General features: G+C 48.7%; 1 protein-coding gene, 1 non-coding gene and 1 pseudogene across 2 annotated transcripts; 1 reads left to right on the top strand and 2 right to left on the bottom strand.

Annotated features, from left to right (window-relative positions):
- The first annotated feature begins 64,752 nt into the window (after positions 1-64,752).
- Positions 64,753-117,740, top strand: LOC146854126 (interferon-induced protein with tetratricopeptide repeats 5-like). The gene is made up of 2 exons (XM_085651898.1): positions 64,753-65,017; positions 109,334-117,740. The coding sequence occupies exon 2, from the start codon at positions 109,338-109,340 to the stop codon at positions 110,625-110,627; it is 1,290 nt and encodes a 429-aa protein (XP_085508024.1). The 5' UTR covers positions 64,753-65,017; positions 109,334-109,337; the 3' UTR covers positions 110,628-117,740.
- Positions 71,248-71,389, bottom strand: LOC146854128 (U4 spliceosomal RNA). The gene has a single exon (XR_014959041.1). It is a non-coding gene; the product is annotated as a U4 spliceosomal RNA (small nuclear RNA).
- LOC146854127 (deoxycytidine kinase 2 pseudogene) lies at positions 98,509-99,303 on the bottom strand (annotated as a pseudogene).
- Positions 117,741-144,179: the final 26,439 nt, after the last annotated feature.

Raw genomic sequence — 144,179 nt, 5'->3', positions numbered from 1 at the left:
AGTAATAGACTGGATTACACTAGTGTACAGTGGAATGCTATAGAGTGGGGGTATGTATGGTAGAGTGAAGTGGCGCAGTGTGTCGTTCAGTGGAGTAGAGTGTCATAGCGGGGAGTAGAGTGGAGTGGCGTACAGTAAACTGTTCAGTGTAGTAGAGTTTGGTAGAGTGGAGTTGTATAGAGTGGAGTAGAGTGCAGTGGCATACAGTAGAGTGGAGTGGAGCATATGGGAGTAGTGTGTCATAGAGTAGAGTGAAGTAGTGTGTCATAGTGTAGAGTGGAGTAAAGTGGGATGGAGTGACCCAGAGGAAGTTGCGTAGTGTGTCTTAGAGTGTTGTTGATTAGCATAGAGTAGAGATTTGTAAAGTGGAACAGATTGTAGTAGAGTGTTGTACAGTGGAGTGTAGGGCATACAATGGAGTATAGTGTTGTACAGTGGCATAGAGCATAGTACAGTGTTGTAGAGGGGAGATGATTAGAGTATAGTAGAGCATTGTATAGTGAAGCAGCATTGAGTGGAGTGTCCTACAGTGGCACTGAGCGGGGTAAAGTGTTGTACAGTGGAGTCTAGTGGAGTGGCATAGCATAGAGTGAAATAGAGTGTCATAGAGTGGAGTGCCATGCCATACAGTGCAGTGCCATAGAGTACAGTGGAGTGACGTAACATAGAGTGTAGTAAAGTGTCATAGAGTGGAGTGGTGTGGCATGTCATATAGTCTAGGAAACTCATAGAGAGGAGTGGCATAGAGTCTAGTCTTGTAGAGTAAAGTGATGTTGAGTAGAGAACAGTGTGGTAGAGTGTGGTACAATGGAGTTGCATAGAATGTCTTAGAGCTGAGTGGCATAGAGTGGCATGGAGTGGCATTGAGTAGAGTAGTACAGTGGAGTAGTGTGTCATTGAGAAGAATGGAATACATTGGGTCGGAGTGGTGTAGAGGGAGTGAAAGATAGTGGAGTAAAGTGTGGTAGAGTGGCATACAGAGGACTACAGTGATCTACATTGACATACACTGGAGTACAGTATTGTACAGTGGAGTAGCATACAATGGAGTATTCTGTGGTAGAGTGAAGGGGCATAGAGTGTCAGAGTGTAGTAGAGTGGTGTACAGTGACATAGAGTAAACAACTGTGGTGTGCACTAGGATAGACTGTAATACAGTGTTGTACACTGGAGTAGCATAGAGTTGACTTGAGTTTGGACATCAGGTGGCAGACTCCCACATCCTTTAGGCCACTCAAATGAACAGCATGATAAACCAGGATGGTGAATATATGGCTTTGTCAGTTGCAGACTCCATGTACCACTACAGCAGGGATGATGGCTCTCACAGGATGTACCACAAATTGGGCAGCACCTGGACAAGCGGATCAGGCACACTGCAAGACTGCTGGATAGCACACCGTTGGCTGTCTTGAAGTTTCTTGATGCGATTCCACACCAGTCGCACTGGGAAACAGTTGACATCACACAACTTCAGACAGCACAGGCTTGGCTTCCAGTGTCATTCAGCCTCTTTTGGTCACTCTACAGCTGGGAACATAGCTGGCCTTCTCCTCCTGGACAGCCTCTCCTCCAGTATGGCTAGGTCTAGGCTCTCTCCTTCACTCTCTGAGCAGTCATACAGTCTTCCTAGTGCTAGGCGGACCCATGGCTTCTCCAGCTAGTTTTAAAGACTTCTGGTGATACAGACTCACCTCTGGGAGACTGGGTGACATGCAGATACCAGCCCTGCATCATAGCACCTCTGTGAGTACTCTGCAAAACTTTCTCTTTCCTGGTCAAGAGGAACTGGAAACTACATACACGTTTTTAGGACACAACCATTATACTCATTTTCCAGACAGGACGTGGATCTACTACCTAAAGTGTTCCTTTTTTGATGTCTTCTTTGACTGTAGTACAGGCAAAAATGCAGATACCACATAGCCTTTAATGAAGGTAATGTCTCTCACAACACGTAGTTATGATGCTGGATCAAAGCAGCAGTATCCAATACACTGGCATCGTGAAGTCTGAAGTCTCTTCACCTGGCTATCATCCATCATCCTCTTTCCTGAAATAGCAATAAGGACATACAAAAAGGCAGACCCGGCCTTGAAACGTGCTCACCTATAACAATAGAATCTCCGGGCCCACTTCTTCTCCCCTACTAACCATCAAATAGTAGTGTCCAGAATGAGCAACCCCTTGGTAAAAGGTCCTCATAAAATTTTCAAGGGTATCCCAGTCTCCATCCTCCCACGTGTCATTGTGTGGGTCTGCACTCTCCAGCCTCATTAATGCAGGCAATACACTCAAGCAAGTACATTTTGCCCCAAACTTTTCTGTGAACTCCTCTTCCTTTACTCTGTGCCCTATAACCTGGTTGTCCAACTAACTAGTTGCCGTGAATAAGGCCCTAACTAGAGTCACGTTCTATACCAGTATTGGATACTGGTCTGCAGCTGAAAGATGAGTGCAGATTGAAGAGAGAAGAAGGGATTATTGCCCCAGGTTTCTGATAAAACTGGCCCACATGACAAGTCAGGAAAACAATTCCTCACCAGCTCACTTCATATCCGAAACTCTAGTTTAATTTCACCTTCCTCCATACATTCTCAAACATAAAAGAAACTAGGCAGTGTTATGCAATTTTCATCCTGTATTCTGCCAATAGTTTTTCCATTTATGTTATACATTTTGCATGCCATACACTACATTTTTGCTTTATCATTTACAGACATTTTCTTTAAATGACTCTGATGAATCGAATGCAATATAACTTAAATTGAAATTCAGTGAGAGATGCTTCCACTTATGCACCCACAGTTGCCACGTGTACCCATGTCATTGATTAGCAGAAACAAATTATTCCAGGGGCCACATTGTACAAAGTGCCCCAGGGGAGCAACGTGTGTTTGAGCCAGGGCACTTTGGTATTACAGAAGGGGCCACAGACAATTGTGCTGCCCCTTCTGTACTACAGATAGCACAGGTGCACAGATATCGCCAGCGCTATCATCAGAGGGCTATCTCTCATTTGCATTTGATGGGCATCCCCAAATGGGACTAAGGGTCCAACCCTGTGCTATTTTTTGAAACATGGTTGGCGCAAGCAGTGGCACCTGTGAAACTATAAGCTCAATACATTGTGGAGCACGCCGATCGAGTGGCGGAGCGGTGACCGCCACCACAAGCTGCTCCCAGGCCGGTGGTGGCCAGACTTATGAACTACAGTGATATAAAGGCCATTCAAAGAGCAGTAGGGCCACAGAGCGATTATTCTATGACAACATACGTATATTCCTGTTCCCAGATTACACTCTAGCCATCTAGTGACGTAGGGCCTCCTTCCTGGGAGTAAAGAAATGCTTGAAACAGGCGGGACTGGCCTACTCGCAATTCTTCCCAGCAAAATTAAAGATAATGGTGAGCAACGCCAACTATTTCTTCACTGAAACAGCCAATGCTGGGGACTTGGTGGAGCAGATTCTTATATTATTGACTATCACTAAGCTGCAATGGGTCACTGTACCACCTTGATGGTGAGCTGATTTTTGGATGTACTGTATCTGTTCACGGTATGCCAATCGCCCCCTAGACACTCTCCTTAAATATAGGTTTGCATTCCAATATGCCACAAGGATAATTCCAACTGTGGGTCCGTTTGTTGTTTGTTTGGACAGTTGGGGTTGGGATTTAGTGGTTCTAGTTTACTTGTTTGCAAGGTCACATAATGCGTACTGCCTTCCTCACATACTACCAACCACCATAATTATGAGGGGACCCTCCCTCCACTGGTCGGTGCCTCCCCTCCATTTTTATCATTTGACAGAGACGGATAAACAGAGAGGGGAGCAGACGGACACATGCGGGGAGCTTCAAGTAAACTGGGAAGTTGCTTCCCCTTGTAAGCTATTGTTAGAACTCTTGAATTTACCTGGGCCCTTTCATCGTTTTCAATATTTATGATTGATTTCCCTGCATTATGGAGTGATTTACAGCAGGGTGGAACCTTCAAGAATTATATCCAGTGCCATCCTTTCGTTCTCTGACCTTGGAGCTAGTGAGCCCGCCTACCATTTCCACGCCATCCATTTGTGGTTAGCACATCCTCTTTGTCCCCTCGCCCTGACGCCGTTTGGCGTGCCCTGGGGATCTCAGGAGTTGAACTATCGGTGAGTGTCCACCGCCCCCCCTTATTCTTAGGCAGGGCTGCTGAGCCCGGCCATCGCCTCGGCTGCAGTCTGTCTTGGGAGGGTGGGTAAGTCAGCTCCCAGGGCATATGGAACCATGGGCCCTTTCGGGGTAATGGCCAAAGCAACCAGGATCCCCTCTGCCTCCCCGAGGCGATGGCAGCAGAGTAGGGTCCAGGGCTCCGGCCCGCTTGAGCCGGATGTTGCCTGGGTTGGGGAGGGCTAGACACCCCCTCTCCGCTGCCATCGCCTCGGGGATTGCCCTTGGGTTTAGTCGGGGTAGGCCCCATGTCGGGGTGGGGGGCGAGCTGCAGGCTCTGCGAAGCTCCCCCTCACCTGGGACTGCAAACATACACAAGCCTCGCAGCAACGGTGGGAGGGAGCAACGGCGTCGCAAGGCCCCCTCCCTGTACAAATCCCATGCCAGACACGCCGTTGTGTGGGGTCGTCCAGCCTCTCCGTCGTGTGGGGTCATCCAGCCTCTCCATCGCGTGGGGTTGTTGCGCGTCGGCCGGGCCTGAGCCACTCGCAGGGGAATACTGACGGTGAGTCATCTCTGGAAGTGATGGGTATCCCCCCTCGGGCATGCTCCGCTCCCGGGAGTTCCTGGTGAATGTGTGGGCAACGGGGGCATGGGATCGAGATGGCTGTCCAGTGGCACCTGGTAGACTTGGGAGCATGTGATCTCAGGCCTATCCTCTGCTGGTCGGCATGTTTGGCCTGCGAGCTTAGCGGCCCGGTACAGGGGGGGGTGACCCAACCAGAACCCTGCCCCCCTCATGGGTCTACCTGCTCTCAAGCAGCTCAACGGGATCCTATAGTGCTTCATACCCTGTGGGGTGGCTGCAGCAACCTGGGTTCGGACCCCAGTCACGGCATTGTCAAGGGCTATGTCATGGTAGTAGGGCACCTTTCTCGGTCGCACTCTCAACTTTTACATGTGGAGAGCGAGGTTAGTTGCAGTCGTTAGGGCTGGGGCATGTCACGCTGAGGCACGATTGTGGCGTAGGGTTAGCGCTACCGCCTTTCGAGCCTGAGATGCAGGTTCAAGCTCAACATTTGCAATATCAGGGGAATTAAAGAATGTTTGCATCTGGATGTAATGGAAAAGGGGCTCATGTGTGGGATAAATTTAAAAGTCGATTCACTTTGAAGTTACAACAAATGCACGGCGAGTGCTTCTATTTTCCAATCGCCCTCCCCCTTTGTTCTCGGCATAGGTGGCCTTTTGCTCGACGAGGAGCCATGGCTGGTTCACAGTGCACAGTCAATTGATAACATTCAGGAAATAGGGGACGGTTGTTTGAAACAGAGAGGCCGCATCCTGTGTTTGTGCGTGAGTGTAAGCTGTAAACACACGGGTTAAAAGTCCTGGTCTGCTTTCACTCTGACCCCTCCAGCTGGGCTTACACAGCGCGCGTGGCTCCATGGACAGTTACCCTGGATTCTGGCAGACTGCTGTGCTGCACACCGATGGCTATCTCTATTATGTGGACAGTGACTGGAGGCTTGGCTGCGGAAATCCCGCAGAGACTCTTCCCAAAACCAGTTTTATCCCCCGGTCTAGCTCTTTTGTTTTGCTTCTTAGGTTCCCACAACGGGTAGAGGACATGGCGTAATGGCCAGAGCTGCAGTCCTTGAAGCAGAAGAACCGAGTTCAAATCACCCACCCCCATGTGCCCACTAAAAATGAATGTGGGCTAGTGTGAAGTGCTCCAATCCAGTTGGGGCGAGTTAGCGCTGTACATTTTCTTTGTTTAAAAAATTGCCCAGGGTGCAATCGTGTTAGCAGAGTTCACCGCTGCTCCCCTCCTCCCGCCTCTATCGCGAATAAAGTTACCCGGGCGAGGGGGACAATGTGCCGAGTTAGGGGAGCGGGCCGGGTGTTGCCACTAGCGGGGGTCTGAGGCGTCATTGCTGACAAATGCAGGGGTGTCTGGCCCCGCCAGTAGCCAACCGTCTCGGGGGTATTTGCGCCACATGACCCAATTCAGACTATGATCCTCCCGCTTTTCTAGGACCTGCTCTGGGTAGTTCACAGACCTGGCCTCCAACTGGTTGGGCCGTCTCCGTGTCATGGTCCTGGGTCCTGGTACCGCAGGCACCAGGTTACCTTGGTGGGTGCGGCTTTGATGAGAGGGCATCGAAGGGGGGGGCATTGAGCAAGGAGATTCGGCGGCAGTTTTTGCGCCTCCCGGTACGACAGCGGGGGTGCAGGGTCACGGCAGTGGGGGGATTTGGAAGTTCGGTGTGCGTGCTTGGCATCGGAGGCCCGCTCCAGCCGACCCACGCCGCACGAGTTGGGGACCAAGATCCTTTTCTTTGACCGAGTGTGACCCCCGCTGATATCCCCCTCCCAAGCACCTTCTATTACCACGTGGGCAGGGAGCAAGCCCCATTTTCAATGAAATCTTAAGCAAGCAGCCAGGCAGCAGTAATATCGGATGCCGCTGCTGCTGGCGGTGCGTGACTACTGGTGCAGCAGTTACGCTTGTTTTGGAGACAAGATGGGGGCACTAGCACCCAAACAGGTGAGTTTGGAACTGCGAAACCTTTATTGAATCCCGGCTCTACATCTATTGATTCGGTCTAAATTACTTATTTCCCCTAGCAAATTCGAATCGTATCTGGCAGTGCGCCTGATCCGATTTGCATCGCAACCGGGACTTATTATTAAAGTGCTCCAATCGGCTTGACGGCGTTTGTGCTTTTAAACATGCCAATAGTAAGCACTCTGCGGGATCAGACTGATGACCTCTTGATGGACTTTGCCAGGTTATCCCCTTCCATGGCGCCATCAGTAAGGCTGATGCTCCCTGCTGTTCTGAGCTGGCTCAGTGCTCCTAAAAAACAGCAGCACCCAGCTCAGAGGGAAGAATTCATAGTGCCTGTTCCCCCTTTGTCGCACCAAAAGGTGTAACTCTAAGGAATCTTCGCAAAGGTGGCATCACAGGACAATGGGTGTGCACCAGAGCGGGGGTGCTCTGGGTAGGAAAGTTGCGGACGACACAGACCATTAATTTGGGTGCCGCACCAGAGATATTTACATGTTGTTCTCTCCTCCGAAGTAATTCTGCAAGTTTTAGGTCGCACCGGACCTGCCAGGACCAACTCGTGCCGCCGGGGAAAGCGAACGGTAAAAGCAGTAAGTACGGCGGTGCTGTCCATGCCAAAGGGGCAGAGTGTCTAGTTTTGGATAGCAAACCAAGGGTGGGTCTCCCTGGTGCAGTCAGCTTGGTATGCCTTACAGGGGGGCATTAAGGGTCGGATGACTGGGCGAGTAAACGTTGGTCCGTGGTGCGGGCCCGAATAATTAGGCATTGTGTGGCTGTACTAAGTACCTTTAAGCGGTCAGGGGTACATTAGGATAGTTGTGCTCAATATGTAATGTAACTGGTGTTCATGTACAGCGTTTCAATACCTTTGCATTCACATACATGTTACATTTGTATAGCACCAGTGTGCTGGTGGCCGGTCTGAATCGCTCAGATCTGTTGGTGTCTTTTATATTGGCCAGGTCCTTCTGGAACTCTTCACCGCTGTGTCCGGGACCAGGTGGAAGGTGTACACATCGCCTTTATCACCTATGCTAAGCAAAGATTTATGCTTAAGTGTTGAGGGTGATATAATGTTCCCTGGTCTTTCTGAGGGGCTCCAATAGGGTAGGATGACCCAGCGGCAAGGGGCAGCTAGGGTAGGTTATGTGTGCTTTATAGACCATGAAGCCAAGTATGCATCGCTGGGCTCTGCTCACACTAAAGTAGGCCAAGATCACACAAAGCATAGGATGAGAGTGCGGTGTCAGTCATATATGGCTATTTATGAGAATATGCCAGAGGTAGCGACTATGACATCACGGACTTGATCAATGATAAAATCATGGTTCATCTTTTATACGAATATAGACAATAGTTACGGACAGGCTCTCTTTTGCAAAGATTAGTTATTTTGTCTCATTCGAGTGCCGCACGTGCCTTCTTCGCAGTATAACGAGGTCTGACTCTTTAAAAGGATGAGCCCTTCCCCCCTCCTGGGGCATGCATCACCAGAGGAGTCCTCTGTCCTGAGGGAGGCTCTGAGGGAGACCCTGGCGTAAGGATCTAAACAGCCTACTTGATTTGGGGGTCAAAACGTCGACATACATTCCTTTGTGTGCCATTCTAACCAACAATTTGTTCGAATGTCCTACTAAAAACAAATGGCCTTGTATTCATTATTTGTTTAACTGTGGGGCTAAGGAAAGCCCTCTTTTTTACTGTAAATAATGGTTATGATATATTTAATTTCACCGTCTTTCTCTTTGGACTCTATCCTCACTTGATGCACAATACTCTTTCCCCTTCTTCTCCTATTTGGTGGGGCACTTGCGTGATACATATTTGTATTTTTTCCGTTGATATATGAACCTGCGTTCAATGTGATTAAATAAAAGTGAACCTTGAGTTATCCACCGAAAGTAACAAGTTTCTATTTTGTTTTTGACAAGTGTACTAGTTAGAATTGTTTCACTGGGACCAGCTTCCCTATTGTACTATGTTATACCCAGGTCCCAGTGACTTTGTTTGGGTTCACCCTATTTCTATAACCCCCTCCATTGCCTACACATTGTGCTATGGTCAGACTGCGTATCTTAACATGGAATGTCCGAGGTATGGGGACAGCAAGCAAGTATCACATAGTACAAAAATATATTAGAAGGTGTGAAGCCCAGATAGCCTTTTTTTGAAGAAACCCATAATGCAGGAGGCGAAGACGCGCGTATCCAGAAACATTGGTGTGGTGAATGTTACAGCACAACATATTCAGGCTTGATAGGGGTTAGTTCTGCAGTTCCCTTTCTATGCATGGCCATGGAAATAGACCTTGAAGGGCGATATGTTCTGGTGGAGGGACAGGTAGATGGCAGGCCCCTTTTATTAGGCAGTATGTATGTGCTGAACATAGCACAGCAAGCCTTCTTGGCCAACCTCACTGTCATCCATACCAGATTTGAGCATATCCCTTGGATTATTAAGGGTGATTTTAACTGTGTCTTAAACCCACAATTAGATCGCTCCAACCAAAAGTGTAATTCTTTAGTTATAACTGCATACCAAATGTTGCGCTGGAAAATTGGAAGTTGAGGCACGGCCACTGGGACGGCATCCTGTAGCTCCTTATAGCTTCTGAGACTCCTGTGCCTAGCGCAGTAAGTTTCAAATACTATGTACATGAGAGGTGAAAAAGATGTCCAGTTTTAACCACAATGGACATAAGGGATTGAAAGCTTTTGGGTAAAAATAATGCCCTATACGAATATCTAAATTGTTCACGCTATGGTGATTAGGTCTCATGAAATTATGAGCAAGTGCAGTAGGCAGACGCCACCAGACATGTCAGCATGACATTAGGAATTGCCATTACTTCATACCACAAGAGAGATAAATGTTCAATTTACATTTATAGTATTTATTGTGAGATGTCACTCAAAATGGTACGGCATTTGTTTTCTAAATGAAACGCAATGGGAAGCTTGCATTATTTTCATTATGTTATGGCTTAGATCACACTTATGTTAAAATAGTGCCCATACTTGCAGACCCTCATATGCACTGAGTGCTCTTTCGATGTGAATTGTAAATCAATGAAAGGAATAAGTAACAAGCAGAGTGTCTGCTTCCTGACGTGTGAGCAAGGAGACTGATGTCTCAGAAACGTGTTGGGATATTCGTGTATATCCTGAATAAACTGTTGAACAGCAGAGTAGACTTGTGGATTATTGTTGTGTGATGCAGCACTAAGGACTGGTATAATATATATTACCTACTGGCAGTCGCCAATAGGTAGTTATAGTTAGGACCTTGTTTCTATTCAAGATGTGTTTTTTTCTTTTGCCAATATCTTTGGCGCCGTTTGACGAATCTTCGTGAAATTTTCAAAACTAATTGGACGCTCCGGTCAGCTCATGTCTTGAAAGTTTTAGGGTTAATCGTCATGGGGGGCTGAGAAAAAAAAGGGGGGTCCCAAAATGCGTTTTCTCCATGTTGATTTCCATAGGAACCTTTAGACAAGGATACAACCCAAACTGCTGAACGGAATTACACCAAGTTTGGCAAAAAGGTAGCTCTATGTTCAGAAAGCGACCTTTTTTTTAAATGGTGTAAATCCGTTCAACGGTTCCTGAGAAATTCATATATTTAGAAATATTAGTATCTGGTGACCGCGGTGGATCCGCGAATGCTCCCGATCTCGAGCTTGACTCTATATTTCAAACCAGGAAGTGTTGGCAACCATCTTGTGACTCGGTTGAAGAGACTCAACAGAAAGATTGGTAAAAAAGCAAGAAGAGGGGGCAGAGTCGGTACACCCTGACCCCCTAGGCCTGCTCAGGGGATCCCACATGGACCCCGAGGGCCAAAAAAAGCTTTTTTTTTTCTGGCAGGATTCACGTAGTGTCGGCAAATCGTGCCGAATATTTTTTTTAAAAAGAAGTGCGATCTCCCGCACATTGTTCATTAAGCGCCTGTGTGGGCTAGGACCTGGGGACAATGCCAAAGTAGGATGCATGGGCCTGCTGGGCCCCCACAGCCCCAGGGACAACCACCTCCCTGGATCAGTTGTAATGATATGCTGGGGGCAATCGGGCCCCCGCAGCCCTGGGGACTGCCACCTGCCTGGGGCTTTTTATTAAAAAAAGGGCATGGGGCTCCTGCCCGCCCCCACGCTGCCCCGGGGACTGCCACCTCTCCCGGTCTCTCATCGTCAAATGCGGGAGGCCTCTCGCTCCTGCCACCTCCCAAGGGCTTTTTTAAAATAAAGGTTGTGGGGGGCTCCTGTCTCCCCACACTGCCCCGGGGACCACCAAATCCCCGGGACATAGATTATGTAAATGCGGGGGTCCGTTGCGGGCCCCGGGGACCCCCACCTCCCTGGGGCTATGTAAATTCCCCACATGGCCCTAGATGGCCCTGTGGACTGTGACCAACACAGGGCTGGCTCCAGTAATGTCCCAGTGTAGCCACCCCCGGGACATTGCAGTTTGCTATGGCAGGAAACTGCTCTCACTTCCATGAAGCAAAGCAGAATTGCTTTTGGGCAAAGGGAGCTGCATGTTTGCAGCTCCCTTGGCCCAAAAGCAATGTCGGCTTCCGCAGGAGGCGAGGAGCTGGCAGGGACTGCAGGGGCATTGGGGCTCCCCCTGCGGTTCATGATTATGGCCTTGCTCTGGGGGATGGGGTACCCAGGGCCAAAATTGGCCTGAGGCGGAGGGCCACGCTGCCCACCTTCAAAAATTATTATTTTTTTAAAGCACGGCAGGCCCGGGGGATGGGATAACAGGGGCCAAAAGTGGACCAGGGAAGGGGGACCATGCAGCCCCACTTCCATAAAAAAGTTTTTGCTGGGCCCCTAAGGATGGGGTCCCTGGGGCCGAAAACGGCCTGGGGACGGGGGCTGTGACCCCCCTCCCTTTTCAATAATATATATATTTTTTTTAATGGCTCAGGCCACGAGGATGGGGTCCCCGGGGCCCAAAAGGGTCAAGGGAAGGTGGGCCACACAGCCCCCCTTCCTAAAATAAAAATAAATTAAAAAAACCAGCAACTCACTGGAGGCCCCTCCCCGCACCACTCTGCAAATATGCCTCCTGGTGCGCTGTAGGTTGGGGGATGAAGTCGAAGTCCCCTTCGCTGGTGTGGGTGCTTAGGGGTCAACTAACCCACCAGGTACCTCCAATAAGCACCACACAGTGGGATTGCTGAGAGGTGGTCCGAGACCATGTCCCTTTTTCCACCACTCTGCAAACGTGCCTCTTGGCGCCATGCTGGTGGGGCGATGAGGTCCCCTTGTGTCCTGAGGACTTTAGGACTATAGTGGACTTCATCCCCCAGGCAGCAGTGTACCAGGAGGCGTGTTTGCAGGGTGGTGTAAAAAGGGGGCATGGCCTCTGACCACTCTCAGCAAACCAGCTGTGTGGGGCTTACTAGAGGTAACAGGAGGGCTAGTTGACCCCCAGGGACCCTCAGGAGGCAAGGGGACTTCACCCCCCAACCAAGAGAGCACCAGGATGTGCGTTTGCAGAGTAGTGGAGAAAGGGAGAATGGCCTGTGTCCACCTCTCAGCAATCCCACTGTGTGGTGCTTATTGGAGGTAACAGGTAGGCTAGTTGGCCTTAAGGACCCCCAGCAGCGAAGGGGACTTCAATCCCCATCCAAGAGCGCGCCAGGGAGCACATTTGCAGAATGGTGGGAAAAGGGGGAACAGCCTGCTATGAGAACTAAGCAATTCTGTTGTGTGGGACTTACTGGAGGTAATAGAAGGGTTAGTTGGCCCCAAAGGATGTCCTTGGGGGCCAACTACCCCTCCTGTTACCTCCAGTAAATCCCACACAGTGGGATTGCTAAGAGGTCTTTGGAGGCCACGCCCCATTTTCTCCACCACTCTGCAAATGTGCCTCCTGGCACTTTACTGGTTGGAGGATGAAGTCCACTTTTCTCCTGAGTGGCTTAGGGGGCCAAGAAGCCCTCCTGGTACCTCCTGTAAGTCGTACGCATCACAGTATTGATGTCAGCAGTGCATACCTGCCTTTCACCAAGGAACATCCTAATTTTCTAATTCCATTGGTAAATTGTGATCTAGGGCAGCTGATGGCTGTGTTGGGAGATGGGCAGGCTAACAAAGTTCAGGACAAACTTTAGAATGTCGTGGAGTAAATTAAAAGTGCATAGCATAATGTTTTTATCAGTTTTCACTGAACTGAAACCAATAAGTCTGGGCAATGAACTCTGCGGAGTATGCAGATTTTTCTGCAGATTTGTCTGCACTCCGTGTTACGCTAAAAACGGAGTGCAGCAGAGCAGAGTTTTTTCCTTGCTCACGTTCGTCAACGTCAAGTTGCCGAGTGCGAGCGAGGAAAATCCACCTCCTGGCGAGATTTTTCCTCATTTGCGATCGTCAACATCAAGTTGGCGATTGCGAGCGTGGAAAATTAACCTCCCAGCGAGATTTCTCAATGCAGGCGGTCAGATTTTTCATTGCGAGTGGTCGCACATGCTCGTGACGGCTCGCACTGAGAAACTGTCCGTTCACTTTGAGAAAGTTGCCGCACGAGTTAAAAAATATACTCGAGCAGCAGAAAGGAAGCAGGGCCCGTTTTTTTGCACTTTGCGGAGTTCCACGTAGGGAAACTCCGTGAACTCTGCCCAGGCTTAGAAACCAGTTGAAGCTGTCTATAACACTGCCTTTACGTGCATGTGGCCTGGGCCCACCACAAACTGCAGTCACTGTCAAACTCGGTGTACATGTGCTGCTCTGCACTGCCACTGTAGAAAAAACATTAAGATAGTAAAAGGATGGTAGATTTCTACCATTCTGCTATAATCTTGAATACAGGCAAATATATAAAATACATGACAAAAAAAGTGTACTCCTACGATGCAATCCTAACTAGATGTATCTAGGTGTGCCTAGCATGTATGTAGGTGTTAAACCAAGAATCCCTGAATGAATACTCACAGTTAATCAAATAAAATAACTCCATCACAAAAGTAACACCAGTCTCACAAGGAGGTCGGCAATGGTCAATCCTGTCTCCTGCCCTATTCAACCTCTACATGGAACCCCTTGCAATGATCCTGAAACAAGCCAGAATTGCCCACCATCTCTAAGCATATGACACTCAAATCTACAATAAAATCTCATAAATTAAAGACATCCAGCATTTGGACAGCACTCTCTCCACGGTTCAATCCTGGCTGTCCAACAACCATTGTAAGCTTAATCCCAGCAAAACCAAACTACTGTTCATACAGCCAAAAGAAAAGTCATTCTCTGTTGATATCTGGTTCGACAGCCTCACCGCATTAAACTGCAACATATCCATCTCCAACTCTGTATAGTCTCTGGGGATTACACTTGACAAAAACCTGACCAGGAAAGAGCATATTAACGCCTCAGCTAAAAGTTCCTTCTATATGTTAAAACACGTAAAAAAAATAAAAACCTTTCATCCCCATTGAAGACCTAAAGACTGTGGTACAATTCTTAGTCCTCTCCAAACCATACTATGGTAACGCAACGATCACAGATACCTCAAATACACACTTAGCCCCTCTGAAAGCTACACTCCTGTTGGGGGATAGCCGATTAGACCACATCACAGTACCTCAACTGGCTGCCAATTGAGTCAAGATGTACATTCAAAATTGCTTGAATAATGCTCAAAGCTTTCTACACTGAAAAAACGGTTTACCTTGCAAACAATCTATCAAAAGTCAGCCAAAATAGACCTCTTTGAAGCTCCAACAGTTTACTCCTGATTTCGCCCAAATTCAAGAAAGAACAATCATGCACCTGTTTATTCTCTGCTAATGCTCCCAGAATCTAGAACTCGTTGCCTCAGGATTTACATGACAATCACTCATTCCCTCACTTCAAGAAGAAACTTAAACTTCTTCTTATTAATAAATACCTAAATCGTCCCCACTAAATGATCTGATTGGCCTAATGCTCCTACCCCACAACCGCCATTGAAATATTAGTACCAGTGCCTTGGGCAAAAACTGTTTCTCTATTCTCTCCATCTTCGCAACACCATACCATAACTACCTCATAACTATATAATTTGCATATCCTACTGCCTAGTATATACTATTTTTTAATATGGTTACTATGCACTTCTTACTCTTTTTATGTAACTCGGGTAATTGCCGCTATATCATTCACATATTCTACTGTGTATTGTATACCTCTTTTTATACTGTTATCATGTTATTATGTATTGGTATTTACTTTTTATGTAACTTGTGTAATTGCTGCTATGTCATTCACATATCCTGCTGTCTATCGTATGCTACATTTTATATAGTTACTATGTGCTTTTATTTGCCTTTTATGTAACTCATGTAATTGCTGCTGTGCTAAACCTGTAAAGCGTTCAGATGCCTTTGGGTCAGGTTCGTGCTGTACAAAACTCAATACATAAATAAATACATTCTAAAGTTGGACTGGGAGTATTTGACCGCTTAACCGTAGCGCAAATTTGGGCTGGGCCGCGTCGGCCAACGGACATGAGCAGCACTAGCCAGGTAGTGCTTGCGACGGCCGTTGGCCAACGGGAGCACGGAAGGGGTTAACATCCATTTTTAGCACTATACTGTTATACTTGGGTGTCTCTAGTTGGCACAGGTATGCACTTGTGACAAATAGGGACCCTTGCCTCTAGTCAGGGTAAGGGGGTACACTCCTAAAACAACCCCTGCTCATCCCCTTGGTAGCTTGGCACGAGCAGACTGGCATATCTCAGAGGCAGTGTGTAAAGCATTTGTGAACACATACAGTAACCCAGTGACAACACTACAGATGGACACGACACAGGTTTTATATCAAAAATAAGTATTCTTTATATAGATTTACCACAAGACCATAAACGAAAAAAATACACAATACTGATACTTTAGATGGTAGAATTTAGTTTTAGTTCTCCTTAGTTCTTAAATGCGACACTTTAAGTCAATGTACCTTTTAGATGCGACACGCAGGGCAACGAAAGTGTTGCAACGATGTTGATGCGTTGAAGATTTTTGTGCAAAGAAATAAAGACGTGAAGATCTTACAGATGTGGCACGCTTCTCCGATGTTGCGAGAAGACTCGACTCGATGCGTAAGCTACAGCGGCGACATCCCTTTACGTGATGCGACGACAGCGGCCTTGGCGGCGACACTCTTCTCCGACGTTGCGAGACGCTTCCGCTTGATGCGATACTGTAGCGGCGACACCCCTTTACGCGATGCGACGACAACAGCTCCGACGGCGGCATGCTTCTCCATGGATGCGAGGCGCTTTTCTTGATGTGGTGCAATGCGACAGCTACGATGGCTGCGATGGCGACACGCTTCTTCCTCGATGCTAGACTCTTCTCTTGATGCGGTGCAATGTGTCAGCTACGATGGCTGCGATGGTGACACGCTTCTTCGGCATTGCGAGACACTTCTGCGATGATGCGAGACGCTTCCGCTCGATGCGACAACTGCAGCGGCGACACCACTTTACATGATGCGACGACAGCGGCTCCGACGGCGGCATGCTTCTCCTTCTTGGGTCGCGCTTCCAGCTCCTTGCGACACGCAGTCCCTCAGAAAGCCCCAAACCAGCAGCAGGCACTTCTAAAGAACTCTGGGGAGCTGGTGGTTGAAGTCTGTTGTCCCTGAGACTTCAGCAGGAGGCAAGCTCTTTTCCAAGCCCTTGGAGATCCTTCGCAAGTTGAGCAAAAGTACACACAAAGTTCCTTTCTCCTCTCTTTGACAGTAGGCAACCCCTGCAGGCCAATCCCCCAGTTTCCGGGATAGTCTCGTCTCAGTTTCTTCTTGTTTCCTCTCCTCAGCAGAGGTTTCTTCTTGTTTTCCCAAAGTGATCTAAATTCTTGGGATCAGGGTCCCAATACTTACACCCCAAAATCCTTTGTCCTCTGAGGGCAGAGGGACCTATGCCTTGTTCAAACCAGTTCTGGTCAGTCCTGGAGCACTTTGTTTACCTGACTCCTTCTTTCCTTTCAGAGTGCAGGGCAGAGACATCAGACGCACCACAGGGGGTGGAGCCAGCATTGTGGAGGGAAGGCACAGCCCTATTCAGGTCCCAGGTGCAACTCCTCCCACCCATCTAGATGCAGGTCTCTCTATTCACCACTGGGCCACCTCACCCTGTCTCCTGGAATTCCCCCGCCCTGTCACTCAAACTCCAGACAAGGAATACACAGTCTAGCAGAGGCAGGTTTGAATGGTTAGACAAGAAAATACCTACTTTCTAAAAGTGGTATTTTCAAACCCAGAATGTCAAAACCAACTTCACTAAAAGATGTATTTTATCATTCTGAGTTCAAGCATACTGAATTCGAATTTCTACCATGTTCCCTGAGTCAGTTAAGATTATAAGATGGAATAATCAAACTGCCCAGTCTGGCCTATGGAGAACAGGTAGCCTTGCAATAGTGAAAAACGAAAATGGTTGTAATTCACTATTAGAACATGCCACACACACCAGGGCATGTCCTACCTTATCCTCACAATGCACCCTGCCCTTGGGCCTACCATAGGGGTGTCTGATATGAAGAAAAGGGAAGGTTTAGGGACTGGCAAGTGGTGCACTTGCCCAGTCAGCATGACAGTACCAGACTGCACGCAGGCTCTGAAATGGCAGACCTTAGACACACTTTTACAGGCTGCTTCTGTGGGTGGCACAACCAGTGCTGCAAGCCCACCAGCAGCATTTGGATTTACAATCCCTGGGCACTCCTGGTGCACTATACTAGGGTCTGACAGGTAAACCACATCAACCAATCATGGAATCACAAATTCATACATCAATTTACAATAGGGAGCACATGCACTGTGGCACTGGACAGCAGTGGCACAGTGCCCTGAGCAACTAACACCAGCAAAAACACATGAGGCAACAGCAAAAAATGGAAGGGAGACCCACGCCAAGGTGCCAGGTCTAACACATACCATCAAAGTCCCTGCTGTGAATGAAGCGCCACAAAGTCACCTAAGCAAGAATTATTTAGAGCAGCTGGTTCTGGCCAGGGGAAAGGACATGCTGCAGGGAGTTGGCCATTGAATGAGGCTGTGCTGTTGTCGTGTAGTTCCTATACGACCTATATAGGATCTGCACGTTTAGACAACATACACTGTAGGATTGGTGCCAGACTTATTCTGAGCACCCCCACCGGGTATGTTAGCTTGTATACCAGCTAGCTCACAGTGACACAAGAAACTCCTATTACCAAGGAATAGTTCTTGGCAACTCTCGAACATAACTACCCTGATCCCTCAGGACCGTGGAAACAGTGTACTACTTTTTAATCAATCACTTGCGCTCTCTTAGTCTCAGAGGGATACACAGAATAAACGGCAGGGACGTTTTCAATAAGTATTTATTGAACAGTCGTTATTCTACTGTAAAATAGATGTGCTGTAACAATTATTAGACAGCAGATATAAATGACTAGAAGCATTAAGAAATTAAAAGGATGGTAGATTTCTACCATTCTGCTATAATCTTGAATACAGGCAAATATATAAAATACATGACAAAAAAAGTGTACTCCTACGATGCAATCCTAACTAGATGTATCTAGGTGTACCTAGCATGTATGTAGGTGTTAATCCAAGAATCCCTCTAGGATAAAGTCAACCCCCAGTACCTGAAGTGTTAGACTGTGGGACCCCATCCTGGTCTCAGTTTGGACACCCCGCAAAGAATGTCAGACCACTGCAAGCTGAAGTATATGCATGCAGGGAGCTTCAGCGTCTCGCGTCAGTGTAATGGCATGGAAGTCCTGATCTCCTCTCTTTGTCTCAGCAAGATGTGATGTTTTTATACCCAAAGGTCTCCCCGAGGGTTCTACCTTGCTGTGTCAGTGTCGGACTTAGGATGATGTTGGGAATTAACTTTATACATAGTTATTATGCAGGAGATGAGCCCTGCCGAGTTTCCAAGAATCCTCATGCATAATGTATGAGGCTGCAACAAAGGAAACCCCACGTTCTGTGTGCAGGGTCGTATCTAGGTAAAAGGTCAATCCCCCAAGAACCGTTGTGTATGTAATATAGGGGAAAATATAGGTGAAAGTTGAAATGTTACCTGAGCCTATATCTAGGTACCTATATGGAATATAACAATGTGTGTTCGACAATAAATGATTGTGTGCACAGGATCAAACTTTTTAGTAAAGTGAAAAGTCAAACACATATCTAGCTCAGCCAGGGCATATAAACATTGTGCCCTTGGAGACTCAATCAAATACAACCACACAGCCACTACCAACACACCGCTCAGCTGGCACATGGGAATAGGTTTCAAGTTCTATCTGGCTTGGTAGATAACGATTGACAACTGATGGGGAAGTGTGACTTGGCTACTGTTCAGATTAGCGGGGGCTTCGTACGACAATCTTGGACTCCACCTAGAGTCCCCCCTGTTACAAGTCCCCGAACAAGTATTAATAATATAGGGCTATCCCAAGAAGTGCTGACTCTTTCACCTACGGGCGACCTATTCAGAGGCTCTCAATCCTCTGGATGTAAGAGTGATTATGATACAGCTTTGGGCCCCTGCTCATCCATTTTTAGTTTGGATACACAGTTTGATGATTGTTTTGCGCCCTGGTACCATCCATACTAACTGGGTCAGCTTGAATACTCACAACTTATCTACCCACTCCCAAATTGACAATGTTGTCATACCAGTGTTTTTCTGTACTGGTCATGATTCTCCAGTTCTTCAAGTCTCAAATAGCATACTCACTGATTTCGAAGGCACTTTGTCCCTGCCCAAGAGCTCCATTAAAAATCATGACTTACCTTTGATCTCCATGGTTTCTTGGAATGTGGCTGGCCTCAAAGCCAAGATGATGCAGCTATTGTGGGGTAAATTCATCGACAAGTATGACTTATGCCACTTCCCAGAAACTTGGTCAATAGAATCTCTACATAAAGTGGGGTCCTTGTCTATTCAATTTCCAGCTAAGCCTAATAAGTTTGAAAGACCTATGGGTGGTCTAACAATATGGGTGAAGTCCTTCCTAAATTGTAAGATTTGCCAATTAACAATTGATTGTACTGACATATCCGGAATTGAAGTAAGTAGGGCGAGGGACCATAGTGTGATGATCTTCAACATATATGCCAAAGTTATACCACTATATATGAAGGGCGAGAAGACTTTACCTGCCTATTATAGGTTCATTAGCCTCATCGATTGTGTCCAAAAAGTCTATTCTTATTTGGTCTGGTATAAAATCAAACGTGGATGTCAGGTTGGGATATTATAATCCCACGTCAAGCGGGATTTAGAGCCAAAACCTCTACGATAGACCAGGTATTTAGGTTTATCCTAATTTTCTGATCGGCAGGGGCAACTTATTTGTTGCTTCTGAAATCTGCCTTTGACCTGGTTCCATGCTTGAGGCTGTAGCAGGTTTTGAAGGTGATGGGTATGCCTCACAATATTCCGTCACTACTGATTAAGCTACATGAGAATAACTTCCCTTGTGTCAGATGGGGGTAACAGGGCCAACTGATCGACAAGATCCCAGTGCTGAAAGGTGTTCTGCAAGGGTGTGCACTAGTCCCCACTCTCTTCACTTTGTATCTAAATGGATTGGGTAACTATATTTCTGACTGCCCAGTGGATGTCCCAGTTATAGCTAACAGCAAAATCACTATATTGCTATTTGCAGATGACACTCTTTTAATATCGAAATCTCTGAGTGGCCTGAAAATTCTTCCTAACAATTTTGCTGCTTTTTGTCATGTTCGTGGCTTAGAAATCAATGCAGCCAAAACAAATTTATGCTGTTTAGCAACCATAAAAAAGTTAAGGGAAAGATGATGCAAGGGGATAAGGCCCTAGAGCGGGTTGATTTGTTTGATTACCTAGGGATCAAATTGTCAGCCAATATGTCATGGAGTCCACACATCAAACATAACATCAAAAGCACAGACAGACTATTGGCACCATCCTGAAAGAACATCAGGCTTCTTTCACTAAGCCAAAAGTGCCAGCTCCACAGGTGTATGAGCCCAAGGCCTTTGGCTCAGCACTAAATGGTGCTGAGCTGTGGGGCTTTGGTGACATCTCTGTGTTGGAGCAATCGGCGAACAGTTTTTTAAGATCAATGACCTCCCTTTCACAAAGTACACCATTGCGCCTTCTATTTTTGGACATGGGAGTTAGAAAGGTAGCCCTAATGTCCCCCTATGGTCCATGCTATTCAGACTAAGGTCATGGACTACCCCAGTGCTCGCCCAGCATGCTGCTGCCTTACAAGACATTATTAAGTTAGATAGATTTCAAACAACCCTCTGGTTGACCTCAACCACAAAAGTGTCAGTTTATTTAGGCTTTGGGGATATTTGGCACCACCCTACTGACCATAAATACCCTCCAAGGAGACACTAAAAAATAGTATTGGACATTTATGCTGCAGAGGGAGGAGCAAAATGTTGCAGGCACTTCACTGACGGGGGAATTTTTGATGTTTAAATTGGTGTATGGCCTAGAGAAGTACTAGTACTTAATCATGGGGCCTTTAGACACAATCACTTTAAAGTAGGGACGCTCCATCTAAAATCATTCACTTCAAAATGGTTGGAATCAGTCTCTGGGAATTGCCTTTTCTGTCTTGATCAAAACGAGTCTTTACCACATGTGCATGCTCGTCTTATGTCCAGTCACACTCTGCATGGCTGTCACCCATTTGCAGACAACTGGGCACATCTAGCCACTGTACTGCTTTGAGGCTATTGAGATCGGACCCTTCCATACTGTATACCTGTGCAGTAGCAACATTTTTGGGGCTGATGTGGGAGAAGAGAAGAACAGTCATAAAATGATTATGTCTCTTATATTGACTTTAGGATAGTGATGCACTGATACTGGTTTTATCAATTTTTGAATGTCATGGTGTCAGATTGTGTGTTCCGCTGTTGATATTAACTTGGCATTCTAACACTTCCTCATTAAAAATGTAAAAATGTGTTGCACTTTTCTTTACATATATATTTATTTTATTTTATCAAACTTGTATAGCTTTTCCAAAATAGAGTTATATTTGACTTGAAAAGTCAGGATTACAACTGAGGTGATCTCTCACAAAGAAGTGACTGTTAACCTTATCACTGACAGAAATTATGTAATACTGAGGATTATTGAGATTTTGTATTGAGTATTGATCACTTCGTATTTCCTGTTTGATGAAAAAACAGAGCAAAGGCAGAAGATCTGGCATTACATCATAGTGCTGACTTTGCAACTGGGAACCAGCTGCGGGTCTTGGCATCAGGGCACAGCCTCCTGTGATTCTAGGCACATCTCTTAATCTACCAGTGCAACCTCCCCCCCCCAAAAATGTAATTTGGTAATACAGATGGAGTTTACGCTACTTAAAACTACCAGAATAAAAAAAAAAAAATTAACGACATTGGAAGTGGTTTACAACTGCAATATCAGTAATTGATGCCTGGCTGTAACTTAAGGTCTATAAAATACATTGGAATACCCTCAGTTACCAGGTGTTTTTCATGTCTGAGCATCATCTCAAGTCTCTTGTTTCATGCGTTTTGTCTTTGGCATTCTGATATAAGTTTTCAGGATAATGATTTGCACAGAAACCTACATAATTTCTTTTTACGGAGGTAGGTTTGTTTTTGCTCGAATATAAAGGCTCTAAGCTACAATATGGGAAGTTTAACCAACAGCACTTCATGGTTGATGGGGGATGGGCCACGTAACACCTGGATATCTTTGGTGAGCTTACTGCTCACAGAAGGTGAGCAGTTATAATACTAAGGAAAGAACTACTCGAGGACTTGGTGAATATGTTTTCTCAAATTGCTGGTGAGAACAAATGAAAGTTGAGATAATGTATATTGTAGGTGGTACCAATTGCACACTGCAATGCAGAAAAGAAAAGACAATTAAACAAAGTGGAAGCTGTTTATTATTAAACAGTTTGAGAACTCTCTCTTTTGATATCCCAGGATGAGAAAGTGAAGGGCAGGTGTAGGAAGGTAGGATCTTTTTGCATGTGTACTCCGACTTTTTGCCTGGCGCTGTGCTGGTTTTTGTCTAGTCTGACTGGAATCCTGCCAATCAGGACCCCAGTTTATCTGCTTTCTCCCTAAATTGATTGTATTGAGTACTTAGGTACACTCCAGATTGAATACTGAGGTACCCTTGTCAGTCCCTAGTATATGGTACATATGTACAAAGGACAGAGGGCGGGCAACTGCAGAGGCCTCCCATGGGCTAAAGCATGTATTATTCTACCCATGCAAAATGGAACTACAGGCCTTCCATTGCAGCCTGTGTAAGTTGGTGCATGCACCACTTACTTGAGATATAGGTTTACTCTATCTAAGGGTCACTACACTTAAAACCTATAAGTCACCCCTATAGCAGGTCTTAACAATGCTAAAGGCAGGGTGCTTGGTTCTAGGTGGGAGGGTGCCAATGCATGAGCAGGACATCCCTGCAGCCTACAAAGTCCATTCTCCCGGGTTGTTAGTGCTGCAGCCATTTACGACATATAGAGAGGCATTAGGTCGACCGCGTAATGACCAACTCTAAAATGGCTGAAAGTAACCCTATCATGTTTGGTGTCAAATATCGTGGAATCAGACCCCCACACTGGTAACCGGTGTGGGAAGTATGATTCCACGCCTCAGAACCGATTTTTTTTTTAGGTCCCTTGTGTTGCTGGTACCAGCCTTCTAGTCCCAGGCAGCCCAAAAGGGTAGCTGCCGACCAGAGCCACATTTCTGCCCTCCTTCTGCTGAGCCAAGCTCGAGCAGGGGGAAGGCCGAACAATAGGCATCCTGTCACAGGGAGGTGTGGCCACCTCCCATACAGAATTTAGTGTATTAGGCCTGGGTGGGTGCGCTTGCCAGCGACCGATAGTCTGCATGAGGGGCACATTTGGTGTCCCTGTGCATAGTCCAGTTCAAACCAGTCCTGGGAGCCGTTGGCTCCTGATCTGGTACAAAACAGGACAAAGAACATGGGAGTGACCTCCCCAGAGTCCAAACCCTCCCCTGAGGGTCCCCTGAATCTGTCCAACTCTCTCCCATGGGTATTTAAGGGTTTACCTTGCTGTAGGACCCTAGATTCGATGTGGACAAGATTCTGATCAAGAAACCACTGAACTTCGACCGTCTGGACACTCTGGACTTCGCTGGACTTCGTTTGGGCCTGACTTCGTCTCCCTCTCCATCCAAAGCATCGTCTGTGCCCATGCACCATACAGGCTCCATGCAGGACCTGTGGAGCATCAAGGACAACTGAAGACATCTTCCTTGGAGTGAAGGATTCACTCCCCTACAACCGCAGGCACCACATCTCAACTGACTGGTGTGCTGCTCCTGAGCTCCTATGGACTCTGAAGGCTCCAGCAACACAGGCAGTGGGTTTTCAAGTCCCTCTAGGCCCGAGCTGCCCTCCTACCAAGTTTGAGGTCAGAATCTCTTGTGGGGGCTGCAGTATCTGTACCCCTGTGCACTGTGTACTTTTAAAAGTGCATTTGCTTGTTGGCATTTCCAATGCAAGTGCAATGGTCTCCGAGTAGCCCCAACCACTGGCACCATTTCCACCAAAGAACTTTGGCCTCCTCACACAGAGTGCTCCGTTTGCTGTTGCTTTGCAAAACTGCTCGTGGTCCCCTTGTGATTCCTGTGCCTCCGGCCTGCAGGTCCTCTTGAGGGTCAACACTGCTTTTATTGGGCTCCTCTGGTTGCTCCAGGCCTGCCCTGACATCCCTGTATTTGGTAGGTCTCCTGGACCTTGCTGATCCAAACAGTAACCACCCTTGACCTTCTGCGTGGGTTGCCACTGCCAAGGCTTGTTGGTGCTTTGGCTGGACACCGACCCCTCAGCACTCGACATCCCTTGTAGGACAGCTCGTATCCAGCTCCTGTTTGTCCTCAACATCTCCTGGTTCCTGGGGCTGCAAAGTTAAAGACCCCCTCAACGCACCTGAAGCACCCGACATCAGTGGGCATTCGTCTAGCCGATGCCACTTCAGACGTATGCACCCGGCATCCCTGGGATAGGTAACTCTGGTACAACAGTATCCATGGGTGGGTTGGCTCTCCAACCTCCTAAGTTCCACAGGGTTTATTTGAAGTCCACTTAGTAGGGTCCTTAAACTCTAAAACTTCAACCTCGACTTCCCCATAGAATTGTACGGAGCACGCGGTCGTATTCCCACACTGCACCCGTCCTCCGTGGGGTCCCTGCTTACTCACCTTGGGTGGTTCCTTGGGGTCCCAGCAATTCTACGTACTCTAGACACTGTCTCGACTCAAGTTGTGGTTCTTATCCCACTATTTTAGTATATCGTCTCGTCTCCCCCTGGAGCCCACGGTGTGTTAGTGCTATTTACTATTATTTACTATTGTTTCTTTGCTACTGTATTATGTGCTTTGTGATTATCTGTGTGTGGCAGATACCTTATTGTACTAGAGAGTGTTCTATTATTAAATACATGTTTTTATAACTACTGTGTAGTTCTCCTTTCATTTAAGCAATACTATACGGCTGCATCCTGGTAAAACAAGCTGCTTAACATTCCTTCAAGACTAAGCCTGAAGGCTGCTCTCCACAGCTACCACTTGGATAGCTTTCTAAGGTTATCTTTGACCTCTTACATCACCATAAGGGTTGTTTGGACTGGTGCAAGGTGCCCACTTTCATTAGTGGACAGCATATACCTGGCCAACTTCTCACAGCAGGGAAAGCGCAGTGCATGCCCCAGTGTGAGATTCAGACCCTGACTGAGTTCCAGTCTGTACCCAGCAATGCCTGCTTTCTCAGCCTTCCAGTCTATAGTCCCTCTCTCCCCAGCAGTGGTTGCTCTCACTCTCTCCATTCTCTGCCGTCCTGGACATTATTTTTTCAGCAGTCATTGCTCTCCCTCTTCCTCCCAAAATTCTCGCTAACTAACCTCCTGCTCTAATCCCTTTCCTCCCTTTGACCCCTCTCTCCACATCAGCGCATGCTCTCTCACTATCCATCCCCCTGCCTGCTCAGTTCTCATTATTGTGTTCTCTTAACCCCTGTCCTCTCAGCAGTGCTTTCTTTCTATCCTGTCCCTTCTCCTGGGCACTCCTTTCTCTAAAGTTTTTCTCTGCTTTGTAAAAGAGGGTGTTCCACTTTTTTCTGGTGAGACTGACCACAGCAGCATCCCAGATCTTGGTGTCGCATATCTACTAGATGAAAGTAATATGACTGTTGTGGGAAACTGGGTTGCTGGTTGAGGGGAAGGGAGGTGAGCCCTTCTGAAGGAACAGTCAAAATACCTGTCAGAGTGAACCTTAAAAGGTACTAAATTAATCTGTTTTAATCCACTGGTAGCTTGTTACAAAAGCAGTTAGGCTTAACTTCGAGGCAATATGTAAAGTATTTATGCAGTATACAAACAGTAATAAAGTGAAACACAACATAAGAAAAATCCCAACCCAATTTAGAAAAATAAGATACATTTTAATAAATGTAATAACACCAAAACAAATCCAATCGGTACAACTGAAGTTATTCTTTTTAAAAGTTTTCAGTAAAATCTAGCGCCTAAAAGATCACTGTTTTTTGGTTGCGCAAGACCGGTACAAAGTCAAAAGTTAAGGTTTACTGCAGTGCTGCACAAATCAGATACAAAAGGTGTATTAGGCCTGGTCTTGGCTTACCTTTGGACTGAGAAGAAATTTAGAAGAAAAGAAGAAGGAGAAGGTAGAGCTCAAAAGGCAAGGCAGCAGGCTGTGCCCAAAGAGGATTCATCATCGCTGGGGAGTGCTGGACGAAGTCTTGGTATAGCAAATGTCAATGGCAGGGAAAAGTTCTGAGTAGAAAAAGCAGATTTTCCAGGCTGATGAGTTTGTCATTGTTGATGGGGAGCTGGTCGACATTGAGCCCTGGAAGACTTTTTCCGTTCAATTTAGACAACCTTTTGGGAGTCGAAAACCTCCAGAGGGCTCCACAAGGCATGTTGCCATCACTGAGAGGTACCGGTTGTTGGACCTGTCAGCCCTAGGGTGGTCTCCCCTTCTATTTTTGATCGTGCCTCATTTTTTCCACCCTCATTTTTATGTTGGACTAGGTCTCCGGGCGCCTTTTCATTGCCAATCAGTGTTAAGGTGCAGGTGCTCCCTTCTCCCAAGATGGCTGCCACAGACCCCTGCTACTGCAGAGTGGTCTTTCATAGTAGCACCCTAGCTGCCAGGAGCTGGCTGGAACCCCACAACAATGTTGCGACACCAGCCCGCCTTTTTGTCCCATAGGTAGAATGGGGAAGCTCCTGGAATGTGCTGGAAACTTCTAGAAGGGAGGTGTGGTTTTACTTTTGCCGCCTTGGCTAGAGGTCACCTGACCTAGGGCTACTTAAGTGAGGAAGGGAACTTTTTGTGGTGAGTTGGCCAGTGGGGTAAAGCAGAGCTGGAAGAATCCACGCAGGAGTGTAGGCGGTAGGGCCTAGCCAGGGACTTATGCCTCTGAGAGTGACAGGATTTAGGTGCTGCCTCTTAAGTGAGTGAGGGACCCTGTGAAACCCACTGATCTTGCCCAGCAGTAGGAGGACCCAGAGAACCTCTGCCCAGACTGACTAGGAAGGACCTAGTCGCCATCTCCATCCCTACCCCCCTGTAACAGAACCCCTTAAGGGCGCCAGATACATCTGCGTCAACAAGACTTCATCTAACATCTGAGAACAGGAACTGAATGCTGAGACTGCGTGTCCAGACTGAACCCTAAACTTATATGCCAAGCGCTGAGACTGCGTGTCCAGACTGAACTCTAAACTTATGTGTCAAGCGCTGAGACTGCGTGTCCAGACTGACCCTTGAAACCTTAGGCAAAGCAGATTGAAGAACCACCGGGGATCGACCAGGTATTAGCGCTGTGACCCCTGCGCTCCCTGACCTGGCCTGGGACCCCTGGCAGCGTGCTCCGCTGAGCGCGGAACTCCCCGCCTTAATTTGAGCCCCCCCTGTGACGTGGAAGCCAGCGCACTCACCGCCGCAGCCTGGAGGCCAGGAGAAGTGCCCTGCCGTGTCACGAGGCCCGCGGAGAAGCCCGGGGCCCCGTCGCTGCCATCGCAGCTGGAGGGGAAGGTGCGCGAGGCCGAGGACGAGTTTCCCCATCAGCGCGGAAGCGGACGCCTTCCGACGTCGAGATCGAGGTAAGCCCGGAGGCTGGGATTGACCCCGGTGCGCCCCCTACTGGTTGGGAGCCACACCGCACCCTCAGCCCGGGTTCCCTCTCCGTGGGACTCCCCCTTGTCATCGCGACAGAGAGACCCTGCCGAGGGATCCTTTCCTTGTGCCCCCTTGAACGGTACTGAAGCGTGGTGCCCTACGAACTGCACCGGAGCCCGAGAGACTCGCTCCTCAAGTCCCGTGGTGTCCCCGCTAAATGTCCCGTTCTGAAGTACTGAATGCTAATTGATTACGAGCCGCGCTCTGTCTTAAATGTTCCGTTCTGAAGTACTGAATGCTGATTGATTACGAGCCGCGCTCTGTCTTAAATGCCCCGTTCTGAAGTACTGAATGCTAATTGATTACGAGCAGTGCTCTGCCTTTCATGTTCCGTTTTGAAGCATTGAATGCTATTGAGTACGGGTAGCGCTCTGCTCTTCATGGCCCATGTTGAAATATCGAATGTCCTTGATTACGAGGAGCGCCTTGTTTTACATGCTCCGCTTTAAAGTATTAAGTGTCATTGATTACGAGGAGCGCTTTATTCTGCAGGCTCCGGTTTGAAGTATCCATTGTCCTCGAATTACGAGTAGTGCCCTGTGCTAGATGCCCCATTCCGAGATAGTCACCGCTTAGCGCGCATAGCGCTGCAGTCACCCCTAGGGCGCTACACAGCTGAGCCTACTAGTGAATGACGCGCTGGTGAAAGTGAAGCGTGCATATACATCTCCTTGAATTGCATGTACAACTCCTGCAGTGCCAGTATATCTCGTGAATTGCATTTATAGATTATGAACTGCATTTACATCTCATGTATGGCATGTATATATTGATGGATTGTATTACAACGCATGCATGGCACTGATATCTCATGAACTGCATCTATCTAGCTCTACTTGGATAAACTTGAAGTATTTGCATAATTTATACCGTGTGGCGTCACTTATTGTGTGTGTTCCCCGTCCATGAGAGGTGCGTGTTGTATGGTTGCTTTACACACAGACCTTTGGTTGCCCGACCGCTCGTGTCACCGCCCCATAGGGCCTGGAGACCCCAGGTCCTACATTGTTGGCGAGCGGTGGGATCCTTAGGACCTGTGACCATACAGCACCCTTCCGTGAGGCGGAGGGCGCCACAATTAAACGCCTATTTGTTCCAGAGCTCTAAAAACCATTGATTGCTGCATTGTTATTTCCACTGTCCAGGTTGAGAGTGCAAGAAGCCTGGTTAGCTGATAACTGTTGCCTATACCCTAGGAAATTTTCTCCTTAGTGTCTAGGTCCCCACCTGCCAGAATGGAATTCCGGTTAGCTGACCTCGAGGGGTACACTGTGAAGCAACTAAGGGAATTCGGGCAGGGGATGGGGGTGCCTGGGATGCGGAAGGCCAAAGGACCGGAACTCCGCACCGCCATTAGGGCATGGGTAGAGGCCCACCCAGAAGGGAGAGGGGATGAGGGACAGGAGGCGCCAGATGCACCTCAGGAGGAGAGCGCCCAGGAAGTGATCGACATCTTAAACATAGATGGCTCTGAAAATGTGCCCCCAGGGAGACGTTCTGGGGCCAGTAGTAGGACAGGGTCGAGGAGGAGCGCGTCTCCAGAGGAGTACGAGGACAGGAGGGAGGAGAGGCAGTTTAAGTGGGAGCTGGCCAGATTGGAACAAGAAAGGGAAAACAAGAGATGGGCCATGGAAGAAAAGAAGCTGGCGCACGAGCTTCAGCTGAAAGAGCTGGAGTTACGCGCCCTCCAATTGAACGCGTCCAATAAGGACAATGGTGGCAGCATACCTAAGGAACCTCAAGAATCAAAATTCTACCTACCTAAAGAGGTAATTGCCAATTACACAGTGGGGGACGACATCATGAAATGGTTGGAGGCATACGAGGTAGCCTTGACGGCCCATGGGGCACCCGAGAGTAATTGGGGAGGTGGTTTATACCGGTATATACCTCCCAATGTTAGGGACACCCTGCTATATTTGGCCAAGGCGGATCAGGTCAGGTATGCCCCCATGAAAAAGGCCTTGTTAAAAAAGTTTGGTCTCAACCCCGAGAGGTACAGGCAGAAGTTTCATGGCAGCCATAAGCTGTCCACCCAGACATGGGTAGATTTTTTTGATTATGCGAGGAAGGCACTAGATGGTTGGGTGCGGGGCAGCGAGGTGCAGGACTACCAAGGGTTGTACGATCTTTTTTTAAGGGAGCACCTCTTGGATAAGAGCTTTCCGGAGCTGCGCCAACATCTGGTGGACCGCAAGTTGATGGATCCCCGTGAGCTTGCGGAGGAGGCAGATATTTGGGTGAGCACCCGGGTGTCTCACAAGGGCCCCGGGGGAGATGGCTCGAAAGGCGGACAGGGTTTCCCCCAGAAGAAAGAGGGGGGAGATAAAAAGGTAGAGTTCTCTAAAGGTCCCCAAAATAAGTTTGGGAAGGGAGTAGGAACCTCACCCCCGTCCAATTCCACAAGACCCACTTACCCTGACAGGAGTCAGCAGCCAAGGATTGTGCGGTGCTACGAATGTGGGGAGATTGGACACTACAGGGGAGATCCCAAGTGTCGCAAGCGACCCCCAGCCCCAACGGGCTGGAAAAGTCCTGGGGTGAGTAGTATAGCGCTTGGGGTGGAGCTGCCCTTAGAAAGGGAAGGGGAGTGGACAGGCCTGACGCTGGTTTCACTCGGGGATAGAGAGGTGGTCCCCGTAGTGTCACTTCCCCCGAACACTGCTAAATATCAGCAGAGGGTGAGAATTAATGGGGAGGAGGTGGAAGCTCTGAGGGACACAGGGGCCAGCATGACCACTGTCGTGCGGCGGCTGGTGTCCCCAGACCAAGTAGTCCCCGAGGAGTTCCATCCGGCCGTATTGGCTGACGGCAGTATGAGTCACTATCCAGTGGCTCGTGTTCCATTTGAGAGGGGAGGAGTCAAAGGCCTACTGAGAGTTGCTGTGAGCCCTGCCTTGCCTGTGGGGTGTTTGCTAGGGAACGACCTGGAGCACACCAAGTGGAAGGATGTCGAGTTTCACGCTCACACCGAGATGCTGGGATTACCAGGGTGGACTTGCATAAGCACGCGGTCCATGGCTGCCCGGCATGGAACTCACCCGGGGTTGGAGCCTGGAATCATGGCCCAACCCAAAGCCAAACACGGAAAGAAGAAGGTGGTAGAGGACATGCCCCGTGAGATGGATGGGGAGGCCGCAGAGGTGCCCCCGGAGTCCGCGGAGGTAGAAGTCGTTCCTGTGGAGGACTTGCCGACCCTTGCTGACTGGCATGTGGAAGGAGGGCCTACCCGGGAGGAATTTTGTCAGGCAGAAAGGGCGTGCCCCACGCTTGAAGGCATGCGGCGGCAGGCCGAAGCCCAAGTGACCAGTCAGGAGCTGGGAGGTTATCATGTGTATTGGGAGGATGGTCTCCTATACAGTGAGCCCAGGGTGCCGGTACATGGATCTTCGAGGGCCATAGTGGTCCCCCAATGTTACCGGGCCTTCCTGCTGGAGTTAGCGCACGAGATACCCTTAGCCGGACATCTGGGTCAGGACAAAACCTTTGCACGGTTGGTCCCCCATTTTTATTGGCCCAGGATGAGGATTGCCTCAGACACCTTTTGTAAGACCTGCAAGTCTTGTCAGGCTAGTGGCAAGACTGGGACTAAGTTGAAGGTCCCGTTGGAACCGCTCCCCGTGGTCGGGACCCCTTTTGAGAGGGTCGGTATTGATATTGTTGGGCCATTGGACCCTCCGACCGCAGCGGGACACCGGTTCATCTCAGTTTTGGTGGACCGCGCCACAAGGTACCCAGAGGCTATTCCTCTGAGGACCATCACTGCACCGGTGGTGGCGCGGGCACTGTTGGGAATTTTTACCCGAGTGGGATTCCCCAAGGTCATGGTGTCGGACAGGGGCACGAATTTCATGTCGGCCTACATGCAGGCCATGTGGAAGGAGTGTGGGGTGACCTACGGGTTCTCCACTCCTTACCACCCCCAGACTAACGGACTTGTAGAGCGCTTCAATAAGACATTGAAGGGGATGATCCGCAGCCTGCCTGAGGGCTTGAGGCGTAAATGGGACGTCCTCCTCCCCTGCTTGTTATTCTCCTATCGGGAGGTACCGCAGAAGGGAGTCGGGTTCAGCCCGTTTGAGTTGCTCTATGGCCATCCCGTTAGGGGTCCCCTCAGTTTAGTGAAAGAGGGGTGGGAGAAGACTTCGCAGAAGCTTCCCCGTGACATTGTCAGCTACATGCTGGCGTTCCGCAGCCAGATGGCCAAGCTGTGGAAGGCGGCCACAGAGAACCTGAAGGCTAGCCAGACCGTGATGAAGGAGTGGTATGACCACAACGCTCGGACGGTCGAGTTGGAAGTTGGACAGAAGGTGTGGGTTATGGAACCTGGGGAGCTTTGTGCCCTCCAGGACCGGTGGACTGGCCCGTACGACATTGTGGAGCGGCGAGGCCAGACCACGTACGTTGTAGATGTGAAAACCCCCCGTCAGCCCCTCAGGGTGCTCCACATCAACCGCCTGAAGCCGCACCATGAGCGATCGGAGCTTGCTCTCCTTATGGTGACGGATGGGAGCGAAGAGGAAGAGAGCGAGGCTCTTCCTGACGTTCTAGCGGTACAAGAGAAGGATGGTTCGGTGGAAGGTGTAGTCCTCTCCCCATCCTTCACCCCAGAGCAACAGAGGGACTGTTGCCATGTCCTGGGACAGTTCGCCTCGTTGTTCTCCCTCACGCCTGGAATCACTCATCTGTGTACCCATGATGTGGACACAGGGGACAGCCCCCGGTGAAGAACAAGTCTTACCGGCTCTCTGACCGAGTGAAGGATAGCATCCAGCGTGAGGTGGCAAAGATGCTGGAGCTGGGGGTGATAGAACCTTCCAGCAGCCCGTGGGCTAGTCCAGTGGTGTTGGTGCCGAAAGCGGCCCCACCGGGTACGACGCCAGAGCTTCGGTTCTGTGTGGACTACCGGGGGTTGAACTCTGTCACGAAGACAGATTCTCACCTCATCCCCCGTGCAGATGAGCTGGTGGACCGGCTGGGAGCAGCCCGGTACCTCAGCACCATTGATCTGACATCCGGATATTGGCAGATTGCCATGGCCGATGGAGCAAGGGAGAAGACAGCATTCTCCACCCCCGATGGCCACTACCAGTTTCGAGTGATGCCCTTTGGGCTCAAAAATGCTCCGGCCACATTCCAGCGGTTAGTGAATCAGGTACTATCTGGCCTGGAGTCCTTCTCAGCGGCCTACTTGGATGACATAGCTGTCTTCAGTAGCACCTGGGAGGACCATCTGCAACACCTCCAGGAGGTATTGCAGGCGCTGCAACGCGCTGGCTTAACCATTAAAGCCAGCAAGTGCCAGATTGGACAGGGATCTGTCGTGTACCTGCGACACCTGGTGGGCGGAGGTAAGGTGCAACCCCTCCAGGCCAAAATCGAAACCATCTTGGCTTGGGAGCACCCCAAGACCCAAACAGAGGTCCGAGCTTTCCTCGGCCTCACTGGGTACTACCGCCGGTTCGTCAAGGGATATGGTACCATCGTAGCCCCCTTGATGGAATTGACCTCAAAGAAGCAACCTCACAAGGTCATATGGACAGCTGCATGCCAAGAAGCCTTTGACACGCTGAAACATGCGATGTGTACCGCTCCAGTAGTAGCAACACCCGATTTCAGCAAGGAATTTATTGTACAGACAGATGCCTCAGAGCACGGCATAGGTGCGGTGCTCTCGCAACTCAACACCGAGGGCCAAGATCAACCAGTGGCCTTCATATCCAGAAGACACCTCCCTCGGGAACGGCGATGGAGCACCATTGAGAGAGAAGCCTTCGCGGTGGTCTGGGCCCTGAAGAAGTTGAGGCTATACCTCTTTGGCACTCACTTCCTTATTCAGACCGACCACCGCCCCCTTCGCTGGCTCATGCAGATGAGAGGCGAAAACCCCAAGTTGTTGAGGTGGTCCATTTCCCTACAGGGGATGGATTTTCGGGTGGAACATCGGCCCGGAGTTGACCACGCCAATGCTGACGGTCTCTCCAGGTTTTTCCGCCTTAGTGATGAGAACTCCCTAGAGGTTGGGTAGCTCTCCCCTCTTTCGGCTGGGGGGGACGCATGTTGGACCTGTCAGCCCTAGGGTGGTCTCCCCTTCTATTTTTGATCGTGCCTCATTTTTTCCACCCTCATTTTTATGTTGGACTAGGTCTCCGGGCGCCTTTTCAATGCCAATCAGTGTTAAGGTGCAGGTGCTCCCTTCTCCCAAGATGGCGGCCACAGACCCCTGCTACTGCAGAGTGGTCTTTCATAGTAGCACCCTAGCTGCCAGGAGCTGGCTGGAACCCCACAACAATGTTGCGACACCAGCCCGCCTTTTTGTCCCATAGGTAGAATGGGGAAGCTCCTGGAATGTGCTGGAACCTTCTAGAAGGGAGGTGTGGTTTTACTTTTGCCGCCTTGGCTAGAGGTCACCTGACCTAGGGCTACTTAAGTGAGGGAGGGAACTTTTTGTGGTGAGTTGGCCAGTGGGGTAAAGCAGAGCTGGAAGAATCCACGCAGGAGTGTAGGCGGTAGGGCCTAGCCAGGGACTTATGCCTCTGAGAGTGACAGGATTTAGGTGCTGCCTCTTAAGTGAGTGAGGGACCCTGTGAAACCCACTGATCTTGCCCAGCAGTAGGAGGACCCAGAGAACCTCTGCCCAGCCTGACTAGGAAGGACCTAGTCGCCATCTCCATCCCTACCCCCCTGTAACAGAACCCCTTAAGGGCTCCAGATACATCTGCGCCAACAAGACTTCATCTAACATCTGAGAACAGGAACTGAACTTATATGCCAAGCGCTGAGACTGCGTGTCCAGACTGACCCCTGAAACCTTAGGCAAAGCAGATTGGAGAACCACCGGGGATTGACCAGGTATTAGCGCTGTGACCCCTGCGCTCCCTGACCTGGCCTGGGACCCCCGGCAGCGTGCTCCGCTGAGCGCGGAACTCCCCGCCTTAATTTGAGCCCCCCCGTGACGTGGAAGCCAGCGCACTCACCGCCGCGGCCTGGAGGCCAGGAGAAGTGCCCTGCCGCGTCACGAGGCCCGCGGAGAAGCCCGGGGCCCCGTCGCTGCCGTCGCAGCTGGAGGAGAAGGTGCGCGAGGCCGAGAACGAGTTTCCCCATCAGCGCGGGAGCGGACGCCTTCCGACGTCGAGATCGAGGTAAGCCCGGAGGCTGGGATTGACCCCGGTGCGCCCCCTACTGGTTGGGAGCCACACCGCACCCTCAGCCCGGGTTCCCTCTCCATGGGAGTCCCCCTTGTCATCACGTCATAGAGACCCCGCCAAGGGATCCTTTCCTTGTGCCCCCTTGAACGGTACTGAAGCGTGGTGCCCTACGAACTGCACCGGAGCCCGAGAGACTCGCTCCTCAAGTCCCGTGGTGTCCCCGCTAAATGTCCCGTTCTGAAGTACTGAATGCTAATTGATTACGAGCCGCACTCTGTCTTAAATGTTCCGTTCTGAAGTACTGAATGCTGATTGATTACGAGCCGCGCTCTGTCTTAAATGCCCCGTTCTGAAGTACTGAATGCTAATTGATTACGGGTAGCGCTCTGCTCTTCATGGCCCATGTTGAAATATCGAATGTCCTTGATTACGAGGAGCACCTTGTTTTACATGCTCCGCTTTAAAGTATTAAGTGTCATTGATTACGAGGAGCGCCTTGTTTTACATGCTCCGCTTTAAAGTATTAAGTGTCATTGATTACGAGGAGCGCTTTATTCTGCAGGCTCCGGTTTGAAGTATCCATTGTCCTCGAATTACGAGTAGTGCCCTGTGCTAGATGCCCCATTCCGAGATAGTCACCGCTTAGCGCGCATAGCGCTGCAGTCACCCCTAGGGCGCTACACATAGCTGAGCCTACTAGTGAATGACGCGCTGGTGAAAGTGAAGCGTGCATATACATCTCCTTGAATTGCATGTACAACTCCTGCAGTGCCAGTATATCTCGTGAATTACATTTATAGATTATGAACTGCATTTACATCTCATGTATGGCATGTATATATTGATGGATTGTATTACAACGCATGCATGGCACTGATATCTCATGAACTGCATCTATCTAGCTCTACTTGGATAAACTTGAAGTATTTGCATAATTTATACCGTGTGGCGTCACTTATTGTGTGTGTTCCCCGTCCATGAGAGGTGCGTGTTGTATGGTTGCTTTACACACAGACCTTTGGTTGCCCGACCGCTCGTGTCACCGCCCCATAGGGCCTGGAGACCCCAGGTCCTACATTGTTGGCGAGCGGTGGGATCCTTAGGACCTGTGACCATACAGCACCCTTCCGTGAGGCGGAGGGCGCCACAATTAAACGCCTATTTGTTCCAGAGCTCTAAAAACCATTGATTGCTGCATTGTTATTTCCACTGTCCAGGTTGAGAGTGCAAGAAGCCTGGTTAGCTGATAACTGTTGCCTATACCCTAGGAAATTTTCTCCTTAGTGTCTAGGTCCCCACCTGCCAGAATGGAATTCCGGTTAGCTGACCTCGAGGGGTACACTGTGAAGCAACTAAGGGAATTCGGGCAGGGGATGGGGGTGCCTGGGATGCGGAAGGCCAAAGGACCGGAACTCCGCACCGCCATTAGGGCATGGGTAGAGGCCCACCCAGAAGGGAGAGGGGATGAGGGACAGGAGGCGCCAGATGCACCTCAGGAGGAGAGCGCCCAGGAAGTGATCGACATCTTAAACATAGATGGGTCTGAAAATGTGCCCCCAGGGAGACGTTCTGGGGCCAGTAGTAGGACAGGGTCGAGGAGGAGCGCGTCTCCAGAGGAGTACGAGGACAGGAGGGAGGAGAGGCAGTTTAAGTGGGAGCTGGCCAGATTGGAACAAGAAAGGGAAAACAAGAGATGGGCCATGGAAGAAAAGAAGCTGGCGCACGAGCTTCAGCTGAAAGAGCTGGAGTTACGCGCCCTCCAATTGAACGCGTCCAATAAGGACAATGGTGGCAGCATACCTAAGGAACCTCAAGAATCAAAATTCTACCTACCTAAAGAGGTAATTGCCAATTACACAGTGGGGGACGACATCATGAAATGGTTGGAGGCATACGAGGTAGCCTTGACGGCCCATGGGGCACCCGAGAGTAATTGGGGAGGTGGTTTATACCGGTATATACCTCCCAATGTTAGGGACACCCTGCTATATTTGGCCAAGGCGGATCAGGTCAGGTATGCCCCCATGAAAAAGGCCTTGTTAAAAAAGTTTGGTCTCAACCCCGAGAGGTACAGGCAGAAGTTTCATGGCAGCCATAAGCTGTCCACCCAGACATGGGTAGATTTTTTTGATTATGCGAGGAAGGCACTAGATGGTTGGGTGCGGGGCAGCGAGGTGCAGGACTACCAAGGGTTGTACGATCTTTTTTTAAGGGAGCACCTCTTGGATAAGAGCTTTCCGGAGCTGCGCCAACATCTGGTGGACCGCAAGTTGATGGATCCCCGTGAGCTTGCGGAGGAGGCAGATATTTGGGTGAGCACCCGGGTGTCTCACAAGGGCCCCGGGGGAGATGGCTCGAAAGGCGGACAGGGTTTCCCCCAGAAGAAAGAGGGGGGAGATAAAAAGGTAGAGTTCTCTAAAGGTCCCCAAAATAAGTTTGGGAAGGGAGTAGGAACCTCACCCCCGTCCAATTCCACAAGACCCACTTACCCTGACAGGAGTCAGCAGCCAAGGATTGTGCGGTGCTACGAATGTGGGGAGATTGGACACTACAGGGGAGATCCCAAGTGTCGCAAGCGACCCCCAGCCCCAACGGGCTGGAAAAATCCTGGGGTGAGTAGTATAGCGCTTGGGGTGGAGCTGCCCTTAGAAAGGGAAGGGGAGTGGACAGGCCTGACGCTGGTTTCACTCGGGGATAGAGAGGTGGTCCCCGTAGTGTCACTTCCCCCGAACACTGCTAAATATCAGCAGAGGGTGAGAATTAATGGGGAGGAGGTGGAAGCTCTGAGGGACACAGGGGCCAGCATGACCACTGTCGTGCGGCGGCTGGTGTCCCCAGACCAAGTAGTCCCCGAGGAGTTCCATCCGGCCGTATTGGCTGACGGCAGTATGAGTCACTATCCAGTGGCTCGTGTTCCATTTGAGAGGGGAGGAGTCAAAGGCCTACTGAGAGTTGCTGTGAGCCCTGCCTTGCCTGTGGGGTGTTTGCTAGGGAACGACCTGGAGCACACCAAGTGGAAGGATGTCGAGTTTCACGCTCACACCGAGATGCTGGGATTACCAGGGTGGACTTGCATAAGCACGCGGTCCATGGCTGCCCGGCATGGAACTCACCCGGGGTTGGAGCCTGGAATCATGGCCCAACCCAAAGCCAAACACGGAAAGAAGAAGGTGGTAGAGGACATGCCCCGTGAGATGGATGGGGAGGCCGCAGAGGTGCCCCCGGAGTCCGCGGAGGTAGAAGTCGTTCCTGTGGAGGACTTGCCGACCCTTGCTGACTGGCATGTGGAAGGAGGGCCTACCCGGGAGGAATTTTGTCAGGCAGAAAGGGCGTGCCCCACGCTTGAAGGCATGCGGCGGCAGGCCGAAGCCCAAGTGACCAGTCAGGAGCTGGGAGGTTATCATGTGTATTGGGAGGATGGTCTCCTATACAGTGAGCCCAGGGTGCCGGTACATGGATCTTCGAGGGCCATAGTGGTCCCCCAATGTTACCGGGCCTTCCTGCTGGAGTTAGCGCACGAGATACCCTTAGCCGGACATCTGGGTCAGGACAAAACCTTTGCACGGTTGGTCCCCCATTTTTATTGGCCCAGGATGAGGATTGCCTCAGACACCTTTTGTAAGACCTGCAAGTCTTGTCAGGCTAGTGGCAAGACTGGGACTAAGTTGAAGGTCCCGTTGGAACCGCTCCCCGTGGTCGGGACCCCTTTTGAGAGGGTCGGTATTGATATTGTTGGGCCATTGGACCCTCCGACCGCAGCGGGACACCGGTTCATCTCAGTTTTGGTGGACCGCGCCACAAGGTACCCAGAGGCTATTCCTCTGAGGACCATCACTGCACCGGTGGTGGCGCGGGCACTGTTGGGAATTTTTACCCGAGTGGGATTCCCCAAGGTCATGGTGTCGGACAGGGGCACGAATTTCATGTCGGCCTACATGCAGGCCATGTGGAAGGAGTGTGGGGTGACCTACGGGTTCTCCACTCCTTACCACCCCCAGACTAACGGACTTGTAGAGCGCTTCAATAAGACATTGAAGGGGATGATCCGCAGCCTGCCTGAGGGCTTGAGGCGTAAATGGGACGTCCTCCTCCCCTGCTTGTTATTCTCCTATCGGGAGGTACCGCAGAAGGGAGTCGGGTTCAGCCCGTTTGAGTTGCTCTATGGCCATCCCGTTAGGGGTCCCCTCAGTTTAGTGAAAGAGGGGTGGGAGAAGACTTCGCAGAAGCTTCCCCGTGACATTGTCAGCTACATGCTGGCGTTCCGCAGCCAGATGGCCAAGCTGTGGAAGGCGGCCACAGAGAACCTGAAGGCTAGCCAGACCGTGATGAAGGAGTGGTATGACCACAACGCTCGGACGGTCGAGTTGGAAGTTGGACAGAAGGTGTGGGTTATGGAACCTGGGGAGCTTTGTACCCTCCAGGACCGGTGGACTGGCCCGTACGACATTGTGGAGCGGCGAGGCCAGACCACGTACGTTGTAGATGTGAAAACCCCCCGTCAGCCCCTCAGGGTGCTCCACATCAACCGCCTGAAGCCGCACCATGAGCGATCGGAGCTTGCTCTCCTTATGGTGACGGATGGGAGCGAAGAGGAAGAGAGCGAGGCTCTTCCTGACGTTCTAGCGGTACAAGAGAAGGATGGTTCGGTGGAAGGTGTAGTCCTCTCCCCATCCTTCACCCCAGAGCAACAGAGGGACTGTTGCCATGTCCTGGGACAGTTCGCCTCGTTGTTCTCCCTCACGCCTGGAATCACTCATCTGTGTACCCATGATGTGGACACAGGGGACAGCCCCCGGTGAAGAACAAGTCTTACCGGCTCTCTGACCGAGTGAAGGATAGCATCCAGCGTGAGGTGGCAAAGATGCTGGAGCTGGGGGTGATAGAACCTTCCAGCAGCCCGTGGGCTAGTCCAGTGGTGTTGGTGCCGAAAGCGGCCCCACCGGGTACGACGCCAGAGCTTCGGTTCTGTGTGGACTACCGGGGGTTGAACTCTGTCACGAAGACAGATTCTCACCTCATCCCCCGTGCAGATGAGCTGGTGGACCGGCTGGGAGCAGCCCGGTACCTCAGCACCATTGATCTGACATCCGGATATTGGCAGATTGCCATGGCCGATGGAGCAAGGGAGAAGACAGCATTCTCCACCCCCGATGGCCACTACCAGTTTCGAGTGATGCCCTTTGGGCTCAAAAATGCTCCGGCCACATTCCAGCGGTTAGTGAATCAGGTACTATCTGGCCTGGAGTCCTTCTCAGCGGCCTACTTGGATGACATAGCTGTCTTCAGTAGCACCTGGGAGGACCATCTGCAACACCTCCAGGAGGTATTGCAGGCGCTGCAACGCGCTGGCTTAACCATTAAAGCCAGCAAGTGCCAGATTGGACAGGGATCTGTCGTGTACCTGCGACACCTGGTGGGCGGAGGTAAGGTGCAACCCCTCCAGGCCAAAATCGAAACCATCTTGGCTTGGGAGCACCCCAAGACCCAAACAGAGGTCCGAGCTTTCCTCGGCCTCACTGGGTACTACCGCCGGTTCGTCAAGGGATATGGTACCATCGTAGCCCCCTTGATGGAATTGACCTCAAAGAAGCAACCTCACAAGGTCATATGGACAGCTGCATGCCAAGAAGCCTTTGACACGCTGAAACATGCGATGTGTACCGCTCCAGTACTAGCAACACCCGATTTCAGCAAGGAATTTATTGTACAGACAGATGCCTCAGAGCACGGCATAGGTGCGGTGCTCTCGCAACTCAACACCGAGGGCCAAGATCAACCAGTGGCCTTCATATCCAGAAGACACCTCCCTCGGGAACGGCGATGGAGCACCATTGAGAGAGAAGCCTTCGCGGTGGTCTGGGCCCTGAAGAAGTTGAGGCTATACCTCTTTGGCACTCACTTCCTTATTCAGACCGACCACCGCCCCCTTCGCTGGCTCATGCAGATGAGAGGCGAAAACCCCAAGTTGTTGAGGTGGTCCATTTCCCTACAGGGGATGGATTTTCGGGTGGAACATCGGCCCGGAGTTGACCACGCCAATGCTGACGGTCTCTCCAGGTTTTTCCGCCTTAGTGATGAGAACTCCCTAGAGGTTGGGTAGCTCTCCCCTCTTTCGGCTGGGGGGGACGCATGTTGGACCTGTCAGCCCTAGGGTGGTCTCCCCTTCTATTTTTGATCGTGCCTCATTTTTTCCACCCTCATTTTTATGTTGGACTAGGTCTCCGGGCGCCTTTTCAATGCCAATCAGTGTTAAGGTGCAGGTGCTCCCTTCTCCCAAGATGGCGGCCACAGACCCCTGCTACTGCAGAGTGGTCTTTCATAGTAGCACCCTAGCTGCCAGGAGCTGGCTGGAACCCCACAACAATGTTGCGACACCAGCCCGCCTTTTTGTCCCATAGGTAGAATGGGGAAGCTCCTGGAATGTGCTGGAACCTTCTAGAAGGGAGGTGTGGTTTTACTTTTGCCGCCTTGGCTAGAGGTCACCTGACCTAGGGCTACTTAAGTGAGGGAGGGAACTTTTTGTGGTGAGTTGGCCAGTGGGGTAAAGCAGAGCTGGAAGAATCCACGCAGGAGTGTAGGCGGTAGGGCCTAGCCAGGGACTTATGCCTCTGAGAGTGACAGGATTTAGGTGCTGCCTCTTAAGTGAGTGAGGGACCCTGTGAAACCCACTGATCTTGCCCAGCAGTAGGAGGACCCAGAGAACCTCTGCCCAGCCTGACTAGGAAGGACCTAGTCGCCATCTCCATCCCTACCCCCCTGTAACAGAACCCCTTAAGGGCTCCAGATACATCTGCGCCAACAAGACTTCATCTAACATCTGAGAACAGGAACTGAACTTATATGCCAAGCGCTGAGACTGCGTGTCCAGACTGACCCCTGAAACCTTAGGCAAAGCAGATTGGAGAACCACCGGGGATTGACCAGGTATTAGCGCTGTGACCCCTGCGCTCCCTGACCTGGCCTGGGACCCCCGGCAGCGTGCTCCGCTGAGCGCGGAACTCCCCGCCTTAATTTGAGCCCCCCCGTGACGTGGAAGCCAGCGCACTCACCGCCGCGGCCTGGAGGCCAGGAGAAGTGCCCTGCCGTGTCACGAGGCCCGCGGAGAAGCCCGGGGCCCCGTCGCTGCCGTCGCAGCTGGAGGAGAAGGTGCGCGAGGCCGAGAACGAGTTTCCCCATCAGCGCGGGAGCGGACGCCTTCCGACGTCGAGATCGAGGTAAGCCCGGAGGCTGGGATTGACCCCGGTGCGCCCCCTACTGGTTGGGAGCCACACCGCACCCTCAGCCCGGGTTCCCTCTCCATGGGAGTCCCCCTTGTCATCACGTCATAGAGACCCCGCCAAGGGATCCTTTCCTTGTGCCCCCTTGAACGGTACTGAAGCGTGGTGCCCTACGAACTGCACCGGAGCCCGAGAGACTCGCTCCTCAAGTCCCGTGGTGTCCCCGCTAAATGTCCCGTTCTGAAGTACTGAATGCTAATTGATTACGAGCCGCACTCTGTCTTAAATGTTCCGTTCTGAAGTACTGAATGCTGATTGATTACGAGCCGCGCTCTGTCTTAAATGCCCCGTTCTGAAGTACTGAATGCTAATTGATTACGGGTAGCGCTCTGCTCTTCATGGCCCATGTTGAAATATCGAATGTCCTTGATTACGAGGAGCACCTTGTTTTACATGCTCCGCTTTAAAGTATTAAGTGTCATTGATTACGAGGAGCGCCTTGTTTTACATGCTCCGCTTTAAAGTATTAAGTGTCATTGATTACGAGGAGCGCTTTATTCTGCAGGCTCCGGTTTGAAGTATCCATTGTCCTCGAATTACGAGTAGTGCCCTGTGCTAGATGCCCCATTCCGAGATAGTCACCGCTTAGCGCGCATAGCGCTGCAGTCACCCCTAGGGCGCTACACATAGCTGAGCCTACTAGTGAATGACGCGCTGGTGAAAGTGAAGTGTGCATATACATCTCCTTGAATTGCATGTACAACTCCTGCAGTGCCAGTATATCTCGTGAATTACATTTATAGATTATGAACTGCATTTACATCTCATGTATGGCATGTATATATTGATGGATTGTATTACAACGCATGCATGGCACTGATATCTCATGAACTGCATCTATCTAGCTCTACTTGGATAAACTTGAAGTATTTGCATAATTTATACCGTGTGGCGTCACTTATTGTGTGTGTTCCCCGTCCATGAGAGGTGCGTGTTGTATGGTTGCTTTACACACAGACCTTTTGTTGCCCGACCGCTCGTGTCACGTTACCGCCCCATAGGGCCTGGAGACCCCAGGTCCTACACCGGTGAACAGGATTTGCTGCTGTGGTGAAGACCTTAGCTGGAGCTACTGCAAAGTCAGACCACCTGCAATGCACCTTTGGCAGATCATATGGCGGGTAGGTTCCAGTCTTCTGTTGGTTCTTCTGGCACTTTTTGGTGAACGTTTTTTGAAGTCCAAAGATTTAAGGGTAGGTGGGAGCAGCACCTATAACACCACTTCCAAAGGTGCAGGATGGGGGGGGGCAGCATTTTGAGGCTGTAATGACTAACTCCAGCAGAGTGACCAGGTGCAGGGTTCAAGTTCTCTGGAGGTTGTTATGCTCCTGTATCTTATATAGGAGGCCAGCCAGTTAGCCCTTAGAGTCACACCTGTTGGTCCTGCTTTCAAGGAGATGGTCCAGTTCTCTACTATCAGAAAGGTTGGGCTCTAGAAGCAGGGCAATCTTCTGGGGAGCAAAGTGTGTCTCAACCAGCAGGGCAGTCCCCTGGGGACCAATGCAGGCCTCAAGCAGCAGGGCAGTACTCTGGAGGTCCATGAAATCCTTCTGAAGTCTTCCACGGGTTCAGAAACGTACTGAAAAGATGATCCAATGTTCTAATAGTTATACCTGGTGCCGGCTTTTGAAGTGGAGGCATTTCCTATGTTACCCATACATCTGGTTCTAAGGCTCTAAGAATTCTGGGGTGAAAAAGACTCAGGCCAGTCAGGTTTCATTGTGTGTGTATGTTGGAGCCAGTCCTTTTGAAGTATAGGTGGGCAGGGAACAGCTCGACCCCCAGCAATCCCAGCAGCAAGGCACAACCTGACAAACACCTAATCCCTTTTTGTCTCACTCTGAGGAATATACAAAGCTAAACAGCTAAACTACTCACAGTCTTGTGACCCAGTACACTGGCAGAAGACACCAAATGGTCAGGACAAGAAAATGTCATCTTTCAAAAAGTGGCAGTCTGAATTTGAACTTAAAATCAAACGTTACCATTAAAGAAGAGTTTAAGTTACAATTCGTTTGTGTCCAAATTTGACATCATTATCTGTTCCCAATCGAAAGTTAACATGTAAATGTAATACAGTCAAACAATGTTATCCAATGGGAGAGACAGGCCTAATAGTAGTAAAAAATGAATTTAGGAGTTTTTTCCCTACCAGGACATGCAAACTTAAAAACACATGCCCTACTTTTTATTAACAATGCACTGTGGGCTTTTTAGGGACTAGACAAGGAAGGCAATAGGTTTAAAAAAAGAAGGTTTAGGCGTGGCAAAACGTGTATTTTTCCAGGTCGGATTGGCAGTTGAAAACTGCAATGGCAGGCCAGAGATGTGTTTTAAAGTGCTACTGTAGTGGGTGGCACAAGGAGTGCTGCAGGCCCACTAATAGCATCTTGGGATAGATTTCTAAAAATGTTATGCAACGCAGTAGAGCAAGACACCTTGCAGTGCTACGTGACAGGTAGGCGACAGGAATGCACCATATTTAACATTATATTGCGCATTCCTGTTCTTTCCTTGCGCTGGTGAACTTGTGGCTGCCATGACAAATGCAGATACTCTTGCACCATTGTGAAAAGGGGCCTGCCCAGCAAGCAAGATTGTTTTTGTGCAGGAGGGAACATCTTCCTGCATAAAAACAATACTGTGAGGCTTATTCCAGATTTACCAAGTCACTCAGGGTCACCAAGCTGACCTTGCATGGCTTCATAAATCTTAGTGTAGGTTTTGCTTCACCCTGTGTCCCATTGTGTGGCTCTAGGGTGACGCAAAACCTTTCATAAATATACCCCTTAATATACAGGTATCTAGTACATATACTCAGAGCCGGACTGGCCAAAGTGGGCACAAGGCATTTCCCCAGTGGGCCGCCAGGATGGGGGCCGGTATTGGACCCCTGGGAGGCTGATTTTGTTACCGGGGGCTGGTTTCGCATTATCAGCCCCCTGTAACAAAAGTGACCGAAACCGGCCTTGGAAAACAGCTCTGCCTCCCTCCCTGGGAGGCTGGCCAAGCTGTTTGCCAGGACCGGTTTCCATTCACTGTCCGGCCGTACATATACTAGGGACTTAGAAATAAATTAAATTTACCATTCAGATGCATGGTGTTTCATGGAGAAATCACAAGCATTTTAACACTGGATGGAAGTAGTAAAGTTGGGATTCCTAACGCCAACAAAAAACCGAATTAAGGAAACATAAGGGATAAAGCAAAAAGTTTGGGAGTGACCCTACAAAGAGGGCCATGTCCAACAGATACCTTGATTGAGAGAGGACTTCAGTGAAGTCATTAGGCAGCAGACCATACTTGCTTTCTCAATGCGCAAGGGCAAAGTTCTAGCAGAGGACCAGATTTCATTCTCAAAATAAGTTTGGATAGAGTCTCAATGTCAACTGGATGAAATTCTGATAGTAATAACATAGGACAGATCAAGCTTTAAATTCACTTAAAAAAAATCTTTTTAAATCCCACTTCTGATGCCATTGATTTTTCATCCTGTTGCTTGAAGAGCACCCTAGCAGTAGCTTGTAAGAAATTGAGTTACTGAATGAGTAGGGGGTGAAACCATTCTCAAGCAGCAACCACAATTCTTCGCAGGGTGAAGTCACACGCAAACCCTAAATTAACCTGCCGCACTAGCTTCAGCCCCGGAGGAGGGGCCATGACACCTGGATTTGCGGCAGAACGCCACAAAAAGCATTGAGGCTTCCCGCTGTGCTGGAACACCGTAACCTGTCGCACTAGCTCCAGCCCCGGAGGAGGGGCAGTGACACCGGGATTTGGCTCCGGAGCACCACAAAATACATCCGGGCCTCCCGCTGCACCGAAAACACGCACACTCGGCCCGGGCAAACACCAGGCCAAGACGGGCCTGTCTTTGCCCGTGTGAGGCTGGGCTGGGCCACCCTCCCGAGACTTGACCTTGGATATCCCAGGTGCATGAACAAGGGCACATTTTGAGCTTTTTGCCCTTCCATCTTCTTCTGCTTGGTGGCTCCTTATATTTTGAACTGTGTTACTTGCTGTATTCAAGCATGGGCAAAAAGACAGGGTCCCCCGGTGCTACTAGTGCGCTGCCACCACCATGTACTCGCTCTAAACATTGACAAATATTTAACTCGGGCTGTGGATATGGTTACTAATAAAATAAGACTGGTAGAACGACACCTCTGAGTGAGGAGCTTGCTCTAGTGTTACCTCCGCTCCAGCCTAGTACTCAAAGTCTACCTGAACTTGCCCGGTTGAGTACACCTAGTACTTCGGCTTCAAGCCCGCCTGCTGGCTTACCTGGAGATGTTCTACCAGGGAAGAGAGGGCTGTCTACCAGCGTTATGATGGCCTGCCCGGAGAGGGGTGGTGGGCGCCTCCAGCAATAGGAAAGGGAGTTGATTCCATTGCAATTGAGCGTAGTCCTACTGGCATAGTGGATAGCGATCAACACTGAGTTTGACCCAGAGAGCAGCCCAAAACCTGAGCGTAGAAGGACATATGTTAAAATTACTAAAATTAATATCCCGCTGCTAAAGTTAAAATGGCCCCCTAAAATAGGCCCTGCAATGAGGAGGTACCTGTGCCAGCATCTGCTGCCGCCGAGGACATCTCGGCCCAGCTTACTTGACACATAGGCGAGCTATTGGATGTGAAACTGTGCCCCATTATTGATCGCTTGGACTAATTGGAAGCCAAAATAGTAATACAACCAGCCTTCAGGTCATTCACTTGTTCTCAGGAGACTCAGTGCACCCCCATTCCCCATATAAATCAGTCTTCCAATCTTAGGGGTGGAGGGGCAGCTGATAACCAAGTCCTTGACTTTGACACTGGCCCGGTTCTTATCAGAACATCCAGGAACAATTAAGCACACCTCATCAGGGATAAGCAAGCTGTCCAGCCACCAGTAGCATGTGATTCCAGCATGAACATGCTTCCTGTAATTGACTTACCTCCCGCCTCTGCCCCCTACGCTATTGTTCTGGCGAATGTTCCTAGACTCACAGTTGGCAGCCTGTTTTTGGGAAGCTGTGCATTCTGTTTTATCTCCTTCATCACAGCAAGATAAAGTTACGGTTCACAGCCCGGGGGAGGCTTGCATGGTGCATTTTTCTCAGATGTACTCCTCTGACGGTGGGGCCGACGATGTATTTCAGTCACCCGTCCCACTGGTGTTAAACCTGGAGTTTAATGAGGAAGAGGTCCTGAAAGCAATTGTTGATAGTAGGTGTAAGAAGGCTCCAGGACCCGATGGTGTCCAGCTTGATCTGTTTAGGGAGGACCAGGAGTTCTGGAGTCCTGTCCTCAGCTCTGTATTCAACTCTGTTTGTAGCTTAGGGGTGCCCAGGTCTTGGCGTATATCTATAATAGTACCTATCTTTAAAAAAGGTAATATGCACAACGTTAAATGTTATAGCCCAATATCCCTCCTGGACTCCACAGCCAAAATTATTGGGAGATTAGTCCTAGATCGCTTACTCAACTGGACTAATAAAAATAGAATACTTGCCCCGTATCAGTATGGGTTCAGAAAGGGGCTTGGGACTATTTAGCAGTGCCTCAACCTTCACTTCTTTGTGGCCAAATATAAGTATGCTAAAGGGGTAACCAGCCTTTAGTGCGCGGCTGCTAGTGCGCATACCATTACTTCGCAAGCTTTACTTCGCTTGTGATGTTACAACGCGTACCATAAGAACGCAAGTTGTTACATTGCAAGCTGTGAGGAAAAATTGATAAACAAACCACGCTTGTGTGCACAACTTCGAAATTAACACTCAGATGCTCAACATACAGATGCTCAACATACAGATTAATGGGAAGGTCTTGAGGCGGAAGCCGGGACCCTTTTTAGTAGTGTATGTAGTGTTTGTGACGCGCTCTCAATTATATTTGCACTTGCACCTTATTGATTTTAAGCTGTTTGTGTTTGTTTTTAAATAGTAAAAAATCGTTCCTTACTCTGTAAAGCTTACTTGCTTGCTTCCCTCGTGCTGGGAATCCATTGTCCTCATTTTTGTGATTCCTCTTCCACGGTAGCTGATCACGGGGGCAGCCGACTTTAGGCGCCATCTTGGGTGAAGCGAGGTGCTCGCGAGCGGTCTAGTGCTCGGCCACTCCCGCCACACAGGCATAAAAATCCCGGAAAAAGCTCCCTCACTCCTCAACATACAGATTAATGGGAAGGTCTTGAGGCGGAAGCCGGGACCCTTTTTAGTAGTGTATGTAGTGTTTGTGACGCGCTCTCAATTATATTTGCACTTGCACCTTATTGATTTTAAGCTGTTTGTGTTTGTTTTTAAATAGTAAAAAATCGTTCCTTACTCTGTAAAGCTTACTTGCTTGCTTCGCTCGTGCTGGGAATCCATTGTCCTCATTTTTGTGATTCCTCTTCCACGGTAGCTGATCACGGGGGCGGCCGACTTTAGGCGCCATCTTGGGTGAAGCGAGGTGCTCGCGAGCGGTCTAGTGCTCGGCCACTCCCGCCACACAGGCATAAAAATCCCGGAAAAAGCTCCCTCACTCCTCAACATACAGATTAATGGGAAGGTCTTGAGGCGGAAGCCGGGACCCTTTTTAGTAGTGTATGTAGTGTTTGTGACGCGCTCTCAATTATATTTGCACTTGCACCTTATTGATTTTAAGCTGTTTGTGTTTGTTTTTAAATAGTAAAAAATCGTTCTTTACTCTGTAAAGCTTACTTGCTTGCTTCGCTCGTGCTGGGAATCCATTGTCCTCATTTTTGTGATTCCTCTTCCACGGTAGCTGATCACGGGGGCAGCCGACTTTAGGCGCCATCTTGGGTGAAGCGAGGTGCTCGCGAGCGGTCTAGTGCTCGGCCACTCCCGCCACACAGGCATAAAAATCCCGGAAAAAGCTCCCTCACTCCTCAACATACAGATTAATGGGAAGGTCTTGAGGCGGAAGCCGGGACCCTTTTTAGTAGTGTATGTAGTGTTTGTGACGCGCTCTCAATTATATTTGCACTTGCACCTTATTGATTTTAAGCTGTTTGTGTTTGTTTTTAAATAGTAAAAAATCGTTCCTTACTCTGTAAAGCTTACTTGCTTGCTTCGCTCGTGCTGGGAATCCATTGTCCTCATTTTTGTGATTCCTCTTCCACGGTAGCTGATCACGGGGGCAGCCGACTTTAGGTGCCATCTTGGGTGAAGCGAGGTGCTCGCGAGCGGTCTAGTGCTCGGCCACTCCCGCCACACAGGCATAAAATGGTTCCATGTTGGAGGAGGCGCAGCGGACGGGCGCAGCGGGCGCGCCGGCGGCGCGCCGAAGGCTCGCCAAAGGCAAGCCCGTCTGCGCCCGTCCGCGCCAGCTCCGGGCCTGGGGCCTTGCATGCTGCCGGTGTTCACTCTACCCAAAGGTTAACCTGGTCTAGATCACAGCTTATGGCCTGGAATAAAAATGGGTGCATCCCCCAGGTACGGTGCAACTTGGGCTTGCTCTCCCGTCCTCAGTTTAAATGTAAGCATTGTACTTTCTCTCTTTTAAGTAATAAATCCCCCACACTCACTCTTCCTACTTTATCACGTTGTTACAAGGCCGGCTTAGTGAACTGTCGCTCGCTACCGTGCCACTCAAGTGACATATGGCTCCTACTCTCTGAGATGTCTTGGGATTTACTCTTTCTGACTGAAACATGGATCAAGGACTCTTCCAATCCAGACATTGCTCTGGCCTTGCCCCCCAGCTATCGCCTAACGGGTATTAGCCGTGAGGGAGGCAAGACTGGTGGTGGAATTGCTGTTATTCTACGGGATAACTTAACTATCACCTCTAGGAAAATTCCCAATCCAGGACCCATAGAGGCTCTCTATTTTTCTATTCTAGATGTCTCTACGCCCATTTTTTCCGGCGTTCTTGCATACTGTCCTCCTAACACTGCCCAGCCTGCAATGTCTTCACTCCTGGCATCCATTGCAGACCTTTCTCTCAAACACCCACACTTTACGGTACTAGGTGATTTCAATCACCATGTTGATGTACTTGACTGTACACGCGCTATAAACCTCTTAGAATCTATGCAAGGATTGAATCTTCCTCAAAAAGTTACAGGCCCCACTCATTCGGCAGGACATACTCTTGATCTAATTTTCTCCAGTTGGGTTGATCTTAATGTGCTTACACCTATGCCCCTCACTTGGTCTGACCATTACCTGATTCCGTTTGAAATATTCAGCTTTAATCCACCCAAGCCGCACCCTACCATCAGAGATCAGGGCAGAAAATGGCATAAAGTCACCAGTCTAACCCTGGAACATTTGTTTAGGAGCAGTTATGATCCCCTTGTGGATGATCTCAATGCAATGGCATCTATGTTTAACAAAGATCTTACTGCCGCCATCGAACAAATTGCCCCGATGCAGATTCTTTCTTCCCGTCGTTCTAAACCCTCAGCCCCCTGGTTTTCAACGCTTCTACGTGATAGCAGAAGTAAATGTAAAAAATTGGAACGCGCTTGGCGTCGATTTTACGACCCAGAATCCAAACACCTCTATAGATCCGCTCTCAAAGAGTTTCACAAACTTAAACGCACAGTCATGCAACAGTACTATGCGGATAAAATCAAAAGTGCTGAAAACTCCACCAAGGCCATCTTTGATATTGTTAAGGAGTTTGCAAACCCCTCTGTTTTGGCAGCTCCGGTCACTCCCAGCCAGTCACTCAGCGATGGCCTGTCAGATTTCTTTCATGAGAAAATCATGAACATTACAGCAACTATTCAACAGTTCCCCATACAATCTATTCCAAACAATGTGCTTGACAACGCGTGTGTAGAAATATTTACTTCTTTCAAACCTTTGTCAGAAGATAAAGCCTTGTCTCTGTTTCTTAAATGCAAATCTGGATCCCCGCTTGACCCGGCCCCGGCACGGATTCTGAATGAAATTGCCCCGCTTATAATTAAATCTTTGCTAGTCATTTGGAATTCTTCCCTGCAATCAGGCATTTTTCCCTCCTCGTGGAAATACGCGATGCTGTTACCTATCCTAAAAAAAACAGGTGCTGACCCTTCATGTTTCGGCAATTACCGACCCATCTCACTTCTCCCTAAACCAGCAAAAGTACTAGAGAAGGCGGTACATGAGCAACTTTCTGAATATCTAGAAACAAACAATCTGCTCTATGATACCCAGTCTGGATTCAGGCCAAATTTTAGTACTGAGTCAGCCCTACTTGAAGCAACGGAATCAATTCGCGAATGTGTGGATAGAGGAGAGGAGGCCATGCTGGTTCTCCTCGAACTATCCGCAGCATTCGATACCATCTCTCATGCCATTTTGCTTGATCGTCTTCGGGAAGTGGGCATAGGAGGTACCCCTTTGACTTGGGTGAAATCATTTTTGTCGGGCAGATTCCAACAGGTTGCCCTAGGGTCCTTTGTTTCCAGGCAGAAACCACTACTTTGGGGGGTGCCGCAAGGATCTGCCCTGAGCCCCCTTTTATTCAATGTGTATCTTAGGCCATTGGCAAAGCTGATCGAATCTTGGGGCGTCAGAGTGATCTTTTACGCCGATGACACGCAGCTTGTGTTCTCATTTAAGGACCACTCTGACAGCTCTTTTGCTAATTTTCGCCAATGCCTAGTTAACATTGCCTCCTGGATGTCTATTAATAACCTAAAGCTAAACGCAGACAAAACGGAGGTCCTCTTTTTCAATCAAAAAGCTGCCATTCCTCCAAACACCTGGTGGCCCTCTGAATTGAATCCTCCACCTACGCCAGTTCACGCTGCCCGCAACTTGGGTTTTCACTTCGATACAGCACTTTCTTGTAAAACTCAAATCAATAAAGTAGTATCCTCCTGCTTCGGAAAACTCAGAATGATTAAAAAAATCATTCCTTTCTTGCCTCTTGAGTCCCGAAAAACAGTAGTCCATGCTCTAATAACTTCCCATCTGGACTACTCGAATAGTCTGTTTATGGGGGCTCCTGCATATCTCATCAACCGCTTACAGCTAGTACAGAACTCGGCGGCTAGGCTCATTTGTAATACCCCATACCGCCATTCTATTTCACCCTTTCTGACGAAGCTGCATTGGTTGCCTGTGAGATATCGAATTCAATTCAAAGCCCTTGTTCTTGCCTTCAGAGCTCTTAATGGTCGAGGCCCTGCATATTTAAGGCACAGACTGAGGTTCTCCCAGAGTTCCCGGAATCTCAGATCCAACCATCTTCGCCTGATGTTCTGCCCCCGATTCCGTCTGACACGTATTGGCGGCAGAGCCTTTGCCGTAGCCACCTCCAAGCTCTGGAATCGATTGCCATTGGAACTCAGATTCTTGTCTTCTGAACCCATATTCCGTAGGAAATTGAAGACTTGGTTCTTCTCTTGCCTTTAATCACATGCTTTTCTCAGTCTCCACCTTCCCTGACGTTCTCATTTCTCTTGTTGTCAGCGCCGGGACACCCCCATCGGGGGTAGCTGTGCGCTTTATAAACTTCTAAATAAAAATAAATAAATAAATAAATAAAGATGTGCACAGATTAAGATTCAACTACGCTGATGTACACAGTTTATAAAATATCTTGTTGAAGTACTTATATAAATTTATAACAGACTTACACCTATTTTGTTATAGCCAAACTTACATTGCATTCTGTTAGTGTGTTTTTATTGTCATATAACGAAACAAATGATAGTATTCGCATCGTTTTACAGTTAGAATTACTTGGCTCTTGCTGTCGCATTACATCTCAAGGATTACGGTGTTTTAATCTGTTCATAACCAAGTTTTGTTTCCTCTAGGTTCCAGTCACAAGTTTATTTTATTTAAAATTTTAGCTGGTTTTCATTTCTCTTAAAAGGAAATAGAAATGCAAAATGTAACCTCCGCGCAATTCTTTCTTTCTGATCCTGGTGATCCACCTATTCGGTGGTCTAAATGGAAAAAAGTCTTCTTAAACTATGCAAGGGTGTGTGGCGTGTCACTTAGCGCTGAAAGGAAGTCTGCACTCTTATTACATTGTCTTGGCTCAGAGGGCCAAGGCGTTTTTGAACATCTACCTGACTTAAACGAAGAAGAGTCTCGGAATTTAAATGAATTTGAGATAAATATAAAGAAGCTCGACAAACATTATCTTCCAAAGATAAGTACAATCCTAGAACGTTATCATTTTGGAAAACTTATACAAAAAGAAGAGGAATCTGTGGAAACCTACGTAACTGCATTACGGAAGTTGGGGGCCACATGCAAGTTTGAAGATGCTCTTGAGGAGCGAATACGCGATCAGTTCATGCTTGGCTGCAACATCGAGAAAATAAAAGACGAACTTTGGCAAAAGGATGATCCTGACCTGGATGAGGTCATAGCCATAGCGAAAAGAATAGAACACTCTCTTGTATGTGTTGAGACGATAAAAAAAAAAGAAAGGAGTGTTCCTGACGAAAAAGTACTTCATATCAGTAAAAAACAGTCTCAATTCAAGCTTTTGCCCAAGTCTTCTGGCTCACAACGAGTCCCCTTGTCTTCTTCGAGTTTCGCTAAACCCAAAACCGACAGTAAGCTCAAATGTTACCGGTGTAATGCCTTTGACCATCTAGCTAATGACAAATCATGTCCTGCGATTAAGTCAAAATGTCTTAGTTGTGGGAAGGTGGGTCATTTTACCAAAGCATGTAAATCGCAAAAAGTAAAAAAGGGTAAGCGCGTCAAAGAGATAATAGTAGAAGAAGGAAGCGACTCAGACTATGATGAGGTGGACTGTGGGGAGGTCTACCTACCTAATGGTGATAAAAAATGTAAGGGTCCTCTAGACGATGTATATGTTAACAATTCTTGCATCAAAATGCTTTTTGATTCAGGTGCTAAGATCTCGCTAATACCGAAGGTGTTCTTTGATAAGGAATTGAGTGGTAAGGTCAAGGTATTCAAGCCTGACATCAAACCCCTAGCCTATGGTGGGCAGCCTATAAAACTATTTGGGTTTTTTTGGGGTGATATTGAATATAAAGGGAGGTTAACTGCAGGCAAAGTTTACATCTCCTGCAGAGGCGACAGCATAATAAGTTGGTTTCATCAAGCTGATTTAGGTGTGTCATTAGCTCCTGGCTGTGACCCGTGTATAGTCCTTAGAGACCTAGGTACTTCCTTTAGAGATGTTTCTCATGGCTCCATTGCTTTGAGCTCAGTGTCTTGCAAAGATAAATCAAGTACTGCCTGGCACTCCCAATTTAAAAAAGTGTTCAATGATAAACTAGGTTGTCTCACTGGGTTTACTCACAGCATAACTCTAAAAGCAGAGGCAAACCCTGTTACATGTAAGGTACGTAATGTACCTTTGGCGATGCTAGAGCCAATGCGTCTTGAATTAGAGAAGCTAGAAAAGGAAGGTATCATTGTGGAGACTGAGGCATGTGAATGGCTCGCTCCGGTGGTCTTGGCACGCAAGGCTTCCGGAGAGGTTCGTTTATGTGTGGACTTACGCGCTCTCAATCGTGAGGTGGTAGCTGACAAATATCCTTTACCCAACATCACGACCATGTTAACACAGCTTGGGGATGCGTGCGTTTTCTCGTCTTTAGATTTAAGGGCTGCGTATCACCAGGTTAAAATTGATGAAAAGTCTATGAATCTTACATCTTTCATAACTCCATTTGGAACTTACAAATTTACACGGCTGCCATTTGGATTGGTTTCTGTAGCATCGGTGTTTCAGAGGGTTATGGAAGATGTACTGAATGGGATTCATGGGGTTAAAATATACCAGGATGATGTGCTAGTGTACGGATCGTCACAAGAAGAACACGATCAGAGATTGAGAGCTGTCTTGGAACGATTTGCGGACAGGGGTTTGACCTTGAGAGAAAATAAATGCAAATTCAATCTTACAGAAATTGATTATCTAGGTCATTGTTTAACGTCTAGTGGGGTCAAACCCAAGGAGGGTCTTGTTAAGACCATAAGTGAACTTCCGGTTCCAGAGTCCAGAGATGAGCTGGTTACCTTTCTAGGAATGGCGGAGTATTATAACAAATTTGTACCACATTTTGCTTGCCGTACTTCCAATTTGAGATCTCTTTTAAAAAAGGGAGTCAAATTTATCTGGTCCTCCAAGTGTCAGATGGAATTTGATGATATAAAAATGGCTCTCAATTCTGCTCCCTCGCTCCAGAGTTTTGACATCACATCAAACTCTATACTGGTAACGGATGCAAGCTCACGTGGTTTGGGTGCGGTTCTCTATAGCAAGTCAAGAATGGGAAAGAGGTTACCATACTTTTCCTTTCAAGAGGCACTGTGCATATTCTGGGCCATCAAGAAATTTAAAAAAATTCTTTGGGGTAATACTTTTACTGTTCATTCTGATCCCAAGCCTTTAAAAGATGTATTTTGCAAGAAAAGTCTTGATGCAATCTCATCCCGGATTTGCAAGTGGGTGATTGCGTTGCAAGACTTTGATTTTGTGGTCAAATATATACCAGGGGTTGACAATAAGGTAGCAGACTGTCTGTCTCGGTTGATTCCAGCGCAAAATGAAGATAGAGTTGAGGGTGTTGAAGACTCATGGGAGGTTGACGAATTTAAGGTGTGCGAAGTTGTTGAGGGTGTTGTCACTGAAAAAGATTGGAGAGTTGCTATGTCGGAGGATGTGGATTTACTAGAAATTTGTGGTTTAATGGCGAATGGTTGGCCTTTGTTGAGAAATTTGAGCGAAAATGCTCGTAGGTATTGGAATGTGAGAAATGAACTGTCTGTGAGTAAAGGACTTTTGTGGAGAGGGACAAGATTGATTCCTCCGTCCTTGATTAGGAAAAAAATTGTTCACCTTGCTCATCAAGGTCATCAGGGGGTATCAAAGACAAAAGAAAGAGTGCGATTGCATTTCTGGTGGCCTGGTGTGGATTTAGTTGTGGAACGCCTGATAAGGGATTGCACGGACTGTAATATATCTGACAAGGTATGCAAGACTAGGGTACAACCCATGGTTATTCGTGAAGCACCCACACGATGCTGGCAGGAAGTAGCATTGGACATTCTAGGGCCTGTGTACAGTAAGAGTGGGCAGTTTTTTGTTCTGGTCCTTATAGACATGTATTCTAGATGGCCAGAAATAAAGGTCACACAGAGCATACAGACTAGTAACATAACAAGGTTCTTGGAGGAGGTGTTTGGTAGAGAGGGGTTTCCTGAATCTCTGCTGACTGACAACGGAGTGCAGTTTGTATCGAATGAAATGGAGGAATTTTTAGCAAAGAAAGGTATTAGACATAAACGTTGTTCTCTTTATCACCCTGAATGTAATGGGATGGTGGAGAGATTCAACCGAGTGTTGAAGGAGTCTATCCAGTTAGCCAAGGCGCAAGGGAAAGACTGGGTAGCTGGGATTCATGAGAGAGTCAAGGTTTACAGAATCACACCTCACTCCACCACCGGTGGGATTCCCTTTGAATTCTTCAGAGGTCGCACTCCTAATAGTGTTTTGTTTCAATCTTGGATGAGGGAAAAAGGGGCTGAGACCAAAAATTACAGTGATGCTCAAATGTTAGCAAGACAAAGTGCCAAGTCCTTACAAAGGAAAAGTAAGTTTGACGTTAGACATGCTGTGGCTCACACTTGTGTAAATGTTGGAGATCGTGTTAGGGTACGACTCCCTCATAAATTGTCTGGCTCAAAGTTCTCCTCTCCTTTTAAAGTTGTCAAACTTTTTAATAATGCGGTCAAACTGAATGATGGACGCATTTGGAACTTAAATAGGATATCACCCATTTCTAGTAACTTATCTGGGAGTGGTGACAAGGTATCTATTCCGGTGAGTAAGCCCACTCAAGGGGTTGGTAGTGCCTTATTGCGTAGGAGCTCACGTGCTGTTAGAGTCCCAACAGCTCTGCATGACTATGTGTTAGACTGACTATAACGTTAACACATGCCGTCAGAGTTTCTACAGCTTTCCATAATTATGAGTTGAAGTGTTTATAATGTTTTCTCATCTTTACAATTGTATTGTTATTTTTGGTTCGTGGGGAGGTGTGTGGTATCCTTGATATTGGTATATGTTTGCATAGTACGTAGGTATTTGATGACAGGCTATGGAATGTTAAAATAGAATAGAATGTGATGACATCTTCTTGATGATGTCGCTGTTGGAGACAGTTGAAGCCTGGTGTCCTGTGGATGAGACCTTGGATGATGTATGTCCTGAATAAAGAAGAATCATTACAGATTGGTGTCTGCAACTTCTTCACACAAGCGTTGTTACAACACATGCGTTGTAATGGTATGCGCTATCCACATCGTTGTTTGGAAGGCTCTTCTGTTTCCAAACAATGACGTGCAGGTCTGACGTCGCTGGAAGCTGGAGAAGAGAGGAACCACAGAGGAGGGAGAGGTAAGTGTAGATTTTTTGGGTCATGCAGTGGTAGTCTTTTAGGCTGTAGGGTTTTGGTTGAGTAGTGTAGAGTAGCGTATTTGAGTTTAGGGTAGTGTCGGGGGTCATGAAGGGTAGTGTTGGGGAGTAGTGATGTGGTGTTTGTGCAGTGTAGGCTAGTGTTTTAGGGTTTAGGGTAGTGTCGGAGGGTCGTGCAGGGTAGTGTTTCAGTGTAGGGACCTGACTGGGGGTAGGGGCAGTGTCATGCTGGGGCTAGTATTTTAGGGTTTAGGGTAGTGATGTGGTGTTTGTGTAGTGTAGGGTAGTGTTTTAGGGTTTAGGGTAGTGTTGGGGGGTCATGCAGGGTAGTGTTTTAATGTAGGGAACGGACTTGGGGTAGGGGCAGGGTCATGCTGGGGGTAGTATTTTACAGTTTAGAGTAGTGTTGGGGTGTCGTACAGGGTAGTGTTTGGGTGTAGGGACAGGACTGGGGGTCAGAGGAGGGTTGTTCAGGGGGAAGTGTTTTAGGGTTTAGGGTAGTGTTGTGGTGTTTGTGTCGTGTAGGGTAGTGTTTTAGGGTTTAGGGTAGTGTTGGGGTGTTGGGGTGTTGTGCAGGGTAGTGTTGTAGTGTAGAGAGAGGACTGGGGGAAGGGTGAGGGTCGTGCAGGGGGTAGGGGTTTAGGGTTTAGGGTAGTGGTGTGGTGTTTGTGTAGTGTAGGGTAGTGTTTTAGGGTTTAGGGTAGTGCAGAGTGTATGGGCCAGGCAGGGGGAAGGGGTAAGGTCATGTGGGGGTATTGTATTAGGGTTTAGGGTAGTGTAGTGGTGTTTAAGTAGTGTAAGGTAGTGTATTGTAAGCATGATTTTAGTGCGATGTTTTTAATTAGCATAAACCATAGTACATTTATAACTATTTGCGTTATAATTGCATGCGCAGTTAAAACTTGCGAAGTATTGGTTTATGCTCAGTAAAAACATTGCACTAAAATCATGCGAAGTATCGACATACATTCTGCTAAAGCAGTCTCCACACAGTTGGCGTTAATAGACCTGTCAAGAGCCATCGACTACGTATCTAGAACAAAGCTGTGGTCTATTTTAGAGAATATGGGTGTCAACGAGGGGTGAGTTTCATTTTTAAGACTTCTTCATCATGATCTTACGGCAACAGTTAGGTATGCTAGTGCTAATTAATGCACAGAATCGTTTAGTATTAAGCTAGGGGTGCGCCAAAGATATGTGCTCGCCCCAATGCTTTTCCTCCTTTACAAAAATGATCTGGAAAATTCTCTGGTATCCGTTGGGGCAGACATGCAGTGTGTGGAGAAAAAGTCAGTTCCAGCACTTCTATATGCTGATGATGCGGTGCTCCTGGCAAGGACTGCCACCAGCCTTAAGAGACTTATTTTTAGTTATGTCAGCTTCATGAAAGAGCTGGGCTTGGAGACAAATCTTAAAAAAACATTTACTATGGTCTGCGGACCCTGAAACACGAAAATGCACACCTTCAATATCGCTGGCTAAACATTTGACAGGGTTAGTTCCTTCCCTTACCTAGGTTTGGACTTTGATGATGGCTGTACTTGGTCTACCTGTAGCAAAAATAGGATAATGCGTTGTACTCAAGCTGTTGGTACCACTTCCTCGCTTGCCATGTCCATCAGCAAAAAACCCATTGCACCGATTCTAGAGATCTAAAATCGTAAATGCTTGCCAATCTTGACATATGGAATGGATATTTGGGGATAATAGGGATGCCCTTGCAATGCAGACGGAAGAGAATAGATTTTGTTGCTGGTTACTAGGTGTCCCTACCTCTACCCCGCATTTTATTTTCCCACTGCATTTGGAGTTAGGCTTGGGTTATGCTCAAGACATTATTAATGCCTTACCCTTGGCCCTTTGGTGTTTTATTTGGTACAAGAAAGATCACAGACATCCACGACAGCTTCAACGCCGTCACCACCCCGGCAACCACCGACACCCCCGCTCCCACGACCACCACCCGCACCAACCGCCTGCTCGTCTGGACCAACATCAACGACATCTACACCATCAAGATCATGAACACCGTCCACTCCTGATCCCCGGAAGACCCCTGCCCACACCACATCTTCAACAAAGCCAGCAGCACCATCGCACCCCACCTCCGCAAAACCATCAACATCTCCTTCGAGACAGGGACCTTCCCGGAGAGCTGGAAGCACGCAGAGATCAAAGCCTTACTAAAGAAACCCAAGGCAGACCCCAAGGACCTCAAGAACCTCCGACCCATCTCCTTGCTCCCGTTCCTGGCGAAGGTCATCGAAAAGGCCGTCAACAAACAACTGACCAGCTTCCTCGAAGAGAACAACATCTTGCACCCATCCCAGTTCGGGTTCCGCAGCAACCACAGCACCGAAACTGCCCTCATCACCGCCACTGACAACATCAGGATCCTGCTCGACAACGGAGAAACCGCAGCCCTCATCCTCCTGGACCTATCAGCCGCTTTCGACACAGTCTGCCACCGCACACTAAGAGCACGCCTCCACGACGTCGGAATCCAAGAGAAGGCCCTGGACTGGACCACCTCCTTCCTCTCTGGGAGAACCCAGAGCGTCCGCCTCCCCCCTTCCGCTCCGAAGCCACCAAGATCATCTGCGGCGTACCCCAAGGCTCATCCCTCAGCCCAACGTTGTTCAATGTCTACATGGCATCGCTCGCCCACATCGCCCGACGGCACGACCTAAACATCATCTCTTACGCCGACGACACCCAGCTGATCCTCTCGCTCACCAAGGACCCCCACACCGCCAAAACCAACCTACACAAAGGAATGAAGGCCGTCGCCGACTGGATAAGGAACAGCCGACTGAAGCTGAACTCAGATAAGATGGAGGTCCTCATCCTCGGCTCCACCCCCTCGGCCTGGGACGACTACTGGTGGCCGTCAGCACTAGGAGCACCCCTTACACCCACCGACCATGCACAAAACCTAGGGGTCATCCTCGACTCCACACTCTCCATGACGGAGCAGGTCAACACCGTCTCCTCCTCCTGCTTCAACACCCTCCGCATGCTTCGCAGGATCTTCAAGTGGATCACCACCAAAACTAGAAGGACGGTCACCCAGGCCTTCGTCAGCAGTAGACCGAACTACGGCTATGCAAGAGCCCCAGCCAAACTCCTGAAGCGGCTATAACGCATCCAGAACGCCTCCGCACGCCTGATCCTCGACATCCCCCACCGCAACCACATCACACCCCACCTGAGAGACCTGCACTGGCTCCCCATCAACAAGAGGATAACATTCAAGCTCCTCACCCACGCACACAAGGCACTCCACAACACCGGACCAGCGTACTTCAACTGCCGACTCAGCCTCTACACCCCCACCTGCCAGCTTCGCTCCACAGACCGCGCCCTCGCCACCGTCCCCTGCATCCGAAGAGTGACCGCCGGCAGCAGATCATTCTCCCACCTCGCCGCCAAGACGTGGAACACCCTCCCCATCCACCTACTGCAGACCGAAGACCTCCTAACCTTCAGGAGACTCCTCAAGACCTGGCTCTTCGAACAGTAGCAGCATTCCCCCCCCACTAGTGCCTTGAGACCCTCACGGGCATGTAGTGCGCTTTACAAATGCTAAGATTGATTGATTGATTGAGGTCCAGTATTTATATCCAGCTGAGCCTTTAAAGTGGGGAGGAACTTCTAGAGGTTTCCCTTTGAAATCCCCAGGCATCCTGCCTTCCCTGCCCTGGCTCCAGACTAACTACCTGGGGTAAGCAGCCCTTTGAGTGGAGTCAGGACATGGCCTATTCAAGTGTAACTAGGGCTGCGTCCTATTGGGTGTGGTTATGTAGAAGGAGCACACAAAGTCTATCAGTCAGCTACACCCAGTCATGTGACTAAGATAAATGTTACAGATACCAAATGGCTAAGGCAGTAGGAAAATGCCAACTTTCCAAAAGTGGTATTTTCAAAATTGTAAGCTAAAATCTGACTTCATCATAAGTTAGGATTTTTCAATACAGTTTCAAAGCCACCAAACACAAACTGGTAACATGCTTCCATTTGGAAATTACAGCTTATTAAATGTAATAAAATAACACCAATGCTATCCTGTGGAAGAGGTATGCCTTGCAGTGAAAAATGAATGTAAAAGTTGTTGACTACCAGGATATGTAAACACTGCACCCTGCCCTCTGGGCCGTCCAAGGTTTACCCTGGAGGTGGCTTATATATATTAAACAGGAAGGTTTGGGCCTGGAAAAAGGTTTATTTTGCCAGGTTCAAATGAGCATACACATTCTGCGATGACAGACTTTAGACATATTTAGAGGGCTACTTAAGTGGGTGTCACAATCAGTGCTGTAGGCCTACAAGTAGTATTTAATTTACAGACCAATACTAAGCAAAGGTAGTCCCACTTTACAAGGGACTTAAAAGGATATTAAATATGCCAATTAGGGATAAGCCAATGTGACCATGTTTCAAGGAGTGAGCCCATGCACTTTAGCTCTGGTTAGCAGAGGTATAGTGCTCAGAGTCCATGGAGGAGGAAAGCAAAATGTTTGGGGAAGACCACCCGACGGCTGGCAGATCTGTCATAGTATGTCACTTCAGAAGTAATCAGCATCGTATCCTTCTGAGCTAAATAGAGTGTGCATCAGAATGCTGGCCCGATGGGCCTGGCCAGCCATCCATCCTTCCAAGATTGATACAGTTTGTATCAGAGTCCTGGCACGAGAGGCCTAGTCAGCAACTTAGCCTTCTGAGCTCGATAAAGTGTGCATCAGAGTGCTGGCACGAGGGGCTTAGTCAGCATCTTATCCTCCTGAGCTTGATAGAGTGTGCATCAGAGTGCTGGTACGACAGACCTAGTCCACCCTCCGCCTTCCAAGGTTGATGGAGTATGCATCAGAGTGCTGGCATGACGGACCTAGTCAGCATTTTATCCTTCTAAGCTTGATGGAGTGTGCATCAGAGTGCTGGCACAAAGGGCTATTCAGACCCCCTTCATTCTGAGGTGCATGAGTATTCTGGCAATCTTCTGCATGCTTACAACAGCAAGATTGTCTGCAGGAGGGATGACAGGACTTCCTAGCCTCCCACCCTTCCGAGCTTACTACATTGTGCATCAAAGTGGCGGCACGATGGGCCTAGTGAGCCTCCCATCCTTCCGATTTCGATACAGTGTTCTGTCGTGATGACTACATAGATAGACAGATAGACAGACAGACAGACAGACATACAGACAGATAGACTGCTAGATAGACTGTATTGTATTGTATTGTATTTATATAGCGCGTGTTACCCCTGATGGGGTGTTGAAGCGCTTTTTTCGGCGAGTAGCACGCTACTCCGGAACCCATAAATGATTAGTGGTGAATTAGTATAGTGACATATGAAAGTAATTTGAGTGGTGGATTTTTGTCAGTTATTTGGATTGAGAAGGATAGTGGAGGGATAGAAGAGGGAAAAAAGTTTGCATTTATATAGCGCTTGTTACCCCTGATGGGGTGTTGAAGCACTTTTTCGGCGAGTAGCACGCTACTCCGGAACCCATAAAGGATTAGTGGTGACGTAGTATTGTGAATTATGAAAGTAATTTGAGTGGTGGATATGTTGGTCAGTTATTTAGATTGAGAATGGTAGCAGAGGGATAGAAGAGGGAAAGTGAATCACATATCATACAAGACAACGGTAAAGGTATCCTGCAATCCTCCGATATCTACTGTAATAGATAGATAGACAGACAGAGAGATAGACAGATCGATAGATAGATTGATAGATTGATAGACAGACAGACAGACAGACAGACAGACAGACAGACACACAGACAGACACACAGACAGACAGACAGACAGACAGACAGACAGACATTCATTAGAGTGCTGGCATGAAGGGCCTAGTCTGCATCTTATCGTTCCAAGCTGGATCTAGTACAAACAGAGTGCTGGTGCGAGGGGCCTAGTCAGTATCTTATCCTTCCGACCTGGGATCCTGCAATCCTCTGATATCTACTGTAATAAATAGACTCAGCATCTCATCCTTCTGAGCTCGATAGAGTGTGCATCATTGTGTAGATAGATAGATAGATAGATAGATAGATAGATAGATAGATAGATAGATAGATAGATAGATAGATAGATAGATAGATAGATAGATAGATAGATAGATAGATAGATAGATGATGTACCTGTTCTGCCTTATGACAGCCTATTTTGAACATGCCCACTCACAAAGCACACTGCGGTAGAGGTCTGATGTCTAGTCGCGTTTAACAAAAGCCCTTATTAAAATAACCTGCTTAAATATTCTACATATGACAATATACAACGTTGCACTGTGCTACACAGATGTAAAACTCTCAATTTAATTCATTAAAAAAATAATGTCTGCCAGAGAGTTTCAAAACTTGAGCAAGGAGCACGCATTTCACAGTGCTAATGTGAATTTCCCCTGTTGCTTTTTTTTAAATGAGTGATAAGCCTGTCCTAAATACAAGTTAGAGGGAAAACAACTCGTACCATAAGGGCTCAAAGTAAAATAATACAAACATAGAAGACATGCCACCAAGCCTTTTAGGTCACGTGCACTGTTTTCATCATCCTGTTTAAGGACAGTCACTAACAATCATACCATTTCTTGCATTTGTAAATACATTACAACGAACAGATTCGGTGATTTATTTTAACAATATGCTCCGAGAAAATCGACATTCGATGTCTTTTAACCCAGTACGAATTTGATGGCTCCTCGAGTTTAGAGCAAAAAGGTGCATTTCCAACAGCAGCTTTGCTCGGTGCGCAGCTGCTTCTGCCTGCTAGAGCCGAGGCTCGCTTCTCCCGGGGTGGGCGGGGCAGCTGGAGGCTCGTCCGAGATTGCCAATAGGCAGGACCTCCGGAGAATGCCGAAGGGCAGGGGATACCCGATCCCGTGGGGATACCACATATTATACAACAACGGAAATATTGGCAATTATGACGTAGCCCACGACATCTAATTGTCTAAGAACTCCGTTGCTATGTAAGCGAAGCTGCAGTGCAGAGGTAAAGCCACTTGGGAGCAGACGGCAGATACGAGCTCAAAGCTTTCAAACGCCAGGCCGCGCGCTACTTTCCTGCTTCTAACATACTTCTGCGCGTTCCTCCTGCTTCTAACATGGCCGTCGCGTAGAAGAGTGTACACGCTCGGTCTAGTGTTTCAAGCGGCAATAGTTCCGGCTTCGTTTCCATGACACCGCTGATAACTGAGTTGGGAGCCTGCACGGGCGTACCTGAAAGAGTGAGTGCTGCTGCCCCACTTCAAGCGGGAGAGAGAAAGTTGTGTCCAAAGGAACCAGGTAGGCTAAACTGCCGACTTTGGTGCTGGAAACCACAGTTCGAGCTCCGAGGTCGCGTCCCCAATCCACATCATGTGATTCTGGGCAAATCACTTTTTTTATCCCCGTGCCTGAATGTGTAATGTAAATACGGTGCTCCTGTAAAGCGCTCCAATACCTTCGGGTCGAGTTCGCGCTATATAAATATGCAAAAAAAAACTCCACCCCACAACTCCGAGCGAGGGATGCATCCCGGGGCAGAGGGGTAATGGGTGACCTTATGCACTCGATGGAGGTGAGGGCTGTCGGGCAATTTTTTATGACCCATATTTGGAGGAAGGAAGGGCTAGTCGTTTAGATTCCCTTAGGAACAGAGTGACTTACCTCTTCACCCCTAGGCTCGTTTCCTGGAAATTTCCCATGCTGCAACAGTTACTGTATCAACCCGAGTTCACTGTCTCAGTTCCCAACCTCTTCTGCCCCTTTCCCTTTGTGGTCCTGCCATGCCCCCTTTACTATGCTGTCCTAATAACTATCCCCCCTTGCCCTGTTAACCACCCGCACCTGTACTGCTCCCCATCATGTTTTCCTCATTGTCTTCCTCTCTTAAATCTTTTCACTCATATCTATTCTTCACAGTATCCCTTTCATCGCACACCCCCTTCATTTTATTATCACACTTGTTCTCTTGTTACATTCTTTACTTATCTGTGCATTTTGTCATCCTCTTCCTCGCTATCCATATCCGTACATATTGCCTATTAGGATCACGGGCGGATCGCCACTGCTTGCAGCCTGGCCTCCAGATAACGGCGTGGCTCAGGGGAGGGGGATGCGACCACATTCCAGCCCTCATATATTTTATTTGTTGGCCTTTGGGCTATCTTTGCACTTACAACTGGGGCATTTAAGTGCCGGCAAAGGCTGAGACATTTCCGGGAACTGCACCCGCTCCAGACGCACAGGAGTGTTTAGACCTCTTGTGTGTCATACTCTTATCACAACTGTACACAGCTGCCACCTGTGCCAACGCAGTTCTTTCTCACAAAACGATGATTTTTACAAAGTGTAGAATGTCTCCTTATCTGACTCACGATGCTTTCCACTTTTGACTCGCCCTTAACTCTGCCACTCCATTCTCACACCTCTTCCTATTCCCCATCTCTTCCTTCCTTTGCTATTTTCTCTCTCCTCCTTTCTCCGCTATTCCATTTGTCTCTTTTACACTTCACTGTCATACGCACCCATATAGCGCCTTCATTCACTTTCTCCCTCTCCCTAATGCATTATACCTACCCCGTCTACACTCTTTCATTCACCATCCATCCCTCCGTCCTTTCCCCTCCTACTTTCACTCAGTCATTCCATTCTTACCCCACCTTCATTCCCCTCCGTTTACTTTCGGTCCCGAGAGACTGTACTCTCCTCCCCGCCCTTCCATCATCCATGTGTTCTCCCTTCCTCTAGTCTCCTCCTTCTCTTTGTCATCTTACCCTTTCCTCTCACTTGTTTTGGAGTAAATGCAGTTAGTGGGATTGGTGTTACAATAAAATGTTGGGCCACCTTCAAACTGTTAAACTTTAGAGTTATCTTGATAGATTGATAGTTACAATTACAAAAAAACAACGTTTAAAAAATTTCTCACGATTTTGCCAACCTGTGTTACCGGTATTAATTAGTAAATGAGCACTTTTCTGACTTTCTGACACCCCTTTAAATGTGACTTCTCTTGGTGGATCTACACAAAGGTGAAAATGGCAACAGCAACCTAAACATGCGAACTGTCTTCCAACTTTAATGTTATCTTGACAAATGCAGTCCAAATTATAGGTACGTTATAATAAATCTGTGTGTGCGGCCTGCACACGTTCCTGGGTGTGGTCTGACCAAGATGTGCACTGCAGAACTCCGTACAAAATCACACAACACTGTACAATACTGGCTAATACAATCCAGAACTCTACGGTAACGTACCCAGCCCATCTGCGTATTGACCTAAAATTATGCTCTACTCGCAGAATGTATACAGAGGCCCATAGGTCTCCCATATACAGAGCACCTGGTATTAGGAGGGAGGGGAAGAGGAATAGTCCAAATTATACAGCAAGGTAGGATAAATTATGTGGCAACAAAAAGCAAATTATGCGGCATCATGCAGTACTGCATAGCCGTCAGTACCGGAAGAAGGCATCTGCTCACAGCTGCTGGTTGCCACGGAGTCAGATTTCACTTTAATGGGTAAATAGAAATGCTTGTTGTACAATGCAATAGGTCTTGCATTTACGCAACTTTCAGCTATTGGCATTGTAAATGACAACGCCTTTTATGTTTTGGTTTTTAAAACAGAAATAAAAGGCACTGTCATTCACAATGCCAATAGCTTAAAGTTGTGTAAATGCGAGACCTATTGCATTGCAAATGCTTGTTGTTCTTGTGTTGTTACTAGTTGCTGCATATACGCAATAATATGTTCATGCGAGCGGCGGTACTCTAGTGTGCAGTGCACTGCAGTCATGGCCGTAGTGCAGTGCACAGGACTCAAGTGGCATAGATGCCCCCATTACTTACCGGTAATCTTCATTACTCCGAGTATAGTCTTCCTCGCCACATGACTAACACAGTGAGCTTCAGCTCCACACCAGAACCCTCCAAAGCAAAAAGGTCAGCATCCCATGCCTCCCATCCCTTCCCAATATGGCCGACCCATTACACCCATGACCCCTATAAGAGGCGGGCCGGCCCAACCCATCAGCCTGAAACTACCAAGCACAACATGAAGCCGATAGCCAGACAGGGAGGGAGGGATGGGAACTCATGTGGCGAGGAAGACTATACTCGGAGTAATGAAGATTACCGGTAAGTAATCGGGGCATTACCTCCTTGTTAGTCTTCCTCGCCACATGACTAACACAGTGAGCACATACCAAAGCCAAACGGCTTCATGGAAACTCACCAGAAACCAACAGACCAGAAGGGAACGCCCAATAACGAGGGCCAAACCCAACAGTCCAGAACGAGCGGAAGGACCACCCAGGGGAGAGGCAACCACGAGCAGGAAGATCCAGCCCGGGACCGAAAGACACCGGGAAGGACAAAAACCCGGACCCCAGAGACACGAAGCGCCGGCAGGAACCAGTCGTAAGCAAAGGTCAAAGGGGACAGAGAAAAGCACCGGACCAGACCGCACGGAGCCAAAGGCCACAGAAAACAGAGCCCAGAGATCAAGCCGGCCAACGGACATCCCGAAAGAGGGCAACAACCCCCCACAAAAAAAGGGAAACCGAACGAACAGAGGGCAACCCCACCACAGCGACCCAACAAAAAAGGCACAGCAGAAAGGAAGAAGCCGACTGACAAACACAGCAACCCCGCAAGGGAGAACACCACCCGCGAGAGAGCCGAAACCACAAGAGGAATGGGGCAGCGGAACCAGACGCAAGCAAAATGGCAAGAGCCGCAAGAAAGGAAAAGGGGCGCAGAAGAGAAACAGAAGGGTAATAAAACCCCAGTCACACAAGGGACCCCCCGGAAGGGACCGCGACCCCAAGGAGAGAACCCAGGCAGGAACAAGGGAACAAAAAGACCCAGGAAGGTGACAGAAACGACACCGAAGAGACCAGGCCACCAAGGGTACTCAACCAGGCCACCGCAGAAAGCAGAGAACCCACAAGACCACCCACGCACAGAAGGCAGGGAAAGGCAGCCCGTCCCACACAGGGACCAAGCGAGTCGCCGAAACGAGCACCCACCAAAGGCGAGAAGGGCAGAAGGGCAGGGCGAAACCCGAACCCGAGCCACGTCAAGACCCCCAGAGAGCCACCAGAGCCGACAGGACCCGGAACCCCAAACCCAGGGACAAGAGACGAGGCCCCAAGCCACACCGGAAGCGCACGGGCCCGGAAGCAGAGAACCGGATGCACCAGCACCCCAGACAGCCAACAGCACTTTCGGAAACAAACACCCGCAAGTGAAAAAGGACAACCGGGGCAGGCCCAAGCGCAACAGGACAAAAAAAGCCCGGTCCACCCAGAAACTCCGGCAGAAGAAGTAATGAGAAGGCCGAAGAGCCAACACCGGAGACCCAAAGGGAGCAAACAGCACCAAAGGGACCCAGAAGAACACCGACACACAGGCAGCCACAAACAGGGGCGAACCCTGCAAACACCCGGGAGCACAAGGCAGGGTCCGCAAGGCAGGGGAAAACCCCAGAGCAACCAAGGAACGGCAAACAGAAGCCAGACTGGAAATCACCCAGAGCGAAAACCACAGACCCAGCCCAGAACAAAGAAGCTCACGACAACCATCACGGGAAATGGAGAGCAGAACAGCATATGTGCGTCGTCAACCAACAAAACGGCCTACAACGTAACAACCACAAACGGATGAACGGCAGAAGGGACTCAACAGGAACAGCAACTGCGATCAAGAAGCCGAACCCAGGCCACTGCAGGAGACGCATTAGTCCATAGCAGCACCCAAACCTCCCAGCCGTACCAGGACAGAAGCGGGAAGAGGCCGGGGCAAACCGAACCAAGGAAGGACCAGAGGCATCGAGACCAACTTGAAGGAGAAAAACAGCCAGGCAACAAGACTGCAAGGAACGTCACACGAAAACGCGTGGAAACCGAGTGCAGGGAACATGCGAAAGGCACTGAAACGTACCAGGCCAAACGAGGAAGGCCGCAACCAAGGCAGACAACCTCATAAGAGAACGACAGTGTGCCAACACATGATACAGCGATAGCAGTCGCGGGACACGAACCCAAGTCCTGCGAGAACCCATATAACCACAGGCACAAGACTTAACACTGAGCAATAGCACCTGGTTCAACAGAAAAAGGGGGGCAAGAGCCAACCGCCGAGACAGGGAGCATGAAGAGGAGGGAGCGGCAAAGCCGCAGACCCGAACATGACAGGGAGAGACCAAGTAGGACCCCAAAGCCCACAGCACCCAGAAGACCCAGGCGGTCCCCCAACCGGGCACAAACCAGGCCCGACCTCGCTCAACCGCCGAGAGCGGACGAGGCAAGGAGCAAACAGGACGGCCAGGCCGCAGGCTCCACAGCTCCAGGAAATCCCCGGAGGACGGCCAACCAGTAACCGACCGGGACAGACCCCGCACAACAACTGCGGGAACAGGAGCCCACAGAACGAAAGTACCGGGGCACATGAAAGCCAGCCGAGCCCCGCGCTCCTAACAGCCACACAGAGGGGGCCGAGGAACCCTCACGCTCACAGGCACAACAGCTGGAAAAACAGACAAGCCCACAGCCGCCCCACAGAGAGGGGCAGACAACGCTAAAACCCAGAGCCCGCTAAAGCAGGGCAGCAAGCACAAGGCGGCGGGGGAGGGGGGAGCGTAGGGCAGGACCGCGAGGGCCAGAAGGAGGGGGAACCAGCAAGTGAGCCCGACAGAGCCGGGCCCCCCCTGGCATCCCTGAACCAAACGGGCAGGAAGGCGACCACCCACCAGGGGCAGGCGGGAGGCGAGAGCAGCAGGAGTGGGGGAGAAGGAAGGCAACACACTGCCCGCGCGCAGGAAGGGCGACAGCGGAGCAAAATGACAGTCGCAAACAACCACCACCGCCCGCCCCCGAAGGGAAGGCGGGCGGCGCATCCCACCCCCACACGGCCATAGAGACAGAGTCGGAGCAAGGCATAGGCGCCCGAAGCAGACGCAACAGACCACCAAGCCACCAGGCCAACGGAATACAACAACGCACCCAACGGGGCGACAAGACCCGCATGGCACAGCAGCCAAGAGAGGGCAACACAGAACAGGAGGAGGAAGAGTCAAGCACCCAGCCAGCACCCCCAACCACCAGTACAGAACACGCGTACCAGCAACCATGCAGGAAGGACGATCAGGACCGAACAACCACTGACCCAGCACCCCCGCAAGGGAGAGAGCGAAGCAAAGCCACGGAAACCGAGAAGCCCCAGGAGGAGAATAAAGCAAAGGCTACAACTCACCCACCACAGAAGGATGAAGGGCCAAGCGGCCCCCGGGATCCTAACTGGCGACTACGTCGCATACACAGTAAAGAAGAGTCTGAAATATTGCCAACTTATGTCACTGTGACAGCGTTTGCAGGACTCGAACCCTTGTCCTGTGAGAGCCTTGATAACCAGAGGCACAAGACTTACCATTGAGCTATAGCTCCTGGTGTCTAGGAGCAAAACCAATAGGCCACCGCGACACTGTACAGACCGAACCGAAGGAAACGCCAGCGCCTATACACCAGAAAGAAGCAAGCAGTCAGACTACAAAAATTGCCCATATCAACGATTCCACAAGTTGACACAGCGGGGAATGGGGAAAAGACTTCAAAATAGCAATAATCGCACTTCGGAAAAACCTCACAGGCCACGACACTGCCACTACACAATAATGTAAGGAAGAGGTGGAAAACAAGCATACGCAAGACACTTGAAGCAAATGCGGGAATCGAACCCTAGTCCGGTGAGATCGGTCACAACCAAAGCACAAGTACCATTGAGCTTAAGCACCCGGCGGACACCTGCCACTTCCCCCGTGAAGAAGGCGTGAGAAACCACCAGGGAGAGCTAGCGCGGGACAACCCAAACCCCGCCCCCGGGACAACGAGTCGGCCCAGAGCGGGAAACAGGAAGAACCAACAGCGCACCGGAAACGCAGCCACCTAGCCCCGTAACAGAAACGGCATGGGGAGCACAATCCGGAAGGAGGATCCGCCAGAAGGCAGGTAAGCCGGACGGGAAAGCGGGCGGCAGCGGCATAAAATAGTTTTCGAAGCATACACTTCGAAAGCGTTTGAAATGCCAGTCCATAAACCGACTAACACCAATGTGTGGGACGCGCGTTTATTCACAGACAGTTGCACTCTGCTTTCCGCGCCTTGACAGAGCTCGACAGGTGGAAGCCCCTGCTGGCAGCTCGCAGAGCCGCCGCCCGCCCCCTACAATGCCGCAATCGCGGCTCGGTAAAGAGAATCCCCCGCCCGAACCAGAGACCCGGGGGGAGGAACAAGTAGGTAGGCAGAGCAGCAATCAAATGAGCATGCAAACAAACCCACACACGGACAACGCCCACGGCCGCCGCCCGCACGTCAAGGAAAGGCGGGCGGCGGAATCAACGGGAATCCGGAAAAAAGTACAATGGGACCCGGAAACAGGACCCAAAAACATGCCGAAAGGGGGGAGTCACAGCGAGGCACAGAAGGCATGCAGCCATACAAACACCCCTAAACTTGAGTGGGAAAAGCCCAGGGAAACACAGAAAAGGGCACGAGAAGCATAAACCGCCCCCCCTGAAAAACCCACGGCTCGCTAAAGCAGAGCCTAACCGGCTGGAAGGAGGAATCACCCAAATCCAATGCAAAAGCAAACATACCGGGGGCCATAAGCAGGGGGAAGACAAACAGAGTTCAAGCTCCTAGGGTCCGCTAGAGCAGGACCTCCAACCTGAGACCCACGTACCTGCTACAGCAGGCACCACTTACCTGACGCATCTGGAGAGACGTGCGCAGAACAAAAAAAAAACAGGCTGATGGGTTGGGCCGGCCCGCCTCTTATAGGGGTCATGGGTGTAATGGGTCGGCCATATTGGGAAGGGATGGGAGGCATGGGATGCTGACCTTTTTGCTTTGGAGGGTTCTGGTGTGGAGCTGAAGCTCACTGTGTTAGTCATGTGGCGAGGAAGACTAACGAGGAGGCAATTATAGATATCCTCTCCAAAGCCAGCAGCCAGCCGCCCGTAGCTCTTGAACAGTCGCATTCCCACTATAAACAGTCTTTGAAGTGCAGAGTGATTCTCTGGCAGAGTCACTCTGCACTTCAAAGAGTGTTAATGTTTATATAGCCTCGGAAATACAAGCATACTGGTCTGGTGCAAGTCTGCAGACAGCTAGGCCCGCCCTGCTGGATCCTGGCTGCATGCAGCTACATGCTTCAGAGGTGCGTGGTAGGGCCTAGCTAGGCCCCACCACGCGCCTCTGAAGCATACGTAGCAGTCAGGGACCCTCTGAAGGAAAGCAGTGCCTCGAAAAATAAGTATGTATAATGTAGTTCTGCATGAGTTTATTTGAATTTTTGCCGTGACTGCAGTTTGAGGAGGAAAACGGTATAAATATGTTTATCATGGCTTAGCACGGGATCCAAGCAGCGCATTATTTGTCGTTGGTGCCCAGATGGTCGCTCAGATGCCGGGCACAGTGATTGCATCAGTTAATAACGCTGTCACTTTCTGCAGGCACGGAAATTCAAGGGCTACGCTGCGCACCCTGAAGGAGTAACATTGCTTTTTAAAAGGCTTTTTGCTGGGAGGCTTTGTTTTAATAGTGTACATAATGGGTGGATTACACCGTGCTTCCTGTGTTACTACAGAAGCGTTATCCAGGCACTATAAAAAGCTGCGCCATTGCTTATCAGCAGTAAAGTTGTCTTGTGCAAAACAGGAGCACCATGCGCGAGAGGTAGGGGTGAAGGAGCAGGACTTGAGCTGGAATGGGCAGTAGATAAAGATGGATTAAACACACCCATTTGATGAGCGGCAATAGTAAGGTCGAGTGCAAAAGCTGATCATGGAAAAAAGTGGATGTGCCTTTAGTTCAATTGGAAAGGAAAGACCGAATTGCAGTGATAAGCGGAGTGTGTGCGTCAAGGAGCCCTCCTAGGGGATGAATGCTGGCCGAGCACGAAACTTCAGCAGACTCGCATTTGCAGTCTGCATGGTGTCAGGCTCCAGCAGGGCGGCCTATCTGTCTGCACCAGAGTCTAGCTCAGCTAGTCGCGACTACCTAAGCCCTGCCACGCACCTCGCCTCAGAAACATTCATTTGAGTGACTGTCTGCCACAGTCCAGACTGCACTCACTGAAGAGATAAAGTTGGGAGGTGCACTTAGGAGAGCTGAGCTCTGCCTGACCAGTAACTGGCTATAATCGTCTAGAAAATGCATCTCTATTTTCTAGCGAAAGCCAACATGTCAGAAAGAATTACCCAAAACTATTCCCTTTGACTCCAATTAAAACAGTTAGACTATTAATAATGAACGTGCTGTCTGTTACTGTACGTCTACCAACTAATCATGCATTCATTTAATCGTTTTTGTTGTTACTTTATTTTTCAGTGAGTCTGGCCATTACGGCCATGACTGCAGTGCACACAAGTCGCGCACACACCCCCTCCAAATGTTTCTCTCCCTTCCCCTCACAGTTTCTCTCTCTGCGCCTCTCCCCTAGGGTGACCAGATTCTCAAAACAAAAAACGGGGACAGGTCATAGACATAGAAGTAGGACTACGGCTTGCAGTAACCATCGACTTAAAAGTAGGACTGTTTGACAGCCGTCATAGACATAAAAAAAGGACTACAATGACAGCTCCCTCCACAGACCGAGATGAAGCATTACAGACAACAAATCCGCTGTCTTTTATTGGCACCCCTCTCCTTTACACAGCAACATTAGTACTTTTTATTACATTTACACTTTTAAGGACTATAGCATATATTTGCCAAAAATCAATAAAACATCACAGGCTAGCAAACGCCAGATTTAATAGCTTTATCAATGCTCGTTTCTATAGCTGCGCGTCAGCACCACATAAAGTACAACTCACCAATGTTGCTTAGTTGCTCATGACAGAAAAGCATGGGAGGTAAACTGCGGAATGCTAAATTGCCAAATGGCAGCCATGGACCAATGTAAAAAAAACACTTCTCTCCAGGTATTACTGCCTTAGGGTCTTAAGGGTGGCAAAGGCTGGCCGACCACACAGTCCTCCCACATTTGCGTGGTCACTGCTGGGATGTCATGTTACCTTACTGGGGTATACATAGTGCACTCTAGCCATTGGTATCATCTCATAGTGCAATTGTGTGAAGACCTCACCTCAGTGACGACACATGCCGTAAGCAGTGCAAAGAGAGCATGCACGCGCATGCTCAACCGGAACAATAAAAAACAGGGACATTTCTGTGTTTAACCTGGACACTGTTTGAAAACAGGGACATTTGAGTCACTTGGAAAAAAGTGTCGGGACACGGGGACACTTCTCCAAAAACAGGGACCGTCCTGGGAAAACGGGGACGTCTGGTCACCCTACTCTCCCCTTACCTCTCCATGGCTATCTGTTACCCTCTCTCTCTCTCGCGTGTCTCTAATAGAACATGTGCCTTTTGGGACAGTCTGACTTCTGCTTCTGCTTGTATTGTGCTAATTTGTCAGCTTTGAGTTGACATGTTCTAACTTCTAGCAGACACCAGCTTGCCTTCTACCATTGCCAGCATCTTTCATGCCACAACAGAGTTTGTAATGAAAAAGCTGGCATGTGTTTTTGTTGACTACACAGAAGTCTTCCACCATGGGGCCTTAAACCGAACAAGTAAAAAAAAAAAAAAAAAAACATTTCTATCTATAAGAAATGTTAGGTTTCTGAAGCTAGGCCCTGCCACGCACCTCTGAAAATCATACACGCTGCGTGCCAGCACTGCCTAGCTTCAGAGACTGAACATTTGCAGATAGAAATGTTTCTGAAACTAGGACCTGCGGGCACGCAGCGTGTGTGCTTCTCAGAGAGAGGTGCACAGAGAGTTTTCCAGCTCTATTCTGCAGTCTCGCCCTGATGACCTCCATAAACATTATTTTTTGAATACCGTTTTCTTGACATTTCTTTTTAATGTGGGTGACTAGTCTATTACATACATTTTGCAGAAAAAAGGTGCTTAGTAATGTTTAATGTAATAACTGCAGTTTCACAATTGCTTTATTACCTTCTCGCTTTCTCAAATTTGCTTGAAAATGCACCATTTGCCCACTCTTTTTTCAAAGTTTTCTCAGGGGGAAACCCCCCCCCCCCCCAACCCTCCTTAGGTTGTTTGAGCTCGCTCGCTACGCTAGCTCGCCGCGGTCCACTCCGACACTAATTTTACGCTCACCACTTTCAAATGTCACCAGCCACCACTGGTCCAGTCGGTGTTCTAGACCATGTATAACAGGTACCAGGGCTTTGAGTGGGCCGGATTCTGCTAGTGCTCAGCACTGGCAGTTCTTAAAAGAAGGTGACGAGACTGGTCCCTATCAGGCTCTCTCCATTTTTACCCTCAGTGTGAAAGGAACCTTTTTTTTTTTTTTAACTCTGCAATAGTACCCGCCATCACTGCTTTTGGTGTAACTTCAAAGAGACTCATTTCTGTTTCATATAGCACAAACTTGGAGTGCTTTATTACAAGAGGACATTTTCATGTTTTGAATCACAGGATGTGGAGCCAACCTGAGGATCGAACCTGCTTTTTCAGCTGTAAAGTAGGCAGCTCTAGATCTGCCGCACAACCTCGCCCACAAAAATGGAAGGATTTTCAATACTATATACAACGAAGTCCTATTTGCTGCTTATTTATCTTATCCAACTAACAACCATTGACAAAGCCAATAGTCCCGGCTTGCTGTAAGTGTAGTGTTACTTGTGATGTTATATATCTGGATGCAGAGACAGAAGCAGCAAAATACCTCGCTGGCGCCACACTATGCTAACCACAGATTTTTAGCTTAAGTGTTTTAAGCCACGCCCATAATTAATCAGCCATGCTCCTACAAGAGATCCTCCAGTTTTTTCATCCCAATTAACCCCTGCCGGGTACCATTTTGTTCTTCTGTTGCACTCTTGCCCCATTGCTTATGCACCACGTGGAAAACAGTAGCAGTGATGGCACTGAAGACCCAAAGTCCCAGTGCTTTGCTGACATTTGACCTGAGTGACCCCTGAGGCTTCTTGAAGCCCGACCTCTACTTTAATACAGTTTCATGCATTAATATATTTTATTTTCTGTCTTGTACGTTTTTTAAATCTAATTGGGGGGGTCAAAAAAAAAAATCAGCACATTATGTACTGTTGCTTCAACCATAATTGAAACGCATATTATTTGCATAGTGGACATTGCTCATTTTGCTTGTGATAAACTGTGCACAGTGTACTTAATTGCAACATTACCACAAACGTCTGCAATAAGGACTGCTTGCCTACAGCTAGCATTGGGCATTCCAGTAGGCTTCATGAGTCTACGCTGAGCAATGTATTTCTAATATCCTGCTTATTGGTCCAGTTGGGAGAGTAAGCATTTTCACGTCTGATACTTCCCAACATCTACGAGGACTAGCTGAAAAGCCTCCTCTAGTCCATCTCCGAGGCATTAGTGGAGATCTAGGTTTGGGCATAATGTGAAAGAAGAAGTCTTTACAGAATATCTCATGAACCCCATCCCATTCTGCCAACCTTTCCATGCGCTAAAATGACTGATAACAAAAATGAATTAAAACATTGATAAGTGTCATGTCATTGGGCCACACTTGGATTGTGAGACCGACCAGGATTGAGAAAAAGGACAGCATTAGCCAGATTTGTATCGCGTCTCCATGAGGCTGCCATGTCTCTGAAGAGCCTAGCTGTGGCGGTACAGTTGCTTTTGACACTTTTCCTGGCTGAATGGTGGTCAATAAGCCACTGCATCTCCTTCGGGTTTCCTTTTGTAGAGCGAGGGCTTTCGATGCTTATGACACAGGATTTGCCTGTGAGGAAAGTCTGGCTTTTGCCTGACCCTGTTTGGTGACCTGCATCATTTTATAGTGATGCAACCAGTGCAACGCAAGGTCGATACTTGAAATTTTTACTTACAATGAATGTTTTAGGATTACATTCTCTGTTTATGCTCCTCTAGACTGGACCCAGTCTACCAGGTGCCACAATAACTTGGATGTTGAATCCGTTAGATTGATGTTTGCTATGAAAGAGATCGGTTCAACGATCCCCTGCAGACTTAATCTGTTTTCATCTAAAAATGCAGTCTTATGAAATAGCTTCCTGTGTATCATGTATTTTTTTTGTTTATTCCCATAGCGCACCAGCCAAGTACTGTATTCTTGTGTTTTGGGTGTTTGCGTTCCGTTGGGAACTAATTTGTTCCTTGTCTGCTGCGGTCCGTTGGGAACTAATTTGTTCCTTGTCTGCTCGTGTTTCACTCCGGGTGCAGCACTTCTTATAAGAGTTTTGTTTTGTTTCCCTGGCTCAGCACGCCGCACTTCACGATGCTATGCTTTCACTTTTTTTGTGTTCCGCATCCTTCACATGCTCGTGTTACACTGTGGGTGGTGTTGAGCTTTTGCGCCCATTGCAGTTCACTTCATCTCGACCGTGCTGTGCCGTCCCTCTACCACCAGCTCCTCGCGACCAGATTAAATCAAATTAAAAAGATGGCTCATCTGCACCTTTTTTTGGCTTTGAGCTTTAAGAACGCCAGCATCCTCAATTAGTTTGCTATCCTAGCACTCACTCGGCATGTGCTGGTTTTCGTTTTTACAACAGAATGCGGGCTTAGCCATCTATAAACCTGCCATCTGGAAAGCACCAATATTTTCACTTTAGAAAAACACTAAACCAGAAGAAGTGCATACAATAGGATTTAGACAATCATATTAAAATATGTAGGCGCCTTTTTTAAATTACCCGTTGGCAGCAGGCATCAAAAACAGCCATACAGTGCAGGAACAAGTTACACATCTAATTGGCTAATCGTCAAATGTCATAATTGCATTGGTGAGAGTGCATTTAGGAGGCGGGCTGGGAGTGATTTCCGTTTGAGTGTTTCCTTGCACTTTCTTGGAACTACAGGAACTTCCCGTGGAGCAGCAGTTGATCTAGTTGTACAATGGGGTATTTAGGGCCTTTCGGCGCAGCTCAAAGCAGAGGAATTCTACCACCTAACAAGTGAGCATCTGGGGCTTGTGTAAGCAGAGGGCTTGATTTGTAAAAGTAGGGCGGAATTTTAGGATTTGTATAACTGGTGTGGTTGAAGTAGAATATAGGTAATTTGTTTATAACACTTCTTACAGCTTGCCACTCACTCCCTTTGTGGCCTGCTGTCCCCTTCTTTCTCTTTCTCTCACACTGTTTCTGCTCACCTATTTAGAGTTCATTCACCACTTTCTGCACAAACTACCTATCCCTCTCTGTCTTCCTTTCTATCTATTCTGTGCAGCTCTCACCCCACCTATTCAGCATGTCACATAATTCCACTACACAAATACACTAAACAGTTCCACCCCACACAATTCCATAGCTAACAATTCCAATGTAACCCACATAATTCCACTCCACACCAAACTAAAACACACGGACAAAAGACATTGGGGGATATTCTCAAGAACGTGTGTTAATTATCAAAAATTAGCTTAACGCAACTTCTCACATCGCAGTCGATAGTGGGAAAATAACACCGTGTTATCAATCAATCAATCAATCATGGAATTTATATCGCGCACTACTCACCCGGAAGGGTCTCAAGGCGCTTGGGGGAGGGGGTCTGCTACTGCTCGAACAGCCAGGTCTTGAGCTGTTTCCTGAAGGCGAGGTGGTCCTGGGTCAGCCGCAGGTGGACGGGCAGGGAGTTCCATGTCTTGGCCGCCAGGTAGGAGAAGGATCTTCCTCCGGCGGTGGCTCTCTGGACGCGAGGGACGACGGCGAGGGCGAGATTCGCGGATCGTAGCTGGCGGGTGGGCGTGTAGATGGTCACGCGGTCGTTGAGGTACCTTGGGCCCAGGTCGTGGAGGGATTTGTGTGCGTGGGTGAGGAGTCTGAACGTGATCCTCTTATTGACCGGGAGCCAGTGCAGGCCTCTCAGGTGGCTCAAGATGTGGCTGCGTCGTGGGACGTCCAGGATGAGTCGGGCGGAGGCGTTCTGGATACGCTGAAGTCTCTTCTGAAGCTTGGCTGTTGTACCGGCGTAGAGGGTGTTTCCGTAGTCTAGTCTGCTGGTGACGAGGGCCTGGGTGACCGTCATCCTGGTCTCGGTCGGGATCCATTGGAAGATCTTGCGGAGCATTCGGAGGGTGTGGAAGCAAGATGAGGAGACGGCGTTGACTTGTCTGGTCATCGATAGGGAGGAGTCCAGGATGACGCCCAAGTTGCGTGCGTGGTCCGTTGGCTTGGGTGCAGTGCCGAGGGCCGGGGGCCACCAGGAGTCGTCCCATGCGGAGGGCGACGGTCCCAGGATGAGGACTTCCGTCTTGTCCGTGTTCAATTTCAGGCGGCTGATGTTCATCCATTCGGCGACGTCTCTCATCCCTCCCTGTAGGCTGGCTTTGGCGGTGTCGGGGTCTTTGGTGAGTGAGAGAATCAGCTGGGTGTCATCGGCGTAGGAAATTATGTTGAGGTTGTGTTGGCGTGCATGGCAGCGAGGGGTTTCATGTAGATGTTGAAGAGAGTGGGGCTGAGCGACGATCCTTGTGGGACTCCGCAGATGACTTTGGTTGCCTCAGAGCGGAACGGAGGGAGGCGTACTCTCTGAGTTCTGCCGGAGAGGTATGAGATGATCCAGTCCAGAGCCTTCCCTTGGAGGCCGGTGTCGTTGAGGCGTTGGACTAGGGTGCGGTGGCAGACAGTGTCAAATGCTGCGGAGAGGTCTAGGAGGATGAGTGCCGCTGTTTCACCGTTATCGAGCAGGGCTCGGATGTCGTCGGTGGCTGCGATGAGGGCGGTCTCGGTGCTGTGGTTGGCTCTGAATCCGGACTGCGATGGGTCGAGGGATCCGTTCGTCTCGAGGAAGGCGGCCAGTTGCTTGTTGACGACCTTCTCGATGACTTTGGCGGGGTAAGGCAGGAGCGAGATGGGGCGGAAGTTCTTGAGGTCGGTCGGGTCCGCTGTTGGTTTCTTCAGCAGGGCGCTGAGCTTGGCATGCTTCCAGCTCTCCGGGAAGGTTGCTGTGTCGAAGGAGGTGTTGATGATGTCTCGGAGGTGGGGTGCGATGGTAGAGGCGGCCTTGTTGAAGACATGGTGGGGGCACGGGTCGGTCGGGGATCCGGAGTGGATGGTGTTCATCATGCGTGTCGTTTCTTCGGGGGTCACCTCGGTCCATGTTTGGAGGATGGCGGCGGGGTGCATAGGTTCGACCGATGGGTGCGGGGGTGGAGCGCCGAAACTGTTGTGGATGTCGGCGATCTTGCGGTGGAAGTACGAGGCGAGGGAGTCGCAGAGGTCCTGCGAGGGAGTGATGTCGTTGTTGCTGGTGCTGGGGTTGCCTTGACGATGTTGAAGAGCTCCTTGCTGTCATGGGCGTTCTTGTCCAGTCGTTCCTTCAGAGATTTCTTCTTGGTGGTGCGGATGAGCTGGTGATGTCTGCGGGTGGCGAGTTTGAGGGTGGTCATGTTGTCGGCGGTTTTGTCGAGGAGCCAGGCCTTCTCGAGGGTGCGGCAGGCCTTCTTGGAGTCCTTGAGTTCGTCGGTGAACCAGGGGGCCTTCTTGCTTCTGGGCCTGGTTAGTGGGTTCCTCAGTGGGGCGAGGTCGTCGGCACAGGAGGTCAGCCACTGCGTGAGGTCGAGGGCTGCTGTGTCAGGGTCCGTTGTCCTGACAGGTGAGTTCTGGCTGAGGGAGGTGGCGAGCTGGTCGACGGTGATCTTGCTCCAGTTTCTGTGGGGAACCTGCTCCGGGTGGTGGTGAACCGTGTTCTTTTTGTAGCTGAAGTGGAGGCAGCTGTGGTCAGTCCAGTGAAGTCCGGTGGAGTGGCTGAAGGTGACGTGCTTGCTGGATGAGAAGAGGGGGTCGAGCGTGTGGCCGGCGTAATGGGTGGGGGTGTTGACCAGTTGCTTGAGTCCGAGGTTGGCGAGGTTGTCCAGCAGGGCGGTGGTGTTGCGGTCGTTGTTGTTCTCCAGGTGGAAGTTGAGGTCCCCGAGGAGGATGTAGTCGGTGGAGGGGAGGGCGTGAGGGCTGATGAAGTCCGTGATGTCTTCGCAGAACTGTGCGCGTGGTCCCGGGGGTCTGTAGATGAGGGTGCCTCTGAGGGTAGTCTTGGGGTCGGTGTGGATCTGGAAGTGCAGGTATTCAGCGGCGTTTAATGCGTCGATGGAGTCAGTCGAGATGCGAATGGTGCTTTTGTGAACGATGGCGATGCCCCCTCCGGTCTGGTTGACGCGATCCTTCCTGATGATCTTGTAGCCGTCCGGGATGGCTATGGCGATGTCGGGGGCTGAGGAGGCGTTCATCCAGGTTTCAGTGAGGAAGGCGACGTCTGGAGATGCGGTGTCGAGGAGGTTCCAGAGTTCCACGGCGTGTCTGTGGACGGAGCAGGTGTTGATCAGGATGCACTTGAGGTGGTTGCTGTTGTCCGTCTTGATGGGTGCGGTGCCGGTTCGGAGGCAGGAGAAGTTGCAGGATCAGCAGGCGAAGGGTCCACGGGTGCGTCGCGGGGATGCTTGGTAGCACCCGGGGGCTCGGGCGGTGTTGAGTGCGATGAGGGTGGCGGCATCGTAGGTCCTGCGGGGGGGTTGGCGGACGCGGGGGCCAGGGGGTCTGGCGCTGGGCGCGGGCCAGGCGCGGACGGGCGCAGACGGGCTTACCTTTGGCGCACCTTCGGCGCTCAGTCGGCGCTCCCGCTGCGCGCGTCCGCTGCGCGGTCGCTGAGGGGGCGTCATAAGTAAGGAGCCGGGAGGGGGGGTCAGCTGGGAGGCGGGAGGCGGTAGACCAATGGGCACAGAGTGGGGGCGGGGTCAGGGGTCAGCGGCGTGGGAGAAGGCGCGAGTGAGGGGGCACCTACCGAGTCAGCAGGTCAACCCGGCGGCACCATGAGGTAGTCTCACAAGAAAATGCAAAACACCAATGCGAAAAAAGTGCCAATGTCCCAAATCGCGATAGAAAAATCAGCGATAACCAGCAACAGGCCTGCAATTCACCTGTGTCATGAGGGAAAATGCACTATAAAAGCAGTTTAAAAATAAATAAATAAAAAATAAACTGCTTAGCACCATGGATGCACCCGGACCGAGTGCAGAGGACAACGCAAACCCCACAAGCCCCACAGATGACCAGCAAGGAACCTCGGGGTCGGGGAAGGCCAAGGGAAAGAGGAAGAGGAAGACGCGGTTCAGTTCGCAGGAAAACAGATTCATCGTCACGGAGGAGATAGAACACTACCAACAACTGTTCGTCACCTCCAACGTGTCATTGGCAACAAAGACGCAAATATGGCACACCATCTTGGACCATGTGAATGCAGTTGCAGCATCGAGGAGGACAATGGAAGAGGTCAAGAGGCGCTGGAATTATGTGAAGGGCAAAACCAAGAAGAAACTCAATGCCAACATGAAAGCAGCAACGCAGATTGGAGGTGGGGTCCAACAGTACACCAGGAGCTGGATGAAATGGAGAAAATGGTGGCCACAGTCATCAATCGGGACACAGGGCCAGGAGTTGGGGATCCCAACACTGCTCACCATGACCTGACACCACATCAACAGGGTGGTTGATGATGTACTGGCGGAAGATGAAGGAATCATGCACACTGCCTGGGTAGTTGGCGACGACATTGGTGAAGAGTCCCCGGTGGTCCACTATTACCTTCACGTTGATGGAATACGTGTGCTTTCTGTTGTGGTAATTGTGTGCAGTGGCGGCAGGGGGCACGAGGAGTACATGTGTGCAGTCGATTGCCCCTAACACGTGCGGGAAGCCAGCTATGGCGTAGAAGCCTTGCTTGGTCTCCAGCTGATCCTGCGCAGTGTGTGGGAAGTAAAGGTGCTGGGGTACCAAGCTGATGATGGCATCCAAGACAGGTGTGAGGAACTTGGATAGGGCTGGCTGTGAGACTCCTCCGACTCTGGCAGTTGTTGGTTGGGAGGTACCAGAGGCCAACAAGTGCAGCACAGCCAGCAGCTTTGTCTGCGGAAGGATGTTGGTTGTCTGCTGTTTTGGTACCGTCAGCCTATGGGCAATGGGGGTCAGGATGCGGAGGAGGGTTGTCTGTGAGGCTGGTGCGTTTTCTGAAGGTCCGCTGTCTTTGTCTGCGCTGCCTCTATGGTGGTCAGGGAAGGGGGGTGGGGGGTCTGGGGGAGATGGCGGGCCTGGGGGTGGTGGCAGTGGGTGTTGTGGCCCTCTTGGGTGTCCGAGCTGCGTGATCAGTAGCTCCATGGCCTCTGTTGTTCTTCTGGTGTGGCTGTGGGCTGGGCTCCCGTTCCTGGTTCAGGTCTTCATCCCACTTAAGACCAGGTAAGAGCAGGTGTTAAATCCCTGCTGCTAACACGCCTTATCGCATGTTTTGGGATCTTATCGCCGATCTGGCTGGTCGTTGAGAATATTGCGATGTGGTGTTTTCACAGCTTTTTGCACGGGAACGCCTACTCTGCATCTCATTAGCATTAGTTGCCGGTGTCATCCGTGGCACTGTTTTTTGCGGCTGCTATCGCAGGAAAACTGGTGATATCGGCTGTTAGCACCAGCTTGTGAATGGTGCGATAAATTCTTCACCACTTTGGCTGCGATAAAGTGCCGCTAACTTGGCGATAAGTCCTTGAGAATATCCCCCATTGTCATTTACAAACCCAATAGCTCTAACTCTAGTAAATGCGAGACCTAGTGCATTGCATATACTTGTTACATATATATTACCCCTAAGGTCTCCCTGGGTGCCCCAGGGGTGGGGCGCTTTATAACTATAAGCAAGGGCATTATACAAGATGTTTTATATGCCTAGGTGAGGGAAAGACTGCCATCTTCTTTTCCCCCATTGTATCACATTGGCTCCATAGGCTAACATGTAAAAACTTTAATAAAATGTATATATTGATAGGAGGGAGCTTTAAACATACTTTATAGTATCAAAATGATAATTAGAATAAATCCAAGAACTTGGCTAGGTCCAATTTGTTAGAACTATCACAGAAAATAAGTGATATAAATTGCTTTTCTGATGAGCCAAAATCCAGCCTTCCAGCAGGTCTTTTCTGACTGGCCAGCCTCTGCCAGGCTGAGCCAGCCTGCCTTAATGAGGTGTGCGGTGGCCTGGGCTGAGACAAAAGAAGCATCTGGTGGGGGGAGAACTGTAGCTGCTGAACAAAAGGCAAAATGGGGGTGAGCAGCTAAACTGGTCTTCAAGTAGGAAATGACAGGTCATTGGGTCATCCCCACAGCTTGCCATCCCAGCCAGACCAGGGCCCCAGTAATTAATTTAACAGTGGGGCTGGAAGGGGCGTGTTAGGGAAACTTAGCCATGCCAGAGGGATGGTTTAGACTCCATTTTGGACTTTTAAAGAATAGTTCTTACTGGGTCAACAATATGCCCCCCTGCTTGTCTCCCAATAACACTGAATACAAATGGGGAGAGCTGTCCAGCAACTCATATCCCTGCCTGAAACATGACCAAGAAGAAGAACTGCCCTGCTGCATCCCTGGCCTGCACGCCAAAGAATTGTACTCTGGATGACTGCACCTGATGCACACAGTGGAACTACAGCTCTAAGGAATTTGCTGTGCTTCTAAAAGTGAAGGAGTGGGTTCCCTGAAAGTAGCAGGTTACAAGAGATCTACCTGCATCATCTCCACCAAGAAGAACCCAGCTGGACAGCATCCAAGAGACTTTTAAGAATTTGGCCAGGTGTATTGTGGGAAACATGGTCCCAACATCCTAAAGACCATCTCAGAGCTTCCAGACCCTTGGATTGGTGTTTTGGACACTTTGAGCCCACAAACAAACCTTCTGGAAGAAGTACCAGAAGTTTGGAGAACTTTTTGGAAATAGTTTCATAGGTTGAACGACTTGTCGTCAAGAGTCAATCCTCTGACGCCAAACCGTGACCCATTCTGCATTTCAGGTTTGTCCCACTGAAAGCTCCGGAGCTCCTGTCATCGACAAGACTTCCAGGTTTTCACCAAGGCCTTTCACTGAACCAAGCGGCTGTTGTTGACTCGGATACTGGTCTCAGCAGATGCCTCACTCGACGACGAAAGAAAAAGCTCCAGAAAAAAAACTAAGTGGGAAGGTAAACAGTTGACCAAGGCCTCCTGCTCAGTGTATCCGACCCACACTCCATCACAGTGACCCTCAAGCTTTGACTTTGTCCTGGTCAAGCATGACCAGATGTCCCTAGTTGCGCTTTTTATTTTTAGACACTAGCTCCAACAAAAGTAAGGTGCTGGTCTTCAGGAAGAATACCTTTGCATGGGACCACAGCTGATGGCCTGCAGAACTCGGACCTACACCCACACCGACGACCATTCACGCAACCTCAGCATCATCCTTGACAGTCCACTAACCATGAAACGACAAATCAACGCAGTCCCCCCCTCCTGCTTCCACACACTTCGCATGCTCTGCAGAATCTTCAGATGGATCCCAACCAACACCAGAAAGACTGTCACTTAGGCACTCATCACCAGTCACATCGTATACGGCAATGTCCTCTACACCAGCATCTCCACCCAGCTTCTCAGAAGACTCCAGACCAAACAGAACTCTGCAGCCAGATTCATCCTGTACCTCCCCAAATTAATCCACATCACCCCCCACCTGAGAGACCTCCACTGGCTCCCCATCCAGAAGAGAGATCCTCACACATGCTTACGAAGCCCTTCAAGACCTAGGAGCTACATCAACCATTGACTGAACTTTAACCAACCCTGTAGACACATGCGCTCCTCATCACTTGCCCTCGCACACAGACCCTGCATCCGTAGCAGTGGCTGCTCCTTCTCTTACATCGCTTCCAAGACCTGAAATGCCCTTCCCCTTCAGCTCTGTACAGCCCCCTTGCTGGCAGACTTCAGAAAGAGACTCAAGACCTGTCTCTTCAATGGATCCCTGTCCTTAGGGGTGACAGGGATTTGCTTTACAAATGATGATTGATTGCGCAGATACAACTTTGATGGCACTGCCACTCTGTGATTTGATCCCTGCTTCTTTTTCTTTAGAGATCTCAACAACACGTTTTGTAACTTCAGGTACTTGACCTTGCCTCTGGACTTCACCCTTCTCTTCTTCCTGCTGTTGAACTGACAATGATGCTACTGGTCTCGATGACCTCTCGACTGGTGGTGCAGTCACCAATGCTCTTCCTCCAGGATCATAGACCACTGGAACTTCTTCTGGATTGCTCACTTTCTTGGTGTGTGAGGCGTGAATCCAGTTTGGAACTCCGTGCACTTAACCAGTATTTGTAGTCAGGATCACCTGGAAAGGGCCTGGCACCTAAGTTCAAGACAAGTCTTCAGAACATGCTTCTTTATCACAACCCAATCACTAGGATTGAGGTTGTGGCAGTGATGCAGCTCTTGTGTTGCACCTGAAATCTGATGAGAGATAGAGTGAACCACATCAACCAATCCCTTGTAGTATTCCAAGGTAATATCGTCAGTGATATTCAAAGGAGCATTTGTAGGAACTGCAGGAAATCTATTGCCCTGCCCATCAGTATTTCATGGGGAGACAACCCCGTTTTACTGTCTGGTCTACTTTGAATGATTATCAACACCAAAGGTAATGCATCTGGCTATTTTAGAGACATTTAAGCGCAGACTTTTGCCAATCTACATTTGATGGTACCATTAACCTGCTTTACGATACCAGAGGCTTCTGGTCTGTAACTGCAGTGTAATCTTTGTTCAATTCGTAGGACTGGGAAGATCATTTTCAACACTTCTTTATTGAAGTGCGCCCCTCTATCTGACTCAAGAGAAATCAGCATGCCGAACTTGGGTATTAATTCTCAAAATAACAGTTTTGCGACAGTGAGACTGTCCTGTCTTCTGAAGGGTAGGCTTGAACCCATCTTGAAAAGATGCACAGGATCACCAGGATATATCTCAGCCCATTGTGAACAGGCATTTTGATCAGATCTACCTGCATCCTATTAAAAAGACTATCTGATCTACCTATGTGTGTCACAGTGACGCATTTTGTCTTTCCTGCATTCAATTGTTGACATATTACACACCTATGGCAGATCTCCTCTGCTAACATCCGGAATATGGGGTTGTACCAACTTTTCCTGAAAAGCCTCACCATTGAATCCCTGCCTTAGTGTGTATATCCATGGTAACATTGTGTCATTGGAAATAACAGACTGTCCGGTAATACTGGTCTCCAATCAGCCAACATACAAATTTAGTTTGCATTTTTATCACAACCTGCTTTTACACAACTGTTTTGTTCTACTTCTGACACATTTTCCTGCACCCTTTTCAAGTCTTCTAATGTGTCAGTGACTTTCATCAACATGGTAAAGGAACTCTACTCTTCTGACTCAAAGGTGAAATTTTCTTTGAATGTGCAGTCCTATAAAGCTCAGTATCTAGAAACTGAAATAAAATATCTGTTGCCTATGGCAACATATCTATTACCACTCTGATGAGCTGCAAATTTGACCACTGCAATCTCTCCTGGCAACTGTAAAGCCTCCAACAAATCCCTAATGTAGGCAGCACCATTTACGATAGGAATGCTGGAGAAGGTCAAAAATCACTATTGGGACTAAAGTTTCCCAAAATCATGGACAACACCAAACCCATACTGGCTGTCTGTAAAAATGTCATGGACAACACCAAACCCGTACTGGCTGTCTGTAAAATGGTAAGTTTCATTTGTGCAGTTAAACTGCATGCTCTGGTAAGGGTGATCAATTCGTCAACTTGTGCTGAGGTGGCTTTCTGAAGCTGTGAAGCTTTGACAACATCTTTTACAGTGCACCCGGCATATGCTGCTTTTAGTGTGCCATTGTTACCTCTCCAAAAGTTGACCAGCATGTTTATTAAAACAATCAAGTCAGATATGTATGTATTTGTCTTGACACCCAACTCATTAATGCATAAAGTTTTACAACTAAGACAACAATCTAGGGGGCATATCAACAAGCGGCAGCGATAATTATCGCTGGCTGCTCTTAGCGTGGGATTGCATATCGCCGGCTATCGCTGGAAATTATCACCATGCTAGCTGTTGGAAGGCGTTCCCCGGGGAGGCTGCGGAATGCGTTCCCGACCACCCGGAGGCCCACCTTACCCAGAGTTAGGCCGAGCAAGAGCAGGGAGGCCCTTCCTGGAAGGGTCTCGCACCTAGGATCGCACACGCTGCGCTTACTCTCTCTTCGGATAGAGGGACACCACACAGTAAGTCGTTATAAGACAATATGCTTTTATCGGTAGTTGTCAGGAATCTTTATGATCCGGCAGGCAGGTGCAGAATTAATGCCACAAGCGGCAGCGATCTCGTGAGGAGGGAAAGGGGTAGCGGGACAGTCTTTGAATTAGTGTCTCTGCGAGGTATCCGGCGCACAGCTCTCAATCCTCGAGCTGCGGGGATGTTGCTTCTCTCGGCAATCTCTGCCGATTCTCTTAGAGGAGCGGGCCGCGAGTCACTTAGCAGGCACCGGAGGGTCGTAGTTCAGGGAGCCGCGACGGCCTCAGCAGGGCTCAGATGGTTCAGAATTCGGGGAGCTGCGACGGCGTCAGCAGGGCTCAGATGGTTCAGAATTCGGGGAGCCGCGACGGCGTCAGCAGGGCTCAGATGGTTCAGAGTTCGGGGAGCCGCGACAGCGTCAGCAGGGCTCAGATGGTTCAGAGTTCGGGGAGCCGCGACAGCGTCCGCAGGGCTCAGGTGGTTCAGAGTTCGGGTAGCGTTCTTCTGTTCGGTGAGCGATCGAGCCGCGACCAGGTCAGCAGGCTCTCGTCAGTCCAGGTCTTCTCTGCTCCCGTCCTTTCCGCACCCCTTGTTATACTCCCCCCTCCTCTTTCAAGTCCGGAGTCCTCGCGGAGAGGGGTCTGGTGCCTGGGGGGCGGTGTGTCGGGGTTTCCTGTCGCTCGGCCCTTTGATCTGTTCAGGTGGGTCTGGGAGGGACTCCAGACAACCAGCAGGCGAGGCGCCCGCTCACCGGGGGCCTGGTGGTCGATCGAAACCTCCCTCGGGGGAGAGACCAGAGGTGTGACAGGGTCGGCGCCTCTCGGTCTGGTTTGGGGTGGGGGTTTCGTTCTCCCTCGGCCGGGCATGCGTGTTGGGGATCTGGTCGGCCCTCGGGATGTTGGCCCACGGGAGCCGGAAGGCCGTGTCCACGAGGTTCGGCGTGGTTGTAGGGTAACTTGCTGGTCGGGAGGGCCCACGCCACGAGGCCGGTCTCACATGTGCCCCCCCCCCAGCTGAAAGGCGGGGAGAACTACCCATCCACTTGGGGGTTCTCCTCGCTGAATCGGGACAGGCCGTCCGCGTTGGCGTGGTCCGTCCCGGGGCGATGTTCCACCGTGAAATCCATCCCTTGGAGGGAGATGGACCAGCGTAGCAACTTGGGGTTTTCCCCTCGCATCTGCATCAGCCACCGCAAGGGGCGGTGATCCGTTTGTACTCGGAAGTGGGTTCCGAACAGGTAGGGTCGTAGCTTTTTGAGGGCCCAGACTACTGCGAAGGTCTCTCTCTCAATGGTGCTCCACCGCTGTTCCCGGGGCAGCAACCTTCGGCTGATGAAGGCTATAGGCAGATCTATGCCCTTGTCGTCGAACTGGGAGAGGACTGCCCCGATGCCGTGTTCCGAGGCGTCCGTCTGGACCACAAACTCCTGGGCGTAGTCGGGTGCTTTGAGCACTGGAGCTGCGCACATGGTCCCCTGCTTATGGCCCGTATATTGTTTTTTCAGTGTTTACACACCACTAGTGCTCTATGATATAAAATCAGCTTTATTACTAAAACCAGTTGAGTCATGGCCCTCATTTTTGTGCCCTTGTTTAGATCCGTTTTTTGCTCCCCTGCCGGTTTTTCTGACCTTCTATTCACCTATTCTTCTAATAAACCTATACTTCTAAAAAGCTTTCTTTTACCCTTTTGCCCTCACCTTGTATATGCTATTGTTAGATCGTCATGTTTCTAAATTTTCTATTTTAAATTGTTCCTTTTTAGTGCTTGATGTTTGATTCTCCTAGAGGACTTTTGTCTCTGTTTGCTCCCACTATCCGTGTGCGACCAGAGCTTTCTTGCCGCCATTTTGCCAGCATGATCCGACAGCTATAGATATAACCGCTACAGGTAAGCGGGAAAGCCTTTATTTTCCCCGCCCTCCCCTTCTTTTTTTCGCACCTTTCAGCCGCCTTGGAATCCCTACTAGGCACCTATCACATGCTCTTCTTTTTCTTTCCTTTTTTCTTTCTTCTACCCTCTGGTCCATATATGCCTTAGGTCTACCTTTGCAACCTTTTGTCTTGAGCTTATCTTACCTCTTTTATCAGGATTCTCTAGGTCCCTTTTGCGCATTTTAATCCCTATGTGAATACATTACCTTAACCATGCCTAGTTCTGACACTTATAACTAATGGTCTGCTCTTAAAATATCTATTTAGACATATTATGTTATTTTTCTTTTAGCGATTAACTTTTGGAATGTAATTGGAATTATTATCTTCTTGTTAGGTCCCAGCAAAGCATACCTTAATTCCATACTGTTCGCCCTGAGGAAGGTGGCACCCACTGTTTGGTGCGCTCACCGAAACGCGCGTCGGCGCTTCTTTGAAGTCCAACCATGCCCCTACCACTTAGATGCAACATGGACCTTTTAATATTGTATTGAATGTTTTCTTATGATTTCATTTATACATTGTTCATTGCGGCTGAATTTGAGCCGGTCATTTCCGGGTCATTTTGACCATTTCTTTATTTTTGCAAGTATGAAGTGTGATGTTGGTGTGTTGTGATACCGGTATAAGTTTGTGAATCTGTGTGCAGTTGATGATGTCTGGGACCTTCTAAATTTATGTTTTTTGCATATGTTTTGATGTCTACTCCATTAAGTCACGAATAAGTACGTGTATTGAATACGACTGTCAGAATATCGACCACTGTGAAAAATAAAAGCACTTATTAATTGACTTTTGTTTATGCATTTAAACTGTTCTTGTGTTTTTTTCATGATTAGCCTTAGTTTGAGTGTCAGCCTATTTATTTAATGATACATTGTACATTCTGGAACAAACAGGTAGAGAACTTTTTCTTTATTATTGATTTAGTAATTTTCCCCTGAGCCTCTACCTATATTTACCTTGCAGGGGTTCCCCTTGTTGTATTGGTTGCTGCGCACATGGCGGCCTTGAGGGTGTCGAACGCCTTCTGGCAGGAGGGAGTCCAGTGTACTTTCTTGGGGTGTTTTTTGGAGGTTAGTTCTGTGAGGGGGCCTGCGATGCTGCCATAGTTCTTGATAAACCTTCGGTAGTAGCCGGTGAGGCCCAGGAAGGCCCGGACTTCCGTTTGGGTTGTGGGGGGTTCCCAGGACAGGATGGAGTCGATCTTCGGCTGGAGGGGGGCGACCTGCCCACTTCCCACCTGGTGCCCCAGATAGGTTACGGAGCCGTGCCCAATTTGACATTTGCTGGCTTTGATGGTGAGGCCGGCCCGGCGCAGAGCCAGCAGGACTTGACGGAGGTGCTGGAGGTGCTCGGTCCATTGGGAGCTGAAGACTGCTATGTCGTCGAGGTATGCTGCGCTGAACCCCTCTAGGCCAGACAGGACCCTGTTCACCAGCCGCTGGAAGGTGGCCGGGGCATTCTTCATTCCAAACGGCATCACCCTAAAGCGGTAGTGCCCATCCGGGGTGGAGAAGGCGGAGCGCTCCTTGGCTCCCTCGGTGAGGGCAATCTGCCAGTATCCACTAGTCAGGTCGAAGGTGCTGAGGTAGCGAGCGGCCCCAAGGCGGTCAATGAGCTCGTCGGCACGGGGGTTAGGGTGAGCGTCCGCTCGGGTGACCGCATTGAGTCCTCGGTAGTCCACGCAAAACCTCAGCTCGGGGGCAACACCCGGGGTAGTTGCTTTCGGAACCAGGACTACCGGGCTGGCCCAGGGGCTGTCGGAGGGTTCAATCACCCCGAGGGCTAGCATCTTCGCCACCTCGGTCTGGATGCAGGTTCGGACCCGATCAGGGACCCGGTAGGCCCGATGTCTCACTGGCGGGCTGTCGCCGGTGTTCACGTCGTGGACACACCAGTTGGTGACCACAGGGGTCAGGGAGAAGAGGTCCGCGAACTGCCCTAGTAGCTGGCGGCAGTCGTCGGACTGTTGGGCTGTGAGGGCGGTTGACAGTTTCACTCCCTCCACGGACCCATCGGTCTCTTTCGCCCCCAGGGGGTCTGGAAGGGGCTCGGTGTCTTCTTCGGCCCCATCGTCGGTGGCCAGGAGTAAACTCAATTCTGTCCGTACAAAGTGAGGTTTGAGGCGGTTCACGTGGAGGACCCGGAGGGGGTTCAGCGGGGACTGTACATCGACGAGATAGGTGACTTGGCTCTTCCGCTCGACCACCTTGAAGGGTCCAGTCCATTTATCTTGGAGGGCGCAGGGTCTCACCGGGGCCATGACCCAGACTTGTTGGCCCGGCTGAAACTCGACCAGCGTAGCATTCTGGTCATACCAGCGCTTCATTTCTTCCTGACTAGCCTCGAGGTTCGCTTCTGCGAGTTCTCTGAATTTCCGGGTCTGGTTGCGTAGCACCAAGATGTATCGGAACACATCCGGAGGGGTCCCCCGGGGGGTTGTTTCCCACCCCTCCTTGACCAGGCTCAGGCGTCCCCGGACGGGGTGTCCATATAGTAGTTCAAATGGGATGAATCCCAGGGATTTTTGGGGAACCTCCCGGTAGGCGAACAGGAGGCAGGGGAGGAGGACGTCCCACCTCCGGCGTAGGGGTTCCTCGAGGCCCATGATCATCCCTTTCAGTGTTTTGTTAAAGCGCTCGACTAGGCCGTTTCCTTGGGGGTGGTACGGGGTGTTGAATTTGTACGATACTCCGCACTGCTGCCAGAGGGACTTCATATATCGGGAGATAAAGTTCGTACCCCGGTCACTCACGACGTCGCGGGGGAACCCCATGCGGGAGAAGATCCCCATCAAGGCCCGGCCCACCACGGGGGCCGTCACGGTGCGGAGAGGGATGGCTTCGGGGTAACGGGTGGCATGATCCACCAGGACGAGGATGAACCGGTGGCCCTGGGTGGTCTTGGGGTCCAGCGGTCCTACAATGTCGATTCCTACCCGCTCAAAAGGGGTACTGACGACGGGGAAGGGTTGTAGCGGAGCCTTTCGCTTGCCCCCACTCTTTCCGCTGGCCTGGCACGTGGGGCAGGACTTGCAGTGGGCCTCCACATTTGCTCGCATCTTGGGCCAATAGAAGTGGGTGACGAGTCGTTGGTAGGTCTTATCTTGGCCTAAGTGTCCGGCCAGGGGTACATCATGGGCCAGGCCCAGGAGAAGACTTCGGAAGCGTAGGGGTACCACTAGTACTCGGGCCGATCCCAACTCGGCCGACTTCTGTTCGCTGTACAGCAGTCCGTTCTCCCAGTATACCCAGTGGGTGCCAGTCCGGTCGCCTGCTGCTTGGGCCTCGGCCTGTTGTCGGGGTCCAATGAGGGACGGGCAGGTGGATTGTTCTTGGCAGAACTCTTTACGGGAGGGGCCCCCTTCGCAGGGCCACGGGGCCAGTTCTGGCAAGTCCCCGAGTTTGGTCAGGGTTTCGGGGTCGGAAGGCACTGATCCTTCGTCGGGAGCGGTTGGTTCGTCCAGAAGGGGGTCGTTGGCCTCTGGTGGTGTATTCTGGATCTCGGGGATGGTGGCGGTGCTCAGCGGCATGGCCTCTCCCCCCTCGGAGGAAGGCGCCCTGAGAGTCATCGAGCGCGTGGTGGCGCATACCCACTCGGGTAGGCCCATCATCTCGAGGTGGGCTCTTCGTTCCACTTGTCCCCACGGGGAGTTCTTAAGGTCGTTGCCCAGGAGGCAGTCCACGGGCTGGGAGGTTCGGACCACCACCTTTAACTTGCCGGTGACTCCCCCCCCCATTCGAAGGGGACTAGGGCCATCTGGCAGAGGCTCTCGGAATTGTCTGATGATATGACGGGGCAAAAGGCGCCAGGCAGGATCTGATCTTCGGAAATCAGGTGACAATGAACCGCCGTGACACTCGCCCCCGTGTCCCGGAGGCCCTCGATGCGGTGACCATTGACCGTTACCTGCTGTCGGTACTTCTTCGTGTTGGCGGGTAGGGACGTTCCGGGGACCATCTCCCGGTCCCCTAGGGAGACCAAGGCCATGGCGGCTGGTTCCCATTCTTCGGAGTCTTCCATCTCTTCCCCCAGGGCTACGGAGGCCATCTGTTGAGCCGGCGGGGTTGTTGTGGCGGTCCGCTGGTACAGGGACATTAAGGGTCACTGGCATAGTGTCCGGTCTGTTGGCAGCGGAAACAGGTGATCCTCACTCGGGGCCCCGGCCTCCCTGGTGGCCCTGTGCTGGCCGGAGGTGGAGCTGGAAAGGGCGGAGATTGTCCTCTGGGAGGGCTGAGCGGGGATCCCCCCGGGAGCTCCCTTTGCCGACCTTGATTCCCTCCGCCCCTCTGGCGGGGGGGTCCCTGACTGTGGCGACCGTAGTCTCCCACGGGGCCCCGGGAGGCCCGGGTGTTCACCCACCGGTCAGCCTCGACGGCCAGTTTTCGAGGGTCTGTGAGTTTGCTGTCCAGGAGGTGCTGGCGCAGCTCTACGAAGCAATTAGCGGACAAGTGTTCCCATGCGATTAGGTCGAACAGCTCCTCAAAGGTGGAGACCTTGCTGCCCTTGATCCATCCGTCCAAGGCCCGGCTAAAAGTTCACGTACTCCAGCCAGGTGGTACCGGGTATCTTTTTGCAGTCTCTAAACCGTTGCCGGTACATTTCAGGGGTGAGCCCATATCTGGCTACCAGGGCCTCTTTCATGTGACTGTAGGAGTTCATCACCGTGGAGGGCAGGTCCAGCAGGGTATCTCTCCCCTCGCTCAGGAACCGGCCCCACAGCCCAGCCCCCCAGTCTTTCTGCGGGACTCGGTGGGAGGTCATGGCGACTTCGTAGGCCTTGAACCATTGCTGAATGTCGTCGTTCTTATAGTATTCTTTCACCACATCTTTGGGGATGTGGACCTTTGGTTCCGCGGTGGAGGAAATGGGTTGGGTTTCCGAGAGTCGGGCCTCCGCTTTCTTAGCCTTGAGCTCGATTTCTTTTAAGCTACGTTCGTGCTCTAGTTGGAGTTTTCTTCCTTCGTGTTCTCTCTGTTTCTTTTCCTCTAGTTCTCCTTGTAGGCGTAACTGTTCCACCGCCAGTTTTTTTTCAGCCAGTTTTATCTCTCCTTCGATTTTTAATTTTGCTAGTTCCAGTTCGTGGTTGCGACCTCTTTCTCGGTCCGCTAGTTCCTCTGGGGATAGGCCCCCCTCGGGGGCGCCGTTCCTCCCCGGGGTGCTTCGTGGTTCGTTGGGAGGCTCTCCTTCTGTTTGTGTCCGGGGAGTTCCCGCCTCGATCCAGGTTTTTAATGCCCCCTGGAAGTCCAATTTCGTGCTTAGTCCGGTGGTAGCGATTCCAAAGTCTTTGCAAAATTGTTTCAGTTCTCGGTGCGTATAAGATTCTAACTGGTCCTTTTGAAATGCCGTGCTCGGGTTGGTGCCTGCGGCACCTAGGGAAGTTTCTCCTTCCATTTCTTCTTGGTAGTGCGTAAGCCGTCTACTGCACGATCTCTAGGTGTTGGCTCGTATCCCGTCGCCTGCCACCAAATGTTGGAAGGCGCTCCCCGGGGAGGCTGCGGAATGCGTTCCCGACCACCCGGAGGCCCACCTTACCCAGAGTTAGGCCGAGCAAGAGCAGGGAGGCCCTTCCTGGAAGGGTCTCGCACCTAGGATCGCACACGCTGCGCTTACTCTCTCTTCGGATAGAGGGACACCACACAGTAAGTCGTTATAAGACAATATGCTTTTATCGGTAGTTGTCAGGGATCTTTATGATCCGGCAGGCAGGTGCAGAATTAATGCCACAAGCGGCAGCGATCTCGTGAGGAGGGAAAGGGGTAGCGGGACAGTCTTTGAATTAGTGTCTCTGCGAGGTATCCGGCGCACAGCTCTCAATCCTCGAGCTGCGGGGATGTTGCTTCGCTCGGCAATCTCTGCCGATTCTCTTGGAGGAGCGGGCAGCGAGTCACTCAGCAGGCACCGGAGGGTCGTAGTTCAGGGAGCCGCGATGGCGTCAGCAGGGCTCAGATGGTTCAGAATTCGGGGAGCCGCGACGGCGTCAGCAGGGCTCAGATGGTTCAGAATTCGGGGAGCCGCGACGGCGTCAGCAGGGCTCAGATGGTTCAGAGTTCGGGGAGCCGCGACAGCGTCAGCAGGGCTCAGATGGTTCAGAGTTCGGGGAGCCGCGACAGTGTCCGCAGGGCTCAGGTGGTTCAGAGTTCGGGTAGCGTTCTTCTGTTCGGTGAGCGATCGAGCCGCGACCAGGTCAGCAGGCTCTCGTCAGTCCAGGTCTTCTCTGCTCCCGTCCTTTCCGCACCCCTTGTTATACTCCCCCTCCTCTTTCAAGTCCGGAGTCCTCGCGGAGAGGGGTCTGGTGCCTGGGGGGCGGTGTGTCGGGGTTTCCTGTCGCTCTGCCCTTTGATCTGTTCAGGTGGGTCTGGGAGGGACTCCAGACAACCAGCAGGCGAGGCGCCCGCTCACCGGGGGCCTGGTGGTCGATCGAAACCTCCCTCGGGGGAGAGACCAGAGGTGTGACAGGGTCGGCGCCTCTCGGTCTGGTTTGGGGTGGGGGTTTCGTTCTCCCTCGGCCGGGCATGCGTGTTGGGGATCTGGTCGGCCCTCGGGATGTTGGCCCACGGGAGCCGGAAGGCCATGTCCACGAGGTTCGGCGTGGTTGTAGGGTAACTTGCTGGTCGGGAGGGCCCACGCCACGAGGCCGGTCTCACACTAGCGCTGTATCAACAACGCATAGCGCAATGGCGATAATTATTCCAGTGATAGCGGTGCTTTCCATGGAACATCGCTGGTTTTCCAGCGATGTTCCATGGAAAACTGCGATATCCTTGGTGATAGGGCCTGTGGTCTAAGCCACACAATCCACCCCCCATGTTAGGTATGCCTTAGTCAGGAATTTAACAGATGTTAAAGTCCTGCGTTAAGGCATACCTAACGTGATTTCAAATATCGCTAACCCTCATTGTGAATATGACGAAGCTGGGTTAGCGATATTTTCCCATGGTGTTTTGTCAGGCATGCCTTCTTTGCATCTCATTAGCGATGCGATGGGAGGCGTGCCTACAAGGGGCGCTAATGCAAGGAAACACGCACTAGCGTGTCCTTGTTAATAATGGGATAATATTATTGCCGGTTTTCGCCCGAAAATGAGCTCTTAAGCGGCGATAATATAATCGCCGCCCCTTGTTGATATGCCCTGTAGTTCTTAGAGCTTGCAGGAAAGGAGCTAAAGGGGGTAATCTTGCACAAGCTGACTAGGCAGGGATTCGCCTACCCAGATAGCCCAAAGTGAAGAACAAACACCCATGAGCAGCCACATCTAGTAGCCCATCAATACGGTTCAAATAAACTGTACCTTGGGGGCTAAAGCATAACACTGACGGGTGTAAGTGAGAGCAGAAAATTTGAGTGCTTTGGAGTAAATTCAGGACTGTGGTCTTTGTGTATTGGAGGCAACTTAATGCAATCAGCCCTCTTGTCTAGGGAGGTCACCATAAAAATGAACATTATATACATAAAAATACATAAAATCAAAGCTGCAAGTTACAATAAAATAGCACCATGAACATTGTCTGATTTAGACATTGCAATACACCAGTACTCATTTCATACAAAAACTTAAAATGCAATACATATATACAAATATGTGCAATAATTAGGGACTGCTTTTTCTTGTACAGTCTGGCTTTAAGTGAGTTTCCAAGAGAAAAGTTTCTTTGGCGCGTTTCTTCAGAGGTTAAAGTGAATTTATAAATATTTGACCCTTTTCTAGTAAATCTTCCTGTTTAATCTGGTCATTTTTGAAGTCCTCGTTAACGTCTAAGACCAAAATTGGAATATCCCGGAGGTTTTCAAAGTCAACATTCATGGTTCTTGAATGGAGCCACATTTCGTGGTTGAAGTGAAGTTTTTCTACATATTCCAGCTCAATTCCCTGCTCCTCTTTCCTGCCTCTATAGCTCAAATGTTCCATACATTTCTCAGGTGTACTTCTAAGGTAGATCATTCCATCCAGCTCAATCTCAGATTCAAATTGATTCAAAAGCCATGTATGCCAGTCCTGATAAATTGCCCATTCAGTTTCATTGATGTTCCCAGATTCAAACAAGTCGGCTGCAAACACATACCGGTCACTGTAAACAGATCGTTCAAAAAATTGTACAGGTCGCTATGCTCCTTGTAATTTTGCTGACACCAGCTTTAACTGCGCCCTTACTCTACTCAAACAAGCATAGGTCTGGAAGGTGTAAGCCCATAGAGTGGGCTTATCATACAGCATTTGGAGTAAGTTGCCACCACTTTTCTGAGAAGTTGAAAGTTCCTCGTGTTCATCTTCATTTGTTTGCACGTTGCACCACCTTGCGATAGGGCTGTGAATAATCTCCCACTCATCACTTGCTTTCCTCAGCATACGAATAAACGTAGATTTTCCAGCGGCTATGTTCCCCTCGATGGACAGCTTCCTGGACCGCTTCTCAAAGCTGCTCTCGAAAACCGAGCTGATGCACATCCTTTTCGGGGGTGTCGCCATGTCGGTGCTGCGTGGAAACCCTTTGTACCGCTCCTCGCGTGAATACTTCTAAATTCACCAGTGCTGTGCAGCGCTCAGTGCTGCAGTGGTTTTGAGAGACCCACTTTTAAAGAACCAATGAACGGCCAGCGATTCCGACAGCGCCCAAAATAATGTACCGCCTCCTCGAAAAGGAAAGAAACAGAGCGGAGGACCTCTCTCCCTACAGCTGGGCGGAGGAGTGAAGCAGGCCTGAGGGGGAAAGATTCCTCTACTTCGCGGTAGGAAAGATACATGGGAGCGTTTTGCTTTGCAGAAGGAAAAAAGCAAAGGCAGGCCCGCCCCTTTAAATCATACTCACATTAAACAAGTTACCGCTCAAGCATGAGCCATCCACAAACAATACATGGTTAGGCTCAATCAGGGGTTACTCTCCAAGAGCGAGGGGCTCCACTACTTTTTCAACCGAGCACTGACTCGGTAAGGTGACATCCCCTTTACTTCTGGATTTAAAGGAGGTAGGGTGCGCACCTAGGGATCACAGTGTTAAGAGTCCTGAGGAAAGCCGGGGTATTAGTTTTGCCAGCTGAAACATGTTGACGCTTTTGCAGAGTGAAGGGGTTGGCATCTCATTATAAGCTCCCCAACCCAGCATCCACATTTTTTGTTTTAAACCTGGACAGGGTACCTAATATTAAAATTATGACAAGGACTCCCTGATACCAGTTTTATATCACTTTCTCTGCGCTTTCTTCTCACCTGTGATCTTACACTGTATGTTGTATTGTCTTCCCTCTCCCTATTGCTCCACCTCCAGTGTTTGGTTGGCGCGGAGGTGTGTTAGCAGCCCTATGATGAAGCATGACACAGCTTGCTGTGTGTGAGGGCAGTTTTACTAATTTGGTGCATTTCCCCTACACTCATCCACCTTCACGTAGTGTTATTATCCCTCTTCTATTTGTAATCATTGTAATCTATCCCTGCATAGGCATTTGCATCTGTTGTGTAGGCACATTCTGGATTTTCATACCTTTCTGCATTTGAACATTTCTACCAACATTATCAGAATTATATCAACATTCCCTCTTCCAATGTCAAATTCTATGACAGATATAAGACACAGGGTGATCTTTTTCATAGTGGCAATATCTGTTCCATAACCTGTACCCACAAGAACCACTCTACTTCTATCCTGTGACACATTTAGTCCTCCTTGATTTCCCTGAACACCAACCTGTGGAACTGCAGCACCTTGCATATTTCCTTGATTTCTGGCAAAAAAAGAATTCTGGAAACCTTTCTGAGCCAGCTTCGTCTGTGCTAACATAAATTTCTCTTTGATTCTCTTCTGTTTCATGTCTAATTCATCACTGCAATATTTTGCATAACACAGGATCTCATCAACCAATTTGTTCTGCCAGCAGATCACACTTTAAGTTATAGCTGAGCATATCTCTGGTTTCAGTTCTAAAACAAATTGGGATACACAAATTCTTATATCCCTCTCTTCAGGATATTCACATCCACTGTGCTGCTGAAACACTTGCAACAATTTTTCATAATACTCATGAGCAGTCTCCTTTGGCTCATGGGTAGTTCTTTTAATCTTAAACCAGAGCATATCTTTCGGGAATCACTGCTTCATACTTCTCAATCACCACAGGAGATGGTGTATTTGTCCTTGTCTCCCTCGCTGGTTCCTCTTTTTCCCATTGTGCCACAGTTTTGCACTCAGCCCATAAATCAACAGGCATCACAATATCAAAAAACATATTCAGATCCGTCCACAACACCTTTGAAATTTTTATGAATAATTTTACTTGTGTATTCCACTGCACTGGCTTGTCTCCCAATTTTTAGAAAATTATTTGTGAATGCTACCAAATCACCTGGACTACTAAAAACACGTACATACGTTCCTCCTGCTAAGCTGCTAAGCTGTCACTTCTCCCTCATCTCCTTCATCTTACTTTCCCGCAATGGTTACTTCTCTTTTTCTTTTCATGCTTCTTTGTCCATTTGATCTCTAATTTTCAGTTTTACTCCATTTGCAAATGCATTTAACTAGTTCCAAAATGTGCAAACACGTTCCTTAAACCCTCATGTTTTCTATGGCTAGATTGTACAAGTGGACCCTATAGCTTCGATGCAAATGTAAATTTTTGGTAAGATCTATTTCATATTTTCGTGCTAATTCAGATAACAGTAAAAGGAACAATTGGTGGACGGAATGCTGAACAATGCAAACATTCACCCCCAATCACAAAGATCTAGGTTTAATCAATCGTTCTTTTGCTAACCACGCCACCCCAGTTTGGACCCAGCCATATGCAAATCAGTCTTGGGCACATTCCTGATGGGAACAGACCAGCCGGAACTGCCAAGCCAGTTCCTCCCTGGACCAGTAACAAGCATCCTGGGACCGGTTTCGGAGCGCCACCTCTCATCAGCCAGATTAGCTTGAACCCAGTGGCGCAGTGAGCACGGGACCCACATCTAAGCAAACCCATAACTCTTAGGGCGACAAATGCAAAAGGAACAATTGATGGACGGAATGCTGAACAATGCAGTCATTCACCCACAGTCACAAAAATCTGGGTTTAATCTATCGTTCGTTTGCTTACCAGGCCACCCCAGTTTAGACCCAGCCAAATGCAAATCAGTCTTGACCCTGTTCCTCATGGGAACAGTCCAGTCCTAACTGCCAAGCCAGGCCCTCCCTGGACCAGAAACAAGAATCTTGGGACCAGTGTTGGGGCATCACCCCTCATGAACCAGGCTAGCTTGAATCCAGTGGTGCAGTGAGCATCGGGGTCCCTGTCTGCACATACCTTTCCCACTTAGTGCGACAAAAGCAAAAGGAATAGATCCGTGACTGGGGTGAATGCTTGATTGGGTCAGCATTCCGTCCTTCATCTGTTATTTTTTGTGGCGGAAGTGGTCACCTGAGGGTGGCACCCTGCACACCATTGGTCAGGGATGACCCCATGCTAGTCACCCAAGAACACTGGATTAAAATGTGAGACCTGCCCAGCAACTTAGATCCCTGCTTGAAACAAGAAAAAGAAGGACTGCCCTGTTGGAATCTAGGCCTCCACCCCAAAGGATTGCACTCTGGATGACTGCACCTGCTGCACACTGTGGAACTACAGCCCTAAGGACTTTGCTTTGCTTCTAAAAGTGAAGTGGACTTCCCTGAAAGCAACAGGTTAAAAAGAGCTCCACCTGCATCATCTCCACCAGAAAGAACCCAGCGGGGCAGCCTACAGTGGACTTTTGAGGATATGGCCAGTAGCATTGTGGGAAACAGTCCCAACATCTCAAGGACCATCTTAGAGTTTCTAGACCCTTAGATTGGTGTTTTGGACACTTTGAACCCAAAAAGGAACCTTTTTATAAAAAGCTCTATAGGTTGACCGACCTGTCTGCAAGAGTGAAGCCACTGAAGTCAATTTGCGACCCAGCCTAGATTTCATGTTCGTCCAGCTGAATGCTCAGGAGCTCCTGTTGTCGACGAGAGTTTCAGGATTTCACCTCGGCCTCACGCTGAACCAAGCCACCATTGTCTACTCAGATCCCGGCCTGAAGAGGTGCCTTGCTTGATGGTGAGAGAAAAAGCTTCAGAAAAACAACCAAGTGTGAAGGTAAAAGCTAGATAGAGTCCTCCCGCTCCATTTCGGTCGGCCTCAAACTTTGACCTTGTCCCGGTCAAGCGCGACCAGATGTCCCAAGTTGGTGCTTTTTGTTTTAAGGCACTAGAAAACATTTACTCTTTAAAAAATCATATCTCCGATACCATACATTGGATTTTGTTATTTTCTATGTCTGTGTTGTGTCTTACTTATTTAATATATTGGTGTTTTTAAATGAATTCCACACCTGTCTCCTAAGTTAAGGTTGCCTGCTCATTGCCAGCTACCCAAGGTTGAGCAAGGGAATAATTTATTGAGACCTTGAATGGACCTTATGTTGCGATTTTGGCCTTATTACTAGTGGTAGTTCCCTACCTACACCTACTAATGTACCACTTTACCACAACTACTAGATTTGGAGTGCAAGCAATTGTTTGAATATGCCATGGAACTTTAGTGTTCCAACTTGGAGATGATTGGGGTAGAAGCTTTCCGTATAAGCTTAGCTCCCACTAATTTCTCTTGGTATAAAAAAATGTATTTTGTGAAATATTTCAATCCACCAATGATACTCTATTCTGACCCATCAAGTGTTTGAACTCTGGAAGTATTTCGGGGAGTTAGCTCCCAGAGACTAGAAGATATCTAAATAGGTGGGTGAAACCTGACTACCATGCCAGACACACTGTGAAGATATTTTCTTTAGCTATTTCTCTAACCTGTGCTGCTCTACCCAGCTCCATAAAAACATTGCCCTCTTCAACGCTTTATGTTGTTTCATTGACTTTTGTACAGTACATTCTCTAAAACATTGAAGTGGTTTAAGCCTTTTCGGTTTCCCACTCTTTTCAGCCCTCCTCTTGCCCTGCCACTTTCCCAGTGATCCTTACTTTCTCAATATCCCAATCTCACCTCCATCTTCCATTGCTTGAGCACCTCATTACACCTCTGCCCAAGCCTTCTTCTGGTTAAACATCAAGCTCTACCTATTTCACCTGTGCCACCCATCTGCCCTCCCCATCCCTATTCTAAAACTGTACTCTCTCCAAAAAGCCTATAAATTCCCCATCATTTTCTACTGCCCTATTGATCGTCTTTCCTGACTTTCTGGACGATTGCTCTATCCTTTTCTGCATGTATTTATGTATGTAGGTATGTAAATGTAACAGCAGCAACACATGGAACGACTCTTGGTGGCCATCAGACCTTGGCCCCACACCCACTCTCTACAACCACACCAGAAACCTTGGAATCATCATTGACAACAAGCTCACCATGAAATCACAGATCAACGCCATCTGCTCTGCCTGCTACCTTACTCTGTGCATGCTACATGACATCTTCAAGTGGCTACCCCTACATGCAAGATGCACCGTGACACAAGCCCTCATCACCAACTAACTGACTACGACAATGCCCTCTACATAGAAATCAAGGCACACCTGGTACAGAGTCTTTAGACCGTACAGAACGCCACAGCCCAATCCATCCTCGGCCTTCCCCGGCGAACCCACATCACACCCCACCTCAGGAAACTCCACTGGCTCCCTGTACAAAAGAGATGCCAATTCAAGCTCTTGACATACAAAGCTCTACACAACCAAGGACCTGCCTACATTAACAACCACCTAAACGTCCACCAACCATTGCAAATACTACACTGCGCCTCCCTTTCACTTGCCCATACACCTCGCATCTACTGAAGCAGAAGTGGAGGACTCTCCTTCTCCCACATAGCAGCAAAGATGTGGAACAGCCTACCCACTCACCTCCGGACCATCACCTTACTTCTAGAATTCCAAATGGCTCCTAACACCTGGCTGTTGGAATAAGCCTCTGGAACATGCAAGCGCCTTAATATGCTATCAGATAATTAGCTGTGCTTTATAAATCCTGATTGATTGATTGCATGTGCATTTGAAAATGAGAACTTTGCTGAAAGGGAACCGAATGGTGCTTTACTGAGTCGAAGGCAATGACACAGTCCACAAGTCATTGAAACGGCTGGTAGGTTCTTAGAGCAGAAGTGGGTTGTTACATCATTGTGATGTAGTGCTCTTTTAAAAAGGGGTGACTTCGTCTCTTTTTGAAGTACGAGAAGAGTCGGGCAGTCTTGATGTATACAGTAATTTCTTTGCAGATTCTGGGTGCACAAATGAAGAATGTCTGATTTTCTTGTGCATACTTTTTCATCTCCAATCTGATGGTGTCTTGGCAGAAGGCACGCCATGAACCACCAGAGATGAAGAGTTTGTCAGTAAGATAAGCGGGGTGCTGGTCATGATGGATTTGTTGATGCTAATGATGTGGGCCGGCAAGGTTAACAAGTGGAAGTCCATTAGAAAGGGAGACACTTGATGAGACATGCTGCTGAGTCCAGGATGCCCCACAAAGGGCCAGTGAGGATTCTGGGAGATTGAGGAGTACAATGTTTACCCCATCAAGATACTAGAGAAGGAAGGAAGTTATGAAGGCACTTTCTGGGAGGAACAGTATTCCTTTTTTGAATAGAAAGGTGGCACCTGGCTGTCTAGCGTTTTTTCCTTGAGGGTGAAGTCATTGTCCACATTTCTGAGCTAGATTTGAATTAGTTGTTGCTTTTTTGTTTTTGACAAATAATAGAAATTCTATTTTGGTGATGTTAAACTTCAAGTTAAAGCTGGCCCTTAAGCTCTGGATGAAATACAAGCAGTTCCTGAGGTGATGAATGTCTGGAGGGATGAGACTTTTCAATGGAGTCATGTGACATTGGCATGTTGCAAAATGTAAGTCCTTTTATCAGTGAATGGAGTTCAAAGGGCTGCATGCTAAGGTTGAAGAAGATGAGGGATGAGATGAATCCTGGGGAGACTAAGAAAGTGACAGGGAGGCTCTTGGACCCAGAGATATACATGTGAATAAGCTGGTGTTGGTTTCATAGTTGGAGGCAAACCACTGACGTACGTTGTCAGTGAATCACTTTTGAGACTTCAGGGCAAGGAAGTGGGTGGGCTGGAGGAAGGTGTTAAAAGTGGCTGAGACACTGAGCAATTTCAGTGGGTAGAGCTTTTTTTTCTCTGACAGATATAAAAGGTTTCTGACATAACTGTCTCCATGCTGCAGCATCATCTGGAGCAGAATTGGTAGCTGTGTAGAGGGTTGGGTGGTGTTGATATAATCATGGAGTTGAACATAGACTGCTTTTGCAATGATCATGATGATGGAGGGTAGGTTAGTATTAGGCCATTAACTGGCGAGGTCTTCAGGGTATAGTATGGATATCCTTAGAAGAAGGAGGGTCTGGTATGTCTGGCAAGCCAGGAAGATGCCTTGCGTGCAGAAGGCATTGACGATTGTGAGCAGGGGCAGGAGAGCTTCTCCAGAGAGGACTTTGATGAAGGATGAGGATAAGACATCATCTTCATGCTAATTCTCAGACATCTCCTCCCAGACTTCCTCTCACCATTCTTCTTTTCCAAACATCAGAATCAACCCTCTTCAGCATCTTTCACTCATTCTTCCAATATTCAGTCCCTGTCCTGTCTCAATTTTTCCTCACTCCTACTCCACAAAACCTGTCAGATTAGCTGTGCCCTACTTCACCCTTCATCTCACAGGTTACCCTCTTCCTATCACAGCTTTTATGACTCACCATCCTCCTTTCCCTAGCATCTTCTAGCCATCTTAGCTAATGAATCTATGTATTGATTGAACTGTCGTAGCACCAAACATCCTCCACACTTCTATCCTGACCCAACCTAAAGGAAAACTGTCAGGAATTTGGAACAGTGGAGGAAGAGTCACATGACGGGCTCTGTGACAGTGGAAGATGGAGGTTTTATATCTCAGGGGCAGTGGAGGATACAGGACTGTTGTGGCTGCATTGTACTGTAAATGAGCCAAACAACTTTTGCTATGGTCTGCATCGGGGTTAAACACACTCTGCTACATTCTACACATAGATGAAAACCTTTTTCAGTGTCCTGATCCAACAAAAGCACCTTCTTCTATCTATTTACTATGGCCCTTCTCTTACCTTTATGGCAGACTGGTGATGTCTGCTCCATTCCTGCTCTCTGTATGCCATGGAGGCTGTTTGAGTTGTCAGGAGACAGAAAGTTGCTATTGTTCTCTGACTAATCACTCTAATTGCAACCTCAGCACAAACATCATGGCTGAGATGGAGGTACATAGGGGGAGGAAATGTGGAATTGTGTCAGAGTAGTAAACATCTCTGGTGAACCAATTTTAGGAGACAGAAAGTTGCTATTGTTCTCTGACTAATCACTCTAATTGCAACCTCAGCACAAACATCATGGCTGAGATGGAGGTACATAGGGGGAGGAAATGTGGAATTGTGTCAGAGTAGTAAACATCTCTGGTGAACCAATTTTAGGAAATGTTTATGGCTTGCCTGGGTTCTCATTCAGACCCCAGTGTGAAGTGATTAGGCTGCTACATGGTCACTTCTAATTCCCTTATTCTGAAGTTTGAGTTGATCCCAATTAGGGTAGAAACTTTCAAGGATGGGACCGGAGGTATGCAAATGAACATTAATCATGCTTCAATAGGAACAGTCCCATTCAAGCTGCCCTCCCATGTTCATTCTAAACAACAGCACAAGCATCATTATACCAAATTTGACCTAGTGCACCTCGTCAGCAAGTTATAGTTTGAGTCCAGTGGCACGAGGAGCATAGGACCCCTGTCCTGGCACAGCTATAGCACTTAGTATCTAACACTGAAGAAAACACAAAGGTGATGGTGGAATGCTTGCAAATGTCCATTGTTAGTCACTCGGGTTGTGTTCCAGTCCATCATTTTCCACCCACTACGCCACACCAGACTGTAGGAAGATGGCCAAGACTGCTTAAGGTCATGAGGGGCCTCACATCTTTACTCGCCTTTATGAGAGGTGCCTTCAGAAGGTAACATGTTGAAAGCTAATCAGTGTCACTGTAGGGAGCAAAATCAGTAACCAGAATACTAATAGGTGTTCAGAGGGGTGATAATGTAAAAATGGCACGAGTGTATCTGCATTTTGTACTGAGCAAGAACCATCTTCATTAAAAATGAGTTATTTGGCATACATGTGGCTTGTCAGGAATCAAACTTTAACAAAAAAGTGAAATTAGGGATTTCAATTTCTGTCACACCATGTGTACAAATAGCGCTGTAGACATATGCTAATTCTTTGCTCTGCTTGAGTGCCTGAGTCTCTTAAAAAGATGTCTAACCCTTGGGACACTATTATGTATAAACCCTGTAATTGCATGCTCTGTGTAACCTAATTTTTCCATTTTTCCCCTTTCAAGTAAAGTATTATTCATATAAGCTCATAGTGGGAAGTCCCAAACCAATTAAATGTCCTGCACCAACTCCTGCTCTTTGCCGGCAATCTGCTTAAAGATAAAGCCTTGAATAAAGAAAAGAAGCGTATATGCCTGCAGTGGGAGAATCTGGGGCTTACTTGAACTAGTCACCCCCTACTGCCAGATGTCACCACCACACAACTATTATTCCCCTCATCATCCCCAGCCCCCTTGACTCCAGCCCATAATTGTTTCACAAAGAATTACCACCTTATAACTTACTTTTAACACCCTCAATGGAGAACAATAGTACTTACCAATGTGACTGGTGAAGTTCAAGGGCTAGGCAGGGGAGGATAAAATGATGTATGAGGTTTCATGATCCTTCAAGAGACTGCGTGAAGACACTTCCTTCCAGAAGTAGCTGCTTTTTATGTGCGCAGAATATAAATTCCATTCTATTTATTCATTCATTCATTCATTAATTCATTCATTCATTCTTCATATATTTGAAGAATTGGCAAACACAGATTATGTGAAAAAATTGTGTTATGGTCACTGTGTTTGGGATGTTATGTACTAAAAGGCACTGGCTGGGCCAAATATTTTGCTCTCTCATAGAGGGAAACCTCCAAACACCCCTAGATAGTATTGAGTTTCTTTGATGTTTTGGAATATTCCATTAATGTTCTATTATTACTGCCTGGATACGCATTGATTTTTAATCAATTTATTTGTGAAGGTGTGAAGTAGAATGCATAATTTGTCTCAAATTTTTCTTTCTTTTAACATTTTCTCAGACAGAGGGCCCCCAGATTCCCCCAACTCCCAATTCACTTTAACTCATATTCCTCAATAGCGCCATACAATTGTGTCAGGTATATGCCCCGCCCCCACATCTGTTTCAAAGTTCACCACCTGCCACTGCCCCAAGCAACTGAACCAAGCCTTCTTCTCAAAACCCACTCTCATACACACAATCACATTCGCATACTTGAAGGCAAAAATAATGTTGCACACAGGCTGTGGAAAAGAAATGAAGCACTGCAAAGCTGACAAGTTGAGCTGATTGTTCTCAAGAAGTGAGAGATGTATAACATGTTCTCCCTGACCCTCTTTTCATTGCAGAATCATGTCTTTAAAGGAGAGACTGGAGAACACTCAGTGTCACTTTACTTGGAGTCTTGACGAGGAGCAAGACAAAATTGATATAAGACACATGAAACAAGCTCTCAACAACAGACTTCAACACACGCCTTACAACAACCATTCCACCTTTTACGCACTGCAGGCCTATATACACCAGCGGGAAGGAAGATACCAGGAGGCCCTTGAAAGTCTTAAGACAGCTGAAGAGCTTTTGGGAGAAGGTCAACAAGCCAACTTGATCGGGTCTAAGTTGGTCATCTCTGGTAACTATGCCTGGATCTACTATCATTTGTGCGACTATGAAATGGTAGAGCAATACCTCGACACAATCAGTCAGCTCCTTTCTCAGCCCTCACAATCTACAGCAACTATTCCTGAGATTAGTGGAATCATTGGTTGGTCCCTAATGGCAATTGGTTTTCGATACGGAGAGCGGGCAGCAAGCTGTTTCCAGGCAGCATTGTCAGAAAACCCCGAAAACGTGGAATACTGTGCTGGGCTGGCTATAGCACTTTATGCAGTGTCCGCACACTACGGTGCAGGTAGAGAACTGAAAGAAGAAGCAATTTCCAAACTTAAGGAAATCATCCACCAGAAGCCAATCAATTATGAGTGTAGGGCCTACCTGGCTCTGCTGCTTAAGAATTCAGACTTCGGTCAAGCACAAGAACTTGCCGAAGATGTGGTGCAGAACAGTCGCAATCCTGATGTCTTGAGGAATGTGGCACACGTCTTTCTACCAAAAAACTTTAAAAGATACCGTGACATTCTAGAGCAAGCCATTTCCATCAATGAAAATAACCTTCTTCATAGAGACTTGGGCTATTTCTATCAGACACTACTAATGAAGAATATACATGCACACATTTTGCCATCAGAAAATGCTATAGCAGCAGGGATCCAGGCTTACAAACGTGCCATTCAATTGGATCCACTTTGTATCTTTGCAAAACTTGGTTTAGCAGAAACATATGGGTTGAATAACGAACAGACCTACCAGCAAGAGATATATAATAATCTAAAGAGGGAGCTCCCTAATGCCAGTGAGAAATGTCAACAAGCTTTTTATGACAGCTTCGGGCGATTTCTACTCCATAAGAAAGATTTGCTAAATGATGCAGTTAAAATATTTGTAGAGGGCTTCATAATATCTAGTGAAACAAAGAGCGGAAATCAATGTAAATCTGAGCTGTTAAAGATAGTTCACTTGCTTGAGCAAAATGGCAGAACAGAAGAGGCCAGGAATCTCTCACAACTTCTCCAAGAGACCTAGAAAGGAAGAGATCTTTTGTAGGAACAACAAAGTAGAGAAGAGTTAGTTATAGCAGAATCAGAATAGACTGCATGCAATTGAATTCTAAATGGACACTTCCTAGGATAAAAAAAACAAAACCATGGATAAATAGAGCAGAACAAATCTTTTCTGCAATACTAGACCAATGAGAATAGGCCTGATTGAGAAGGTGATCTAGTGTGATCTAATAGTATTAGTACAATGACTATAGCTTCAATCAGTGCTATATTTATGCCAGTATCCAGCCGGACAAAGGCGCATTTTAATGTATACAATATTAAAAAGTACAAAAAAGGCAACGGCTTAGTTAGCATGGGGGACGCCCTCAATCCTGCGGTCACAGCAATTCACGTGCCGATGAGCACATCGGTCTTCTCAATGCGGCAACCGGTGTCAGACCAAAACCAGCGCGGCACTCTCCAGCAAAACAGAGAGCAGCCAGCGCACTTCCTGGGGCAGATGTTTAGAAGCTTGGTAGAGCAGTCCACGGTCCCTGCAGCACACAGCAGCACAGGGGGGACACAGCAGAGTCTTAAGTTCTTGGCAACCTTTCTATCCCTGGGATGCAAAACAGGAGGCCAGCTCTTCTCAGGCCCTTGGAGATTCAGAGTTGAAGACACAGCACACAGCAAAGTCTTGTTAGGTCAAGTAGGTAGGGTCAGCACACAGCAAGACCCCTTCTCCTCCTCAGCTTCAGTTGCACAGCAGAACAGGTCAGCCCTTAGAGCACACAGCAAGGCAATCTTCCTTCAGTTCTTCAGCAGTCCGTCTTTCAGCAGAGGTTCCTCTTGATTGTAGAATCTAATTTTCTGTTGTCAGGGGTCCTTTACTTATACCCCTAAAAGTCTTTAAAGTCTTTGTGCAAGTGGGTCCTGAGCCCGGTCTGATCCAGTTCTGGGCGTTGCTGGAGCACTTTGTTTTCCTGCCTTCTCCTTTCCTTTCAGAGTGAGGGGCAGAGTCGTCAGCCGCCCAGCAGGAGGTGGAGCCAGCATTGTGGCAGGCAGGCACATCCCTATTCACCCCCAGGTGCTATCTCCTCCCTGCACTCTACTTGCAAATGCAGTCATTCAGCAAAGGGCTGACTCAGCCAACCTCCTGGGGGATCCCCAGCCCCTGTCACTCTCAAACCAGACAGTCAATCCACAAGCGTGTCCAGGCACACAGAAGGGTCAGACAAGAGAACAGCTACTCTCTAAAAAGTACTGTCCTCCAACTCAGGATTTAAAAACAACCTCTCCTAACAGATGTGTTATTAAATGCTGAGCTCAGGGATATCAAATACTCATGTCTTATCTTGTTCCTATGAGAAGATAGGCTGATAGCCATTGGCACCAGCCTCCCCCATGTTAGCCTATGGAGCAAGATAACCTTGCAGCAGTGAACACACAAAATGGCCGCTGTTCACTACCAGCGCATGGTACCTGCACTAGTACATGCGCTACCTCTTACATACACTGCACCCTGCCCAGGGGGGTACCTTGGGCCTTCCATAGGGATAACTGATGTGCACAAAAAGGGAAGGGTTAGGCCTAGTCAGTGGGGACACTGACCAGGGTGACATGGCAGTCCCGGGGACTGCAGGCAGGCCTGCGGCGGCAGGCCTGAGACACCATTTTAGGGCTACTCATGTGGGTGGCGCAACCAGCGCTGCAGGCCCACTAGTAGCATCTGTCATCACCAGCCCTGGCACACACAGTGCACTTTACTAGGGACTTCATGGTGATACAAATATGCCAATCAGGTATATCCAATCAATATGATATTTTACACAGGGAGCACTTACACTCTGGCACTGATTAGCAGTGGCAGAGTGTCCAAAGCATCTAAACCAGCAAAAACGAAATCCAGCACAGCATCAAAAATCCAGGTAGCAGAGGCAAAAGATAGGGGAAAAACCCACGCCAAGGATGTCAGGTCTAACACAACATAAAAAAGTTAATCCATAACTGAAGCATGTTAGATTAATAAACTAAAATCCTCTTAACTCTTAACCCCTTCGCTGCTAGGCCTCCCCCCCCCCCCCCCCCCTGTGCTAAGCATATTTTTTTCTATTTGGGGCAGTGCGTGCTTAGGCCCCTGTAACCTTTTTACCACATAACGTATCCACGCCAAATTTGCGTCGTTTTCTTCCAACATCTTTGGGATTCTAAAGGTACCCAGGGTTTGAGGATTCCCCTGGAGGGGTCCCACAATGTAGCCAAAATATAGCTAAATTTTGTTTTTGGGGGGAAAAATGGGAAAAACGGGCTGCAAATGAAAGCATCTGGGTTTTTCCTTGCAATTGTTATCAAAAAAGGGTTTGTGGGGCTGAAATCACCATTTTCCCAGCTTTTAGGGAATGACAGATATTTGTCAGAAAACCAACACTTTTTACACAGTTTTGGCATTTTTCTGGGACATAGCCTATTTTTGGTATTTTTCGTGCTTTCAACCTCCTTCCAGTGAATGGTAGAAATGGGTGTGAAATTAATAATGGATCCTAGAAAGCTATACATTTTAGAAAAGTAGACAAAATTCTGAATTCAGCAAGGGGTCATTTGTGTAGATCCATCAAGGTTTCTTTATAGAAACTAACAGTTAAATATAGGAAAAATTGAAAATTGGTTGAAAAAAACAGCCTTTTGTGTCAACGTTTTCACCTGTAACTTCTTCTAATTATGACAGCTCTTTGAAAGCAATATACCGTTACATCTGCTGGATCTTCCTGGTTGTGGGGATATATAGGACTTGTAGGTTCACCAAGAACCCGACGAACCCAGAGCCAAAAACTGAGCAGCAATTGGCAATGGTTTTTTATTATGTTCCGGGTATATAGCAATTATTGTGGGAAAATATATACATGGAAAAATCGGTATGAAAGACACCTATGTATTTCTGAAATGGGAATAAATTATAGAGTTTAGAAACCGTACATATTTGCACATTTTCGAAATTGAGAATACAATCAATCAATCAATCAATATGCTTTATTCGATAGAAAAATATATCATAAAAGCAGAATCAATCCTTAAACAGTTCAAGAAAGCAATTTGACATAGACCTAACAGTGACAATTCATTACAATTTGATAGTTAAAAAGATAAAATTCATTTTATAAAACGAATAAAAGAAAAATGTGAATAAACCCCTAAAATTTGAGTATCATAAAAAGTGATACACAACAATATAGTACAAAGCAGTTCATGTAGGCCTAATCCATATTATTTGGTGTCAAAAAGCTTCGAACGTAGCACCCATGCACATCCCAGGTATTTAGCCACCCCACAGATCACAGTGAGGCAGGAAGTATCTGTCCTAAGGACATGTAAAACAGACAGATAGTTTCTTGAGCCCAACAATATACAGACAGGTTTTAACCACTTGCTTCTTATGTGTCTGTATACGGGGCAAGCAAACATAAAGCGGGCAATAGACTCAATGCGAGCTCCACATCCACAAATTTCCACCCACCTCGCGTTCCCCAAAGTCTTACGAGAAAAGTGGTACCTCACATGTGTGGTTCGGCCTAGTGCCCGTGACAGGAAACGGCGCAAAACGCAACATGGTCACACCTCAATTTCGCAGTGAAAAATGACCCTTTTTTGGGAAAGTGCCTAGCTGTCGTTTTTGAACCATAGGTCTGCCGGCACCTAGGATTATGTTATATCCTGGCTTTGTGGTTATGCATTGCATCTCTTGCTTTGCCAGTGGAATGTTCATCTTCTGATGTAGTACAGAATGTTGGGAGCCAGAGATGTCAGTTGAGAAGGGCTGAGCACTACACTGGCTGCTCCTGGTGGGGTCTTTGTACTGGTCTTGACTATCTTGTAATGGATTGAACTGGATTACCTGTATCTTACTACCAATAAACATCTAAAGATCCTCTACACGTCTGGACTCAGTCACTACAATTTTTGGCGACGATTTCCTAAAGAACCTGCAACTTCCACCTCTTCAAACTTCAATCAACTACTTCAACAGACTTAACAGCATCTCAAGCTGGCACCTGTCTCAACTGGCACCCTTGACCCCACCAGTTACCTCCCATCGGTCGCCCTCAACGCAAAGTGCCAGTTCAAGTCTTTAAGCAGCTCCTGCCTCTGCTTGCTGTTCCCACAGCATCTCAAGTTCCTGTCTCAAATGCAGCTCAAGTTTATCTACAAACAAGGTAATTTATCTGCCTTAATATGGTTCTCTTCTGAAGAGTGAGCTGTCTGCACACTGAATGTGTGTTATGTTTACATGCACGTCTGAATGCTCTCCCTACAGCGTTTCAACAGAAAAATGACTTTTATTCATGCTGTTCCTACAACGTCTCAATTGCCTCGTAAAGTTTTTTTTATCAATCTAAGATTTTCAAGTGTGCATCCAGAACAAGAAGCGTTCGTTCTACACACTCTCTGAGAGCCTCTTCAGTTACATCTCTCACCAAGACGCAGCCGGCCTGATCACCCGGCTATGCGTCTCTGTGTTGTTTGGACTTTCATGGGACACCTTGCTTTTCATTCAGCGACGGCGTTGTCACTGTTTGTCGAAGGGCAGTCTGTTTGACACTGTGAGGATCTGGCCGTGCAATTCTTTGCGAGAGTACCGGCACTTTGGGTGAACATATGCGCATATGTGAGGGCAAGGACTGTGCTCTTTTCTGTGAGTCTCCATTTTTTTAAATGTATTTAAAGCTCTGAGGTGGATCTCCACTACAACTAACGGCAGTGCATCCTTCAAATTCAAAATACATGCGCGCGCTCCTCACCTTCTAGTGTCGCGTGCAGGCAGTGTGGCTTGGTTGCGTCTTCCTTTCCTCAGTTCTCTATGACACCCGTCCGTGTCCTGTTCTGCTGTCAACTCACGCCTGCATGCTCCAGCGTGCCTTGAGCCACCCGGGATAGCGTCAAAAAATGTACCGCCATTTTGGAATTGGCGTGAGCTGGCATTCAAGCTGCCTTTTATGCACCATAATCTGATTTCCTTCGGTATCTTGCCAACCATCCTGTTCTTCAAATAAAGTTTTTTTTTTTTTAAAAGTGAATCTCACCACGATCGTTATGCTGTGAAGATTGCAACGTTTAGCGGCCATCAAGTTATTTCATAATGCAATTGAACGTAATTAATATTGAGAATATTTTTGTTCCGGAGTATCCCCAGCGGCTGCCACAAACAGTCAAACCAGGGAAATACAAACATTGAGTCAATTGCTCTGATGGCAATTTTTCTTCTAATTCTGACGTTCCATGCCAGACGTTCGCTGTGAGGCTTTTGGTGAGGAGATACAGCGCGTCTGTGCTTTGTGGACAGTGCATAAGCAGTAAGTAAGTGGGATTTGCTTTATTTATCGTACAGTAGGGGATTTGGATATTGTCAACAGCAAAGGTCATCACCATTATTAGCACGTCATTTACTACATCGGCGTAGAAATACTCCCACGATCCCAGGAACAGTGACTGTGAGATCAGTACATGGATGGTGCAGTACAATTAAGTACTAGGGTGGATAATTCTGAGCCAAGACTAAAGTCCATGGCCAATGTCTCAAGGTGTAATTTTTCTTTTACGGTTTACAATGTACTCCATTTCTTGGTCATGTCACTGCTCAGTGACCTATCAATTGTGTGACAAGTCAAGTTTTTGATTTGACCTTTAGGGTTGTTTTAAAAAAAAATATATTTCTAGTGAGCTGTGTTTAACAAGTGTTTTACTACGGTCACATAGTGCACAATTTTTTTTAACTTACTACACAGTGCACAATCATGCACAATCTCTTTACCTTAACATTAGGGTTTAGTCCTTTTATTTCAGTGCACATTGTCCTTACCTTCACTTGAGGTGTATCGCAAGTGTTTTGTTCTTCTACTTATGCACAAGGCGGAACGCTTCATAGGGTGTCTCACATGGGTCTCAGTCCCATCTGTACGGTGCACTACATGTTTGCCTCTACATGAGGTATTTCAAATGGGTTACATTCCCATTTAGTGCACAACAAATGACCTCCACTCGAGGTGAGTAGTATGGGTTACAGTCCCATCACTGCAGTGTACGACATTTAACCTCTACATGAGGTGTCTCATATGGCTTACATTCCCATTTTCGACGGTGCACAACATGTTTCTCTCTTCATGAGGTGTCTCATATGGGTCACATTCCCATCTGTTCTGTGCACAAGAATATCTCCAGGGTATTTATTTCTTTTTAGTGCACACTATGTCACGGGTTCCTACCCATGTACTCAAGTTTCTACCTGATAAGCTAACCTTTAAGTTGCTTTAGTGCACAGTGTGTTATCCCCACATTTGTTGTCCATACACGGACATCTCTTGTCTCATTTGTTTACGCTACACAAGTTGTTTTTTGACATTTTTGTGAGATTTTAATGTAATGGGAATTGTGTGTGATTTATCTTAAATTGTCTCATCATTTCCCTTTACAGCTCAGTTTTCCTGGTGTCATCAGTGGATTCTGCTTTCTATTTTCTTTCCTTGTTCTTCTCTGTTTTTCTCTTAACGTGGTGTCTTTTATGTTTTGGAGTTTTTGTTTCTCCTATTCTTCTTAGTGTCTGCTTTTGGTCTTTTGGTCATTGTGTTGTGTTTTGACTTGTCTCTTTTTATACTTGCCTGTCCAGTAGGTATATCTGGAGGTAGTCGTTTGGTACTTTCTCTTTTTGTTGTGAGGGAAAAGGGATGGTATTGTCACTGTGTATGCGTGCTGATTGTCACTTTTTGACATTCTCACCTTTTGTCTTTCTTCTCTGTTTTCTTCACTTATGTTGTCGTTTCTCCTTTTGGTTGTTCTTTCTTCTCTATGGTTTGCGATGTTTTTGATCTACTCTGTGTTTCTTCTATCTTTTTGTTCTCTTTTCTTTCTTCATTGTTTTATATGGAAGAAAAGGGGATATGTTATATCCTGGCTTTGTGGTTATGCATTGCATCTCTTGCTTTGCCAGTGGAATGTTCATCTTCTGATGTAGTACAGAATGTTGGGAGCCAGAGATGTCAGTTGAGAAGGGCTGAGCACTACACTGGCTGCTCCTGGTGGGGTATTTGTACTGGTCTTGACTATCTTGTAATGGATTGAACTGGATTACCTGTATCTTACTACCAATAAACATCTAAAGATCCTCTACACGTCTGGACTCAGTCACTACAGACAACATAGCAAACCTATACATTTTTGAAAACTAGACACCAAGGGAAATCCAGTATGAGGTGACGTAGCTCCCTCCCACCAGGTTCTGTTACCCAGAATCCCTTGCAAACCTAAACAAATGTAAAAAAAAACAAATTTCCCCCACATTTCTGTGGTGGAAAGTTCTGGAATCTGCGTGGATCCACACATTTCCAACCACTCCGCCTTCCCCAAAGTCTTACGAGAAAAATGGTACCTCACTTGTGTGGGTTGGCCTCGTGCCCGTGACAGGAAACGGTGCAAAACGCAATATGGTCACACCTCAATTTCGCAGTGAAAAATGCCTCTTTTTTGGCAAAGTGCTTAGCTCTAGTTGGTGAACCCTAGCTCTGCCGGCACCTAGGGAAACCTACAAAACCCACACATTTCTGACAACTAGATACCCGGGGGCTTCCAGAGAGGTATGGCTTGCATGGATCCCCCAACGTTTCCTTACCCAGAATCCCATGCAAACCTCAATTTTAGCTGAAAAAATCACTTTTTTCACACATTTTTGTGTGGGAAAGTTGTGGCATCACCGGGCTCACGCAAATTTCCCACCACCCAGCGTTCCCCCAGGTCTCCCGATAAAAATGGTGCCTCACTTGTGTGGGAGGCCCAAGTATCCGCGACAGGCAAGGGCCCAAAACATAGAGAGGCGACATCAAAATTGCCTATCTCAAAACCACCTGGTTTTGCAAGGGGGGTCATCTGGGTTTTTGGCCCCGTGCTCGGCCGCCATCTAGGGAAACCTACCAAACCCACACATTTCTAAAAACTACACACCCGGGGGCTTCTAGGGAGGTATGGCTTGCGTGGATCCCCCAGCGTTTCCTTACCCAGAATCCCCTGCAAACCTCTATTTTAGCTGAAAAAAATCACTTTTTTCACACATTTTTGTGTGGGAAAGTGTGGCATCACTGGGCTCACACAAATTTCCTACCACCCAGCGTTCCCCCAGGTCTCCCAATAAAAATGATGCCTCACTTGTGTGCGCGGCCCAAGTACCCGCGACAGGCAAGGACACAAAACATTTTGTGGCAACATCAACATTGCCTATCAAAAAATATTTTGGGCCCTTCCCTGTCGCGGGTACTTGGGCCTCCCACACAAGTGAGGCAAGCCCGTTTTGGAAGCCCCCACCCTAATTCAAATTTGCCCCCAAAAAATCCCTGGCGTCTAGTGGGCTTTTTGCCCCCCCGGTGGGCCAGATTGGGGGTTAATGCCCCATCTGCCCCCAGGGGGCAGAAAGTCCACTAGACGCCAAGCAGTTTTTGGTAAAATTTTAATTAGGTTGGGGGCTGCCCAAAATGGGCATGCCAATGCCCCCACCCTAATTAAAATTTGTCAAGTAAAATCCCTGTGTCTAGTTGACCTTTTGCCCCCCCAGGGGGGCAGATTGGGGGCTACTGCCCCATCTGCACCCCAGGGAGGGCAGGAAGGCTGTTATTTTTGCGGGTGGGGGGTAGGGGCATGGGCATGCCCATTTTGGGAGCCCCCACCCTAATTCAAATGTGCCCCAAAAAAATCCCTGGTGTCTTGTGGGCTTCTTGCCCCCCCCCCCCCCGGCAGGGCAGATTGGGGGCTAATGCCCCCATATGCCTGCCGGGGGGGGCAGAAAGTCCACTAGACGCCAGGGAGTTTTTTAGGCAAATTTTAATTAGGGTGGGGGCTGCCCAAAACGGGCATGCCAATGCCCCCACCCTAATTAAAATCTGCCTAAAAAAATCCCTGGCGTCTACTGGGCCTTTTTCCCCCCCGGGGGGGGGGGGGGGCAAAAAGGCTGTCAATTTTGCAGGGGGTGGGTGGGGGCATGGGCATGCCCATATTGGGCAGCCCCCACCACAAATTATAATTTAAAAAAAAACCCTGGTGTATAGTGGGCTTTCTGCCCCCCGGGGGGAAGATTAGGGGCTACAGAAAGCCTGTAAATTGTATGGGGTGGGGGCATGGACATGCCCTTTATGGGCAGCCCCCACCCTAATAAATTATGCGGTCAAAAGTAAATACCCCTGGTGTCAAGTGGGTTTTTTGCCCCCCGGGGGGGGGGGGGGGAGATTGGGGGCTACTGCCCCCATCTGCCCACTAGGGGGGGCAAAAAGACTAAATCACACCCAAAACATTTGGGGGGAGCAAAAGCCCTTGCCCAAGAGGCCGCTCTCACCTCCCTAGTGTCTAGTGGGTGGATCGCACTAGACACTAGGGGGATTGCCATCCTGGGGCGATCCCCAAGCAGAGATTCTCCCCTTTCCAATGATACATCTCCCGTCTTTCTACGTGCAAGGGGGGCTGAGATAGCCCCCTAAGCACATAGAAAGTGAAACTGAAATGAGCCTAATGGCTCATTTCAGTTTCGGTTTCTGTGCAATGACAACAGCGCGACGTGCACGCTGATCGTCATTGCACATAAACCAGGGAGGGGGCCTTCGGAGCTGGGGAAGCTCTTCCCCAGCTCCCAAGGTCACAGGGGAATAATAGAAATCCCTCTGCTGTCTTCAGCATAGGGATTTCGTGCCCCTGGCCTCATGACGGAATAGTTTCGTCATGAGCACAGGGGCACTGATGCTCATGACGGAACCATTCCGTCATGAGCATCGAAGGGGCTAACGTTATTTATGAAAAATGATTCAAAATAAACAGAAAAAACACAAGGAGATGATGGACGGAGTGCTGAAAATTTTCAGACACTTACCCCCAGTCACAGATCTGGGTTGAATCCATCATCATTCTTTCGCTCACTTCACCACCCCAGTTCCGATTCAGCTATATGCAAATCAGTCTTCACCCTGGACCTCATGGGAACAGTCCAGCCCGAACTGCCAAGCCAGGTCTTCCCTGTTCTGGAAACAAGCTTCCTGGGACCTGTTTGGGGGTAAAACCCCTCATCAGTCAGGCTAGCTTGAATCCAGTGGCAAAGTGAGCAAGGTACCCAAGTCTGGGCATACCCTGCCAACTTAGGGCTAACAAAGCAAACAGAAGGAGATGATGGACACAGTGCTGAAACTTTTCAGACACTCTCCCCAAGTCGCATATCTGGGTTGAATCCATCATCGCTCTTTAGCTCACTTCGCCACCCCAGTTCAGACCCAGCTATATGCAAATTAGTCTTGACCCAGTGCCTCATGGGAACAGTCCAGCCCGATCTGCCAAGCCAGGTCTTTCCTGGACCTGAAACAAGCATTCTGGGACTGGCTTCAGGGTAACACTCCTCATCAGCCCCGAAACCGGTCCTAGATGCTTGTTTCCAGTCCAGGGAGGACCTGGCCTTGCAGTTCGGGCTGGACTGTTCCCATTCGGCACAGGGTCAAGACACATTTGCATATGGCTAGGCTCAAACTGGAATGACATGGGGAGCAAAAAAACAATGCATTTAGGCCCTGATCTCTGTATTGGAGTGAATGTATGACGTTGTTTTGCATTCTGTCCATCAATTGTTCTGTTTGCATTTGCCGCCCCGAGTAGGACCGGCATGCCCAGACATGGGTCTCGTGCTCTTCATGCCACTGGATTCAAGCTATCCTGGCTGATGAGGGGTAAAGCCCTGAAACCAGTCATAGGATGCTTGTTTCCAGTCCAGGGAGGACCTGGCCTGGTAGTTAGGGTTGGACTGTTCCCATTGGGCGCAGGGTCGAGACTGATTTGCATATGGCTGGGCTCAAACTGGAATGGCATGGGGAGCAAAAAAAACGATGTTTTTAGGCCCAGAGCTCTGTACTGGGGTGAATGCATGACATTTAGCAATAAACTACAATAGGACATTTCATGACTATATACAACTTGTTTCAAAGCATGTTGAAAAAGCAAATGTTTTCTGTTAGACTGTTTCATTTTTCCTCAGTAGAGAGTGCTGTAATCCTGCAGGGTGCCCAGATTGTCGGTTAGAAGAACCTCACCAAGGGATGGGGAAGAGGGGCACTAAGACCAATCACCAAAGGCAAGAAGTCTTTGGCACAACCGGGAGGAATGTTTGGAATTATGTTAGGAAGACGCCGCTCATTAAAGTAATGGATAAGCCACCGGTTAGAGTCTGTTGAAGCAGTGCAGTGAGGTTGCAGAACCAAAGAGGAGATCCTGTAATAGAGAGAATTATATCAGTATGAGGTGCACCTGTGATGAGGGAATGCAATCGATGGGGAAGATCAGATGGGGAGGGAAAAGAGGAGGAAGAGATGTTCAGCACATATATTAAGTATATGGTGCAGGCAGGCAGGATTGTGAGTAAGGAAATGGCTGCAATTTGGATATTACCACCATAAGCAGTATTTTGGCAGGAAAGGAGTGAGGTACAGGTAACCAAGGCAAGGACACAGGGGAGGTGGATGGCATGAAGAAGGGAGTTAATTAAGTGCAGGTTAAGTTGGTAGAGGTGGCATGAGCAATAAGCATGGGTCAGAATTGGACAGGAATATTGTGGCTTTCATCTATTGTTATTTTATGTTATTTAGATTTAAAAGGCGTAGCTTATTACCTGTGAGGGTATCCAGGCGCTGCAGCAGGTGCAGGTGCAAGGCCTGGCAGGGCTCTTAGTTGAACTGCCAGGTTTTAATTTGCCTTTGGAAGTTAAGTGCAGTGGTCGCTCCAGTTTTTGGCAGCAATGAATGAGAAAGCATGTCCTCCTCTCTTGCCTCTGTGGATAAGGGGGATTCGTGTTAAGGAGAGATAGGTAGCTATTGGAGGTTATGTAGAGTTGGAGTCAGCCATTGAGGTATGCTGGTCCTGGTTTGTGGGGGTCTTTGTAGGCGTTGGTTGATGAGCAACTTTAATTTGAATGGGTAGCCAGTGTCGTTCAGCAAGATGAGGAGTGATGTGGGTGCTTCTGGGGATGTCTAAGATGAGTCTGACAGTGTTGTTTTGGATTGTCTAGAGTCTTAGCGTGAGTTGGTTTTAGATGCCGACGTAGAGTGTATTGCAGTAGTCTAATAAAATAGGAAGGGTCTCCTATCAGATCTTTATTGCTTCTACAACGGCTAGAACTAGCTCACGGCTGTTCTAATGAAAAAATGTCATCCTTGTAGGATTATCATGTTATTCTTAGTTTATTATGTTCATTTACTCTTTTATTTTTTTGATTCATCATTTTTTGTACATATTATTTTTCACAGTAAGAATAAACATACAACAATAAATACATACATGCTATATATAAAGTGCTGTCCAATCTATGCCTTTGATTGTTCAATTAAAACAAAACATAAATATACACAATACATATATACATATATACAATTACACAATTTAATTTAAAAAAACTTGCAGTCGATATTTAGTTTTTTCCTATTTGGAAATGAACCTACGAATAAAAATAAATCCAAAACCACAAGGCAACGGATGTTGTTGAACAGTAGATGTACTGAATAAGTATGTCCAATTTATTTTCATAACCCCATGCATAGAAGAGCACTCTCTCTTCACACACACCCTCGCATACACTCATAACTATCACGTATTCCTGACCCAACATAGAATTACAATCACTATGCAAACAAAATGGGAAAATACTCTTGCACTGGTGGTGGTTATAATATAGTTGTCTCACATGGGATGCATACAATACGCAGCAATCAAACTCACACTCAGGATCACACCCAGGATACACATCACCTCAGACCTCAAAGAGCTCCACTGGCTCCCCGTCCACAAACATAATCTCTTCATGCTCCTCACACACAGTTATTACACAATCTAGGTCTCTCATACCTTAACAGCCTCATCAATTTCCAATCCCCGACCACAAACCTATGTTCTCTACTCACTGACATGCTCTGCATCCACAGAGCCAGAGCCGATGTCTACACCTTCTTATCACTCACACCCAAACAATAGCATCAGAGCCATCTCCCCGCTCCCTGGATTCCACAAGAAACTGAAGACAGGGCTCTTTACTTTGACCTCAGACTTGCCCAGCCCAGTGCCCTCCCATCTGATGCCTGGTACCCTCTTCAGTGATTTGGTATGCAAGCAATTGTTTGAATATGCTAAGGAACTTTAGTGTTATAACTTGGAGACCAGTGGGTGTAGCTACTTTCCGTGTAAGCTTAGCACCCATTTAAATGTATAAATGTATGTGTGCTCTTACAAATTCATATTTTTTGTGAAAACCTGTGTTAGATGTGCACCATTAATTCCTCTTGGTACCCAAAAATGTATATTGTTAACTATATCAATTCACCAGTGACAATCTATTGTGACACATCAAATGTTTGGGTTCTGGAGGTATTATTGGGATTTGGCAACCCCAGATTAGAAGATATCTGAATAGGTAAGTGAAACCTGACTATCATGCCAGTCACACTGTGAAGATATTGTCTTCAGCTTTTTTCTCTAACCTGTGCTTCCCTACCCAGCTACATAAAAACATTACCCTCTTTAATGCTTTATGTTCTGTTATTGCCATTTGTATAGTGAACACTCTACAGCTGGTACAACAGTGAAGTGGTTTAAACTTTTTCGGTCTAACTCTTCTCAGCCATTCTCTTGCCCTGCCACACTCTCCCAGTGACCCTTACTTTCTCAATAACCCAACCTTGCCTCCACCTTTCATTGCTCGCACACTTCATTAAGCCTCCGTCTGAGCCTTCTCCTGCCTGAACATTTAGCTCTACCCATTTCACCTGTGCCACCCATCTGCCCTTTCTATCCCTTTCCATCCCTATTCTGTCTGTGCTCTGCCCCCAAAAATATTTTCCTCCACCATTTACTGCTGCTCTATCAATCTTCTTTCCTGACTTCCTAGCCTATTCCTCAACTGTCATCTTCATTTGTGTATATATGTAAGTATGTATATGTATGTGGCATGTAGAACTTGGCTGAAAGGGAAAACAAGAAAACTTTGCTCTGCCTCCCTATCACACTCCCTTATCTACCGAAGCAGAAGTGGAGGACTCTCCTTCTCCCACATCACAGCAAAGACCTGGAACAGCCTTCCCACACAACTCCGGACCATCATCTCACTTCCCGATTTCCGAAGGGCCCTCAAGACCTGGCTGTTCGAATGAGCCTGTGGGATCCGCAAGCATCTGGATACCCTGTTGGTTAATTAACTGCGTTTTATAAATCCTGATTAATTGATTGAAAGGGAGCTGAGTGGTGCTTTACTGGGTCCACAAGTCATTGGAGGGGCTGGTGGGTTCTGAGAGCAGAAATGGGTTGTTACTGCATTGTGATGTAGTGTTCTTTAAAAGGTGTGCCTTCAGATCTTTGTTAAGTTGGAGAAGGGTTGGACATCTTGATGTATACAGTAATGTCTTTGCAGACTCTGGGTGCAGAAATGAAGAAGGCCTGATTTTTCTTGTGCACACTTTTTCATCTCCAGTCTGGTGTCCTGGCAGAGGGCATGCCGTGAGCCCGCCAGAGATGGTGAGTTTGTCTACAATATAAGCGGGAGTGCTGGTCATAATAGATTTGCAGAAGATGACGGTGCGAGCCGACATGGTTAGCCAGTGGAGGTCAATTGGAGTGGGAGACAATTGATGAGACAGGCTGCAGAGTGCAGGATGCCCCACAAAGGTCCAGTGAGGATTCTGAGAGACTGAGGAGTATGATGTTTACCACATCAAGATGCAAGCGAAGGAGGGCTTGAATGGCAGGTATGAAACCACTTTCTGGGAGGAACAGTTTTCCTTTTTTTGAATAGATAGATGGTATGTGGCTGTCTATCTTTTCTTCCTGATGTTTTCTTGAGGGTGAACTCGTTGTCCACGTTTTTGAGGTAGGTTTGGGCTAGTTGTTGCTTTTGCTTTGATGATCTTAAACTTGAACTAAATGCTGGACATTAAGCTCGCAATGACATACAAGTAGTGTCTGAGGTGCTGAATATCTGGAGGAAAGAGACTTTTCGTTGGAGTTGAGTGCCGTTAGCTACGCCATAAATGCCAGCTGCTTCTATTGCACATTTGCAGCAGTGTCCCTCTCAACCACTTGTTCCTTTGGCACAATTAAAGCAGTGTCCCTCACTGCCAGCTGTTATCATTGCACATTGATAGCAGTGTCTCTCACTGCCAGATGCCATCCTCTCAAAGCCCAGCAGTGATTTCTAAATTATCAGACTGTGCACCAATGCCAGCTCCTTATCACCAGCGTCATCTTCTCACACTGACCACAAGTGCCACCCTCTTGCTGCCATATGGGGACTTCCCCAACTTGCATATTATATCCGAGCCTAAATTTGGACAAAGAGCATAGCTAGCAACATGTGCGCTGGTAAGGCCATTTTCCTTTCTTTCATGAGGGCCGAAGGCTTTCTTGATACGCTAATGGTTTAGACCATGCATATTCTTTCCCAGGTTCATGTTGAATAGCTGTGACAGTTCAGCGCTTTTATAAGCATTCTGGGACATACACCGGACTACAAATCCCACAATGCCATGCAAAACTAGACTGAGTGGGCTACTCATGAAACCGGGAGGTGTGGGAGCTCCGAGCTCAGACGACAAGTTACACTATGGATTAATTACAGTTTAGAGGCCGCCTGCCCAGTTTAAAAAGTAATGTAACAATTTTTAAATCAAATTAACATAGAAGTAGTGACACTTTGTTTCTGTTAGCTCCTCCTACCTCCTTCTACCTCTGAACTCTGATTATCAAAACAGTAGGAGAAACATCTCCTTGGCTGTCCGTACCAGCTGAAGGGATGAGTGTACAATCAGCTTCTAATTCAGTGGATGCACTTATTTTGAGGATCAGTCCTTATGTTTCCACATCAGTCATTTACCGAGCATAAGCAAGATTAAAACACAAAGTAGAAAGACAGAGGAAGAGATCGCTGTCGTTTACAAAAACACCCTCCACCTCACAACCTACTCTGACAACCACTCACACGACATGGAGCACCTCGATTTCCAGAACCTGAGCAGCCTGAACTCCACTCTCCGTGGTACCCTCGTCTACAGACCTACCGGAACCTGCCCCCCTGTCAGCGAATCCATAGCCAACTTTAATGCACACCACACTCTCACCTCAACAGACTAACGACATCCTCCTCAGCGATGTTAATTTTCACCTGGACAACCTCGACGACCACAACACCTCGACCTTACTGGAGAACCTAGCCACCATCAGACTGAAACAACTGGTCTACTCTCCAACCCACTCAGCAGGACAGCCGCTCAACCCCATCTTCTCCACAAGCAACATCATCTCTGTCTGCCACAACTCCAAACTACATTGGACAGACCACCACTACATCCGCTTCTCTTTCACCAAACCCAGCAAACACCACCATGCTCACCGTGACCCACGCAGAAGCTGGAACAAGGTCTCCGAAGACCAACTCGCCACCTGCCTTATCAAAACCCTGCCACCGACCACCACGAACAGCAACACCTCTACATGCAACCTCCACTGATGGCTCTCTGACTGCCCCGACACACTGACTCCCCTTACGAAACCCTCTGACAAGCAGCTCTCCAGGAAAGCCAGCTGGTTCCCTCCCACCCTCCAAGAGTCCAGGCGCACCTGCAGACTATTTGAAAGAAGAAGGAGGAGCAGCAAGACCTTGGCAGACCATGCAGCCTTTAAAACCGCTCTACCCACCTCTTCAGAACCACTAAGAAAACTGTCAATCAGGAATTCATCAACGCCAACGCACACAACAGCAAAGAACTTTTCACCATAATCTAAGAATTCAACAAACCCTGCACAGATGCCACTGACATCCCCACCTCCCAAAACCTCTGCGACAACCTCGCCTCCTTCTTCCACTGCAAGAGCAAAGATATCTGTGACAGCTTCTAAATCCAAGACCAATTCCACCCACCCCAATCGCAACTACTGCACCAGAATGTTGCAGACCCCAGCCGACCCTGCTCAACTGGACCACCCTCACCACATATGACACCCTAAGGATCATGAAAACCATCCACTCTGAATCCCTTTCGGACCCCTGCCCCCACCACATTTACAACTGAGCTGGTGTCACCATGGCCTCCCAACTCAGCCGCGCCATCAACTTCTCCAATGAACCCGCCACCTTCCCTGAAGACTGGAAACACGCAGAGATAAACCCCCTGCTGAAGAAACCCACTGCCGACCTGATGGACTTTGAGAACTACAGACCCATCTCAATTCTCCCTTACACAGCCAAAGTAATCGATAAGGCCTTCAAAGCACAACCTCCCAATGTGGCTTCAGAATCAACCACAGCACCGAAACTGCACTTCTCGCCAAAACTGATGACATCAACACTCAACCGAGGCAAAGCCTCAGCCCTCATCCTCCTGGAACTCTCTGCCACCTTTAACACCGTCTCCCACCACACCCTCTGCATAAGACTTCATGACGTGGCATTTGAGTGGATCCGCTTCTTCCTCACCGGCCGAACCCAAAGAGTCAGGCTCCCACCGTTCTCCTCAGAACCTACAGAGATCAGCCGCGGAGTCCCCAAATGCTCTCTCTGAGCCCCATCTTCTTCAACATCTACATGGCTCGCTTACAGGCAAATCAGAAACCACAGACTCAACATCTTGTCCTATGCCGACGACACACAGCTGATGCTCTCCCTCACCAACAAACCTACAACCGATAAGAGCAACTTGCAGGACGGGATGAAGGCTGTAGCCCACTGGATGAACGACAGCTGCCTCAAGTCCAACTCTGAGGAAACCAAAGTTCTCATTCTGGGCTCCACTTCTTACAAAAGGGACGCTGCTGGTGGCCAGCAGCGCTCAAACCCCCCCACACCCACCTCTGAATCATTATCGGCTCCTTGCCCTCTATGAACCGCCTAATCAATGCCGTATCATCCTCCTGTTTCCACATGCTCCACCTGCTCTGGAAGATCTTCAAATGGATCCCATCGAGTCCAGGAGAACGGTCAACCAGGCGCTCGTCAGCAGCAAGCTCAACTAGGTCAACACACTCTACGCCGGCACCACTCAAAAACTGCAAAAGCAATTGCAGTGCTTTCAGAACACCTCGGCCAGACTTATCCTGGATATTCCCCACCGAAGCCATATCTTCAGTCACCCTAGAGACCTCCACTGGCTCCATATCAAAGCCCTCCACAATACTGGACCCGAATACTTGAATACCTCAACCACCCTCTTTCCTCTACACACCAACTAGACCTCTCTGCTCCACCCACCTGGCCTTGGCCACTGTCCCATGGATCCTCGAGACCTCGACTGGAGGAAGATCCTTCTCCCGCCTCGATGCGGAGACCTGGACCTCTCTCAGGCAAGCACCGTGACTGCCTCAAATTCAGAAAGGGCCTTAAGACCTACCTCTTCGACTGTACGGCAGAACCCCCCCCAGCGCCTTGAGACCCTTACGGGTATTTAGCCGCGCTCTACAAGTGACTGATTGATTGATTGACTGCTTGATTGATTGAATGTGCTAGTAAATACACTAAATCCAGTGTGACTTGACACCACTGACTGACGACAATAGGTCTGTGTCGTCTTTCGGAAACTTTCTAAGCCCACCCTTTCACATCTCGTCACAGGGTGGGGTTGGGTCAGTGAAGCTTTCTGGCCCACCTCACCCTGTGGCGAGATATTAAAGGGTGTGGTAACAGCTGCTGAGTGGCATGCAAACTTGTACAGTCTGGGCTTGAAAGCGAAACACTCAACGATGTTTTTAATGTGCGCTCTGGATGAAGGTGGAGAAATTAAAGAAATGTCACGGCGCTGTGAGGAAAGACCAGGGCTGTGCTGAATCAGGCACATCCTCACAAAGGGGCGTGCCTTGGTAAAATGGCTAGTAATGTACTCTTTGTTTTTATTGTGTTTATTTAAGCTTTTAATCTAGGAAGCTAGGAAAGGAAAGGGGCGGAACCTCTGCTCCTGTGTACAGGAGCCGCTGCTGCCAGGTACGCTCAAAGCAGAAGAGCCTGCATGCAGAGTCTTTCTGGGCAGGTCTCATCATGTTCCTTCTATGAGAAATGTTCTCCACATTTATTCTCCTGTGCTTCCAGTTCTAAGAGTCCACAATGAGAAATAGGCAGGGCAGGCGTTACAATAGCCATTAGATAGGGCAACATCCACTTGCCATTTCTCCAGCCGCGACTCCAGGCTCACATGCTCCGCCCCCTTTCCTTTTATAGCTTCCTAGAATAAAAGGTTAAGTGAACATAATTAAAACAAAGGTTGCATTACTATCCATTTTTGCAAGGCGTGCCCAATGCAATCATTACAATTTAACTGCAATGTATGAGATTCTCTGTAATTCTGCATTACTTGCACTAATCATATGACTTCTATCATTTTGCCCTTGATGTTTGTACAATATAGTGATCTATTTTTACAAACACTGTGTGGAGTCTCTTTTTGTGGTGTATTCATTGTGTTACTGTGTGAGTGTGTTGCACAAATGCTTTACACATTGCCTCTGTAGAGAAGTCTGCCTGATCTGAGCCAAACTACCAGAGGGTGGGCGAGCACAGGTTATCTTTGGTGTGTAACTGACTCACCCTGACTAGACTGGTGGGTTCTGCCTGGCCGGGGTGCATACCTTAGCCAACCTGAAACCTCTTTTCCAACAGTGAGACACTGAGAAACATGCACTGTATAGTCACTGTACTATGTATGTCTTTCCTCCTGGGAAGGCTATGCCTATGTTGTCTTGTTCTGAAGGCTCCTCTCACCCCCCAAGCACCAAGTAATCAGCTATGCAGCCAGCAGAACCCGGTGTGCCCATGTCACTCCTTCTCTGCCCTCAGCCTCCCATGAATAACGACCCAATCGCACAGTGCATGACTGACTCTGTAATGTAGATGTGTGTGTAGCAAGCAGGTCTCTAGCAACGACGACTGCCTGTCATCCTGCAGAAATCGACAAATAAGACAACTTGTGGTAGCGCCCCAGCCCAGCCCCTCCATGACCTGCGCCTCCTGAACTTCCTGAAGTGTACTAGCTGTCCTTTACATCACACACATTGCTTAATTTGTAGAAGAAGTGTGCCGGTGCCGAAGCTCGAGTCAGAAGCCAGCGGCCGGTACAATAACCAGCGGCCGGTACAATAACCATCGGCCGGTACAATAACCATCGGCCGGTACAATAACCATCGGCGCGCCGAATACCAAGGCTCCCTAGTATTAAAACCAAGCCATGCTTCTCGAATCCACTGCCAGACACTGCCTGCCCTGTCATCTCTCTCCTGCAGGTTACTGCTTTCTCCCATGGTGATGGTTTTGTCTTCTTTCTCTTTCTCCGTCTTTCTGCTTCAGTGTTTTTCTCTCTCTCGCACTCGGTAAATGACTCATGTGGAAAAATAAGCGCTGATCCTGAACACATGAGTACAACCACCGGCTCAAATTAAGAGCTGATGTACACTCCTCCTCTTCAGCTGGTGCAACCAGCCGAGGAGATGCTGCTCCTGCTGGTCTCATAATAAGAGTTCGAAGGCAGCAGGAGCTGATTTTATTAATAAATAGTTACATTACTTTTGTAACTGGGCGATCCACCTCTAAGCTGTAATTATTCCCACAGTGCACCTTGTGGTCTGAGCTCCCACAGACCCCGGTATTGTGAGTAGGCCACCCAGCCCGGTTTGAAATTGCATTGTGGAACTTGCAGTCCTAGGCATACGATTATAAAATCAGAACTACAAGTCCCACAATGGTCCCAGAATGGTGAAAAAAAGGTTCGAGTTGGCTGAGCTATTCGGCAAGAACCTGGGAAAGGCTTAGCAGGGTAAAAACCATTGGCGCACCAAGGAAGCAACAACTATGAGTGGCATTTTCTCACGAGCAAAATAAAGTAACGAAGACGAGGGAAACATAAATATCAGAAATGACTCCCATTTGATCAATGAGAAACAATAAGAAGATTTTAGCAGGCTGCAAAACACTAGAAATGGACGCCCTTATAACATGACAATGCAGAGCACCAATCCGGACTCGAGGCCGCTGTCCGTCCCACTGGGACCGAGGGACCCAGGCCGAGTCTCCCAGACAGGATGTGACAGGCCCCAACACAGATCTCTGGTCAGCTGTCTAATATTTTAAGTCAGGATGGTAAACCTCTCTACTTCTCTGTCCTATCCTCTTCCTCCGCTTATTTCTAACTTTCCTATACTTTTCCTCCTTATATCTACTTATCTATCAAAATAAAGCCAGCAGAGGGTGATCTATTGCGCTTTACGCCAACGGTGGTTTAACCCATATAACAGCCTTGTGTTTCTTGTATATACCTTATATAAAAATATTTTTAAATTATAATCAACAGTCAGGTGACTCACGGACTCGAGCCACCTCAGGCAGCACCAGGCATTGAGCAAACCTCAGGAGACTGAGACTGAGGCCCACATTTAGGCAACAGCCAGGATGTATTATCTAAAAAAACAGTAGTTTCGCAGCCTGAACCCTAATAATAACCAGGCTGAGTGGTCTGCCCGTAGTGGCACCAGATAACACCAGCCGGCTGGCTCTGTGGCGCTTTGGTTTGGCGCTGAAATTAAAGTAGTTTGACTCAACTGGCGGGCACCACAGTGGCTGACCCCAACCCAAAATGAGTTAAACCAGTGAGCAGACAGCGAGGCAGCTCAGAGTATGAATCTGATGATCATGACCCCACAGCCTGCAAAAAAAAAAAAAACAGCATTTGTTTAGTAGGAAGCATGCGCAACTTACACCGCGCTCCAGGCTAGGCACTGACTTACTTACTTCTTTGGAGCGAGGGCAATTTGGTGTGGGCCTGGTGGCCGGCCGCAGCAACGACTCTGAGGCTCATTTGCACCTGAACTGGTGTGCTCAAGACTGTCGAGGAAACATGGCTGCAGCCGCCGGTGGGTGTAGTGTCCTGCGAGACATGTTCTAGTGCTCCGCAGGAAGCCGTTCTCCCAGCCACTCCCTCGAGGGCTGGAAACACTGCACCCCCACACCCATCCATCACGGGTGTCACGAGTGACGTGGCCCCGCCAATAAAAAGGCCCGGGTGCACGTGCTCGTGGCGAGTTGAGTAACTAAGAACACTGTGGCTGCGTCAGTTATTCATTAGTATGTGGGCCTAGGGCCCGCAACCCCACATTGGTGACGAGGCGGGTCTGCCCCACGTGCCTGCGTCTTGGCGCTCCATCGTCCCTCGTGGGGAGGGAATGCGCCCGGGATGTGACTTTCCCGCAGCCGAAGGAGCAAGCTTGTCACCATCACTGAGTGACGACCGAAGACTGGCTGTCTCTCACCCTTCCTGGCTCGGGTAAAAAAGGAGAGGGGAATGACGCTACCCAGCTCCGGCGAGAGCGTGACGAGCCCGCTGCTGCACTCAGGTTGCCACAGAAGGAACTGAAGAGCCCGCTACCCCCACTGAGACGCTTGCATCACCCTGAGTGCAGTGGCGGTAAGCCGCAGCACGGCCGGCTGGCGAAGCATCGCGGCGCAGCAGAACCCCCCTGAAGCACCCATGCAGGTGGGTAGTGTGGGCCTCCCTACGGCACCTCAGCAGAGGACAGGCGTCAGCGAGCCCCGCCACAGAAGTGTGCCTGCAGACGCCGGTGCAGAAGAGCAGCTGTAACACCTGGGGTAGGGCTGGAATCGCCAAGGGGGGACACGCTGCGCCCCCACATAGCAACTGCCCTGTATGTGCCGGGGAGGAAGTATCCGTGAAGCAGCACTGCGGGAAATGGGTCCGTGCCCCTACCTGCTCAGGCGCGTGTAGGCTGTCTCGCCCAACGCTAGCTGCCCCCGCAAGGAAGAGCCGTAGCTGAAGCGCTGCCTTCCCGGATACGGCCCCAAGCTGCCACTGACCTGTGGGAAGCGCCCCAGACGGTGCTTCCACCTCCTGCATCCAGATGCGGCCCGTGAATGAGGAGGCCCATTTAACTCCGACATCGTGTCCGCGATCGGAGACCCAGGCTGCCCCGGCTAGAGAGAAGCGTATGGCGCCACCTAGCGGTCGCCTGACTATGCGTGTCCTATGAGAGGCAGCCCAGCAAGGAAATGATGGCACAGCGGTAAATTGTGAAGGAGTAACCGCATTACGGAGTCAGCGCTGTTTGTCTATTCGGTTTCCTCTGTCCAAGCCCAGCTCCTACACCGTGCCTGCCTGGAGTCTAAAGGCCCCAACCCTGTGTGTGTGCTGAATATGTTGATGACCACTGCACCACCGGGAAGTCTGCAGTCGCAGTGCACTCTGCATGCTGCCATCCAGAGGTTTTTCTGAGAGGCCAAGTGACCAAAGACCGTGAGAGCCACCTAGTGGACATTTTGGCCTACCACACTTGTGGAAAATGAGTGAGTCCAATAGAAACTGCTGGCAGCACTAGGATAGCTGCTGTAACCCACAGTAACCGCGAAGGGAGGGACAGTTTTGATGCCGGTCAAGGCACAACACCCCAAGTGCACTGCAAAGCCCGGAGGACTATCAAGGGTGGGAAAGAGAAACCGGAAGTGGTTCCACATCAGCCAGCAGGCATACACATTGCAGTGATGACAATAGTGCTGTCCCAGCACAGAGAGCCTGTAAACCCATCAGAGAGCACTCATGTAGCCCGAAGCTGCCCCAGTCACGTCTCAAAGCAAGAGGCAGCGACAATGAGTCCAGCATAGAGGACTCAGCACAGCACCATGAGACTGCAAGCCCAAAGCAGCCAGTTGGTAGAAGTGAACACAACCCTGCACCCAGAGCAAAACAAAAAGGAGAAAGCAGGCGTCCACACCCGCTGAACTGATCACGGCACAGCACAACCATAAGGAGAGGACAGAGTGGGAGACACTGAGCACTGCTCAAGACGTCACAGCAGTAGACTGTTCAGAATAGTGTCACTGGCCCCCATGGACTGCATGTCAGGTTGACATAGAGAGACTACTCACTCTGCAGAAAGCCTGCATGAAGCCTGCACAGGCGCCACCATGCAACGTACAGTCAAAGCCAGGAGACTAGTAGGCCAAAGCAGCAACGTCGACAGGAATCAGTCTCAGCAAGGTGATCACTGATCGAGCAACAGCTCAAAGGAGTCTACCCCTGCCAAAAGTGCAAGAAAAGACTGGTGCAGAGAGTGCGCCAACAGCAGCGGCCCAACACCACCACAAGTGAGAAGAGCGCGACACATGCCCCTGGTGGTGAATGACCACCGCCCCAAGGACGAAAAGTAGGCACACACGGTGCCAGAAGAGGGCGCCCTGGCAACGAAGAAGCATGCACAGCCCGAAGTGCGTGACTCACGCGCCCAGAAGCACGTCTGTAGAAGTGAACACCCAGGAGGAGAAGAAACCCCTCTGAAGAAAGAAGCTCTGCTGGAATCAGCAGGGAGATCTCCTACATCTCCACAGCAGCGACAGCAATGAAGCTCGGAAGGGGCCAAACGCAGAACAGTATCCTCCCTCACACTGTCTCACGCAGGAGTCATCAGTGACCGAAGGCTGACGAGAGGAGAGTCGTACACCACAAGTGGCCAGCCGCCACCACTAGTTCACTGTGGAAGCTATTCCCTGGAGAGGGAACACTTGAAGAAGGAGCACCCAAGATGAGTTGCTGCCTGCATGCAGCCGAGAAGAGCGACTGAAGGTTCGCCTGAATGGTCCCGAGACCATTGAAGTTAATAGGCCAGTTGGCCTTGTTAGAACATGGTGCATGTCACTGCCCCAAAAGAAGAAGCAGAGTGGAAACATGTCACCCAGAAGAGCTGGACACCCGCAGGTGCGTCAAAGACAATGAGAGGAGAAGCACAAGGACGCATAGCACCACAACCCAAGACACCAGACAGACACCAAGGCGGACCGATGGCCCTGGCGACAGCTCCAAGGGAGAACCACACGGGAGCCGCAGCAAGCGCAATCCGAGTCTCATCCCAACACTTCCCCAGGTGAGCGTCAATCGGCGTCCCTGGATACAGCCTCATGGGAGAACCAAGAGTAAGCTACAGCAAGCGCAAATCGAGCCTCATCACAACGGTTCCCCAGGTGGGCGTCAACCGGCGTCCCTGGATACAGCCTCATGGGAGAACCAAGAGTAAGCTGCAGCAAGCGCAAACCGAGCCTCATCACAAAGCTTCCCCAGGTGAGCGTCAATCGGCATCCCTGTATACAGCCTCATGGGAGAACCAAGAGGAAGCCGCAGCAAGTGCAAACCGAGTATCATCCCAAAGCTTCCCCAGGTGAGCGTCAACTGGCGTCCCTGGATACAGCCTCATGGGAGAACCGAACATAAGCCGCAGCGAACGCAAACTGTGTATCATCCCAACACTTCCCCAGGCGACCGTCCACCCCAGAGTATCGGCAGTCTAAGTCAACCAGCATCCCTGCTCCTGATTGCAGATGCCATATTTGAAGATCAGTATCGATTGTCCTTTCTCACACCGCCTCAAGACGGAGTCGGCAGTGGCCCCAAGCCAGGCAAGAGAGGATCCACACACTCTATGTGTCACGCCATCACTGAAACTCAACCTCAGCAAGGTGGAGGCACAGGGCTGCCATGTACCTCCTGACATCCAACTCTCCCAGCAAGTCGCCACCACCTGTCATCCTGAATCACCACATGGCTGGCAACCGCCATCCCGCCAGCCACCAGCACATGTGTCAAACACGACTCCCAGAGTATCGATGGACTGGATTCACAAGCTATTGCCACACCAGCCGAGATAAAAGACCAGAGGCTACCTGTGACCCGGGCACACCCTAGAGCCGTGGTAGCGAGAGCAAGCATCGGCCAAGACATCTCCACCCTAGAGGGTTGTGCGTGCGACCAAGTAACGGCTCCTCGGTGGACCTGCAGCTGCCCCCAGTCGGCACACAAGCGACCCCATGGAGCCTTCCTGCAGTCCCCCAGCAACCCCGGAAATGGCCTCTCCAGGCGGGAGAATGAAAAGAGACTTTGCCCCACCGACGGGTCATCGGTTGCAGCCAAAAGGGTCCACAGAGGCAAGTGGTCAGACAACACCTCCACGAACCGTCACCATGAACTCCATCCATGCTCATGACGCATCCCATTGAAACAACTGTTTGAATTCACCACAGACCATCACCGACGTCAACAAAAGGGAAGCCATGCAAGACATGTCATCACAAGTGAACTGACGCTATGCAGCTGGAAACACTGCACCCCCACACCCATCCATCACGGGTGTCACGAGTGACGTGGCCCCGCCAATAAAAAGGCCCGGGTGCACGTGCTCGTGGCGAGTTGAGTAACTAAGAACACTGTGGCTGCGTCAGTTATTCATTAGTATGTGGGCCTAGGGCCCGCAACCCCACAGTGGGGTCGGGTCCGGTCACTGGATTCATTACCTCGGTTGCGGGTGCTATCCCATTGCTGCCAGCAGGCAACATTTTCTCATAAAGAACTGATGAACGCTGTCACCAGCCTATTAAATTGTGTCTGAAAAACTTAAATCTTTACCTCATTTGGCTGACAGCCATGATTGGACACTGACTCCTGATGTCACGTCGGTGTCGGGTATCATTGTAACATTGTTAAAGAAGCATAGTGCTGCCACAGCTTTCACAGTCGGTATGGTGCATTATAGCTGCGCTCCGGCTTGACAGCTGAGGAGACACTATAATGCATGATTTTGTATTTCAATGCGGTGAAATGCATAGTGTAACGCCTAATGAGTGGTATTTGGCAGGCCTGTCACTCTTGTTGTCTCTGCACACTAGCTACACCCAGAAGCCCCTCTACAGGTCTTACATATTTCCTGGACTGACTAAGACTCACTGCAAGCAGACGAGGTCCTGAGGTTTGGGGCTGGCTGGTTGGCAGGTTTTGGAACTGGGTCAGTAAACCTAGGGCGACATATGCTTACAGTGATGGACACCTGTGAGCCAATATTTAGATGGCTTACCCAACAACGGACGGGTTTGACTGATCAATTAATTCAGTAGCTTGTGTCCCTAGTTGAAATAAAAAATAACAAAACTGCAACGGGTTGACCTAGAAATCATGGGCGTCGGAATTCAGTTCAACCCAACTGCAGAGAAAAAGGGCCTAACGACACGGTAGAAATGCCACTGTAGTATCTTTTATAGATGAAATTCTATTTAAACATGAAGGTGAGTGGCCATGTTTAGCCATCAACTGAGCAAGCATGGGTGGGCATTTAGATGTAACATGCAGGGAAAATAAAGCAACTGCTAACAAGGACATTTAATGTAGATTTTTAGTCGTCAAATTGCTGGTTACTCAATGAGTGATGGTTAGTGTGTATGTGTGAATGAGTGAGTCAGTAACTGTGGGAGTTGACTGTTTGGATAGGTAAATGTGATGTCTGGACATATGAATTGGGTGAATGACAGTGGGAAGCTGGATGTGAATGGCTAAATATGAGTGGGTAGGTGAATGATGTAAGGTGGAAGAAAGTGAAATAATTGTTGAATGGGGTGGGTAGGTAGGGGAATGATCTTGAGTGAGTAGTTGAGTGAGTAACTAGGTCGATGACTGGGGCAATGATATGGTGGGTAGACAGAAGCTTGTTAAAATTAAACCTGGGTGGTGAACTCCGCTCCATTCGCAGAGCTTGCTGAGTTTTCCGCACTCTGCGCGCTGCAGAGCACGCAGAATTCTGAAAAATGTTTTTCCTGGCTCGCGATCCCAAATGTCAAGTTGGCGAGTGTTAGAACTGGGGGCTGTAGTTGGCAATGGTATACATCTTTGTCCAAATAGGGACCCATGCGTCTACGTCAGCAAAAGGGGATTACACTACTGTATAACCCCTGCTCACCCCCTTGGTAGCTAGGCACGAGCAGGCAGGCTTATCTCAGAGGCAGTGTGTTAAGCATTTGTAAACGCATACAGTAATGCAGTGAAAACACTACAGACGGACACCACACCGGGTTGTATAAAAATAAGTATTCTTTATATAGACTTCACAATTAATACTTCACGATGGTAGAAGTAATTCAAAAAAAGGTTCTTCACTTAATCAGTCTTTAGCAACAGATAACCCCAACTGGAGTAATCACAATGTCGAGGTCAGCAGTGTTTCCAAAGTACGGCTCAAACTGCGAGGTGCGCAGCATTGGGCCCGGAGTCAAAACAGACCCCCACAGAAAAGTACCTCGGAAAGCGAAAACAAAGACAGCTCACGGCGTCGGCGAGATGCGGTGTTGCTGGCGCGATGCAGCGTCGGTTCCTTGCTTCGGGGGAGGTGATGTGTCGGGACCTGGATGCTTGCGCAGGCAGGGAAGGCGTCGGTTCCTGACCGGAGAGGAGGTGATGTTACGATGGCGCCAAAACCGTGGTTCCTTACGATCTCACGATGCCGATGAGTTCTTGGCCACCTCCGTCACAGATCAGCTCCCCGATGATGTCGGTTTCGGAGTCGATACGGCACAGCAGCAGGCGTCGGTCAACGTGTACTAGTCGGAGCAGCGCTCACGACTTCGATGCAGATGGCGGCGACGTTCGCTGGCGTTGGTGTTGCAGATTCCTTCCGTAGCGACTGAAACAGCAAGTTCCAGAAGCAAGCAAACAGAAGGGGTGAAGTCTTTTGTATCCCTGATACTTCAGTCAGAAGGCAAGCTCAGTTCAAGCCCTTGGAGAAATATTCTGCAAGATGATGAAAGTTCTGTAAAAGTTCCTTCTCCTTTTCTCGGCAATGAAGACACCACTGCAGGCCAACCCAACAACAGCACACTGGCAGAGGGGCAGTCCAAACTCCTGCAGCTTCCTTCGGTTCTTCCCCTCGCTAAAGGTTTGTCGTGTGTTCCCAGAAGTGATCTAACTTCTTGGGGTCTGGGTCCCCATATTTATACTCAGAAATGCTTTGTCCTCTGAAGGCAGAGAGTCCTGTACCTGTTCCAAACCAGTTCTGGGTGCATTCTGCCAGTGCACAACTTCTTCCTTTGTCAGAGTAGGTCAGGGTCAACAGATGCACCAGAGAAGGTGGAGCCAGCATTGTGGAAGGCAGGCATAGCTCTATTCAGGCCCAGGTGCTACTCCTCCCACCACTCCTCAGGTAGATCGGCCTATTCAGCCTAGTGCTGCCTCACCCTTTCTCCTGGAGCCCCCCAGACCCTGCCACTCACAAAACCAGACATACAATACACACGCTAGCAGAGGCAGGCTGGATGTTAGGTAAGAAAATACCGACAATCTAAAAGTGGTATTTTCAAACACAGAATGTTAAAACCAACTTCACTAAAAGATGCATTTTATTATTCTGAGTTCAGGCATACTAAACTCGAATCCCTACCTCGTCCCCCGGGTCTGTTAGGATTATAAGTTGTTATAATCAAACCGCCCTTTCTGGTCTATGGGGACAGGTAGCCTTGCAATAGTGAAAAACGAAATAGGTTGTAATTCACTATCAAGCCAAGCCACACACATCAGGGCATGTCCTACCTTTTACAAACAACGCACCCTGCACGTAGGCCTACCGTAGGCGTGACTGATATGTAGAAAAGGGAAGGTTTAAGGACTGGGGAGTGGGTGCACTCTCCTTGTCGACACAGCAGTACCAGACTGCGTACGGGCTCTGCGGTGGCAGGCTCGAGTTACACTTTACGGGCTGCTTCGGTGGGTGGCACAATCGGTGCCACTGGAATCAAGCTATCCTGGCTGAAGAGGGGTGAAACCCCGAAACCGGTCCTAGGATGCTTGTTTCCAGTCCAGGGAGGACCTGGCTTGGCAACTCGGGTTGGACTGTTCCCATGAGGCACAGGGTCAAGACTGATTTGCATATGGCTGGGTTCAAACTGTAACGGCATGGTGAGCAAAAAAACGATGGATTTAGGCCCAGATCTCTGTACTGGGGTGAATGTATGACATTGTTCTTCATTCTGTCCATCAACTGTTGTTTTTGCATTTGTCACCCCGAGTGGAAAGGGTATGCCCAGACATGGGTCCCGTGCTCTCCATGCCACTGGAATCAATCTATCCTGGCTGAAGAGGGGTGAAATCCCGAAACCGGTCCTAGGATGATTGTTTCCAGTCCAGGGAGGACCTAGCTTGGCAATTCGGGCTGGACTGTTCCCATGAGGCACAGGGTCAAGACTGATTTGCATATGGCAGGGTTCAAACTGGAACAGCATGGTGAGCAAAAAAACGATGGAGTTAGGCCCAGATCTCTGTACTGGGGTGAATGTATGACATTCTTCTGCATTTTGTCCATCAACTGTTGTTTTTGCATTTGCCACCCCGAGTGGGAAGGGTATGCCCAGACGTGGGTCCGTGCTCTCCATGCCACTGGAATCAAGCTATCCTGGCTGAAGAGGGGTGAAACCCCGAAACCGGTCCTAGGATGCTTGTTTCCAGTCCAGGGAGGACCTGGCTTGGCAATTCGGACTGGACTGTTCCCATGAGGCACAGGGTCAAGACTGATTTGCATATGGCTGGGTTCCAATTGGAACGGCATGGTGAGCAAAAAAACAATGGATTTAGGCCCAGATCTCTGTACTGGGGTGAATGTAAGACATTGTTCTGCATTCTGTCCATCAACTGTTGTTTTTGCATTTGTCACCCCGAGTGGGAAGGGTATGCCCAGACGTGGGTCCCGTGCTCTCCATGCCACTGGAATCAAGCTATCCTGGCTGAAGAGGGGTGAAGCCCCGAAACCGGTCCTAGGATGGTTGTTTCCAGTCCAGGGAGGACCTGGCTTGGCAATTCGGGCTGGACTGTTCCCATGAGGCACAGGGCCAAGACTGATTTGCATATAGCTGGGTTCAAACTGGAACGGCATGGTGAGCAAAAAACCGATAGAATGGTCGATCAAAGGGAAACTTTTGAGTTGTGTAAAAATGAACATTTGTGTTCACCCTCTCTTCCCAGCCAGACTCTCTATGAGAAAATTCAGCGGCAGATTTGCTCACTATGTTCAATTGCATGGTGCATTTCTGCATATGGACTTACTCTCACCACATTTTGCAATCATCAGCCGCCACTGCATTCCTCTCCATCACCATTGACGGGAATCATTTTTATTTTGGGGTTATGAGTGTTCTGGGAGTAATTCCCAAACATCACTAAGCTTTTGGAACTCTTTTTAAAGTTGTTTGACCATGTTTGGATGTCGGACCTAACAACAGTATCAGACACAGAGGAAAGGATGCCACATGGATCATCTGCTACTGAGGAGAGCCACGTCCTGAGAATCTGCAGTGAGAAGCAAGGCGAGACAATTATGGATGACTGGAGTGAAAAAAATAAAATAAAATAAAAGTTAGAAAAGTTAAATGTGTATTTTTCAAACAGAACAATTATACATTAGGCCAGTGGACCATGCTATGGGCTACTGTGTATGTAAACATTCTCCTTATCAAAGGATAGAATGCAGTCACTCACAGTGAGGTTAGCCAAAGTATGAGGAGGCCTACTCACTCACCCACGTTGTGTTCTGTTTAGTGCAGAAGAAAAATGTGAATGGCATAACACCAGACCAATGGATGAAGATGGCTGCCCGAAAGACTATCAAGTAAGTAACTTATACATATTATTTTAATGAAATCAAAAGGGTAAAATAGATAATGCCAGATGTAAAAAGGATGGTTGAAGTTAGGGGGGTGCAACATTTGCATATTTTGCTTATGCATAATTCCGTGAAGTTATGGAAAAAGTTTACGAAATTACACATAATTACATGAATAGCAAACAGGGCCGGCTTTAGGGCAGTGCGACTGGTGCGGCTGCACTGGGCGCTGACCTGTGAAGGGGGCGCCAAACTCAGGGGGAGGCAATGTGTTTAGCAATAACTTATGTTCAGAGAGATGAGTGGCACTTATGCCTGGTGGTAGTGAGAGAATCTGAGGAGGTGGTCTTGGGGTGTGGGGGAGCTGAAAATGATTCTCGCACCGGGTGCCACCAGCGCTAAAGCCGGCCCTGATAGCAAATCTGTCATTTTGAACTATATTTTACAACAAAATGTGTCCTTGTTTCAATTTTTAAGGCAAGGACGCATTTAACCAAAAGCGCTGTAAGCAAAGGCACTCGTGTTCTGTTGATTCTGTGCATTTCCAGTAATTTTTGACTGCTAATTGTACGTTTGCTATAAATTCTTACAGTGAATGATGCATTATTACGTGAAGAGGCATAAATGTAAATTTGGGAATTTCACATAACCAGCATTGCACGAAATTCCTGAAATGGGGTTAATTTTGCTGCCGTAATTTATATTATGGCCAGGCCTAGTTGAAGTTCTCCAGTGAAAAAGCAGCCTGAATACAAGCAGGACACCTGCAAGGAAATTACTCAATGGGACCAGGGATCATATTCTTTTTTTTTTTTTTTTTTTTTTTTATTGAGCAGAGCAAGAGGATCAAAATACATTACAACATAAATTTTACAATCATATCATAGATAATATGGCATTGAAGTGCAATAATGTAAAAAAAATAAAAAAAGGCACTAATTGAAAGTGCAATGTGCCATATGCAAAACAGCATTGACCGCATATTTTAAGATCAAAACCAAAAAAAATACAGATACTCAAAACCACTAAAGTGCAAGTGCAAGGCTTAAATAATTGCAATAATGTTACGATAAAGGGAATTCATTAGCATACAAACATCGATAAAAAATATACTTCGAAACAATTCACCACTTCCAGTATTTAAAATGTAATGTCTATAAAGTGCAAGTGCATTTTTGACGAAAAACAGAAAGGAGGTTCACTTCCATACAGAGACCACGTAGGGAGAAGACTTCTGGGTATATCACTTCCAATATTTCATTTTCTATTAAGTCTTCTCCAACATTTCCAAAAACTTCCAGTTTCGCTCAAACTTTTTTACAGCTCCTACCCTCCTAGCGTAGGCCTCCTCAATTTTTTTTACCCTTTTCATTTTGTTAATCCATTTCAGATGCGAGGGGGCTTCTGTAGATCTCCAAGTTTGCAAGATTAATGAGCGTGCAACCGCTCTTGCAATAAATATAAAAACTCTTTCTGGTTTAGAATGTTGTATCCCTCCCTTGCAATAGCCAAATAGCACAGCCTCAGCTTCAACCGGGATTCTATTTCCGATTGTGCGCTCCATATCTGAAAAAACGGCTTCCCAGAAAGACCTAAGACCGGGACATACAAAAAAAATATGGTGCCAGCCACCTTCCCCAGGTTTAGAACACCCAAAGCACTTATCTTCCACCTCTGGAAACCTTTTGCTTATAGTAGAAGGTGTTAGATAAGCCAGCCACCTTGATAAAAAGGCCATCCTCTTATAATTGGCAGCACGCAATGCTCTGCCTCCTAAGTGGCTGATCCACTCCCACTCCCTTTCGGATAATCTGCAGTCAGTCTCCCGATTTATTTTTTCCAAATGATTCTGAATCACCAAAGGATATTTCGTTTTGTGTAGCAACAGGGATCATATTCGCTGAGATTTAAAGTGAAATTATAGATTTTCCATGAATGCCTTTGGGCCACTTGTTGAATCACTTACTGTGGCATCAGAGGTTCACCTGAACTTATCCCACTCAATCAATATGAAAGTAGGTAGGAAATTATATGGCAAGACATGTGTTCACAAACAGAAGCTGCCTTCTCTAGTTATGTCTTGGTGCTAGTTTCTGACCAGAGAGAATAACAGTGGGCATTG

The sequence above is a fragment of the Triturus cristatus genome, chromosome 4_1 (genome assembly GCF_964204655.1).
Source record: "Triturus cristatus chromosome 4_1, aTriCri1.1, whole genome shotgun sequence".
Lineage (NCBI taxonomy): Eukaryota > Metazoa > Chordata > Amphibia > Caudata > Salamandridae > Triturus > Triturus cristatus.
Note: the sequence above shows the minus strand (reverse complement) of the source record. Positions and strands in the feature narration are given on the sequence as shown.

What these genes read in the sequence shown, in the direction of transcription:
- LOC146854126 (XM_085651898.1), top strand. Translation starts at nt 109,338, where the DNA reads ATGTCTTTAAAGGAGAGACTGGAGAACACTCAGTGTCACTTTACTTGG.